Source organism: Ambystoma mexicanum, chromosome 11 (assembly GCF_040938575.1).
Source record: "Ambystoma mexicanum isolate Mex_15411 chromosome 11, UKY_AmexF1_1, whole genome shotgun sequence".
Taxonomy (NCBI): domain Eukaryota; kingdom Metazoa; phylum Chordata; class Amphibia; order Caudata; family Ambystomatidae; genus Ambystoma; species Ambystoma mexicanum.
Genome location: NC_090934.1, coordinates 1,216,770,253 through 1,216,914,431, shown reverse-complemented (window position 1 = coordinate 1,216,914,431; position 144,179 = coordinate 1,216,770,253).

Sequence of the window (144,179 nt, the reverse complement as noted above, 5' to 3'; positions counted from 1 at the left end):
CAGTATCTCGGGATGTCGTATATGTCTCTTTTGACATCACAAGCTTCTTTCTTTGCTCTTTTTCATATTCCTTCAAGGAGTTCCTCCCTTAGGTTGTCATCGCTTCAGGGATACGTTTATTATGGTTGTCTCAATAGGTATCGTCTTTCGAACACACGTTGGGGTATTGGCACAACTGCTGGTGTCAAACATGACACGATCTCAGGTCTCCAATATATGGGAGGTAGGGGGCAGAGCTTCAGAGGCATGTAACTGCTCCTCTACATCCTCAAAGACCTTGATCTTGATATCTTGGCTCTCACTGAGACATGGGGCCTCATTACAACTCAGGCGTTAAGTGTTAACGCCGTCGTTAACCCTTAACGCTTGATTCCGATTTTAACGGCTGCTTTTAGCAGCCGTTAAAATCCATGGCGCTAAACCGCCTTGGTGCTAATTACGCCACCGTAATTTACGGTGGCGTAATTAGCGCCTTCCCCACTCCCATTATGCCCTATGGGGCAAAAATGGGAATGGGGAAGGGTAAAATGGGAAATGGGGATTTACCGCCCCACTCACTTTGGAATGGGGCGGTAAATCCGCCATCCACCATGGTGTAAACATAGTTTACACCATGGTGGTAAAGTTGGCGTACTTACCGCCTGGGTCATAATGACCCCCATGGTTAAAGACCAGCTCTGTCACTGCTTTTGACACACTCCTCTCTAATGGCTACACAATCCTCTCCAATCCCAGGCCCACCCCGTCTGGGGGCAGAGTGAACCTGATTTTTCCTGAATGGGTCTCTGCCACCATTATTCCCACTCAAACCTACTCTTCCGTTGAAAGCCTTGTCTGTAGGGCAGGGTTCTCTCCTACCCTCTCCCTCACTCCTACCACTATCTATAGGGTCCCTGGACACACCATCCCTGTTTGTCTCTGAATGGGCTGACTTCTCCTCCTCTCTCCTGACCCCCTCCCCCAAACTTCTCTTCTCATCCACCTGGACTCTCCAGATCCGACCACCGTACTCTTCACTTTCTTTTCCTCACAATTCTTCCTTCCGGTCTGACCTACTCTACCAGAGACATCTTGGATATGCTGATCTCTGCAGACATCGATCCCCCCAACCCTCTAACCACTCCTCTCCTGGTCTTATCACTCTCTCCTCTTCTCCCACTTGGAGCTCCCGTGCCCCTGCGCAATGCCTCTGTCCGCACGGCCAGTCTCCTACTCCGTCATTCGACTGATGAAGCCTGTGTCACTCGCTGGATTTGCTGCCACCTTCATTCCCCCTCCAAACCCTGCTATTGACTCTCACGCCGACTCACCACTTTCTATTCTCCATTTTTCCATCTCCAAAACTCTGGACATCCGTGCCCCTGTCATGAGGATCCGCATTAAGCCTCCCTCCAAGTTCAACTCTTGGTACAACTCTGACTGGCTGCTCTGAAACGCAAGTACATCCTCTGACAAACCGGCCTACTGCCTGCTCCAAAGGCAATATCGGCTCTCTGTCTGCTCTAAGAAGAAGGCTCATGTCCAAGCCTGCATCTCTGGCGCCACCAGAAACATGGCTGAACTTTTTAAATCTGCAAGGAACTTTCAATCCTACTGCAGTCTCCTCATCTCCCTTTCCCTCCCAGGCCCTTTGCACTGTACTGGCCTCCCACTTCACCACCAAAACTCAGGACACCCTGTACTCACTCTCCTCTACTCCTCACTCCACCCCTCTCCTCTCTTGATTCCCTTGGTCCACCTCTCACTCTCCCCCATATTATCCTCCTTCTCTCCCATTGTAGTGGATGCAGTCTCTAAAGTAATCCGCTCTATGAAAGTCTCATCCAAACATGTGCTCCCCTACTCTTCCAGAACTAGGACAACATCTCCTCTCTCGCCCATGCCTTGGCTGACTTCTGTGCCCATTCCTTTGCCACTGACTCTTTCAGACAACCCGTTTGGTCCTCCCTTGTGCAAACTCTGCTAAGAAAGCCATCTGCTGACCCTTCCTGCCTGGCTAACTATTGCCCTATCTCCATCACCCATTTCCTGGGCAACCTCCTGGAGAAGTTGGTCATCCCCCAACTGACCCACCATACTGAATATGCTGGCTGTCTGCACAAACACCAGTATGGCTTCAGAGCATCCAGTGGCATGGAAACTGTTCTTCTGAACACCTGTGAAGACCTGCTGTCAAATATGGATTCAAACTCTCCCTCTGCTCTGATCCTTCTTGATCTTTACTCTGCCTTTGATATGGTCAACCATGCCATCCTTATAAATCATCTCCATGACACCCCGGGCATCACGGACTGGGCACTGGCCTGGCTGACCTCCTTCCTCTCAAACCGACCTTGCCAAATGCACCTTGGCCCTTTCCTCTCCTCCACCTCAATCTCTACCTGTGGCGTCCATCAGGGCTCTATCCCTGTGGCTCTTCAATATTTACCTTGCCCCTCTTGCTTACCTGGTCTTCTCCTTCTCTCCTCACTTCCAGTGTTATGCTGATGACACACAGCTCTCCTTTAAGCTTCCCTCCTCCACCTCCTCTCCTTCCTCTCTCATACCTGATTGCCTGACTGCTATTCAGGCATGGTGCTCCGCTAAAGATCTCCGCCTTAATGCCAGTAAGACCCAGATCTTCCTCATGGGGATGCCTGCTCTCTGTTTCCCGCACACTCTCTGGCCGCCCTTCTTGGGTGCTCCCCTTCACCGTGTTGGGAGGCAAAAAACTGTTGGGATCATCTTTGACTCCTCTCTCTCCTTCTCTCCTTACATCAAGGACATTGTCAAGAAGTCCAACGTTCAGCTCCATCTCCTCATAGGCATTCTCCCTTTCCTCACCTTTCTGCAGAAGCTCAATGTCTCTAGAGCTCTGGTTCTATCAAGGGTGGACTATTGCTACAGTCTCTTCCTCATTCTGCCTCTTTCCTCCCTTAGCCCTCTTCAACTTACCCAGAATAGGGCTGCAAGACTTAGCCTTGGCCTCAAGCCCAGGGACCACATCTCTCCAGCACTAAAATCTCTCCACTGGCTCCCGGTTGCTGCAAGGATCAAATTCAAGACCCTCTGCATCATCCACAAGGCTTTCTGCTACATCTCTTCGGCAGGAGCCTTCCTCTGGAACAGGCTCACTGTCCCGTTCAGACTTGAGTTGGATCTCCTTAAATTCCAGAAGTTACTCAAGATTTTCCTTTTCTCCTGTTCTTTCGCTTTCCCCCTTCCGTGCTAATGTCCCCTTGCTGGTGAAACTGGTGCTGGCCCCGTAGGAGTCTTACAGGGGCCAGGCCCTCCTCAACCAGTCCTCCCCAGCACCCCTAACAAGCACATGCCCTCTGGCACCCTTCCCTGACTAGCCTAATTTTGGTCCACCACAGTCTCACACTAGCTGACCCTTACCCCTGGTTTCCCCCTGGCACTTGCCCTCCTTTGACCCCCCGTACTTACCCAGCCCCTGGGGTCCCTGCCTCCCATACTTCCCCCTTCACTCCTTTCCCTTGTCCCATCCCTACTGCCCTGATCGCCCCCCCCCCCCCACACTTATTGTTTCATTGCACTTGCACGGTACGAATCTCACAAGGCCTAGTACAACTGTTTTATTGTTGTTTTTGTTGTGCCCTATGCCCCTGCCCCCCTTTTATTGCCTTGTGGTGCCTGGAAACACTTGTGTATAGGCGTCTTACAAATGTCCAATAAACATTAAAACATGATGTCCTCATAAGGTCCATGACAATTAGCAAGGAATTTGTTATCAGATTAGGAAAAGAGAACCAAAGCTTGCTCCCCGACCTGGAACTTCTGGAGTCATGCTTTATTACATTTATATAACACCCAGACCTAGGGGTATAACGGCATTGGTACTGTGAACTGGCAAAGTAGAAAGAGGAAAAGCCACAAGGTTTTAGTCATATTTGTTGAACAACCAAGTTTTTACCAGTTTTTGTAAGGTTGTGTAGGACTGTTCATTTCTGATAGATGGCGCCAAGGAGTCATTAGTGCAGTACTGGAAGCACATTTTAATGAGCACACATGCTATTTCATGTTGAGGTATTCGGGAGCTTCTTTGAGGATGTGCAGTGTTCAATAGACAGTGTTTTGAAGTCAATACAGGCTTTAATAGGCAGACAGTGGACCTCTCATCTGATTGCAGTGAGGTGGTCTGATCTGCATAGGCCCAATGGAGCGCTTAGATGGTTTTGTAGATCTTGCTGTATTTTCAGGGCCTGAAACAAGTGGGTATTCACCTAGTCTCTCATAAAAACCATCAAACCCTGGGTGATTGGGGTGAACTGAGTGATCCTCTCCCCAGGATCTTCCTGCTGCTCCCAGCTTTCCTTAAGCATGCCCAGCATGTGTTAGTAAAGGACCTTGATGGTGGCTCCCGGCTGCCTCAGGATTTATCTATCAGAACAAGTCCCTGAAACTGGAATCATTTGCTGGGTGCTGGCAAATGGGGTAGATTGTGTGTCATGGATCGTTAATGGCTCATCAGTTTGGGAAAGGCTCTGGTCTTCTCGGGAAGGGCTAGAGGAGGTGGAGTTTGAGGTGAAAACAAAACTACCCCATCTTCTACTGGTAGGTCTTAAGGTACCTACCTCTTCCACCTACGGCAGAAGGATGACCTTGCAGATAGGTTGGGCCAATGGGATCTCTGAGGTGAATGGGGTAAGTCATCATATCCATCATTGGAAAGGACTACCTCTCTCTCCTCTAAATTCTTCCGCCCCATCCTTTGCCACTCTTTCAAGTTTCAACTTTTAAAGTTGATTGGTTAATCAAGTAACAGACTATGGGCAGTCCAATGAGGTTCAAGGAAGGTTTAAAGGGTGGCTTAGTTTTAACCGCCATCATACTCAATCACAGGATGCATCGTTAGGTGATTCAGCATCCTCTCCTCCATGCTCGTTATGATATGATATTTTATTTATATCATGCTCGTACACAGGTGTTTCAGAGCGTGACCAGGCGAAGGGAGGGGAACAGGGGAGAAGCAAAAGCAACTATCTTACTAGGCCCAGTGACATTGAGAACACGCAAATGCATGGGGAAGGGGAAAAGGGTGAAAGTGCATGGGGAAGGGAAAAAAGGGGGAAAGTGCAGAGCATAGGAGAGAAACAAAATAAATAGTAAGTAAATAAATAATTAAATAGAGTGTTAGCAGTGGTAGTGGCAAAAAATGGGTGGGGAACAGTATGGGTACAGATACAGGCCCCAGTGCAAGGAGTGGCCTGGAGGCAGTGTAGGAGGATGGCAGGGTGAGCAGGTACTTGGGCTCAAATGACAGAGGGTGGCCAGGTGCACAGTGCTGAGGGAAAAGGCAGATCAGCAGGGAAGAAGCGGGGCAAAGGCAGAAGCGAAGAGGAAGGTCTTGAGGAGATTCCAGAACCGTAGATGGTTCTCCTCAAGTTTCAAGGTGGCAGGGAGGCAGTTCCAAAGGGAGGCCCCGGCCGAAGACAGAGATCTACCTCCAGCTCGTTTCTTTGAAAAACAACTGACCCTGAGGCAGTTAGTGGTAGAGGAGTGGAGGGCTCGAGAGGGGAGGTATTTATGGAGGGATAGTTGAAGGTATTTTGAACCCAGGCCCCAGAAAGCCTTATGGACAATACAAAGGGTTTTTAATTTAATCCTTGCATCCACTGGGAGCCAATGAAGGGATTTCAGAGCTGGAGAGATACGATCCCAGGGCTTGAGGCCAAGGACAAGTCTCGCAGTACTGTTCTGGATTAGTTGTAAAGGGCGGAGAATGGAGACAGGTAGATTTAGAAAGAGGCTTTTACAGTAGTCCAACCTAGAGAGAATCAGAGCTTATGAGACGGTGAGCTTCTGAGGGAAAGTGAGGAAAGGAAGAGTACCTCTAAGAAAGTGCAATGAGAAGTTTTACTTTTTAGAGACATCAGAGATGTGTGGGGAGAAGGAAAGTGTGAAGTTAAAGATGACCCTGAGGTTCTTAGCTTCACAGGTAGGGGCAGGAGGAGGGCGATGGGAGACTGGCCAGAGAGTGAGGGGAAAGGATGGAGATGGTGTACCAGTGAGGAGGTTCTCAGTCTTGTTGGCATTTAAACAGAGATCGTTTGTGGCATACTAATTTTGAATGGCAATGAGACAATCAGAGATGAGGGAAGAAGAGGAGGTGGTTGAAGAAAGCCTGAAAATGAGTTGGGTGTCATCAGCATAGCACTGGAAATTTGAGCAAAAGATGGAAATGCAGTATGCGAGAGTTGCCAGGTATTGGTTGAAAAGCCAGGGTGAGAGGTTAGAACCCTGGGGAACACCACAGGTAGAGAGGGAGATAGAAGACAGGAAGGACCCAGGTTGTACCTGGGAGGGTTGATCAGAGAGAAAAGAGGTCAGCCAGGCCAGATCCTGATCGGTGATACCCAGGTTGTCACGGAGATGATTGAGCAGGGTGGTATGGTTGACTGTGTCGAAAGCTGAGGAGAGATCAAGTAGGATGTGGACAGAGGGAATGTTAGAGTCAAGGTTGGAGAGCAGGTCTTCACGGATGTTCAGGAGAGCAGTTTCCATGCTTCTGGCAGATCTGAAGCCAGATTGCAGGGCGTGGAGAGAGCCAACAGCGTCAGCATGAAGGTTAAGCTGAGAGATGGCAAGCTGTTCCAGGAGCTTACCCAAAAAGGGAGTTATGGAAATTAGGCGATAGTTAGCCGGGCAAGAAGGATCAGCTGTGGGTTTTTTGAGGAGAGGATTAACAAGGGAGTTCTTCAGAGGGGAGGGGAAAGACTCAGAGGCAAAGGAGAGGTTACAGAAATAGGCAAGGGCCGGAGCAAGGGTGTCGATGTGGTCCTAAATGGCTTTAGAGGAACAGGGATGGACCTGTTTTGATGAGGCTTTCATAGATTGGACTTGTCTAGCGACATCATCGTGGGAGAAGAGAGGAAAGCAGGAGAAAGAGGGAGGGTGGTTTGCTGAAGCTGGGTCAGACAGCAGAGAAGGAGAAGGGAGAGGAGTGGGAGAGGAGGAGAGAGTAGTTTTTGAGACAAAGTGTTCGGCGAGGGCATTGCAAAGAGCCTGAGAGGCGAGAGGAGGGGTGGCTACTGCAGCAGGGTTGGCCAGTTCGTTGAAGATTTTAAAGAATTCGGCCGAGTTGTTAGATGCCGCAGAGACACGGGCTTGAATGTGGACTCGCTTCTTGGTGCATACAGACAGTCGGTATTGCATTTGGAGCAGGCGGCAGGCCAGTTTGTCAGAGGATGAGCAAGAAGCCCTCCATTTCCTCTCGGCCCCCCTACACTTACGTGTAAGTGTAGCTAGGTTGGAGTCATACCATGAATTGCACTTGACTTTGGGCTTCAAACGGATCCTCGTGACAGGGGAAAAAGCATCAAGAGTGTCAGAGATAGAGGAGTAGAGCAGAGACAGTCCTGTGTCAGGGTGTGAGTCAGCCTGAGGTGAAGGAGGGGGTGAGAAGGTGGCAGCGAAAGCCTCGACTGACACACGCTTCATGGGCCGGATGTCCGAGAAGGTGGGTGGCCATCTTGAGGTGGTCTTGGCTTGCGGGCAGGAGATGGAAATATGAGAAGAGAGGAGGCAGTGATCACTCCAGGAGAGAGGAGTGGTGAGGGGAGTAGATAGGGGAGGCCAGTGGAGATCAGGACATCAGGTGTGTGTCCAGCAGAGTGAGTCAGGCCAGAGGGGAGGATAGAGAGGGAGAGTGAATTGAGAGGTCGTGAAAGAGCTCAAATGAGGAACAGGGAGAATCAAGATGGATGTTGAGGTCACCAAGGAGGAGGAGTGGAGAGGTAGAGGTCAGGAGGGCGGAGGAGAGGTCTGCCCACTCAGAGAGAAAAGAGGTGATTTGACCAGGGGGCCGGTAGAGAGTAGCAAAAGAGAGTGACTAGGAGAGAGACAGAGCCTACAGACAAGGCATTCGAAAGAGGAGTAGGTCTGAGTGGGGATGATAGAGGCAGGAATCCACTCAGGGAAGATCAAGGCTACACCACCACCAGGCCGGGTGGATCTGGGGGCAGAGAGGATCTTGTAGTCATCAGGGAGGAGAGTGCCAAAGCTTGTGACAGAGCTGGTATGAACCATGTCTCAGTAAAACCAAGGACATCAAGGTCAAGTTCTTCTAGGAGGTGGCAGATGTCAGAGGAAAGTTTAACTGCAGAGCGGGATTTGAGGGTGGCAAGATGAAGAAGGTTGCCAGCCTTAAAGACCTTCCGGGGAGGGGTACAAATCAGAGGTACACCCTGCGGAGGAGTGGAGGGAGCATGAGATGGGGAAGATGAGGAAGGAAAAAAGGGCAAGGTAGCCAAGGGAGGGTACCAGGGTACAGCTGGAGATGAGAGGAAGTTGATGAGGCGATGGAATCGCCTATCAAAGAGAAGGAGATTGGCCTGAGGACCTTGCACCATGACAGTGCCATTTAGGTAGACATTAATGAAGACTCTGGAGGAGTCAAAGGAATCCATACGAACTTTCCAGCGGGTGCCACCATTAATGGGAGAGGAAGAGACAGGACAGATGAGAGAGATCATATGGGGGGTCCAGAGATCTGGTGAAGGAACAACAAAGAGGATGTCAGTGAGGGTTTGTCTGGCAGAAGCGCTGGAATAGGTATCAGCAATGGGGAGACCTAGGTTGGAGGCGAAGATATCCTTTTTAAATTTCTTTGTACCAGACTTAGTGAGAAGGGAAGGATAGTTGATAGTAAAGCAGTTTGAGTAGTTAGGAGAAACAGATAGTGCCATGGGCAGGTAGAGAGAGGGGGCAGTGGGAGAAATAAGCAAATGCAGCGGTATGGTATAGTCACTGGGCTAGTAGGTTACAATTGAGGGCAAAGTGCAATCAAAAACTTGCCCAAATTTGACTTTCTAAAACACACCCAACACACCCAAATTTGACTTTCTAAAACGCACCCAACACACCCAAATTTGACTTTCTAAAACACACCCAAATTTGACTTTCCGAAACACACCCAAATTTGACTTTCTCGTTCCGTTGCTCTTCTGGGGTTGGTCCTCCACCTCACTGAGATGTCTCTGTGGCTTGCAAGTAACATTTGCTTGCCTCTTGATTGACTGCTGTGAACTTGCAAAGTGGCCTGAACCACGCTGACATAAAGTTGTTTGGACGTTCATTACGTTTGCGTTTCTCTGTCCTGTGCCTCCCACCTCCACGGCCCTTGTGGACTCACATTCGGTAGTAGTCGGGCCAACCCCAACCCTAATGACCTGCTACACTGACAAATCAATCTATGGAGTTTGGTGAACTCACCACACAATGTTCTTTATTAACCACAGTTTTTCTAATGGATAATTGTTTGATATTTTTCTGTCATAAAGTGGGTTACATGTGATTTGATGGAATCACCAAATAATGAATCCAATTACAACTAATACCAAAATCACTAATTCAAAAAGAACACATTCCTTTTTCGTTGTTTTTGGGGGGTTCCACCCCCAAAGCCCCCCTTTTTCTGTTCCTAACACTTTTCCTCACCCCCAAAACCACTATTCTCACTCCCAACCACATTTTTTGTGTTTTCCCAAATTTGTTATTTTAGAATTAGTTATTTTGGATTCATTGTAATTTGATTAGCTATTTTGTGATTCCACATAATCACTGCATATAAAAACTGATATTTTTATAATAAGGTCCTACAATAACCACATATCTGTACAGAGGTGCACTGGCCTACCGGGAACACCAGAGATTTCCTGGTAGGTCTCTGCACCCTGGGCCTCTTTTGTGTGTTAACATATTTTATTTCCACATGTTCTCATAAGAACAGGGTTGGGCTTACTGAAAACGGGCACTTTGAACATTCCTTCCAGGGCCTCTTTTGGTACGCAGTCCTCTGCTCCGCACTTTGCACTCTCCCCCTTCCATTTACTTTTCCTCTTTCCCTCTCCCATGCACTTGCACATTCTAAATGTCATTGGGCCTAGTAAGATCGTTGTTTTGTTGCAAACTGTACTCCTCTGTTGCCAGGTCGCCCTCTGAAACACTTGTGTACGAGCACGATACAAATAAAATATCAATATCAATATCCACACCGGAATCTGTATTTAGATAACATCTACGTGTTATGCTGTGATTTGAGCCTGCCCATCCACCTTCTAGCGAATGTTTTAAAGGATGAGCATTCAGCCTCACTCTCAAAAACTGAAATAGGAGTTCAACTGCACGAGGTAAGAGCCATGTATCCACCTGCACACCTGATACCCCTCGCCCGACAGCGCTACCCTAAGAAATGAGTGACTTTGGTCACGCATGCGATGGTTCCTCCCCCATGCCACTTGCCCAAGCATCTCATGCAGATTGGCGCGCCTTGGGGCAAGGTTTCCACAGCTCTTTCACCCCAATCTTCTGCCAGAGCAATGGGTTTGGCCACCCTCAGCCATGCAAATTATTTGCCACAGGCTCTCTCACTCCCTTCGCCGCCCGCCGAACACAAGGTTAAGCGCGAGAGAGCATGCCGGTCATAGCAGGGCACTCCATTATCCAGTCTCTCGCTTGCACCTACCCGGACTGACCACACCACCTCAGTCAGCCGCCAGTGCTCAGCCAAATGCTTGCATCCCCCTGACTCCAACAAAGTCTCCAACAAAGCTGCACCATCGCCGCGATGACCCTTGCTTCACTGATCATCCCAAAGACTCTAATCCACCGAACCTCGAGCAACACCATTACCGCTAGACCACAGGCATATGACACTGTCCCGGTTACGCATAAGCCCCACGTTGACTTATTAGGAGCTGAGCTCATGCCATACGATGCAATCGCCATTAGACATTTGGGCAATATCACAACTAACTCCATGCCCGGTAATGCTACTATAGGTAATCTGCCATGTGACATCTCAGCCACCCCAACTATTGCCACATTTGTTTCCATGCCTTGTAAGGCTACTGCCAATAACTTGTCCTGTGTTGATGCTGTCACCCCTAGGAACTTGCCTTTGCTGAGTGAGGCTAACACCCTCAGTCACTCATGTACCCCCAATGGAATGTATTACTTGTGCCAACATTTTGCCATATGTAAATCTATCTCATGTTGATATGGTCACCCCTGAGGACCTTCCTTTGCCACATGAGGCTAACACCCTCAGTCAATCATGTACCGTAATGCAATGTAAAGCTATTCCTAACAGTTTGCCATATGTTGACCCATGCACCCCTGCTATTGTACCACCGTCCTGTGCTGCCACCTCCATTAGTCTCACCTATACTGATACAGTAGCCTCCACGCCTCATCATGCCTCTCCAGCTAGTCTCCCACTCAGAGCCTCATACATTCCTACACCAGCCATCGCTGTCTCCCTGAGCACCACCACCACTCCCACTCGCCAGGCAGACGTCCCTCTAAAACGTGCCCTCATCAACTTCCGTTCCCTACCAGCTCATGCCCTAGACGTACATGATCTGATCAGCAGCAACAAGCTCGACCTACTCTTCATTAGCGAAACTTGGTTGACTGACTCATCTGGATGCCCTCGCCCTCGCCATCCCAATTGGGTACACCATCTATAGACAAGACCGCTCCTCCCACAGAGGAGGCAGGGTAGCTGTCATCGCCAAAGAAACTCTATCTATCAGGACAATTCAGAGAGACCTCAACCTAAGTTCGGGCTACCTACTTCTCAAACTTAACCTCTCTCACACCTGCACCTTTGCCTTCCACCTCATCTATCGCCCCCCTCGCCCCTCCAGCGACTTTCAGGAAGCCCTAACCAGGCCAACCTAAAAAAGGGTTCTAAAGTCCTGCTCCTACGTGACCTTAACCTCGGACTGAAAGCCCTTAATAAAGCCCTCTCCACCCTAGGATTCTCTCAAGCCATCTCCAGCCCCACACACACCAAAGGCTGCACCCTGGACTGGGTCGCCCTAACTACAACTGCTCCCTCAGCCCCCTGACGGTCACCCCCTACCTGGATCTGATCACCACTGTATTCTATTCAACATCATCACTTCCAAAGGCCCTTTAAAGCCCACCGTCCCTCTCCCTGAGGCACTATCCTGCAGCTCTAAACTGCTCACACATGACAACCTCTTTCAACACCTTCAGATGCCTGATCTGTTTCCCCCTTCCTCTAATGACCGCAAACTTCTTGCCAATGACTCCAAGAGGGTCATCACCCAGGCCATTGACCTAGCGGCACCACTCACCCTCAGAAAAGCCAAAAAAGTCAAGCATTCCAATGGACCTCTTACAGCTGCGTGGAAAAAAGTGGGCAGCACTGACTACCTTGATTAATAACCCCACAGAAGCCACCAGGGTCACCTTCAAAACAATCTTTAAATAGTATAAAGCCGACATCACCAACGCTAAAGCTTCCTCATTTAACACAAGGATAGCCAATGCTAAATCTGGAACCAGATACATATTTGCCATATTCAGAGAGCTCGAGACCCCACCTCCCCTCCTTCACCCCTCCTGAAGGACGAAATTTGGTTTCACACCATCCAGTCTGCCATGCTAAATAAGCTGGAGACCCTACAGGCCAAAATCCTTGCCCATCAACGGGATCTCAGCAAAGTGGTTGCCAGCAGCCACAACAGTCCAACAGCAGCAATCAGCTCCGGTCAACCCCCCACTGTTTGTCTTTTGAGACATGAGTGAAGAGGATGTCATAGCACTCCTCCGATCCATTAAACCATCCAATTGCAAAGGTGATGCCTGCCAAGCACAAGTCATCAAGGACTGTGCCCCCTCCCTAACCCCCATCATCACAGCATTTATCAGCGCCTCCTTTTGGTCTGGCTATGTCCCTGTGGGACTTAAGGAACCATGGGCTTGTCCGCTCCTTAAAAAGCCCTCCCTTTACCTCTCAATCCAGGTAATTACAGGCCCATCGCCACCGTCCCCTTCCTATTAAAAATCCTGGATAAAGCATTCAGAAATTCCTAGAAGACAATCAACTCTTAGGTTTTAGACAATCAGGGTTCAGTCCACGTCATGGGACTGAAACAGCCCTCCTTGACCTTAAAAACCAGATTGATAACCTCAGAGATGCAGGCAAACCTGTGCTCCTTCTGCTCCTGGACTTGTTTGCTGCTTTTGATCTGGTGGATCATAAAACACTCTGCAATCATCTCTCTTTGGTAGCCAACTTCTCCACCAGTGCCTGTAACTGGATAGCCTCCTTCCTGAAGGACAGAGCAATTAAGGTTTTCTCCGACTCCTCCGGCGCCAACGACAGCATCATCAAAAGTGGGGTTCTACAAGGCTCTTGCACTGCTCCCACCCTCTACAACCTCTTCATGGGGCCACTGTTCAAAATCCTCGAACACTCTGGGTATCTCATATTCAAACTATGCTGATGACACCCAGGTGCTCATTCCCCTTTCGGGTGACTACTTGTCTGACCAGAACACACTCAACTCTATCTAGACAAAAATCCAATCCTGGATGGCAGACAACTGGTTATGTCTCATCAGTGAGAAAACAGAGCTTCTGCTTGTTGACTCCCCGTCCACCCTGAGAAAGTTAGACAACCAATACTCCTCCTTCACCATTGACAACATCCCCATCACTGTTTCACATTCGATTAAAACCTTAGGTGTCTATTTAGAACCTGACCTTACCATGAACAGGTAGGTAAACGCCATAGCTTCCACCTCAGCGTACCATTCCAAACTCATCAACTCAGTAAGACCATTCCTGTCACAACAAAACTGCCTCACCATTGTCAGGGCCATAATTGGCTCCAGGCTGGATTATTGCAATGCCCTGTTCATAGGTACCTCAGGCAAGAATGCTGCCAAACTTCAAATTGTATAAAAGAATGCTCTCAGAGCCGGCACTGGCCTCTCATGTAGAGATCACATCTCAGAGCTCAGAAGACATGTCCACTGACTTCCAGTCAGGGAAAAGATCATCTTCAAAGCTCTTGCCCTCACACACAAGTGTCTCCACAGCCAGGCCGCCCGACCTTGCCGAAAGAATCACCAAACCCATCACCCTCAGGCGCTCCAGAACTCCTTATTGTAACTTGCTATCCGTTCCCAGAACATGCAAAGCTCGTGCAGGCGGTTCCAGTTTCCCCACCATGGTCGCCACCCAATGGAACTCACTACCCCCTCACATCAGGCTCATTGACTCACACTCCGCCTTTCGCAAGGCCATCAAAACAAGACTTTTTGATTGTGTAAGCATGTATCGCTGTATCTATGTAACATTCTACTATGCACTGTACCAAGTTTTTCATAGGGCGGCTTCTTTGTAACCCTTAAGGAAAGCCTTCTTAAGCTCTGGTATAGCACCTCGATGCCTCTGGGCTGCAGTGCACTCTACACATCTAAATAAATAAATAAATGTAAACCCCTTGTTTAACACACTGGACCCAAAGCCCAAAGTGGTCCTGCAAATGAGAGATGCGACACTATGTAAAAGCCAATAACATTACATTATTTTGATTGTCAGTTTTGAGGATCTGCATTGTTGATGCAAGGACCTGTCCTGATGATGTGTGATGCCTGTCCTCATGACGGGGAGGTCTTCCCTGACTTTGTAGGCGTCTGCCCGTATGTTGTGGGGACCTGCCCTGAGGTTATGGGGATCTATCCCGTTATGTGGAGTCTGATTCCTTTCCTGTCCCAGTGCTGGTCTACAGCCATCCTCTCAACCTCTTTGCTTAAGTTATTCCAAACCTTTAATGACATTGTCATAAATGTGTTAAGCCCTCCATCAAGCCTGGTGGGACTAACATTTGTCATGACATTATACCAATGGGTTACTTAACTATGTAGTGCTTCCCATGTGTGCCCAATCTGCATCCTACCCCATTCCCTAGCTCTGACTCTCTATGCCCCAATGGTCTGCTCAAGATGTTGGTCGACGTGCGTGCGTTGTCCCACGGCAATTTATTTTGAGCATAGCACATTAAGCAAAGGGTTCTCACTCTTTGTAATTATAAGAGACAGTCCCAAATCCTGCAACCTCAGTTTCTTCGCTGACCTTCCATTCACATACATAGAGGCCCTGACCTATTAGCTCAAGCATTCTGGGTGCTGCAGCAGGCAGTTGACTCCTGTTGGAAACGGAGGGGTAGAACTTTGGGGCAAATGACCCTGAATTAAGCTTCAGTCCTGATTGCATGACCAATGCTGTTCTTTGCCTATCAGATATTGCACTCATGGGTAAAGACCTAGCAGCCCCCACTTGGCACTAAATATATAGAAAGCAGGGTGAGACCAGAGACTACTCTCAGTCTGCCCAGTGGCTCTCTAGGAACGAGTACTGGGTACCTGTGCTGCAATACTCCAGAGGGCAGGGGTGTTGCTAGGTCTGGAAAATATCTGGGACTATGCTAATGTCGGGACTGGTGGGACTTGGGGCTAGCTAGCCTTTTGGTTGCAGCCCCTGAGCTTCTATTTTACTTATTTATTTATTTATTTATTTATTTATTTATTTATATTGCGCGGAGGCTCGCAAAGACAACATACTGTTAAATGAGACAACTGCATGGTACTTACTTATCCTGAGGATCCTCTCTAGTTATTTAAAGATGTCCGTCTTTAGTGCTTTCCTGAAGGCTGGATAGTTGCTCTCTAGTCTGATTGCCTTTGGCAATCTGTTTCATGTTTGAGCGACTTTTACTGGAAATTAACTACCTAATCCGTTTGATCACTTGAAAGATGGGCAGACAATCTGTCCTAGCGATTTGGATCTCAACGGTTGAGAGTTAATGACACCTAACTACCTGACTTGCTTGACTTGCTTGTATCCACTGGTGAACTAACCTGAAGTTCTACTTGCACCCCATTACCAGGCTATTTGAATCCGCCTCTTTCTTCCTGCACTGGAATGCTCCTGGTGCCTGTATACTACTACTGTATATATTATTATTTTATATTGCTCTCAAGAATACCTGCACCTGCAAAACTTTGTTTCTGGACCTAGATCCGGCCTTGTATATATCTGCCTACTGTAAATTGTATGATGACCCTGTACTGTTCCTACTTACCATGTACCTGTAACTAAGTTGAGCATATTCCTGTTTGTGCGCCCTGATGCCCCAGGGTATGGCGCGCCCTATAAATAATAAACTAAACTAAACTAAACTAAACGAACGGCCAGGAGTATAATGAGATTTCTGTTCGCTCAAATAGCAAGGGGACTGTCCATAAAGACATTGATGGACTATGTTCATGGCTTTGAATGTGATCCGGTCCTTGAGTGTCAGCCAGTGAAGGACTCTTCTGTCTGACGTAATATGTTGCCTTCTGGTTTTCTTCTTAACAATTCTTAGTGCGCTGTTCTGTACAGTCTGACATTGAGCAATGCACCCATTATTTGCCCCTATCATCAGAGCGTTTCCTTAATCCAGCCTGGATAGGATTGTCTCCTTTGCTATAATGGCACTGTTTTTTTAAATTCAAATAAGGCCTGATGTGATTTAATGGTCGTAAATAGTATTGGCAGCTTCTGTTCATGTTATTAACATGAGATTCAGTGCTTAGTGATGCCTCTAGATAAATTCCCATGGTCTTTACTTTTTCAAGAACTCGTATGGGGGAATTTCTGATCTGGAATATCTTGAATTCTTGCCAAATTTGGCACGTGCCTGTCGTGATCTAACGATCATCAACTCCATCTTGCTCCAATTTAAGCACATCCAATTGGCTTTCATCCAGGCCTCGATGAGGTTGTAGATTGATTCAAATTTTATGAGTATCTATGTCATAGCTGCCACTCAACTCGATCACCAGCTGAGTGTAAGCTGCATAGTATGTAAAGAATGCTCCAGTGTTATCAAGCACTGTACAAAGAAATCTGCGATAAAGAATGAAACACAAGGGGGACAGACCTGCCCCTTGCGAGACTCCACAGTTATAGGTGTCGAGGTGAGAAGTTTTCCCCTGAGTGAATTTTTGACTTTGGGTCAGCCAGAAAGGCGAGTACCCATCTATTAGCCTTTGCCGAACAGCCACCCATATGTTCCAGTGACCATTGAAGTTGTTTGTGATCTAATAAATCAAAGGCCGCGGACAGGTCGAGTAGTACTAGCATGCCCGATTTACTTTTGACCATAATGCTAAGCATATGAGTCTGGAGATCTAGCATAGCTGTTTCTGTGATATGAGCCATTCTAAAGCCTGACTGTTGTTTATGTAGAATATTATTTGCTTCCACAAACGCTTGCAACTGCAATGCCGTCGCTTTGTCCAGAATTTCAGTAGGAAATTACAGTTAGTAATTGGACATAGGTTACTTGGGTCCTTATACAAGTGTACAACCAAAAGACCCTGGGCTATAGCACCCCCTGCCCTCTAGCAACACCTCTGCCAGTGAGTATGAACTCTCAAGCCCAAAGGTTCATGCCATCCAGACCTCCTAGCACATAAGGAAGAGTTCCCAGGCAGCGCTGCCCCTTTAACTGGCATATGCCGATCCTTGGCGCACAATGTGCTGACAGGCGTGGGACCAGAGGCAGAGTCAGAGATGGTGAAAGTATGAGCAATCTACAGAGGATGGTAGGATTACGGCATCAGAACGGGAGACCAGTGAGGGTGGGAGCGAGAGGGTAGCAAAAGAGAAAAGAAGAGCAAGGTAACTCTGGACCACCGTTCATCTGCACATGTTGTTATCTTGCGTTGATTTATACCGCGCACCGCTTCCACCTCTGCGGGCAGTCTCCAGACGCTCACCTACCTCTGATGCAGTCATTGATCCAACGCTAAAATGTCAATCTCAGCCTCCTCCTACCCTCAACAACACCCACCTTCCTCGAACCTGGCATCCAGTGCAGAGCTCTCATCTGCATTCTACCACCCTACCTTAGAATTAGAGCAAATATCCACTCTTTCCAAAAACCACAGCTGTCTCCTTCCTGCACACCACACGCTGATAAACACGCAAACTCTCTTCCCACCATCAGAAGCAGGCCATCTGGCATACAGCCACTCGCCCACGATGAGCTCTCATCCTGGAACACACGGTTCCATGTGATTTTGTTGCATATTTATTCACAACTTTTTGCTGCACGATTTTATTGTTTTTTTGTTGCAAAATGTAGAGGGTGACACCCGCCCTCCTACCGCTCACCCACCTTCTCCCCATTTCATAGTATCTCACCCAAACCTAACCAATGCATTTTGCAATTAGTAAAGAAGTGTGGAAAATAAATTCTGCAGTGACTTTTCTCTGGTGAAAAAATTGACTGCCAAATCACGAGTTTGGCGGTAACCACTTGTGGCGGTAACGTTATTACTGCCGCATGCAAGGGTCTGCCAAATAAAGGTTTGGCAGGATTTACCCCCAACTTAGAGCTGCGGGTAAATCTGCCGCGAGTTTGCTGATTTTCGGGGCTATTACCGCACGCTAATACCGCTGATGGTAGTAGCGCCGAAAATTTCCGATTGGACTCAACAGGAATGGGGAATTCACGAATGGGCCCAATGGGGAATGGGGAATTACCGTTCCGCCAAACCTCTGATCCGGTGCTAATAGTGCCGAGGATTTGGTGGTAACGCTAATAGCCTCGGTGGTATCCTGGCGGTATTAACACTGGGATACCGCCCAACTCATGACGAGGCTCTGAATGACCAACACACACACACAGGAACACCAGTTTCTTCAGACATAGAAGTTTACCGGGATGCAGAGCGTGGATTCTCGGGTCTTACATGCACCACCATTTTTTCAATGAAAGCAATGGTGTCATGAACCACCGTACACGTCCCTTCTGGACTTCGTGGTCCCTGACCCATAGAGGACTGAACTCAGCAGTACTCCCAACATGGCCGCTGAACGCGGAACGCTGTTTTCCAGTCTTTGCGTTGTACGCCCTACATTCTACAAAGTAGACACGCCCCTGCGGCCCTGCGCATCTCAATGCAACAGCTTGCAGTAGTCAGACGTGTGTGGCCGGAGTTCGTACAGCGATTACTTCTGACGTGTGTGGCCGGAGTTCATACAGCGATTACTTCTGATTCCTGGTTTCCGGTCCCCTGAATCTCCTTTTCTTTCATCCTTCCCTTTTTTCCCCACCTTGCATTTCCTGGATTGCCAGCGCATTCGTATCTCCGAGTGCGCTCCTCGCCATTTCCTGGACTTTTTCCCCAGACATCTGAACGCTTCCTGGAGTCGGGTCAAGAACCGCACGCTGGAACCACGCACAGGGTTATACAAAACTCGAACAGTGCGAACGAAGACATCTTCGAAGATAATGAACAAACAACATAGAAAGGTGAGAAGGGGGGAAACCTGTGACAAATGGCTCTTTTCCAGCTCCCCCCAGTGATAACTCCACCGCTTTCACTTACAGGATCCTATGATATAAATGGCAGAAGCCGGGCTATGAAAGATCCAATATCATAACATTAAGGGACTCATCTTCATCAGTGCCCTAACGTCAATGGAAGATGTAATAGCCTTGCGCAAAGCTTTTATGCGCTCCATTGACGCTGCGCCTCATTTTCATTCCTCCGTATAGCAGAGGACGGGCAGTACACAAACTTGCATTTCCGTGGCCTCCCTTCCTCTCCACCGTCAAACTCCTCAGCATTCGCGCCCACCTCCATTTTCATGCCAGTGCAAATTCTGGAGAACCCTATGGAGCCCGCTGGCTTTTTGCGCGACATAAAGTAGGCGTACTCCGGAGGGGCCCTTTACGCCACCTTTTGCCCTGCACATTTGCACTAAGCGTTGAAATTACCTAAATTTAGCGTCGGGGAGCCGCCTACGTGTGTGATGTCTACAAGTAACACCTGCTCCGCCCCCAAATTATGAGTTCATTTGAAATGAGCTGCTAAGTGTTGCATTTGCTGCTGCGCAATGGAGTTTATCGCGAAGCACCTTTAGACTGCCGAAAATCACCATGAGTGGGTAGAGGGGCATGGGGTAGTCTCCAGGGGGTAGCAAGCCCAGAAGAATCCCATCCAGGGCTGGTTAGGTACCTGTCTATTCGCGCATGTGTGAACTAGAGTAGGGGTCTTACAATCCGCTACTTCCAGGGTCCATGCCCCCATTATTGCTCACGTGCCGGCTTGTGACAAGCGTTTGTTGCTGTAACGCATTTCCCCGCTACAAATCTGCCATCCACGCCAACCCCTCCCGACCCCCCTCCCCCCACTCCTCTACCGCATCGTGAAAGAAATATGCCGAGAACGGACAGGGCCGGATTGATTATTGAATAAATCTGTCACCCATTCCCTGATTAGAACATAAACAACGGAGGGCAAAGGTCAACCCCTCCCCCCCTTTATGAGCTCATCAAAACCGCAGGATTTACTTAACGTCGCGGAGGCGCCCACCGCAGGCTCGCGGCCCGTGATGGTTTATAAACTAACGGGGAGGGGGCGTGAGGGGGAGTGCACAGCACAGGGTGCCAGGAACAAAAGTACCATTACAAAGACAATTCACAGCGAAGCCGGGCACCATAGTGCTGCGACAACGGTGGCCGTTCCCTTTACAACCTGTTTCAGGGTATTTCCTGAGGCTGAGCTGCCTCACACGTTTCTGCTTCTTTTTTCAAGGGTAGTGCTGCAGCATTCTCTTAGCAGCTAGGCCCGCCACACCGTGCTGTTTCTTTCACAGTGCCACACCGTGCGGCATCCTCCCCAATGCTTCCTCTGTGATATTGCCACGTTCAGGCTTTTGCCCGGGGAGAGGTGCACACTTTCAGACTGGGACCTGGACATGCAAGCCCCCTTCGCCCTGTTCCTGGATACTTCTGCAGACTGTTTGCTGTGTGTACAAGTGTTGCACTTTCGAACATGTTTCTGAAGCAGTGCTGCATCTTTCCACACTGCAAAGTTCCTTGCTGTACTGGCCCTTCCAAGCTGTTTAATGTGAGGCAGCACAATTCAGCTGAACCTTGCAAGATTTGTGTTGCGTAGCACTCAACAGTTGGTTGGTCTTGCTTCCCAGGCTGCGCTCCATCTATTTAAGATGGTTCCTGGGCAGTGCTGCAGCTTCTCGACTATTTCCTGCTCAGTGTTGTATATTTCCAAGACATGTTCCCCGGCGGTTCCTGGGCAGGCCTGAACTGGTCCTTTCCATGCTGTTTAATGTGCGAGTTGCACAATCCAGCTGCATCTTGCAATATATGTGTTGCAAAGCACTGTACAGTTGGCCTTGCTTCCCAGATAGCTGCTATCTTTTTAAGATGGTTCCTGGGAAGTGCTGAAGCTTCTCGACTATTCCCTGTCGAGAGTTGCATCTTTCCAAGATGTTTCCTGTGCACTGTTGCAGCCCTGGATGGTTTCTTGGGCAGGGCTGCACTGGTCCCTTCTCTGCTGTTTAATGTGTGAGTTGCCCAATCCAGCTGCATCTTGCAAGACTTGTGTTGCAGGGCACTGTACAGCTGGCCTTGCTTCCCAGGTAGCCCACCATCTTTTTAAGATGGTTCCTGGGCAGTGCTGAAGCTTCTCGACTATTTCCTGTTGAGAGTTGCATCTTTCCAAGATGTTTCCTGTGCACTGCTGCAGCCCTGGATGGTTTCTTGGGCAGGGCTGCACTGGTCCCTTCTCTGCTGTTTAATGTGTGAGTTGCACAATCCAGCTGCATCTTGCAAGAGCTGTGTTGCAGGGCACTGTACAGCTGGCCTTGCTTCCCGGGTAGCCCACCATCTTTTCAAGATGGTTCCTGGGCAGCCCTGCAGCTTCTCGACTATATCCTGTTGTGTGTTGCATCGTTCCAAGATGTTTCCTGCGCACTGGTGCAGTCCTTGGGCGTTTTCATGGGCAGGGCTGTGGGCTGTCAGTCCCCTCATTCTCGGGCACTTCTGCACCTTCCATAGGCTGTGTAGCGTGGGCTTCCCCTTTGCTTCTGCTTTCTATCTCCTCTACTACTTGTTATTCCCTTGGGGGGCCAGACTTCCCCGCCCCCCCTGCTGTTTCCCCTCACACATTTCCTGGTGTTTGTAGGCTGCTGCCCTGGCAACGCTGGGGTGGGGGCACCACCTGGCCACCCCTCCCCTTGTACTTTCGCGCCATTTCACCCCCACCCTGGGCCTAACCCCCCAGGCCCTCCATCGCGCCGTACTTTGTGCGGCCCGGGGCCTGGGGCATTTTACATCTGGGGCTGGCGAAGGTGAGCAGGGGCACATTTCAAACGGTCTGCTTGGGGGACGCCTGACAAGACCCACGATCATGGCCGGCTGAAAATGTGTCTCGCTAGTAAAGGGCCCATTTCCTGATGATGTTTTCCCACCCCCCTTGCTTAGAGCAGAGGAAAACAGTCTAAAGCACCCTAAGATTAACACATTATAATGGAGAAAAAGGGACAAGTTATCCCGAGCCGGCCACTCAGCAGGTAGCCGAAACACTAAATGTCCACTCAAAAGCTATTAAGGCTACTTTGTCAGCAAGGGACGGATGCAGAGAATCTGGAGCAAAAGGGCACTGATGTTACAAGCCTGCTTCTGCATACCCTGAGGGAGGCCCGAAAGCCTGGAGCAAAAACAACTTGTAACAAGCGCGCTGGGCAGCGCACGTTTACAGCAATTAATGAACATTCTATTTTTCCCGTGTCAGAAGACTGGTGACTGCCAACATGGGGGCAGTTGGAGCGGGCCCCTTGAGTCTTGAGGCTCCTTTCATTTGAAAATGTTGAAATGCCCTAACGCCGCCGCCGGATGCATCTTGAATGGTGCTGCTTGATTGTAGAATGTTTCCTGGGCAGTGCTGCACAAACGAGCCTGTTTCGTGAGCAATGTGTGTCATGTTGCATCCATGAGCGCCGATATGGGGCACGCCCCGCCTCTCGGCGCCACACTGCATGCGGCTCTCGCCAGGGCTGGACTAGGAACTAAAAGAGGCCCTGGAAATAACTACTGGGGACCAAAAGAGGCCCTGGAAATAAAGTTCAAAGTGGACCTATATGACACATTTTCAGCAAGCCCAATGCTTTTCCTATTAGAAAATTTGGAAATGCCACAGAAAAGAGGCCCAGGGTGCAGAGGCCCACTGGGAAATCGCCAGAGTTCCCTAAAGGCCAGTCCAACCCTGGCTCTCGCTCGTCAAATAAAGAGGATGTGTGAAAGAGGGAGAGCGCGAGAAGGCTGCACTCTCTGCGTGAGTACGCAGCAGCACTCGCTGCAGGTGCTCACATGTCTCTTAAAGCTTAAATAAAGGTTCTCTTTAGCAGATCCATCTGTGAGCTGGATGTTTTATTTGGACCACAGTGGCGCAACCTCAGCTGCTCGTTCCTAATGTTCTGCACACTGTCTCTCTACAGCACCTGCTCCTGAACCTTCTTCCACTCCAGTCCATCCCTGTGTTTCTCCAGTCCCTTTGCGTCCCCCCGCTCCCATCGCAACCCACCATCATTCAAGGTGTACCTCATCTGCAGCCTTCTTCCAGTACCTCGGGATCCCTGAAAACCACTGAACTCAATGGAAGGAGTCTTTCTTTCTTTCTTTCTTTCTTTCTTTCTTTCTTTCTTTCTTTCTTTCTTTCTTTCTTTCTTTCTTTCTTTCTTTCTTTCTTTCTTTCTTTCTTATATTCTCCCATAAAAGTACACAATACATAGGTCTACAAAAAGAAAATATAAAATGTAACATAGAATTATGAAAATGATACAAGTGAAATAAACAAAAACAAAAAAAAAGTGACAAAAGGTTCATATCAAAATTCCACCGGCATACCCCCCCTCACGGTCAGCCTTTCTCCAAGGGTCATACATATAACACCCAGCAGGGTATCAGGTAATAATGTCCCCATATATAATGTCCCCATACACAATGTCATTAAAAGCCATTGGCGACATTATATATGGTGACTTTATGTATGGGGACGGGTTGTGGGGATGCTCCGTAATATTGTCTCAGAAAAAAATGGCAACTTTTTGTCAGGGGACATTTTTACGGGGTAATTATTACATGGAACCCTCAGCAGTCCAGCACTCGCACCACACTCCACTCTCACAACCTCTTGGCATCACCACGCACACATAGTAGACAAGGCAGGAGTAAAGCACATAGAAACATAAGGCTCGGGACCAACAACCATCTACACCATTAAAGACAGTGTGGTGAAAGCCTTTACCAGGAACCCTAAGTCTCTTTCTGAATCACACTATTTTTTGTGTAACAGTTTGCGGAGGCCTTTAGAATTGGAGTTTTGTCTCACTAGGATTACACACATAGAGCCCAAGCCCAATTGATCTAGATAGATCTTCAGATAGCTTGACCTCTCCATCCAACCATCAATGTTACTTTCCAGCAATTCTCTCCTGATGTTCCTCATCGGGGCTGCGGGAACCTTCACTCTCTTTCTGAATCACAATATTCTTGATATAACAGTTTGCGGAGGCCTTTAGAATTGGAGTTTTGTCTCACTGGGATTACACACCTAGAGCCCAAGCCCAATTGATCTAGATAGATCTTCAGATAGCTTGACCTCTCCATCCAACCAGCAATGTCACTTTCCAGCAATTCTCTCCTGATGTTCCTCATCGGGGCTGCAGCAGGGTTAGTAGAAATGGGGCAACATAGCAATATTTAATTTTAAGGCCAGAGAATTATCCAAAAAAGCCTATCTCAAGATGCAATGCAAATACAGGTGTTTCCTGGAGAGGCACAATCTTTTTCTCAAATAATTCATTTCTCCGCTAGGAATCGCACCAGTTTTGGCATGACCCCATACTCATGCCCCATAGGCGACAACCTCTGGTATTTTGGCCTGGAATGCCAGTAGCACAGCTTGAACTGGATGGCTACCAGTTCATCCGGCACAACAGACTAAAGCTGAATTAATTTGTGTCCTTCTTACGGTCGGCTTTCTGACATGATCGGCCCATCTCAGAGAACGTAAGCCCTAAATAGTCACACTTATTTACTCTCCTGAAAGGGTTTCATATTTTGACATATCAGCATGACCTTCGGTGTGCAGTGTTAACCAATAGGCCCCTAGCATCCATGAATGTGGTATGTTTATCAATAAGCAACTGCAACACTGGGAGAGTCTGGGCCATTAATACCACAACATTGGTATGACGTCAGATTAGAAATTAATAGCTTTCTGAGTCAGGTACATCAGTGACCACGGAAAGAACAGAATCCAAGCCATTGGTGTCCAAATTAAATAGCAGAAGTGTCAGTACACACCCATGAAGCACATCCCACTGAGATGGAAATGGGTGTTCTAACTAAGCAATAAGCAATAAGCCCGAACCGGGAAGCATTACTGCATCAGGTAATGCCCAGGGGCCCATAGTTACAGGCCCTAGCAAAGCGAGGGCCTTAACAAAGGACCTGGGCATTACCTGACGTGGTAATGTCGCCCCGGTGATGGGCTTATTACTATTAGGCCGGGGTACTAATAGTGTCTTTATTTTTGTTGTGAAATGGCGCTGTTTCACAAACTGGAAAAAGAAGGAAAAAAAATGTATTTCCTTGGAACATGTGAAGGGACTATATTTAGCCCCTTTTCCCTTTCCATGGCGACCATGCAAAAAGGAAAACAAAGAAGATGGCCACATGGAAAGGCGAGAAGTCCCTTCTCCATTTCCACAGCGGCCATTGAAATGTGAGTAAAAAAAATTATGGCAGCCTGGGAATGGGGATGAAGGAAATACACATAGTCCCTTCTCCCTTTCCATAGTGGCCAGTCGAAAAAGGAACATCCAGAGACACAGAGTTGATAAGTAGTTTGTCAATTGAAACAAGAGGTTTGGATGCATTCATTAGAACCCCAAATACAACTGGGACAGTCGAATTCAGATTGTGATTGTATTAGGATAGGCAGTGCTTCTCACCCAGGATTCTCCTAATATGCTGCTGTGGGATATATGCCAGTGTCACAGACAGCCTTAATAATTCCCAGAGGCCCACTCTCAGTTCACGGGTTTTATTACAAATGTATCAAAAATGTGAACTGTTCTTTGGAGCAATGATGACAGGCAACTGATCAGAGGAAGTGGTTGGAAAAGGGGGTTGGAAAGTGGCACTTGTGCCAACCCTCTCTCTCTCTCTCTCTCTCTCTCTCTCTCTCTCTCTCTCTCTCTCATCTCCTGTGGGATTCACTTCATACACCAGACATCAGTAACCCCCAGTTAGTGCTACTGGCAACCCCTACTGCCTAACAGCAGGCTTCCACTATTGATGGTTAGTTCCAATGGGTGGTTTAAGTGTGCCATTTGATCTTCAAGCACTCTATCTCCTTACTACTCTCCTCCATCCACCACATACTTCTTCACTCCTCCCCACATCCTTCCCTCTGCCTCGCTGATGTCCTCTCTATTCTTCCAACTACCTCCACCCACAAATATTACTACCTTCTTTACTCCCCCTCTCTTCTCTACCACCACTCTACCTTCTATGCCCTACTACTACTCTCACTGCTGCTACTCGCACTGGTACTACTCTCACTGCTACTACTCTCACTGCTGCTATTCTCATTGCTGCTACTCTCACTGCTACGACTTTCACTACTACTCTCACTGCTGCTACTCTCACTGCTGCTACCCCCACTGCTACTACTCTTCTTTATCTTCACTTCCCTTCGCTGGTTTCCACACTTCTAGTCCTCGCCTCCACCCTTTGATTGTGTCTTCTTGTCCATCCTCCTCCTACTACTACTCCCACTCCCCTTCACACTACTACTGTTCTCTTCTCCTCCAAACTCCGGGAAAGGGTGCCCTGCTCACCCTTGCACTACACCTACTCTTACTACTGCCACTCCATCCTCACTGATCTTCTACACCCTTCTCCTCGCAACCCACACCTGTACCTCTCTGCACCAGCCTAACTCTCTCTTAACGCTCACTCCCTCTCACACTAGTACTACCCCACTCCTCTACTCATATCCACCACTCTAGCTCTCTCTCCCAAAACCTCTATACACCCCCCTACCCTGACTCTGTGAACTCCATGTTGTGTTGTAGCACAGGCTTAATGCAATGAACACATTGAAACCTTTCCATGCTGTTTCTGGACAGGGCTGTACATTCCTGTGCCGTTTCAATGCAGGTCTGCAGGATTCCAGGGGCACTGGGGAGTGTGTTGGCATGCTTCCTAGGTAGACTTGCACCTTCCGTGGCATATTCCTGGGCAGGTCTGTAACACTGTTTCATGGATCGTGCTGCACCTTTGTTATGTGTTTCCTGGCAGTGCTGCACCTTCCCAGGCTGTTTCCTGCGAAGTGCGGAAGTTTACAGGCTGTTTCATTGTCAGTGCTGCAGCTTTGCATGCTGTCTTCAGGGCAGTGCTACTCTCTCTACAGAGTACTTACACGGCAGGGGGTGAATATGTGTTTCCGGAGACAAGGGGCTTCTTTGAAGGATTCCAGCAGGGTATTAATGCAGGTTTAAAAACAGTTTCCTATCAGTGCTGCAACTTCACAGGCTGCTTCCTGGCAGTACTTCATTTTACAGGCCTTTTAGTGGCAGCCCTGCGCTTTTCCAGGCTGTTTCCTGGTCACCAATGCACATCTACAAGCTTCCTGTCATATGGGGGCCGGCTATGGGCATCCAGCAAGGCCCCAGGGGTACTATGGTTCATCAGAACCTTAGAGGGTTGCTGGAGGACACCTAGTATCGAGTGGGGGCAGGTGCAGACCCTTGCCATCTTGCTGGCTTGATTGTCCCACGGCATCATGGCCTGCAGGCCCGTGCTCACATGGTGTGGTCCTGCAGGCCTAAATGAGAGACGAACCAGTCATTCCTCTTTGGGAGTCTGCAGCCGTTCTGCTGCACTTGCCTGCAGGAGCTCTTTTAATTAGCTTGGTCCATGACACTGTCATGCCCATTTTAAAAGGCCAATACACATGGGAGGGACACATTCCCTTAAAGGGGCTACACACTTGGGAGGGTCACACACCACACTATCTGTGCTGCACATCTCCATGTCATTCCTTGGGTAGTGCTGCACCTAGCTAGGCAGTTTCCTGGGCATTGCTGCACGTCTTGAGGCTGGTTCTTGGCAGTGATGCATGCTGCTACTTAAAGACCTGTGAAGGAGAGGTGGCAGGCTTTCTTATCGCCACGAAGCAGTAGTAGTGTAATGGAGCAGCTGCAGCAGGCGGCGAAACCAGTGAAACAAGCAGCAGACTACATGGACCGGCAATCACAGCCAGGCGCCCAGGCCACCATACCAGACACAGCAGTCATGTCTCATCTCAATGCACCTGACTGCAGAACTGAAAGGCATTCACACACTCAGAATTAACAACATTGGGAGGATAGCGCAGCGGCAACGGGCTCGCCTTGGAAGCAAGACAACACGCAGCAACACATATTTGATCCCTGGCACCACGCTTAGAAAGCTCTGGGTATATAAGCGCGTTATAAATACGCAACTAAAACAAACAGCGCCACGATGCCCTGTGTGAGGGCTTAAAAAATAAATAAATATAAACACCCCGAGCTCCCAAAACGAGCACATGTTTAGCAGGGTAATTTTTCAGTACATGCAATGAAGACACCTGGGATCAAAACAAGTTCACCTTGTAAAAATAAATTAAAGCAGAGGCTTACTATCCACACCTTTCAGTGTCCCACAGTGACATCTTGAACTCCCACCAGATGACGTGGACTAGGCACTGGGGAAATAAGGGAGTACACTCGAAATATATTCTCAAAGCAAACAAGCATTTTTGGATGGATTCGCTTTAATCTCCAGTCACAGAAGATTCATTAACACATTTATTGCGTAACCGCTGCCCTGTATTTTAATAACAAATTCAATAAAACGATGTGAAATGAAAAAAAAAAACTCCCTTAATAAAAGCCCTGGCTACCAGGACCATAAAAGTCTCACAGATTATTGGGTTCAGATTCAAGAGTTTAATAAGGATCGGTGATAAAATGTTACATTGCCAAGAATTTCTAAGAGTCCCCAGGAATCGGGGAATCACTGTACATGATTCGGCTGCAGCAGTTTAATAAACTAAAGCAAAGAGCGACTCTCCTCCCATGACCTTTCATCGAGTGCTGAGCTGTCAATTACAGGCAGCCTCAGCTTCTCTCCTCCAATCAACTTGGTGGCCTGTGGCTAAAAGTCTGCACCAACTGTCTCTCCAGATATTTTACACTACAAATCCCATCAGCCCTAGTCATCATAGTCAATGGTGAGCAGTGGTGTGTCCAGACTCTTTTGACTGGGGGGACACTGACTTATGTTAATGTTAAAGGATATTTGTACTGCGCACTATCACCACCGGATTGGTTCCCTGGTGCTCTGGTGGCTCTGAAAAAGGGGGAAGGGGGTTGAGTTTGTGGGGATAAGTGTCATTATCCTTACTCCTGGCCCTCAGTGGCAAGTCAGCCTCCCAGCTAAAGCTAGGTTCCGGGCCTCCATTATGGCCTCAAGACTCTTCGCACCCCATCCAAGACTCTCTTGGAAAAGGCGCCAGGCTCATAATCATTATGGAGATTGCCATTAGAATGGACTATTACATGGGACTACTTTATTCGGGGACTTCAGCCAACATGGAGGCACTCACATAAGTCAGGTACAAAGAACTGAGCTGTGCGGTATAGTGTTTAGGGTGTGGCAGGGCCTGGAACTACTTTATCTGGACTACTTTACCTGAGACTATTTAAACCACACCCAAACAGAAGAACACGCTTTGCGCTATTCTGCTGTTTGCAGTGTGACTCTCACCGTGTCTAGATCGGGTCTCCAGTGTTACCTGATTTCTGCGTATCCTGTCACACGAACCTGAAGAGACAGAGAACATCATTAGTATAATCTTACCTGTGAGTAGCCTCCTGTCTTTGACTCGTCACCGGCAGCAAACCCGCATCCTTGAAGATACTCGATCCAGCGAACTCCATCACTCTGGTGCCGCAAGTCTTCAGACTACAACAACCTGGGAAGAAGAGAGAGTAAGACAGCATTAGAGAGCGTTTCATCACATTTCCTCCCAAACGACGAAAGCCACGAGATCCTTACCTGGTTAGTCGTCTCTTGGTTAGCACTATACCAGGAACCTCATGGAGCTCGACAAAGAACACAGCAGCCTGCAAAGAAGGTTGAAAAAACACAGGTTAACAAAAGGACAAACCGGCGCTGCGCATTGCGCATTACTCACCAGACAGCATTGCGCTCACTGTGCCTTCACTTGCTGAATCGTGCTCTTCACCAATTTGTACGACAACGCCGAAAGTCTTTCCATACCTAAGGGAAGAGAAGACAAACAGACATTATTCTTAAATACAGAAGGACAAAAAAGAAAGAACTAAATACAAAGACTGTAACACAGCAAACCTACCTTGTCAAAATGGAGTCACACCAGGCCTGGACTCCAACAGGGCTCGGACCACTGAAGCAACTTGGTCGCTGCACGCCTTCAATAGCTACGCGCCCCTGCCACGAGGAGCAGGACGGAGAACGCACCTCATAAAGAATCAAGGTGAGGAGAAGCCCAGGAGGAGGTTTCGAATCCAAGGGAGGTGGGAAGGCACACTACAGGAGACAATCAAGACTTGAACCCAATCCTCCTGTATGTCAGGCCTCACCTTCGTCTGAGACATTACCAAAGGATTGGGGAGAGGGTTCGAGGTGCAAGTCATCCAATCAGGGCTGAGTGGCGTCCCCGTGGATACCAGGTGAGCGTAACAGAACATGAAGCCTAAACAGATAACATCCACCCGGGCGTCATGGAGACATCAGAGATGGACCAATCCAGCCAGGCAAGAAACTAACACTCTCAGGAGGAATTTAATTGTTACTAAAGAACTTACCGAGGAATTAAGCAAACAATTACTCCAGTCACAGGCAGGACAGACCCCATTGCCTGGAAATATTCCATCCGTACCAGCACCAACTAGCCCAGTACAAATAACACTTCCCGGGACAATTCCTTTGGCTCCACCTGAGCGATTTACAGGGGATCCCAGGAAGTACGCAACATTCATGAACCAGTGTCACCTTCATTTTCTTTGCAGACCAGGCGCCTTCCCTAACGACCAGGTGCGGGTTGCCTCCGTTTTATCATATCTGAACAGTAGCGCTGTGAATTGGTCGGTGCCATTAGTAAGTCAGGATGATCCATTGTTACATGACTTTGGGGGTTTCCAGATGGAAATGGAGAAACTCTTTGCTCGCCATACCCAAGGACAAGCATTAGACAACAAACTTTTGTCACTCCATCAAGGAAGTCAAGACTTGTTAACATAGATAGCAACCTTCAACAGATTAGTCATTGAATCTGGGTGGCCTGAGGAAAAAGAACCACCCTATTTCATTGTGGCCTACGAAGCGAACTAAAGGACGTCCTTGCTCAAGTGGTCAACCCACCTAAAGACTGTACAGAATTCATCAACCTTGTGGTGCAATTAGATCACAGATTACAGGACCGAAAAGCAGAGCGGTTAAGAATGGACACTCGTGCTATGTATATCCGGTCAAAGGATAGTGTCTCATGAGCATCGGAGAACCCAGTAGAACCTATGCAAATTGGAGGTATACGGCCCCCTTTAACCAAAAATGAAAGAGACAAGAGAAGGCAACAACAATTATGTTTATACTGCGGGAAATCAGGCCACTTCCTCAAGGAATGTCCAGTGATACCTCTAAGGAGAATTGTTGGAGTCACAGAAAAGGAAGACAAAAATATCAACAAGGAATCGGAAAACTACCAAGCCCGGCAAACGTAGAGGTCCATTTGTCGAGCAAGAAGGACGAGTCACAGACCTCACTCGTTGCAATACCAGTAACTTGATCAATCTCCAACAACTGTCTCGGATGCATGCTGTTGAAGCATACGTAGACAGCGGAGAAGTTGGAAAATATATAGACCAAGATCTGGCAGCAGAGATGGGGCTTCCCGTATTCTCGTAAATCGACAACTGACAAAGTTACCACTGTTGATGGGACAGAAATAGCTTCTGGAGCAGTAACCTAATGCACTGCAGCATTAACCCTACTGTGCCAGGACGCACACTGAAAATCTATTGCTTTCGATCTCCTCAAGGCTCCTTAGTTTAGACTAATCTTAGGGCTGCCGCGGTTAATGGCTCACAGTACTCAAATAGATTGGCGTGCAAGAAAGCTGGCCTTTTCTGATGACTGTGCTCACACCTGATACTACCAAGAAAAAGAAAAACAGACTTACGCACATCTGCAGCTTCCAGTACGAGGGCAATAGTACTGGGCATGACTAGTAATCTACCAAGTGAATACTAAGATTTTCAGGACGTGTTCCAGAAAGAGCAAGCTAATACTCTACCACCGCACAGGCCCTACGACTGTCAGATTGACCTCATACCTGGTGCGCAAATTCCTTGTGGCTGCATCTATGCACTCACTGAACCAGAAAACCTCTATCTGAAATCTTATCTAGATCAGTACCTGGCAAATGGATTTATCTGCCCGTCTAAGTCACCTGCAGCTTCTCCCTTATTCTTCGTACCTAAGAAGGAGGGAGATTTGAGGACTTGCTTCGACTACTGCGCACTAAACCCATCACTGTAAAAAAACGCTATCCACTGCCCTTTATTCCCGAATTATTAGATCAAGTTAAGTACGCCCAAATCTGTGCCAAACTAGACCTTAGGGGGGCGTACCATCTTGTTAGGGGAAAAAAAGGGGATGAATGGAAAACCGCCTTCGTACTAAATATGGCTTGTATGAATACCAGGTAATGCCTTTTAAAATTTGCAACGCTCCCGCTGCTTTCCAATACTTCATGAACAATGTCTTGCGGGAATTAATCGACGTTTGTGCCCTAGTGTACATTGATGACATCTTAGTGTATTCTGCTTCAAAACAGGACCATGTCAAGCATGTCCGCTCTATTCTTGCAAACCTCTGTCAACATCACCTGTATGCTAAACTTGAGAAATGCTCTTTTCATGTCACCGAAGTGGAGTTCCTCGGTTTCATCCTCACACCAAAAGGTATCAGAATGGACATACACAAGATAGACGCCATTTTAAATTAGCCATCCCCAACTTCGCTAAAAGGAATCCAGAGTATGTTGGGCTTTGCAAACTTTTACAGCCGATTCATCCCAGATTTTTCTCACATAGTGCATCCCATTACATCACTGTTATGAAAAAACAATAAAAAATTCCATTGGACCGAAGAAGCAGAGAAGGCTTTCCAAGAACTTAAGACAAAACTTACTTCCGCCCCGGTTCTACGGCACCCTCGCCCAGACCTCCCTTATGTAGTAGAAACTGATGGCTCCAGCATGGCTATGGGAGCTGTTCTCTCACAAAGGGACCCAGAAACTGGCCAGCTACATCCTGTGGCCTTCTGGTCACGAAAAATGTTCACCCCCAGAACTCAACTACGCTGTCACAGACAAGGAACTCTTGGCTTTAAAATCAGCTTTCAAGGCATGGCAACATTATCTCCTTGGTGCCAGACATACCGTCAAGGTAATAAAAGATCATCAAAACCTGCAGTACCTAAAAACAGCAAAGGCTCAATCTTCATGTCCTCCGAGGTGGGCCCTCTTCTTCGCTGAATATGACTATGTGATCACATATCGACCAGGAGTCCGAAATGGGAAGGCTGACGCCTTGTCCCATATGGGTATTGATGAAAAAGTATATGTAACTCCAGATCCAGTAGCCATCATTCCAGAGGACAAACTCCTGGGCCTCAAAACAACATTGACTCAGAGTGAGTTGCGAAGCAAAATTCAACACCTAATGGATCCCAAGCCCTCACAAGAATGGTGTGCTCATGGAGAACTTTACACAATTAAAGATCACCTACCGTATTTTAGGGGCCATTTATATCTACCAAGTAAGGACTTACAAGAGCAAGTCATTTCGGGCTATCACGACTCCCTGATCGAAGGTCACCCTGGAATTTCCAAAACTCTAGCCAAAGTAAAACAAAACTATTGGTGGCCCACTTGGCGTAAGGACATCATCCGATTTATGCAATCTTGTGGTGTGTGTGCACAGAACAAATCTCAAACACAGAAACCAGCTGGCTTCTTCAACCATTGGAATTTCCTCCCGCACCATGGCAACACTTTCTCTCAATTTCATTACAGATCTACCTTCCAACCAGGGATTCAACACCATCTTAGTGATTGTAGACTTATTTTAAAAAATGGCACACTTTCTTCCTTTTAAGGGTCTTCCAAATGCATCCAGTTTAGCGAAGGTATTCCTGGAGGAGATCATACGATTACATGGCTTTCCATCAGTCCTGATCTCTGATCAAGGTAGTCCGTTCATATCCAACTTCTGGAAGAAGTGCTGTTCAATAGCCCAAATTGACATTCAACTATCCACAAGCCACCATCCTCAAACAGATGGCCAAACAGAAAGAACAAACCAAACCCTCGAGCAACACTTACGTTGCATGTTCCATCAGGTGGAAGGAAATTGAAAGGACCTGTTATGGATAGCTGAATATGCCTATAATAACTTGTTACACACCAGTACTGGACAAACCCCTTTCTACACTTTATATGGAAGGCATCCACGTAGGTCTGAATTAGATCTCCCATCTTCTTTGGAGATGCCAGTGGTTAAAACCCTACATACGACTATATCCCAGGCCTTCAAAAAGGCGGTTGAACATTTACTCCAAGCCAAGAACCGACCAAAGAAATTTGCTGGCCAACATTGTAGAAAGGCACCCGACTATCAAGTTGGAGAAAAAGTGTGGTTAGCATCAAAATATGTACCCATAAAGGGGACCCGGACCTATCGTCCCTGATATCTAAGTCCTTTCTCTATTAAATCCATAATAAACCCAATAGCTGTTAAACTAGCCCTACCACCAACTATGCAGATTCATCCTGTGTTCCACATATCACTCCTGAAACCGGTGCAACCTGGTACTCGGGTTACAACACCACCAAAACAATAATGGTCGATGGAGAACCAGAATTCGAAGTAAAGGATATCCTAGACTCAAAATACACCAGATCTAAACTATACTACTTAGTTGATTGGAAAAGATATGGTCCTCAGTACAGATCATGGGAACCTAGTGAACACATCCATGCACCACGTTTGATTAAAAGGTTCCATCAGAATTATCCCGTCAAGCCAGGACCAGGCAGAAGTGCTACCGTGAGAGAGACCTTTGGGGGGGGAGTGCTGTCATGACCCTTACTCCTGGCCCTCACTGGCAAGTCAGCCTCCCAGCTAAGGCTAGGTTCTGGGCCTCCATTATGGCCTCAAGACTCTTTGCAACCCATCCAAGACTCTCTTGGAGTCAGTCCTGGCGCCTTTGGGGCCAGGCTCATAATCATTATGGAGATTGCCATTAGGAGGGACTATTACATGGGACTACTTTATTCGGGGACTTCGGCCAACATGGAGGCACTCACATAGGTCAGGTACAAAGAACTGAGCTATGCGGTATAGTGTATAGGGTGTGGCAGGGCCTGGAACTACTTTATCTGGACTACTTTACCTGAGACTATTTAAACCACACCCAAACAGCAGAACATGCTTCATGTTATTCTGCTGTTTGCAGCGTGACATCACCGTGTCTAGATCGGGCCTCCAGTGTTCCTTGATTTCTGCGTATCCTGTCACCACGAACCTGAAGGGAAAGAGAACATTGTTAGTATAATCTTACCTGTGAGTAGCCTCCTGTCTTTGACTCGTCACCGGCAGCAACCCGCTTCCTTGAAGATACTCTATCCAGCGAACTCCATCAATCCGGTGCCGCATGTCTTCAGAATACAACAACCTGGGAAGAAGAGAGAGAAAGACAGCATTAGAGAGCGTTTCATCACATTTCCTCCCGAACAATGAAAACCATGAGATCCTTACCTGGTTAGTCGTCTCTTGGTCAGCACTATACCGGGAACCTCATGGCGCTCAACAAAGAACACAGTGGCCTGCGAAGAAGGGAGAAAAAACACAGGTTAGCAAAAGGACAAAACGGCGCTGCGCATCGTGCATTACTCCCCTGACAGCATCGCGCTCACTGCGCCTTCACTTGCTGACTCGTGCTCTTCACCAATTTGCACGACAACGCCGAACATCTTTCCATACCTAAGGGAAGAGAAGACAAACAGACATTATTCTTAAATACAGAAGGACAAGAAAGAAAGAACTAAATATAAAAACTGTAACGCAGCAAACCTACCTTGTCAAAATGGAGTCACACTAGGCCTGGACTCCAACAGGGCTCGCACCAGTTAAGCAATTTGGTCGCTGCACACCCTCCACAGCTATGGGCCCCTGCCATGAGGAGCAGGATGGAGAACGCACCTCATAAAGAATCAAGGTGAGGAGAAGCCCCGGGGGAGGTTTCAAATCCAAGAGAGGTGGGAAGGCACACTACAGGAGACAGTCAAGACTTGAACCCAATCCTCCTGTATTTCAGGCCTCACCTTCGTCTGAGACATTACCGAGGGATCGGGGAAAGGGTTTGAGGTGCAAGTCATCCAATCAGGGCTGAGTGGTGTTCCCGTGGATACCAGGTGAGCATAACAATAAGCTGGAAAAGTGCAAGAGAGCAGTGGGTCAGTTGGCTGGGCTTTGGATGTTTTACGGTCGGTAGTCGTCGTGTGCTGTTATGCAAGTCTATGTGTGGTTTGTTTTGTGTTTGCAGTGTAGTGAAGTTTGTGCGGATTGTTGTGTAGTAGGCTTGTGGTTGTGTTTGGTTAGAGTTTGAGAGGTGTATGCAGAGGAGTGAAATTGTTAGTGGATTGGTTAATTGCCATTGCTTTCCTTGCAGTTATGTCTAGGTGTGATGCTTGCTATGGTTCACTATTCCATGTGAGTGTGGCACTTGCTAATCTTCAATATGCTATCTATATGTGAGGCAGGCTAGTGATCACGATTACATCTAAGTGTGGCACATGCTAACATTCACATTTCTGTCTAGATGCGGCGCAGGCTACAGTTGAGAATTCTATGTATGTGTGGCACATGCTAACATTCACATTTCTATCTAGATGCTGCGCAGGCTACAGTTAGAAATTCCATCTAAGTGTGGCACATGCTAACATTTACATTTCTGTCTAGATGCGGCGCAGGCTACAGTTAAGAATTCTGTCTGAGTGTGGCACATGCTAACATTCATAATCCTATCTAGATGTGATGCAGGCTACAGTTAGGAATTCCATCTAAGTGTGGCACATGCTAACATTTACATTTCTGTCTAGATGCGGCGCAGGCTACAGTTAAGAATTCTGTCTGAGTGTGGCACATGCTAACATTCATAATCCTATCTAGATGTGATGCAGGCTACAGTTAGGAATTCCATCTAAGTGTGGCACATGCTAACATTTACATTTCTGTCTAGATGCGGCGCAGGCTACAGTTAAGTATTCTGTCTGAGTGTGGCACATGCTAACATTCATAATCCTATCTAGATGCAGGAGTGGCATTAGGTACGACCGCACACGTGCACATAATGATCACACTTTAGGCTAATGAGGTGGCACCTGATGGTGAGTGATCATTGATGTCTTAGTTCAAAACATCTGGGTAGCCACTGGTTGAAGTCCTGTTCTAGCCATGATGCACCCACGAAGACAGATGGCAACAGAGTGAGGTGGGAGCAGAGGAAAAACACAGACAGTAGAAAAAACATTCTGGGGAGTTCGAACCACAGACTCTAGAGGAATGCATTAACTGAAGAACAGCATAGAGACTTCAAGGAAAAGGGCTGCATCAGATCACTGACTAAGCCGCAAGATTGTCCAACTTCAGGCGTAGAGGTCCAGAATCCGGACGGATGTTCAGGATATCCCTTCTTAATATTCATCATGAAAAATGTGCATACATTTAGAATCATTGTTTGCAAATTTATCTCATGAATAATAATGATGCGTATCGTGACAACCTGGCATGGATCCGCCCCTTGAGGCATGGAGTTGGACAACCCTGGACCAAGGCCTTGTGTTTTAGGTAGGGGTTGTGAACAACAGTGAAACCAAGGAGGTGAAACAAGAGGCAGAAGAAGGAGGAAATGGATAAGGGACCAGATCACACACACTGGGAACAGGCATATCTTAGATGCACTGCAGTGCACATTTCCTTCGTTCCCCGAACATATTTTACAGCAATGTGGGATAAATCTCTTAACTCCGAAGAAATTGATGTCCTCTCACTGTTGGAAAGCCTTGTTCCATTGAATACAATGGGCAAGAAGCCACAATCATACAGTTGCCTGCTGGCACACAGTAAATTACCGGAGTTACAGACCTTGCCGCCAACAGTATATGAGATCGTGCAATTTACAATATGGTGCATATCACCCCGGAACCAGGTACTGGAATTCCAAGGAGTATAGCACAGGACACGGCATAGATCAGGTCTGGTTACATGCTTTCGTGCAGTAGTGCAGAACTGGAGCAATCATTGTGACTTCTCTGTCATGCGAAGAACTGTCAAACTATGACATCAGGGACAGGGAACTCAGTCCCAAGACCTTCCCTCAGCATTCGGGAAAAAGGGGATACTCTCTAAAGGGTTTGATAGAGCGTTTCGGAGGCATTAGATCTTTCAGGACCGACAGAGGTTGTACATTGAATTGTGATGACTTTCCTGTGAGTTTACTAGAGCCTCCGGGAATAAAGGACTTTGCTCACAAGTATGCAGCACAGTTGATATCCCGTCCCGTTTAATATGTTTGTTCACCGTGTCTTTATGTTGGCGCCCCGATGCCTGTAGGCTAGTGTCTGCTGCATTGGCATTCAAACTGTGGGAGTGGCCACCTATGGGGCGCTTGGAGGATGTCCAGAGGCGGGCACAAGGCTTTTTAAAAAGGGAGTACTTTGACTGGTTATGGTAGAAAATATAAGCACAGCTGGCATTTGGGGGAGGGGGTGGCAAGACTATTATAACTTAAGGGGAGAACGTAGTATTATACTTTTGACCTTAACAAGGCCGAAAAGATTGTGCTCCCATGAGGTTAGTAGTCTCCAGGGATAATGGACTCCTCTCTCTAGTGTTCAATAAACAGTGGGGGAAGACATCTACCTATGAGTTTTAAGGAGTGTAAAATAACTACAGTGCCCATTCGTAATCATTTGAAAGTGTAAGGAATGCCAGTGGACCGGAGGTTCGCACCACAAAATCATAGCTCAGCAGAGTAACCATCCTTCGGGTTGACATGCGCATCGGGGACACGAGGGCCATTCTTGGGGCCCACTATTCAGTAGTGTCTCAGCGACTAAAGGACGCCGCTACTGAATGTGCAATAGAAAGTAAACAATGTGTGCCCTCCGATTTCAACATTTTAAATTGTCAGGAAAGATTCTTCGACCAAGAGTCTGGTAGAGTCGAAAGGAATAAAGGGCTGTTCTTCCACATACTCTAGAGTGTGTTCAGGGATGTGGGAATCTGCTACCAAGAGTATCATACTGACAAGAGGAACACAGGGGCTACATATATGCAGGTGTAGAAATGTCATCAACCTCTATGTACATACAGTATAAGCTCTGTGTCCCAGTGTCGCAGGTTTTGGCCCATCCTAGCTTGTGTCCCATTAGAAGCACATGAAGGGTTACAACCAGTTAAGGTGACTGCAACAACTACTCCTATACTAATACCTTTAGGCGATGTGTTCATTTTCGTAAATTATATGATAGTTTATTGATATAGCGTCTATAAACAATGGGTTTCAAAGCGCTTCAAGGCAAGGGAGGGAACAAGGGAAAATACAATGACATTCTCACAGGCCATGAACAGTAAGGATGTGAAATTAACTATCGTACTCGCCCTGACAACATTTCAGATAGTGCAAGAGCTAAGACATAGATAAGGAAAGGAGGGGGAGAGTGGGAAGGAAATGGAAACAGACAGGTGACTACCGCACTAGGCCTGACGACATTTAAGGTAGAGCCGGAGGAAAACAAAAGGTGAGGTAGTGGGGTGCAGAAAGTGAGGGAAGTAACAAAACAAGCAACTATCGTACGATGCCTGACAACATTTCAGATAGTGCTGGAGGGACAAGCAAAGGAAGCGGGGGAGACAGACGAGGCTGCTATCATACTATGTCCAGGGACAAATCTAATAGATTAAGTACATAGAAGAAAGTAAGGGGAGGAGATAGGAAAAGGGAGAAAGGGAGAGGAGGAGAGAACAGAGAGTTAGCAGTCAGAAAGAGTGGAGAAGCAAGAGGGGAGAGTGAATACAATTGCAGAAGTCAGTAGTAGCACAATGTTGCAAGCCAGGATACAAGATGAAGATGGGAACAGCATGAATCAGGGCCATCATGAGTACAAGATGCAAAGGAAATCCAGCATGAGAGTTGAGAAAGGATGACGCACCGTGAATCAATGAAGTCCATAAAAGTGAAATCCAGCATTGGCCAAAAGATGGTGATGGTGAAACCAGAATGTATTGGGACAGGCTCCTGCAGAAGTAGGCTGGAGGGCGTAGAGGAGGAGCAGTGTAGAAGAATCAAGCAAAGCAGGCAACACCTGTGTGCGAAAAGGGTGGGGGCACAAGGGAACATCACAGAGGGACCAGAGGGGTTGGGGATGGGCTGTGGGGATAGAGGGAGTAAACACATGTTGGTGCATGCTTACATGTTGTCTGAGCAGTGGGTCGGACCCTGGGTCCATCTGGTCTACACAGGTCCAAACAGGAATTGCCCTTTTCTTCAAACGCCTGGGCGTGAGACACCCTTGATCTAAGAGTTAAGAGAAGGAAGGAAGAGGCAGGGCTAAGAAGGTGGGTGGTGCTTAGGCCAGGTGACCTAGATCCACTTGCACCTGCTCCATATCTGCAAAGGGAAGAGGTTGGAGGGCTCCTTAAGTAGGGAAAAAGAGGAGCAACCAGGAAGGCGCCAGGTGGGCGGGGCTCAGGCCAAGTGACCTAGATCCACTTGCACTTGCTCCCCATCTGCAAAGGAAAAGAGGCTGGAGAGCTCCTTCAGTAGGGAAAAAGAGCAGCAACCTAGAACGTGCCAGGTGGGTGGGGTTTAGTCCTGGTGACCTGGATCCACTTGCACCTGCTCCCCATCTGCAAAGTAAAAGACGCTGGAGGGCTCCTTAAGTAGGGAAAAAAAGCAGCAACCTGGAAGGCGCCAGGTGGGCGGGGCTTAGGCCAGCTGACCTAGATCCACTTGCACCTGCTCCCCATCTGCAAAGGAAAAGAGGCTGTAGTGCTCCTTAAGTAGGGAAAAAGAGCGACAACCTGGAAGGTGCAAAGTGTGCGGGGCTTAGGCCAGGTGACAAAGATACCCTTGCACCTGCTCCCCATCTGCAAAGGAAAAGAGGCTGGAGTGCTTCTTAAATAGGGAAAAAGAGTGGCAACCAGGAAGGCACCAGGTGGGCGGGGCTTGCTAAGTGGGGAAAAAGAGCAGAAACCTGGAAGGCATCAGGTGGGTGGGGCTTAGGCCAGGTGACCTAGATCCACTTGCACCTGCCCCCCATCTGCAAAGGAAAAGAGGCTGGAGGGCTCCTTAAGTAGGGAAAAAGAGCGGAAACCAGGAAGGCGCAAAGTGGGAGCAGCTTGCTAAGTGGGGAAAAAGAGCGGCATAATGTCTATTTTATTTTATTTTGTTATTTATTGTTATTTGGTTAATAGAAATCAGTTTACCTTTAACATTTACATAACATTCAGCAGTCACATATACACACAACAAAAACAAAGAAAAGAAAACAACGTTCAAATCAATTCAAAATAATTATCACCCACAATGGGACAAATTAATACAAATATACAATATTTAGTTTTCCTAAAAACAATTAAATAACTTATTAAAACCAAGGAGACTGCAACACAAACACACAATCGTTTTGTTTCCCACTCATTAAAAGCCAGTATGACCATATCAGAGCTAGATATCGTATTGCTGGTCGTTTCAAGGTTCAAAAGTTTCAAAAAAAAAACTGTTACTGCAACTACTGTGGATGTGTTATGGCCAGCCAAACAACACTTCCAGACCAGTTCCTCTTCACCCCTGGCAAACAACAACCCAGAGTGTGCTTTTAGCATGTTCCTCCTTAAACCCTGTATCGCAGTGCATGAAGTGCATGAGACCAAGAGATGTTTAAGAGTTTCACATTGGTCGATCTCATTGCAGAATCTACACGTGGTATGTTCAGCAGAGACAACATGCCATATCTGACCAGAGTCTGTTTGGTAAGTCAATGCTCCAACGAAAGTGAAGGAACATGCGCCTAATGGACTATCTAAGTGTCTATGGATTTTTGATATATTTATAATTTTTATAATTTGTTTTTTCATAATACACCGAAGAGTTTTCTAAGCGCGGACCTGGGATTCGAACCTGTGTTGCTCTGCGTCGTCTTGCTTACAAAAGGAGAACGTTGGCACTGAGCTATACTACCCTGTTTATTGCTTTGCACTGTGCATGACTGCAGCTTGTTTTGCATGTCAATGTCAGGTAACGGGCTAGATATCACGCAGTCAAAGCAGCCACCACCTCCTCTGTTTCTTGAATTAGGCCTGCAGATTAGACTATCTGAAAATCTAGGCATTGTCAGGGCTGTGAAATCAACTGACAATTCTAAAACAGCATATAAAGTTCATATCTTTTATTAGAAAAAGAAAATGGGGGTAGTGGGTTTAACTTAGGCCATGGGTGGGGTTATCAAGACAAAATGCAAACTGGTGAGGGAGGCTCTTTGTGTGCTCTAGACCATAGGATTTTCGTGCTTGCCTCCCTTCTCCAAGCTGTATAGACCTAAACTGGGTTTGCCCATTTGCCAGTTAAGGAGTCTCTCCCGGCCCTTAGGTCTTGACCAGCGCCATCTTTTCACACCCTCCTCTCTTGGCTTCTTCTCCTTGTCACTTCCTCCTTCCTCCTTTCTGGTTTTCACACACCTATCAATTCCATGAGTGGTGATATATAACAGACCTATGAAATTAATATATGGGTTATGCACTTCTGTCTCAAAAATGTAGCAGTCTATAGATGTTAAATATTCCTCTACAAAAAAGTGTCGACTGACAAAGGATACATGTTCTAAAGGTTTGCGAGAAACAGATCCCAGTGCAGAAGGTAAAAGGGCATATGCGTTACATCAAAGCTCCCGCCTTCCCACATCGAGAGGTGCACAGAAAGGGGAAAACAAGTGAAATAGTCCCCTGAAAGTACTCTTTGACTCACCTATTGGTAGTGTAGGCTGAGCTCAGAAGATTAACAATGCCACCCACAGCTGATGAGGTGCAGAATTGTACAAGCCTAATTTGCTGAAAAGATGTAACCCTTTTACTGCTTCGGCTATCGCTATCATACTACAAGAAGAACAGGCCGGGTGGGGCAGCTGTTTTTTTCTGCTGCATTAATGAATTTAAAGAACTCAACATTAATTAGAAATGCCAATACAAATATTGGGAGTTCATTCACTAATCCACCATGCATAAAAAATGAGGACAAAGAAGGTAGACAAAGGGCTTAGAAAATTGGTCAAATATAGGTTTGACTTCAGTTGAAGGGTGGCTTCACCACCGTGGGGGAGCGTGAACCTCTGCAGATGAAGGGAGATGAGAGTAGGGCCCTGGGGAGCTTTCTGAAAAGGCCAAGCAAGCTGCATCATTGTGTGGTGCAGACATCTGGTTCAGGGTTGGAGCACTAGGTTCTGCTCTTACAATGTTTTAAAAGCCTTTTTACTTATTCTTGACAAAGCTTCTATAATTTTAACTTGGAATCTCCTCCCCGTGGAAATCAGCAAGAAATGTTCATGTCTGAGCTATAAAGACATGGTGGCTCATTCCGAGATTGACGTTTCGGCAAAGAATTTGAGGTCATTCTGAAACCACTACTTTTTTTTGGCAGTAACAGAATTTAAACTCCATTTTTCCTGCACCACCAAATCACACGTTTTGGCAGAAATACCACCAGTGGTAGCACTGAGTTGTAATCCAGCCGATTTTTAGAGGGAAAGTGGAGAATTTACCTCCTGCATGATACTGGTGGTAAATCCTCAAATTCTCCTCCGAAAATCAATGGAATTACAACTTGGTTATTCCACCTCTGGTGTTAATTCTGCAATAAATTCCCAATAAATGGGGGCTAAGACCAGTTACTATCACCTGTAATCTTCTGGTAAACGCATGGAACAAAGTGGTGGTAATGGTATCTGATTTTGGCAGCAATTTGATGGAATTACCACCAAATTACTGCCAAATTCGGAATGAGCCCCTTGCACCTTCAATTTGATAAGGCAGTGAAAATCTGTTGCCCCGACAGTATTTACTGTCCACGAGGCACCGATTCCCTCACAACACACACACAAGGAACGGGGACAACTGTGGGATTTAACCATGCATTCAGCTCTGGCCACTTATTAAGAAAGACAATTTGATATATTTAAGTGGTCAGCGAAGATACAAGGGTTATATGAATGGATGTAGCTCTACCGACATATTCAAACCACATTCAGAGTTTGGGGATGTATTACTGCCTGCAGAGCCTTGTCGGTTTCATCTTTCATTCACTTGGTAAGATCTGAGGTTATTTAGCATGAATGCTTGGACCCCAAGCTCTGTGGGTCTGCCCTCTGGAAACATTTTCCATACCAATACATACCATAACATACCATACCTTACCACACCAAAGCAAGATTCTATGTCCCTGGACGGCTTTACCCGAAGGTCGTCTGTCTGCTGCTTGTCAGCTTTGGGTTTTTCCTTGAAGATTGAAGTCACCTTTGTTTCTGGGGCGTGAACACCTCCTGTGCCCTACATTTTCCTTCCATCCTCCTGTCTCCACTTCTCAAAGAAGTCTCTTCTCTCCTTTTTTATTCTCTCCTTTTGTGAAGGGAACAACCCCGCACCCGCCCACTTGCTTCTGCTCAAATCCGTCTCCTTCCTCCACCAAACCACCCTTATTCTCCTTAACTCCCTTTGCCACCCTGCCCCGGGAGGACTCTGCACACACCCAGTAGGTGCGCACTTGCTGGCATGACATACTAACAAGAGGACTGTCAGCACTGGGAGGGGGCGACTTTCTTTTTCCGGATGGTCTGGTGGCCCAAGAGCATTCTACCACCGGTCATTCGATTGCATACGTGGGGGGCAACTAACGTCTACTGTAATTTTGCTATATATGTAAATACAAGAACATCATCATGTGACAGGGTCACGGCAATGGCCATGACCCTGTCTGGGGGAAAGGCAGAGGGGGCGGGGACACCAGTACAGGTCCCTTCTGTTTGTGCTTGCATAAATACCTTGTTTTTCCCCATACCTGCACTGCACAGGGCTGGCCAGTCCTGTTTCTGTTTCCCGTTGGAAACTTTGGAAACCAAAGTTCCCAGAAGACCAGGCAGTGGAAGAGCAAGTGAGTATCTTAGCTGGGAAAGAAACAACAACAATGCTCCAGAATGCAGAAAGACCTATTCACCAATCAGGCAGTTACAGTGCCCCCACGTGACATGGACTCAAACAGCTTTTTCACCCCACACCACACTATGAGAGCCCCGCCCAGCTTTTCGACAAGGACGATGCATATACCTGCTGCAGGGCCCCAGAGTGGTCATGCTGTCAATCTGGAATCCCCCACATGGTAGAAATCCCTTCCACGAACAGGGACATTGATACAAATTCTTACTGCAGCAGGCCGCCATTGCCTATTGATGTGGGACCTGTGCATGGAAAAGTGTGGGGCTTAAGACACAGTGCATGCTTCTGCCCACCTGTAACACCACCCTTGGAGAAAAGAAAAGCAGTCTCGCACTCTGAAACACTTGTGTACGAGCGTGATAGAAATAAAATATCAAATCAATTCAATTCTGTCATTGGCCCAGGAAACTAGGTGAAGAAGAACGCCATTAGAGAGGGAGGAGAGGGAATGGCGAGGATACGAAGGGGACTGGAAATAGGAAGGTGTACTTTATCCGGGTGAGGTCAAGATAGGAGAAGGAGGACCAAGAGACAAAGTGGAGGAAGGACGATGACTAAGAGCATGAGGAGGGATTTTGGAAGGAGTGTGCAAGGTAAGGTATTAGTTGGTGAGAGAAAGTAGTACTTGATTTTGAGGGTACGTGAAGGGTGAAAGGAGTGATGGTCAGGTTGAGGGAGTAGGGAGTGAATGGTAAGGTGGTTGCAAGAAATAAAGGAGGGAATGTGTGGTTGGTGAGTAGTGTGGAGAGGGGAGTAGTAGTAGTGTGGACGGGAGAGAGTAGAAGTGGCGTGAACGAGGAGCGTATTAGGAGTGGTATGATTAGAGGGTGGAGCTGAGAGAGGGACAGGGCAATAGGAACATCGAAGGTATAGAATAGGCAGTGCGAGGGAAAGACAGGAGAAACTGTGGTAAAGTAATAGGAAGGGGACTAAGAGGAGAAAAGCGTGAGAGATATCCTGACATAGCGAAGGGACCAGGCCTGCCTGGAAGCAAGAGACTAATCAGGCCCTGCGTGTAGGAAGGCACCTAACCTTACAGTGTACTCACTAACTTTGGGGACTTTTGATCAGGGACCACCTATATTGTTCCTAGCGGGAGTTAGAGAGAGAAGACATTTGCCTTTAGGCACTCATAAGCGTGAGAGATATCCTGACATAGCGAAGGGACCAGACCTGCCTGGAAGCAAGAGACTAATTAGGGCCTGCGTGTAGGAAGGCACCTAACCTTACAGTGTACTCACTAACTTTGGGGACTTTTGATCAGGGACCACCTATATTGTTCCTAGCGGGAGTTAGAGAGAGAAGGCATTTGCCTTTAGGCCCTCATGCACGTTTTTAGATAGTAGGGGTTACCGGGTTGAGGAACACCTGGGCAAAGTAGGTAACGGCCCACAGTAGACAAGAGAGAGAACGAGGGAGAGAGATGGCCCTGAGGAAGCCCATAGTTGAACTGACTTCAAGAGTTGATATGTTCTTTAGGCCATTTGCGATAGCCAGTACATTCATTTCAGTTTTGGGACTGAGATGGGCTGCGAGTATCCTGCACTGTCTTACTCAAGCACGATTAAAGTAAGGAGTGATTTGTTAGAATGCCACATTTATTTTACAACTCTCTTTTTCTAGAGTCCAGAAAAGATTTAGTAGAAGTCATATGATGCTCATTTGGATTAAAGAAATTCACGCTATCCGAATCGTTGCAGCGAAGGAGCATCAGATCGGTCCGCAAATTCCAAATTCAGTCACCTGTGGTGCAGCCACTAAATATATAGAATATTATTCATTGCTGATTGTAAGGCTCTATAGGCGGCTCCATGGCGGGCCGCATACAAAAAGGAGCGGAACGCGGCTTATAAGAAAACCTTTCTTGCAGGAGGTGGTCATTGGTTACAGAGGAAAAGGAAGGGGGGTGGTGGTACAGCGCAAGTTTACAGCGCACAAGACACAGTAGAATATACCCCTTTTCCAGTTATTAAAATGTTAGAGGTGAATTTAAATATGTGCAAGGTGCTCACAAAATTTGGCATGTCACACTAGGTTGCCATGAGATAATAAAGTATCCATAAACAGATTTTAAGTGCTCTTAAAAATTGAGGGGTGTTGCTACATTTCTCATGTGTCTAGTAACTTAGTCAATAATTTAGGCCCCGTTTAGGACAGAGTTCCTTTCCTATGCCACAAACTGTTAAAACATTTGAATAGCAAGCAAATTATTTTGTGAGCAGTGATCCCATGGTCATTGAGGGGTCACACAATTTAAGATGTGCATATATATCCTACGGGAAAAATAAGCCCATTTGGCTCAGACCTTTATGTACATCCTAAGGGCAGTCAAGGTGCTTCAAGTGGCCACAAGATAATCTGCCACCTGTAGATCTTAAATCCCAACACGGCTGATTTTCTAGGATCCTGTGCAGGATTAACTTCGGGCCCAAGAGGATACCAGCGGGAGGATGGGGGGCATACTGGGCACCAGTGAGGGTCCACGGGGTAGGCAGACAGCCCCCCTCTATCCACCTGGCTCTGCCGCTGGGTGTGAGGGTTGGGTGATTGACTTTCATTTAAATGTACAAAGTGTCGCGCGGATCCGCAAAAAGGCTGCAACAAATAATACATGCGAAGTAAAAGCAAACAGGAGGCTACATATTAAACAATGGGTGGTAGCTCGAAGATGAGCAGTAGGCAGCAAGAATAAGGGATGAGTGCAAAGAAAGAGCATTCCCAAGTGTAGGGGCCAGAAGGGAGAAATGCAGAAACGGGACTGAGCATAAAGAGAACAGATAATAGCCAACAAAATATGGATAAGACTGGAAGCCGAGAGTAAGGGGAAGACCTAGTTAAACCTAGAGTTAGATAAACACTGTTGCAATAGCTTCTAGAAGATGGGGCCTGTACAAAAATCCGTTCCACATGACGAGACATTTCAAGAAGGAGATTCATCTTGAGAGGAGGTGGACATTTGGTGGATTTTTGTGAGGACAGAATTGACCTTGGGGAGGAACAAGCTTACCATAAAATAGCTTGTCAATAGAGGTATTTGGAATATTCTGAGAACCTGGGTCAACATAAAAAATAGCGAATCCTGTAAAAGAACATATAGAACAGGACCAGGAAAATGATTCCTCTGCCCAGGGAGAATAATAGACGCCAGAGATCATATGGTGACACCCCCTGTCAAAGCCCTGCTTGTCTTATATATTTGAGCAAAACAAAAGCGAAGATGGCTGGAAGGTTTAGAATGAATTGGAACCTCTGGCATTGCTCTGGGCAACCCCCCAGGACATTGTGCTTCACCTGCCAAGCCATTACAGAAAGGGGAAAGACCATATGATAATCAGGCTGGGTCCCACCCCAAAATGGGTAGTCCAGCCCAAATAGCTTGGTAACATCCCTTCTGCAGGAGACTACAATCATGCCCAGACATGTTTCAGGCTAGTTGGGCCTCATGAGTGAGGGGTAGCTTGGGTAGATAGATTTGCAAATGTCAAAATACCTTGAATGCCTCCAAAGGTTTTAGGTAACATCATCTACCCCAACCCCTAGGAGATAACAGTGGTTGACTTCCACGTCTTTACTTTGATGCATTGTAACCATGAGCACATCCATCGATACATTGACATCAGGGAAGTCCCATCTCACTAAAAAACAGATCACTACTATCTACAGGTTTGAATATCTTGTGCATTGTTGCAACAGGCTGTTGTTAGGTAAATCAAAGGCCACTTTTCAGGCACTCCAAGTTGTGCAGAATGGTGCAATTAGAGATGTCTTCGGCTTGTCCAGGAGAAACCATGTTAGTGGGGCCAGGAGAGAACTTCACTGGATCCCGATTAAACATTGCGTTACTTACAAGCCGCTCTCTCTTACAAGTGTCATAATGCGAGGCTCCACCATATCGGGCAGACCGCCTTACCACCCTACAACCCGGGCATCATTTACATTTCTATGACCCTCGAAAATTGGTATAACCAAGGTTTAAACTTGCAAGCTTTGGAGGTACCTCGTTTGATGTTCAGGCCTACTCCTCTTGGAACAAGCTTCCGCCCAATCTTAGGTGGGCTAATTCACTTTGAGGCTTTAAGAAGGGCGTCAGGACCCTCCTCTTTCATTGCAATCTACATTAACCTCTGCCTGGCTTAGATAATTATCTGCTTGCATAATTGTTATCTGGTGTGTCTCATCAGTTTTATTTGTGCACTCTGAGGCCTATAGGCGAGTAGCGAGTTACAAAAATGAAATCATAAAATTAAATAGTAATAATCATTCTTTTTAAATTCAGGGGAGAAGCATCCACACAATTTCTATTTTTTCACTCTTTCCAGTCCCCACTTTTTTACACTATGTTCCTTCAATTTTTTACATCCTTTTGCTTGCTTCCTCAAAAACGTGCAAAATCGATGTACATCTGTCCTACATTTTGTTTTCTTCTTTTGACAAATGGGGCTAAGCCTCAGCTTCCACCCTCCCTTTTACTATCCCCCTTTAAAATGTTTACATCTGTTTTGCTTGCTCCCTTTAAAAGGAGCAAAACCGCTGTCAATGCAGCGATGCTAACATATCGATGGAAGGGCATATCGATGCAACAGCACCAAAGACATGTCATCAAGACATATCACACAGTGGTTCTAGTAACCTGGGAACAGCAGGACAGCAAATATACGATTGTCGCCCCATTTACAAACTAGGAAGCAGATTACAAAGATTATGGGGGTAATTCATGGAATAAATGTGCGCCGAAATCAGTGGCGCAAGCAGACGCAAGCGTGAAAAAGCTAGCGCACATGCAAATCGCACACGTGCGATTCATGGAAGGCCCTGCGCGTGTATTTTCCGGGACATGCGCGAAATCCACGCGTGGCGCACACCGGTGTACGCAACCTTTCCACATCCCAAACGCTGTGCGCGACGCGCACAGCAAAAGCGCACAACGTCAGCACACACATCAAAAAGGGGCAGAACAAAGGGCGGAACACGTGGAATGGGGAACAACGCGTGAAAACGCGTGGAACTAGGGAAGTACTGCTGGGAAGTACACGGAACATCCACACGCACGTGAACTACACGTATTCATGGAATAGAATAGGGAAAACCTGTGCACGTCAAAACACACGTACATGCACAATTACGTCCGCCACACGAAAGCAGGCGGAAGAGCCCTCGCGCAGCATAAAAGTGTGCGCAAACAACAAACAAGCATATACAGCTACGATGAATGTCCTGTTCCTCGCAAGCAATGATCGTGGGACACAGCAGAAGGAGGAGGATAGTCTGGCCCCGCATTTTCTTGCCCAGGACCAGCCTTTTTGGGATGCCTGATGACCAGGTCTATGGTAGGTATAGGTTCCACCTCATATCATTCCAGAGCTGGTCAGGGAGTGGGAGGATGAACTCACATCACCCACCCTGTGCTCCCAAGCATTGAGCCCCTTGGAGAGGGTGCTCAATGTACTGCATTTTTTGGCCACTGGGTTATTTCAGCGGACAGCTGCCATAGTGGGGGGTGTCTCACAGGCCACGCAGTCACGCTGCCTACACCAGGTGTTGGTAATCATCACTGCGCGCAACTCAGTCCGCAGGCACATATTCATGCCCAGAACACCTGCAGAAAGGCAGGCCGTGGTCCTGGACTTCTACAGGGTGGCACACTTCCCCAAAGTGCTCGGTGCCATAGATTGCACCCATGTGGCCCTACGTCCACCTAGGGCCACTGAGCACATCTATCGAAACCGCAAGCACTGGCATTCCATCAATGTGCAGGTGGTATGCGATGCCAAGGGAATCATCACCTCTGTATATGCAAACTTCCCTGGGTCCACCCATGATAGTTTCATATTCAGAATGTCCGTCCTGAGCCGGGCCCTGGAAACCGGGAAGCATGGCGACACTTGGCTCCTAGGTGAGTACAAATGCCTGTGTACATGCATACATGTCACACACAAACAAATACACAAGCCCCACTAATGACAACTATTATCACCTTACCCGGGGACAGTGCCTACCCTCTGAGCACCTACATGATGACGTCCATACAGAACCCCACCACACCACCCCAAGTAAGATACAACGCAGCCCATATTGCAATCAGGGCCATAGTGGAGCGCACATTCGGAGTGCTCAAGTCATGCTTCCGCTCCCTTGACCGCTCTGGTGGACAGCTACTATATGCACCTCCAGTGGTGTGCAGGATCATTGTGCCAGCATGTGTCCTGCACAAAGTTGCAGCACAGCATGGCGTACCGGTGGACATGGTGGTGCCCCCACATCCCCAACCACATGCATGGCCGCTGCGCATGGGAGGGGAAAGGGTATGTGGCATGGCAGCCCGTACCCAGCTTGTGGCCACATTTTCACCTAAACTCCAACCCCTGCGGAGTGCACACAGGCCTGGCACATACCAGGTCACAATCGATGATGAGAAAGGGACAGTCAACTGTCACTACCTTACCTGCCTGAGAATGTGTCCACGGAAGTGCCGCATTGTGTGCATCCCTAGCTACTTAAACACAACCAGTCCCATGTGACCAAAGGGAACACATTCAAGGCATTTCTCCCTCACACCTCCCTTGCTAAACAGGGCATGAACCAACTGGTATGCCACCCAAAACCTCCCAACACTCCTCAACCCTGACTGCCACACCATACCATGGCATGCAACGTCAAAACATCCAACCATATGCACAACACATGACACAATAGCCATGAAGTGTCATGTGAGAAAATGTAAATAGGCACCAGACAATTATACCTCACATGGAATTGGAAGAAAGGAGTGACCAAGACCTCACATCCTGAAAACGGTGCAACAAATGCATGCCACCAGTGGTTCAACCAACAAAAGTCTGAATACCTTTTGCCATGCACACTGGACAATAGCAAATTGCCATATCAAACACTGCATACTGCACAGCACAGTGAGTTTGCATTGCATTGGTGAAAACCCTTCTGCATCATTTCAAAAAATTACATACAACCAAGTATTACCTTGTCATGCATGTACACGATAAATGACTCGGAAGTGAACTTGGATTGTCGTGACACAGCATGCATGAGAAGGCAATCTGGGTGCAATGTAGTTGGGGGGGTGTTGCCTAAGTGTATTTGTCCATATGGACATGCCTAGAATACATGCATGTGAAATGAAGTGAATGCCAGTGTCCCGTACACAGCACATATGAACATGGCACCAAGGACCCCCCTGTGTCTCAAACCACACCCCTCCCCTGACACCTCAAAAGAAATCACTACATTGCATCAGCCATTGAACAGCAGAACATATCATGTACAGAGTACACCACATCAACAATGACAGACAGTGACCCATCACTGATTCATAGAAATCCATATAATGAACAACAAACAAACTTCATCAAAGCGCATCAATTAGGGAGTGAATAAGGGAGAAGAACAGTATATTCCTACATGTCCTTCAAACAGTCCACAGTGTGATAATGAACTGGAAAAGCAAAGTACATGTTACAATTGCCTGGACCAAGAAGGGAGAGTCTAGGGAGGGAATGTAGGATGACATAACTAGTGTCAACATTCCTATGCCTGACGGCAATAGTCGCAGTGCAGGAGTCACATAAGGAGGAGAGTGATGGAACAGGAGGGAATAAGTGAGGAGAGTAACAAATCAAGTGACACACTGTTGTAGGTCTACAAAGAATCAACATAGTGCTGGAGAGGCGGAGAAGAAAGACAGAAGGGAGAGGGGGAAGAGATGACCTGTAATCAGTGGTGGAGGGACTAATGATCAAATTAACCGTCAAAATAATACTTAAAATGTCGAAGGTGGGGTGTGGAAGGACGGAGGCAGAAGGGCAAAAGTCTGCAAAGAACAAGTGTCTACATATCCCCATGGTCAATGGCAATCGGGGTAGTGGATGAAAATGACAGCCAGAGTACAAGGAGGAGGCCAAAGGGTGGTGGAGAGGGAGAGAAAGCACACACAGGGGGCAGAGGGAAACCTGATGGTGCAGGAGAGTAGGGGATGTGATGATGAAGGGGGAGATAGAAGGACACTGACAGGGGCAGGAGAGACAGGGGGGTATTCAAGTGACTGAGGAGGCATGTGGACAGGCCTAGAGAGGGCCACCTTAGTGGGCTTTTGATAGTGGTGGCAGGCTCAAGCATCCTGGTTGTCCAGATTCTCACAAGGGCCAAGTGCAAACAGTGGGAGGGGGGAGCAGGTCCAGGACACAAACTGAAAATTTAAAAGACAAACAATGTAGTCATACCTCAGCTGTCACATCCAAACACCAGCCAGGGCTGGGAAATGTCAAAAGTGGTGCTAGCAAGGAATGGGTGTTTGTTGAAATGCGTGGTGTCAGGGGTAACTCAGCGTGCAGCCTTCATTTGGCATATCAAAATCACTGTGGGAAAACTGTCCCAATTGAACATTCTCAGCACATGGACCCCTCCCACCATTAGTGTGTTGTATGCAGCCAAAGGGTGCATGGTACCAGCTAGAGTAGGAAGTGCATCAACATAGACAGTCAATACATAACACACATCTCAAGCAACATGATGAAATGCACAGTCAGCTTAATACTCACCAAAGTTAAGTGCAGACATGCATTGGAGAAGCAATCTGGAATACCCACTAGGGTTGTACACACAAGTAGAACTGCAGGCCGGCCACAGATATGACGGAAGCCCAATGCCCATGTGTGATATGCTGTTACACCAAGCCATCCTTGCGAGCCCATGCAAAAGGGAAGCAGGAGTAGCATATGTGTCAGGACCCCAAGCAAAACACATACACAAGACAAGCCTGAATGGGCCCAGCAGCAACACACAGTGGATGCCTTCCGATGCCACAAAGCACCACACTGTCACATGTATGCACAAGAGACAAAATAAAATTGAAAAAAAAGAATTCTAAAGAAAATACAAATTAAATCAAATAATCAATTGAAATAAAAAAACGAAAAGAGTAATGAAAGAAACAAAAGTGAAATCATTGAAAAAGAACAACAAAATAACGGAAAAAATAAATAAAATTAAAAATTAAAAATAAAAAGATAACATACTTACCAAAAACCATACAATTCGGATGAAACATCAATAATATTATCGAAATAAAAACTGCTGGAAAAAAAATAAAAAACTTGCAGGAAAAAAAAATCAAAAATAGCCATATATGACCTGGGGGGTGGGGAGGCACCCAGGAGGGGGGAGGTACAGGGTGCACCTCTACACCCACATGTGTAGATGTTGAGGTAAAAAAAAAAACTCACTGGGCTCAGTGCCTGCACGGCCCGACCTATGTGGGAGATAGGTTGTCATTGTCACCCTCTGGATCCGAATCAGAAGGTGGACGTGGTGCAGTTGACTCACCACGCCTAGCCACACCTTGCCCCTCAATGGCAGCAAGTATGCGGGTCTGGTTAGCCAGGTCCTGGCAGGCAATGAGACAGAGGTCAGCATGCATTACCTCACGTGTCACACATGCTTCCTCCTGCAGGGACTGACATGTGAGACGGAGTTCTGCTTGAATGGTCTCACATGACAAACGGAGTGACTCCCGGCTTGCACGGAGTTCAGCCGAGATGGTTCTTTCAAGCTGTTCAAACCTGTCTTCTTTCCGCCTACTCTGATCCATCATGAAGTCAGCTAGAGTAGATCGGAGGGCTTGTTGTTACGTCCTCAGGGCCTCACGGTGTGCCTCTGCTTGAGCATTAAGTGTTTCACGCAGCACCACCATTTCAGCCTGGCACGCCCTGTCATACGCCGTCATGCCCACCCTGAGTGAGCGGCACATAGACTGCATAGCCCGCTGATGGAGCACTATTTGCCTTACAGAGGGGAGGATGGAATGGGCCACACTTTCCATACCTTGAGCAATCATCTCAACTGCTCCCCACTGTTGCTGTGCTATGGCAATCATGGAACACTTCCACTCAGTTGAACCAGGTGGCACACGGCCACCCTGTTGCCGGACACCACACCTGCAGGGCCCAAGGAGCCGTGGTCCTTGCTGTGTTGGTTCCGCCCGCGGCTGCAGGACTGCATCCCTCTGTCGACCTGATGCCCCAGGAACATGGCCAACTGGTGTCGAGTGTGACCGTGCACCCGTAACCACCAGAGGCAGACATTCCAACCCCGCCTGGCCCCCTACTACAGGTGTTGCAGACAGAAGACCATCCGAAACACAGGATCGCCTACCGGCGATGACACGTCATGATGCAGATTCGGCTCAACATAGTGGTCAGAGGATACATCAGAGCCTGACTCAGAGTCAGCTCTGGACACGATGGCCTGGAGCACCTGTGGGTTCTCGTGGGCTGCCACCCCCCGACCACCACTGGTGCCTGGTTGGTCATGTGAACTGACCACTGTGTCTGGGATGACATCTTCATCCTCTGCCGCCAGTGCGCCATCACCTGCAACATAAAAAAGAGAAACAAGAACACACATGTCAGTAGCACATACCACACACATACAGTTCACAACATTGACAGACAAATAATGAAACAGCCATGTCACAGGCAAATCAAACCCCAACATGCATCCAGTAGCATTGCAATGCAGGGCCATCCCAAAAGCAGTAAAGGACGTGTGCAAAATGTGAATGCAACACATGTATTGCATGTTGCACATCACCCGCATCACACACAACCTCTGGAGGGCATACATCCAATGCCACAATGAGAGATGGCAACAAATAGTCAGCACCTAGCATAAGCATGTGTTACCACACAAATAGACACAGCTAGAAATGTAACCAAAAACACCATGATACATGTAACATGCATGTTCATGTGCAGCACTCAACTACAATCAACTATGCAGAGTACATGTGTCATAGGAGGCACCTACGCTAGTGCATTTCCATACTGTGATGGGAGTGACATGGGTACATACATGTCAGGTCAACATCACACAGCACCATCAAGATTGCACTCGTACAAACGTGGCTCAGAGCTCAAAAAATCAAAGCGAGGGGAACAAGGGAGAAAAGGAATTCAAAACAACTATCATACTGGGCACAGAGACAAATAGAACACGCTAGTGCATGGAGAAGGGATACAGGGTTGAAGACCCAGGAAGGGGGAGAAGGGAAACGTGCCAAACAGAGGAGACTAAAGAAGGAAAATGAAGTCCATTGAGAGAATGTCCATTCAAAAAGTGGGAGTGCAGCCAGCAAGTGGCAAGTGCAAGATGTTTTGGACAAGGCGAATCTGATGAGTGCAGACAAAGAGTGCAGGACTATATGTGGACAAGCACTGTATCCATTGATGTGGGAGGCCTGTAGGCACTGCAGCAAGGAGGCAGGGTGAGCAGGTACCTGATTCAATGGACAGAGTGTGTGCAGGGGCACAGTGCCAACATAGGAAACTGTTCAGCTGGGTAGAAGAGGGGCTAATGCAGGAACAAGTAGGAAGGTGTTGGGGTGATTCCAGAAGCAGATATTTTTCTCCTCAAGATTCAGTGTGGCCAGTTGGCTGTTCAAAGGTGAGCTCCGAGCAGTACACACAGATCAGCTCCAACCTTATTTATTCAAGTAACGACTGACCTTGAGGGAGTGTGGGGTAGGGAAGCAAAGGACTCAAGAGGGGTGGAATTGGTAGAGGGATTGTTGAAGGTAGTTTCTACCCAGTCCCAAAAAAAACTTGTGTACAATGCAGAGGGTCTGCAGTAACATCCTTGCATCCACTGGTAGCCAATGAAGGGGTGACAGAGCTGGAAAGATAGGATCCCAGGGCTTGAGGCTAAGGACACGTCTTGCAGTCCTGTACTGGATTAGTGGTGGAGGATGAAGGCAGATCGAACATTGAAAGAGACTGTCACAGTACCCCCCAACCTTGAATGAACCAGAGCTTGACAAACTGTGAGCATGTAGGAGAATGTGAGGGAAGGCACAGTACCCTCGAGGAGATGGAGCAAGAAGTTAGTCCATTCCAAGATACGTCACAAATGTGTGTGTAAAAGGGATGTGTTGAGTCAAAGGTGACCCTGAGGTTCTTGGCCTTGCAGGTGGAGGCAGGAGGAGGGCCAAGTGGGGCTGGCCAGAGATTGATGTCAAAGGTGCATCGATGAGGAGGATGCCAGTCTTGCTGGCATTCAGACAGAGACCATTGGTAGTACACCAAAAGCAAATGGCCATGAGGCTATCAGAAATAAGGGAGGGACAAGAGGTGGCCAAGGTCAGCCAGGAAATGAGTTGGTTGTCCTCAGCATAGAACCGGAACTTGTACATAAAAATGATAATGCTGTAGACAAGAGCTGCCACTTGCTCTCCATGAATTGGGGCCGAGAGGTCAGACCCCTGGTGAACAACACAGGTGGTGAGGGAGATTGAAGATAGGAAAGAGCCTACTTGTAGCTGGGCGGGTCACACATGCCAAACACACATGTCATTGATTTACACGCATCAATACTCAACAGATGATGCATCATAATCCATCCTCTCTCCCACTCCACGGATTTGTTCTTCTGGGATGAACTCTGAAGCGATCTCCTCATGCTGAGTGAGTTCATCCTCCTCTGGTGGTGGCCCACCACCAGTCACCAGAGACATGGTGTAATTGGAGGCACGCTTTTGCTTAGCACTGCGTCTGAGGTCATTCCAGCACTTGTAGCAGTCCTGATGAGCGCACCTGGAATCCCATGGATGTTACACCTTCCGCAACATGCTGCCAGTGGACCAAATGCTGGTGATGCATTGTATGGCACTGTGGGCCCACAAGCATATTGCGTTGGTGTTCCGACAAGTAGTCCAGAAGGAAGTCCAGTTCCTGATTGCAGAAAGGCTTCTTCTTTGACGTGCTGGAGGCCGCAGCCATGTCTGGGGTCCCAGCCTCTTGTGCAGGAGCACACTTCCTCCTTTTGGATGGTGGTACTGACCCTGAGGGGGCAATGTGGCCCTGATCAGTGGGGGCAGTGGCGCTGGTGAACTGGACCAAGGCAGTGGGTGTTGGTATGAGGACAGAAGGCCTTGCTTGGGTCTGAGTCAATACCGGGGTAGTGTTGGCTGCATCTGCACGTGCAGTTACCACCACCCGGCTGCTTGGGGCAGCAGATGTCAGAACTGTCCCAGATATGTGTGCCACAGTCACAGCCACAGTGGACGCACATGAGCCCACCCTCCGGACAAGAAGGAAATCGTCCTGGGAGTCCTCCTCACACAACGAAACATGCGCTGCCTGACCCAGAGCACCGGGTGGAGGTGTCCACAGTTGCACCTGCAGCTACCACCACCGGTGGGCCTGTGACAGCAGATGTAAATTGCTGTTGGGTGATATGGGCGCCAGGTTGTGATGCAACAGCTGCATCACCAGGAACCACAGAGGGTGGTGGCATGTCTGCACCAGCACATGGCTGGGAATCCCGTCCCAGAGGGGCACCCCTGCCTCTTCCACCCCTGTAGCCACCCTGGCCACCCTGGACTCCCCATCCTCCCTGGTCTCCGTGCCCACGTGCCCGACCACGTCCAGCCTGTGGAGGATGCCCAGCTTTGCCATCCTTAGCCTTTGGTGGCCTCGCAACCATGGCACCGGTGTAAAATGGGCTATGGGAGTTTCACTCAACAATTGTCCTGGGCAATTGGCTAGAAGGGGGCAGGGTACTTGATGATATAGGTACCCAAGTGCCCCTGCAAGGCTTTCTGTGACTCCTGGGGAGAAATGACGGGGCACCTCCAAAAATAAAAGAAAAAAACAAAAAACAAAACATTTTGAAAAAATAGGAAAAATTACATGAAATAGGAAAAAAATAAAATAAAAGAAAAATACGTGCACGCGACCCCGGTAGCCCACGTGCGTGAATATTACCTCCAGCAGTACGGTGTGGCACCCAGGAACACAAAAAACATGTATGCGTGGAACACGCAGGCTACTATGACCTCTAAACGGTACGCATGCACAGGGGGAACCACAGTCGGGAAAAAGCGTATGCGACTCACCGTCTGCTTTACGTGGAGAAAAAAAACACATGCGCTTGTGCGCGTAGGCAACACCCCACCAAAAGAAGAGGTACGGACTTCAGACGCTGTCAAGTAATCGCGTGTGATTCCAGCAGAGTAAACACACGCGTCAGTCTCCACGAACAGCACGTACAGTGTTTTGCTGGCCCGTGCTCACCTTTAACCCGTGCAGAGAGCAACACCCACTCGCATAACGTCACATACGTGCTTACACGCTTAGGCCCTTTCCTCGAATCACACACTGACGTACAGTTTTTTCACATGCCAAATCACTCTCTATATAGCTGGCCACGCGACAACACACAGAAGACCACGCTCCTGCCCAGAAGGCCATTTTCCTGCCCCCCAGAGCCCTGAGCAGCCTCCCACGAGCCATCTGCTGCTGCCTGCCTGCTGTCACCGTGCCCTGCAATTTGGTACCTGCACATCTGCCATCTGCAGGGGTCCAGTTGCTGTGACCACCCCTGCTGGAACACAAGACTCTCGACTGATATTCTATTGCTCCACAGCCCAGCCCCAGGACCCAGTTGCCCACCCACACCTGCCTCGGGGGTTGCCATGTCCAACACAACACCATCTGGCACCAGTGGTAACCCCCCAGCAGAGAGGCAGAGGGCTGCCAGCTTCACTGCCAATGAAGTTGGCATCCTGGTGGAGCAAGTCCAGGGGCATTATGATGCCCTCTTCTCTCCATCGCGCGCTGACAAGGAAGGACGGAGGAGGATCTGGATGGATATAGTGGGTGCCATCAACGCGGAGGGGGTGGCACCCCGCAACATCAAACACGTCAAGAAGTGCTGGGAGGACTACAAGTCCAGGACCCTCAAGAAGGCCTGGCACCTCTTGGAAGCAGAGGATGCAGTGGGGCGCAAGGGCCAGCTTACCAGCCAGCAGATGAGGGTCCTGGAGCGCATTAGCCCAGTGCTTCACCACCAGATCCTCAGGATGCAGGCCTGTCTGGAGTCGAGCGGTAAGTGGACATGCATGCATGGTTACAAAAGGGCATTTTGCAGTGTGCTGGTAGTTAGCTACTTGGCTGCATGTGTGACATGGGTCATGTATGGATGTGTGTGTGCAGGGACATGATGGTGCTGCATGTGAGTCCAGTCAGGCATGAACCACATGGATGGTGTATGTGTTACAATGCAACATGCGGAGCAGCATGCAGAATGCACACATGAATGCATGCCTATCTCTGATCTTGGACATGTTTGGGGTGTGAGAGATGGGTGCTGCTGTCATGGACATGTATGGTGTATATGTCTGTGTGTCTGAGTAGCATGTGTGTGACTTGTAAATGCCATAGATGCGTGACACATGTCTGTGACGATGTGTTCATTCACTGATGCAGCCTAGTCTTCCTTGTAACCACTGTGTCTGGGGTATGAGAGGCCAGATGCATGAACCTCCGGTGATGTGTGTGCCTGTGATCAGTATGACCCATGATGCATGTGAGTTTCAACCCACCGTTGTATGTTTCAACAGTGCCTTGGACATGGATGCAAATGTTTGTTGCATGCGCTGTGCCTGTTTCTGCATGTGTGTTGCCTGCACTGACCCATGTGGAGGTACATGATGGAAGTGACATTTGACAGTGCCACTCATGTGCTATTGCTTTGTGTCTAGGGGGCTATAGTTCAGTACCCTGATGCTTGTGTTCAATGTCTCCCTTTACACAGCGGTGAGTGAAGAAGAGGGCGGAGATAGCGCTGTTGAACAAAATGGTGGGGATGCCTCCACTGGCCAGTGATGCAAGGCCCAGTCACCATCCCAGGAATTACCATCATCCGGGAGCGAGGGGACTGGTGCCGCGTCTGCCACTATGGCTGCAGCGGAAGGGGTGGGTGAGCCCCCACAGGGGCTTGCGATGGCGGAAGACGGTGTGGAGCCATCCAGGTTGGTGGTGTGCACAGAGGAGGAGGAAGCTACAACTGAGCCGCACATGGGGCCTGGTGTGGGTGGTACCACTGGGGCAAGTGGTGCAGTCCAGGGGCAGGGGCAGGAGGCAGCACAGGTCGCCGCGGAGGGGCCTGTGCATGTCACTGTCCCTGACACTGTGACTGTATCACCATGCACCAGCAGGGATGCCCCATTCCAGGCCCGTCCGCAGGTAGGGGGGAGGTCCACATCATCTGGCACTCCTCTATCTGCAGACGAGGGGACCTGTGACCGGATGGAGTCCATCCTGATTGGTGTCACATTGCGCACGCGTGACATTTGTGATGACGTGCGTGCTTCCTGGGGGGACCACGCACGTCATCACGAAGAGCTGCATGCCAACGTGGCCCAGTTGGGAGGGGCCATGGTCGGGGGTTTCATCCATGTGTCTAGCAGTCTTGCGGCCCTCTCATCCTCTGTGCAGACTATACGCCAGTCGTTCTCCGTGCCATCTTCTGGCCCAAATGCCACCAGGGCCCCCTGTGGACCTGCCCCAACCAATGCAGCCAGCCTGGTGGAGATCCCATCCCTGCCACAGTCGGGAGTCGGAGGTCCAGCAGGGGTGGCCACCCCACCAACTGGACCCCAGCAGATGGAGGATGTGCCGGCATCATTGGGCAGGGCACGTGAATGACGGCGCCGGGGATTCCATCAGCCCGAAGGCCGTTGTGGTGGCAGAGGCAGTTGCATCCCAGGAAGCAGCAGGCTCAGCGTGGGAGGCATCATGGCTCGGGGCCATCGTCACACTGGGGGCAGGCATCGGCCGAGGGGCAGGAGGACCCCGGACTGGGAGTGTCTTTTGTGTGGCAGTGGTTGGGCCGGCAAATAGATGCGGAGAGGCGGCGGGCGGAAAGGTCACGGCTCAGGATGGTCAGGGTGGAGAACTCCATGCTCCGGGCTTTGAGGTGAGCCTCGAGGAAACTCGCAGGGAGTTGAGGGATTTCATGGCTGCATCCCTGCGAGACCTCAAGGCCAGGGAACAGGCCCGCCTCCAGAACATCGACGTGGAGTTCGATGATGCCCTGGCCCAGAACATCACTAAATGAGCCATGGAACTGGCCCGCTGCCTTTGTAAATAGTTATGTAGGTGTAAGTTTCCTTTCCATTTTTCTTTCCTTTGGGGCGCATGGACTATGCCCCGTCTTTTTATATATAGTTATATGGCAGGTGCCCGTCAGGTGCCCGTCACTTGGGGTGGGGTGGGGGGACATGAGTCGGGGCCTGCTGGCAGGTGCCCGTCACTGGGGGTGGGGTGGGGAGACATTAGTCGGGGCCTGTTGGCAGGTGCCCGTCACTGGGGGTCAGGTGGGGGGACATGTGTCAGGGCTCCCAGGTGCATGGTGCCATGCGGGCTGCCTGTGGGGCATGCCCAGGGGTGATGGGCTGCCTGCAGGGCATGCCCAGGGGTTATGGGCTGCCTGCGGGGCATGCCCAGGGGTGTAGGGTGCTTCCCTGTGGTGTGGGCTGCCTGCGGGGCATGGGGAGGGGGGTAGTGACACACCGGGGAGGGCCCTCACTGCCAAATCATGTGTAAAACACCCCGCGTACCCCTCTGAATACACATCCCCCATTCATGCTAGCGTAAACGTGTGTCAAACTTCCTGTGTACCCCTCAGAATACACATACCCCTCTCGCGCTATGGAAAACGAGTGTGAAACTCCCCGCGCACCCCTCAGGCTACAAGGAGGCAGCCCATCTACCCTCCCCTTGCCCCACAGGCGGCCCATCACCCCAGTGCATGCCCCACAGGTGTCCCACACCACAGGGGGGACTTTTCCCACGCATTTTACCTGACGCAGAGGGGACGTGTATTCTGAGGGATGTGCAGGGAGTTTTACACGCATTTTCACTAGTGCGAGAGGGGTACGTGTATTCTGAAGGGTGCGCGGGGAGTTTTACTGCGTTTTCGCTAGCACGAGAGGGGTACATGCATTCTGAGGGGTGCGCGGGGAGTTTTACACACGTTTTCGCTAGCACGAGAGGGGTATGTGTATACTGAGGGGTGCGTGGGGAGTTTTAAACGTGTTTTTGCTAGCACGAGAGGGGTACGTGTATTCTGAGGAGTGCGTAGGGAGTTTTACATATGTTTTCACTAGCGTGAGAGGGGTACGTGTATTCTGAGGGATGCGCGGCGAGTTTTACACACGTTTTCGCTAGCGCGAGAGGGGTACGTGTATTCAGAGGGGTGCGTGGGGGGTTTTACACGCGTTTTGGCTAGCACGAGAGGGGTACGTGTATTCTGATGGGTGCGCGGGGAGTTTTACACGTGTTATCATGGTTGGGGGACTGCATGCTGGTCCACTGGCCTTTGCGCCATGTACTGGATTTGTGCGATGTTTTTGGCGCACGGGGCGGGCTTGGGGGCATACCTGACACTGCTGCAGGGTCGCTGCACCACTCTGTGCCACGGCCGGTTATGGATGTTAAAATCCATGAATACGCTGTGCGCTGAAATGGGTTTTGGCGTACGGGGCTGGTGCAGACTGCCACATGCGCACACTGTGCGCCAGCTGCGTGCGTCACTTGTGCGCCAAATTCTATGAATTACCTCCTATATGTGGAATAATGATAAATGCAACTTAACCCAGTGACCCAGTTTAAGTACTAAGAAAGACTACCTCAGGAACAATTGATTTAAGGAATAATTCTAGGTATCTCTCCTGATGACCCATTGAACCCAAAATGGTGAAACACGTGTCGAGAGAATAATTCAAGAATAGAAAATCATTTGAAATAAAAATCCACATTTTTTCGCAACAGAAATGTGTCAGAGTATCATTTGAACTTAAACCCAAAACTGGCTGGCGCATAAGGATATCATCCCTCCTCCATTTTTAGTTCACTTTGCTGTGTGGCAGCCACACAAAGCGGGATACACCGTTGCAAAACAACCAGTTAAAATTACAAATACAACAAAGTGTGGAATCGCCAAGGGAAAGCTTTGGTAGGCTGCAGTCTCTCTTATATATATGATAAATGCAAACCTACAATGTGGGCATTCTATCAAGGAGCACACATGCGCCAAAATATGAGGGACGAGCCCCCTTATGTAACGTTGGTTCCACAGTTCAGATAGGCCCAAAACAAGATGCCTAAGAGCATAGTTAAAGGGCGTGTGAGGGTGAACTCAATTTCTTGAGGTTGGAATCCGCAAAACCTGGTGAAAATGGTGGGTTTGAAGACAACTGCAACATTTCATAAGGCGGCCTGAATGCTCAGCTCAGAAACTGGCTCTATGCTGGAAAGACCTGCCCCAGGCACTAACACCAATAGAAGGACTAGGGCCGGTTTGGGTTATGGGTGTGCTCGACTGGGCATCTGTGCTTGCTCCAATTTCATGAGATTTCACCCTCCCTTTAACATTTTCGAAACATGTTGAGAAATGGATCAAATATAATCATAACATTTTTTTTTATTTGAAAGAATCTACAGTTTGAACACAAGAAATTCAAACTTTTCTTTCAAAACAAAGAAGACAGAAAACTCAAATGTCCTTCACAAGCCCTTCAGAAGACCAGCACGCAAGAAAAAGAGAAAAACTGATTAAGTGTGTTAAACATCTGCTTTCAGGACCATGTCAAAGTAGTTCACAATTGCACACACATCTTTCATATTGTTTCCGGAAATGCTCCTGGCCCACCACCCGTCCATGTCTTCGTCTAGGGGGGCAAACTTTCCAAGGTGTAATGAGCGTTGGTAAACTGTTTTTACATTCAATTAGCAGATGTTTAGAAGTTTCAATGGACAGACCACAAAAGCGGCTGAGATTATCTTTTCATAGATTCATCATTTTTTTACCAAAGTATTTCTTTTGTTTTCAGACTGTTCACCCGGAACCTAAGAAATTGATCTCGATGATGACGGGATGGACAATGCAGTAAATATCGTGCTGGTTCATTTAGTTTTGTGTGTTCACATCCCAGAAATTTTGTTGATTTCAGCTTTTGTCGTGATTCATAATTAACAATCCAGGCCCAATTTTCGAATTTCTTTTTGGCACACTGTGGACGGTTTAAGAGTTCTTGGTTATTTATGTCTGCTGTCGTCAAAAATGCCAATAACGTACTCATTGGTAAAGATTTTATAAGCCGGTGCCGGTGACTTTAAGGCCATCTTGCGCATTGTCGCAATTGAGTTCCAAACCACTCTAATGTGCAGTGAGTTTATTGCTAGTTCATATCTCAATATAGACATTGATGTTGATTGTGGCAACCTTAGTACATGACGCCAAAATCGGTCTTCCAATACATGCCATGTTTGTTCGCTTATATTCCACCCATCCTCAGCCCCAAAGGTTATAATTGGGACAACTTTTTGTAAGTAGAATCTAAGGACCGGTTCCAGAGAACATTTTCCATAGTTCCTGTTGATTTTCAGACCTTGCAAAGCAAGCTTCAACACCTTTGATGTTATTTCATTGACCCATTGCTGTTCACAGATGGAATTGCTGAATTGGATTCATAGATATCTTATGGAATCAACAGAAGCAATATGGGCTTCTGTGATTTTCCACCTAAAAGCTTTATCTTTCTTGTTTTTCACATTTCCAATTGACACAATTTTTGTTTTTGAAGTGTTTATTGTCAATTCATTTAGGACCATGTACTTTTGCAGACTCACTAGAAGGTGATGGAGCCCAATTTGTGTTCTGTCCATTAGCACCAAGTCATCCACATAGATGATGCATTTGATCGGAATTCGATTTATCATGGGTGAAAAAAAAGGGAACCTGCTCAAGGTGGTTCGGCAGATCAGCCAGGAAAAGTTTAAACAACTCTGCAGCAAGCGGGCATCCTTGTTTGACAGCTTTGAGGGTCAAGATAGTGTTGGATAGCAGGCCACTGTTGTTTAATCAGACTTTGATTGATGTATTTTTGTGGAGGGCAATGATTGGTTCGAGGATGGATGGCAGACAACACCATTTTGACATTTTAGCCCAAAAGAGGCTAAGGTTCGCACCGTTGAATGCCTGTTACATATCTATGAATGCAAAGTGGATTTTCTCGTTTTTCTTGAACGTTTCCAGTTTTAAGATCGTCAAAATTAGTAGATTTGCATCGACCCCAACACCCTTCGTGAAGCCGGTTTGCCGTATATCGGCGATCTGCGAAACTTCAGCCCACTTTGCAAGTTTTAATCGCAAACTTGACCTGAAGATTTTACCAATCGTATCCAAGAGGGCAATTGGGCGATAGTTATTTGGATCGTCCCAATTGCCTCTCTTGTGAATTGGCACCACTATAGCAGTCATCCATGATTCAGGCAATTTTTTAGACAATCCGATCCTCGTGAACAAGTGTCCAATAAAATCCACCCACTCACTGGGATGTTTTTTGAGATCCACGTTGGAAATCAGATCTAGTCGAGCTGCACGTGAGCTGGCTGTCATCAGTAATGGCCATATGCAATGCCGCAGTTTCAGATTTCTGAAAGAACAAGGAAAAATGCACATCCCAAACGTCTCCTGGTATGGTGTTTGTCATAGCTGGAGTGCATTTTGAAAGATCCATATTCAAAATCTTCCAAATATCTCGTGTGTTTCTTGTCATGAGTAGAAGTAACAAATACTCAGCAAGATCTTGATCGATGACAATAACATGTGACTTTGCCGAGTTTCGATATGTCACATGTCTTGCTTTTACCACGTCTTGGACATCCGGTCTTGTGAGACCTTTTCGTATTTCTCTCAGGTCTTTCCGCAAAACCTTTTTTGCTTCATGTAGCACCTTGCTATATATATGTCGGCGAGACTGTCCATAATGCATTGACGATTTTCCAGTAATGGTGAAGTCTGTCAGCAGTGGAATATAGTCAGTGCCTTGAGTGGCTGGAATGTTCATTAGCTCCGTTCCAAGGCCTTGGATTTGATTTCCTTTGAGTCGAAGTAGCTTCCATTAAACCTGCAAAGTAACTGCAAATAAGTCTCCTTAGGGAATGTTTCTGAGGATTTTCTCAACAAAGCAAACTAAACTATTTACTTGAGTGTACAACTTACTTTATTGGAAAAAAATATCTGCCGATCAACTCTCCCTGGAGATTTTCTCAACTAAACATACATACACTATTTATTAAGGCAGAACAGACATGACAGAACTGTTCATAGCAAGCTCTCTGATCTTGGACAGAATGCGTGGATGGATGCCGTGTTAGGATGTGCTTACTCGAAATGGTGCAAGGGCCTTCTTGCAATATCACTAACCTTTTCAGACATCCCTAATCTAATATTTACCATCACATATACAGCACCCAGGATGCTTCTGGTCTCAAACTGACCGTCTCGGGATATATCACTCAGCTCACTTCTTGACTTCACCTGCCAGCTGGTACTTCTCCCCACTTGGATTAAGGTATGTGTCCGTCTCAGATATTCTCACCCTCAAACCACACGCTCATGATAACACACTACTACAAACAAAAATTGTCTTTTCTCTTGTTAAGTGGTATTGTCAGGCTGTGATATTGTCATCCAACAGCCAAGGGACACTCCACCCCAGGCCAAGGTTTGCTCTGGCCTCTCTATTCACCTGTACTCTTCCCAGGGTGTGTGGGGTCGTTTTTAGCAGGCTCGCTGAGTTCTTGGTCTCTGGGTCTCGTGCTTCTAAAAGGCTGAGATCTAGTCCTGAGCACTTTCATCTTTCTCCCTTCTTCTCTTTGCCTGGTCTTTTCCATTGTGTGAAATATAGCACTCGGGCAGCTCTTTGCTTTCTCTCTCCCTGAGGGTCTGGTCCCTGCCACTGTGTGAGATATAGAGCTCAGTCAGCCCCTCACTTTCTCTCTACCTCAGGGTCTGGTCTTTGGCATCATCCGAGATACAGCACTCAGGCAGCTCTTCACTTTGTCTCTTCCTCAGGATCTGCTCTCTGGCATTGTGTTAGATATATAGGTCAGCCAGCTTTTCACTTTCTCTCTTCCTTGGGAGTGGTCTTTGTCATTGTCTGAGATACAGTACTGAGACAGCTCTTTGCTTTCTGTTTTCCTCAGGGTCCAGTCTCTGATATTGTCTGAGATATAGTGCCCAGAAAGATCTTTGCTTTCTCTCACACTCATTGCCTCGTTTCTACCAATCTCTGAGATACAGTGCTCTGCCAACACTTAGTTTTCTTCTTTCCTCTGGGTCTGGTTTCTGCCGCTGTCTGAGATACAGCGCTCAGCCAGCACTTAGCTGTTTTCTCCTTCCTGAATGCTTTGGTCTCTGACATTGTCTGAGATATAGCCATCTGCAAGCTCTGTGCTCTCTCTTCTTCTCTGTGCCTGACCTCTGTTAGAGTCTAAGATATAGCCCTCAGCAGACTTTCAGCTGTCTGTCTCCTTCTCTGTGTGTGGTCTCTGACATTGTCGGAGATATAACCATCTGCAGGCTGTAAGCTTTCTCTCTTCTACTCTGGATCTGGCCTCTGACAGATTCTGCGGTATAGCCCTCAGCAGACCTTCAGCTGTATGTCTCCTTCTCGGTGTGTGGTCTAGGACATTGCACGAGATATAGTGCTCTGCCAGCTTTTAGCTTACTCCCTCCTTCTCTGGGGCAGGTCTCTGACGTCTGAGATCTAGCGTGCCACCAGATCGTAGATTTCCCTCTCCTTCTCAGGGTCTGGTCTCTGACATTGTATGAGATATAGCGTGTCACCAGCTCTTAGCTTTCTCCCTCCTCAGGGTCTGGCCTCTGACATTGTTTGAGATGTAGTCCTCTTCCAGCTCTTAGCTTTCTCCCTCCTTCTCAGGGCCTAGCCTCTGACATTGTATGAGATATAGCGTGTCACTAGCTCTTAGCTTTCTCCCTCCTCAGGGTCTGGCCTTTGACATTGTTTGAGATATAGTCCTCTGCCAGCTCTTAGCTTTCTCCCTCCTCAGGGTCTGGCCTCTGACATTGTTTGAGAAATAGTGCTCTGCCAGCTCTTAGCTTTCTCCCTCCTCAGGGTCTTGCCTCTGACATTGTTTGAGATATAGTGCTCGGCCAGCTCTCAGCTTTCTCTCTTCTTCTGGTGCAGGGGAGGACTGGCAACATTTGACCTAGGGGGCAAGTTTAATTTTCTGGCTCATAGTGCAATGACCCGAACCCACAGTGCAGTGGCCCCAACTTCCAGAACTATATCTCCTTGCATCCCATCTTTACTTTTAGAACAATGGGAAGAGAGGGCAGAGCTAGAGAATTAATTGGTAGAGCAGATCCACTGCTGAACCAGGGGGTCCAGGTTTGCCCTCACACAACACAACCCATGCCTGTGCCCTCTGTACCCACCCTCCCACAACATATGACCCTCACTTGTCACCCTGCCTCCTCACCAGTATACTTAACATAGATTGTTAACATTATAATTATTAATATATAACACTGTACAGTATAGACCCCTACGAGTGAGGATTTCTCTATAAATAGGTAAGGGAAATAAGGCACAGTGATGAAAAGTGATTTGCTCAGGGTCACATAATGTATGAAGTGTGGAGGTTGGGATTTGAGCTGTTTCCTGTTCCTCAGCTTGCAATTCAGAAAGCAGGGGAGACTTCATCTTCTCATGTTGCAACTTCAATATTAGAAAAAAAAATGATTGCTGCAAAGTTGTCATCCAAGGGCTAAACTAGTATACTCTTCAATAAATCTGGTTTTCAAAGCACATTGTATCTATAAGGGGGAAGCCTATTATCAACTATATCTTTTTTCCAAATGCATCTGAAAAACAGAATAAGATTATAATTATGATGAAAACGTACTATGATTAAAATCTATGACTGTACAATTGTGTGTGCTATCAAAGCATCAAGTCACATGCTAAAGCAACCCGAACAAACATAAGAAAAGTGGTAATTTAAACATACATTCAAAAAGCAAGGACACATCATTTAGTCAGAAAAACGCAAAAGGGTCAAGCCAGTCCTACATTCAGGTGCATGATATGCAGCAGTATTTAACCTGCTAACTTACTGTTCCAGATATGTACCTCAGTCTCATTTACCCTATTTTATTTTCCTATCATCCTCTGTTGTCCTTCCCATTCACCAAATTCTCAATGCCCCCCCCCCCATTTTTCCAATTAACTTTCAGACCTCAGTTCCCCTTTTGGTTTATCCTTTAACTATTAACTCAGTCCCATCCCCTTACATTGCACACACCTGCTTCCCTTGCCCACATTGCTCAGGCACCAATTCATTGCCACTAAGCCTTTTAATTGCCGATCACACCAAGCCCATTCCAAGCCCACACCATCTTCCATTGCCCTGGCTTATAGTTAGGCAGTCAACTATCTTGATTTGGAACTCATCCTCTGCCAGACCTGACAAGAATCCCTGGTCAGGGTCTTTCTGGTAATTGTGGCTATGGGGCCTGCACCTGGACAATGCAGAGCGAAAAACAGCATGGTGGCGTGGCTTTTTTTGTGCTCATAAATTGCACTTTCTTGGAAAGCCGGCTGCATATTTCAACTTGTGGAAGCAGAGAGAACTGAAAGGGGAATACACCTTGGACCTGGTTGGAGAGGGAGCAAGAGCGGCCTATTATATTCACGTGTGTTTTCAAATAAGGTGGAGTGTGTGTATGTGTTTGTTTCTGTGACTGGGGTAAGTGAGTGTATTTGTGACAGTATAAATTATAGGTGGAAGGATTTATCTGTGTTCATGAGACTTTGTATCTATGTATCTGAATCTGGTGTTGGTTTGCATGTGTGTCTTTTGTTGGTCACAGAAGAGAGAAGTGTTCTGGACAAGACAATGAAAAACGATCACACACTTAGGGGGTCATTCAGAGTGGTAATAGTAAAATCATCTGTATTTGGCAAATGTTACTGTCTACCCAATTCAGGGTTTGATCAAATACCATCTGTGGTATTCCATGGGAAAACCAGCAGTGGTATTTTATGCAGACTGTTTGCTGAAAAAATATCTGTTTTTATTTCCACCTTAAAGGTGGAGGTAAAAGATCCAAATGGCTGCAAATGTTTTAAATATTTCTTTTTACTTTACAGATGTAGGCATAGGTGCTTCCCTTCAATAAAGTGAAAAAGGTTTTTACAAAGGGCCATGTTAACGGGTAAAAGGGTGGGCATATCTGATTGCCTCCTCCCCACCTTACCCATATCATGCATAAAAGGGCCGGTATCTACCCTTGTGTGCATAAAGAACATCAACAGTAGTGATATGAGACACTACTGTACATAATCAAGTTGTCCCTTTAAATTGATTCTGAAAATGGCTGAAAATAAATGTTAAACCATTTTACATTACAGCCATCTGAGGTGGTAATGCATTGGAGGTGTTCCAGAAATACCACCTCTGGAGGTGTTCCAGAAATCCCACCTCTCCTGGCGGTAAACTTTGAGCAGAACTGATTTTTGGAAATATCAGTCGGAGCTCGTAACCTTCTTGAACAATATTACAAAAATTGGCCTAATTTTGACCCCCCCCACCCCTTATTTTGTAGTCTTCCATTATCCAACATACCTGAGCATTAAATATTTCTATGTGTATTTTTCAACTGTGTCCAAAAGAAAGTAACACAGACATTCCATCAGCCATTTCTATAAGCTCTATAACCATTATATAAGTAACATCCTTGGGTGCTATTCAGGGTGCTATTAAAATCCTTTTGTATGAACATACACGTGATCCAGAAAAGGACAATCGCTGATAAGATGTGGACACTTTCTTCCCTGGCATGTAGGCATTGCTGCTGTGTATTGTAACAGACCAATGGTGTATGGGGAGCAGCGGTGCCAACATTAGCAACTACAGAATCAGTTATTTAAATGCATACATTACCACAGGGCTGTATGAACATGCGTCTGCAGTCTAGACGCATCTCCCTCATTGGGGAGGCCCAAGTATCGGGGCCCCCAGGCACCTGTACACTATTGCTGGAATCACACCAAATGCCTCGCCCCATTTGCACAGAATCTGAGCAGGATTTGCAGCACTCCGTTCCTTTGTGGCAGGCTAGATTCTGAAGGATTTCATCTTTTTTCTAATTGTATTTTTACATTTCGGAGCTCTGGCCCATTGGGCAACTGTCGAGCCAGCCTGGGGGGTGGCAATTGCCCCTTTGTCCCCCTTGCCAATCTGCCCCTCGTCTGGCCTCTGTCAGAGTCTGCAGACTTTCAGCTGTCACTCTCTTTCTCAGGGTCTGGTCAAGGACATTTTCTGAGATATAGCGTGCCACCAGCTCTTAGCTTTCGCCTACCTTCTCAGGGTCTTGTCTCCGACATTGTCTGAGATCTAGTGTGCAACTAGATCTTAGCTTTCTCCCTCCTTCTCAGGGTCCGATATCTGACGTTGTCTGAGATCTAGCGTGCCACCAGCTCTTAGCTTTCTTCCTCCTACTCAGAGCCTGGTCTCCGATGTTGTCAGAGATATAGCGTGCCACCAGCTCTTAGCATTTTCCCTCCTCTCAGGGTCCGGTCTCTGACGTTGTCAAAGATCTAGCATGCCACCAGCGATTAGCATTTTCCCTCCTCTCAGCGTCCGGTCTCTGACGTTGTCAAAGATCTAGCATGCCACCAGCTCTTAGCATTTTCCCTCCTTCTCCGGGTCCGGTCTCTGACGTTGTCAAAGATCTAGCATGCCACCAGCTCTTAGCATTTTCCCTCCTTCTCAGGGTCCGGTCTCTGACGTTGTCTGAGATCTAGCGTGCCACCAGCTCTTAGCATTTTCCCTCCTTCTCAGGGTCCAGTCTCTGACGTTGTCAAAGATCTAGTATGCCACCAGCTCTTAGCATTTTCTCTCCTTCTCAGGGTCCGGTCTCTGACGTTGTCTGAGATCTAGCATGCCACCAGCTCTTAGCATTTTCCCTCCTTCTCAGGGTCCAGTCTCTGACGTTGTCAAAGATCTAGTATGCCACCAGCTCTTAGCATTTTCTCTCCTTCTCAGGGTCCGGTCTCTGACGTTGTCTGAGATCTAGCGTGCCACCAGATCGTAGCATTCTTTATAGGTCCCTGTCTTCCCCCTCCTCCTCCTCCTCTTTGTCTGCCCCCATATCTGCAGCAGAATCTGTGCCCCTCTCTGAACAAGACTGTTGGGTTCTACAAGGCTCCTGACTACTCTGCTTCTCTAATAAGAGGTCTGATTGGTGCTTTCCTAGCGTTTTCCCCTCTCGTGCGCCGTGATTGGCTATGCCATGTCTCTAGGTGTGCAAGTGTATCTGGAAGCCCCCATACCATGCCTACACGGGGCTCTTCACATGGTAGGTGGGCATCCTTCATCCATCTGAGTTCCAAAGGAGGGTTCATCACACAATACAAACAAAATCTGCAAATTAACCTTTGCTGCGGGCTTTCTCAGTTAACGCAAGAACATTCTTCAGTTGAGATTTCCAATTTTTAGCTGAAAAAAAAAACGGAACATTCATTTTTTGGAGGACTCTTTTTCCACCACAATTTAATTGGAAATTGTTTTGCAATTTTTTGAAGAGACACACTTGCGGAATGGGGCCCAGCTGCGCAGGTGGAATTCTATTCCGCACACACCCCTGGATTGAACACAGTGAACGCCCCTGCCCCTGCCAGCGCTTCTCTTCACCATGACAGAACATCCCATATAAATGTCCTCGTGTTCGCGATTAATCCAGCTATCTCTCAATGTTGCCGAACTCCGCATTGGCACCAATCCCCCCGCCGCCTCATTCACCTCCGAGAATTCCTATCTACAAAGAGCTGACCAAGGAACAGAAGCGCCATTTCTTGATTTCAAAGGCCGGGGCTGCGAGGCTGTTTGCTAAGCGAGTTTTCTGCCTAGAGCATTCCTTAGCGGATTTCTGTAATCGCCCTGGCAATGTATGCACACATCACAGTAATTACACGCAATTATTCTTCTCCTCTGCTGCCTTTCAGCTGTGCGCGGGGGACCTTCGGGGAGTGCAAGCCACAGCCGTGCAGCGTTACCCGAAACACAGCGCTCTCCTGCAGTTCGGCACTGCCCCTGGGCCACACGCGCACACACACGTCTGCACAACCACTGTGCCATACATGCACACACACACACACGTCTGCACCACCGCTGTGCCACGTTTACACACCACTAACGCTCCCCAGCTTGCCCAGTTCTGAGTCCCCACTTACAACTACCACTCCAATCTGTTGTGGGGCCGGCGGCGGTCACACGCCGGCCTCATTGGGGCTGGGGGTTTCCCGGGGTCACCCGATCTTACTGGATGTTGCAGAGCAGGCCCCTAAGACCTGCAGGGCTGTGGTCACACAGCGTGGGGCCTGCAGGCCAGGGCCGCAGGACCGTGATCACACGGTGTAGGCCTGCAGGTCCACAATGAGAGACAGACACAGATGTTCAAAGGTTGGAGTCTGCAGCTGTTCTGCTGCACGTGCCTGCAGGGGCTCCTTTTATTAGGTTGGGCCATGACACAGTCATGGCCCATTTTAAAGGGACAATACACGTGGGAGGGACACATCCCCTTAAAGGGGCGATACACATGGGAGGGTCATACATAACACGCCTCCTTTTTATAAGGAACAAAACAAACATTGCTGAGACATACATGGATCCAACCTGTTACAGAACGACAAAGTACTTATGACTTCAGAATTTGTGGGGTAGACAGATAATAGGATATGACACTGACACATACATAGCTAATTCAGGTAGTTACATACATAACACATACTAACCAGTGGTCGAAAGGAGGGGGAGCGGTCAGGAGCGGTGCGCCTCTACTTTTTTAAATTACGTTTTACAGCTCCTATACTTTTATTTTAAAAAGAAACCGTTTCAGAATGGTTTAGTTTTAAAATAAACGTGTAGGAAGATGTTGCAACTTGCACTGTCAGTGCACTGCACTTAACGTTCCCTTAAACAGCAGCTGCATGTGTTTGGGGCTTTGTATTGTGTGTAGGAGGGGGTGTGGTGATGGGGTTTGTGGGGAGTGGGTGCAGGCCAGCAGGGAACATAGTTCCACTACTTCTTTTTGTACAGTTCGACCACTGATAGTAACCCATTCTAAACATACTCAGCGGGTGACAGTCGTGGTCGGTGAACTGCCGGTGGAATCTAGGCAGTTCTACCACAGTTTACAAAAACCCTTTATTAACCTGGGGTTCGGAACTGCAACTACTGAAAGAGATGCCATGGTTGGCAGCTGGCACTATATGCACGCCTAGTAACTGCGGGATCACATCTTCACATTATTTTCCTGCAACTACGAAGCTGAGTCGAGGAACCGCTGGTGACCCACTGGAAGGTTTGGCACCCTGAGCCTGCTGTCGTCCCGTGGGACCCCTCTGCATCTGGTCGTCCTAAAAGGTCTGCGAAGACGCTTCAACCCCTTGGATTAGTGGGACCAACTACTCTCGGCACCTTCATCAAACCCTGAAAGTAAGCTTTCTCTGAAGTGTCCCTGGGCCAACCAGTGGACTGACCAGCTTACCCAGTTGCTTTGCTCCGTCACCCCTGCTGTTTCGAGGAGGCCCTTACTGCTAGCTCTGTGTCCCCGGCATCCTCACACCGAATTCTGTACACTTGGCGTTCCCACGCCTGAAGTGAGACGAGTGCGGCTGGACCGGAGTAAACGCGGTTACCGCGTTGCCCTGCCGCAGCAACGACCTGTGCAAGTTCGCTGCATTTATGACCCTCTTGCCGCTGAAGCCTGCTGCAGTTAAACTGTGTCAATTCCTCCACCTGCAGCGGAGAAATCGCCACTGTCCCATTTGGGAATCATCACTGTATTTGAGGAACTGAAAGGTGCAGAGACATCCTTTTTGCCACATTCGAACCTGCCAGCGAAGTGGACTGAACTGGCAAAGTTTAGGTCTGCTTGCATCGGGGACCGGTGAGTACTCCTTACCCCAACCCGTGGCCCCTAGTGCAAGAGCCCTTTTTTATGCACAAGTGGCCCCTTGGGTCTCTTCTCCTTTCCACAGCTATTGAGAAATAGCGACTCCATCCCTCACTCTCGAACTGCCTCTGCCTTCAAGTGGAGGTCCTTCTTGTATAGTGGGAACCTGTTCTGCACCGCCTCATCCACCTTCCTGAGCTGCTAGAGACCCTTGAAGAGACCCTATTCCGCCCATTGGCACACGAGCGAGCATGTACTATTGAGCACAAGGCTCCTCTCTTCCTAGGGCTTGGACTGCCTCTTAGGTGAATTATTGATGTTGAATTGGGCCTAAAGATTAACTGCTCTGCCTGTTTCCTTCTCATCTAGGTTGTCGACATATTCTGTGCATTTCACCCTTTAAACCCTCATGGTCTGGTATATATATTGTATTGAGTGTGATGTATTGGTTTACTTAGTGTTACTGTGATTATTTTGCTATGGTCTATGTTACAAGGGACTTGTAAAAAATGTGTCTATATTTTTGATATAACACCTGTCTGGAGTACTTTGTAAGTGTCCTTGCTCTGTGTGCTCATTGAGGTCCTTCAGTCACCCTCACCCCTCCTGAGACTTAGTCTTGACCACCTGCCGTAGCTACCCTGATTGGTCTGGCTTGTCCAGAGGTTACCCTGTTCCAAGAAACTAAGTTGGCCTTCTGAACCTATGCCCCTCCAGGACAGAGTTCAGAAATCCTTCTTAACAAATTGGTGTACAGCGGTGGGATAGGACTGAAGGTATCCAGTGTCGCATACTAGTGAAGCCATTTCGAGTTATTCCTACCAGGACACATAGTGAATTGTAGTATAACTGAAAAAGGCCATAGTCCTATCTATCAATATGGAAACAAGTACTTTGTTAACTTTAAATGCATGCTTCGAAATCTGAATACATTTGAGTATGCATGTGAAGTTCAACAAGTTGACAATGCTGATCAAAATTGCCTGGTTACTTAGCAGACTGCCCCATTCTGGCTGTAGTGTCATTATGGACATTCCAAAAGCTGAGAGAGCAGATTTTTCAATGTTGAAGGAAACTCTTATCTTAAAGTTTGGAAAGACTCCTGCCCAATACTTAAAAAGATTCAGAGAGTACTAGAAAAAAGAAGGTGGTACTTGGGTATCTTATGTAACTGAATCCTTAAAGAACTTGACTGGCTGGGTTGAAGGTTATAAAGTCTCGACTTTTGAAGGTATGATATGTCTTGTCATGCCAGAACATATTTTTGCATCTTCTTCCCCTTAGCTTAAGCAGCATTTATCAGATTCAAAGGAGATAGACCCTAAGAAGCTTGCCATATCAGCAGATTTGTGGGTGTCACATTGAGTGTCCCATAAGGACAAAACTTATCCTGGTAAGCAGGAGGAAGGGAAAAGTCCAAAAATAAGGAGGGTGTGGACTCTGATAGAACTTCCTCCCATAAGTGCCACAAATGAAAAAATAAGCATACGACACACGAGAACTCACAGGGTAGTGGAGTTCAGACTCCAAAACAGAACTCTGGTTATAGTAAACCTCCTTATGTAAACAGACCTAGTGGATCTTGTTTTGCTTGTGGAGCAACTGACCATTTGAAAGGGGATCCCAGATGTAAGGTCAAACCTTTGGGGGTCCACTCTGCTAATCTGGCCTTCTTCTCCTACGAGGAAGAAAAGATTACAGGGGCATCCTTCTCCTCATACTCCTTTCCCAGTGGGATAGAAGCTGAGGTAGTTTCCGTTTCCCTGGGTTCCTGGGAGCCTAAAGTCTCAGAGGCATATGCTAGGATTCCAGATAATACCAAGCACTCCTTTAAAAACAGTGTGCTGAGCAATGGAGTAGATAACCCAGCTCATAGGGATAGTGGGTGTAGTCAAACTGTAGTGGATTCTACCTCGGTAGACCCAGAGGAAGTTGCCAGAGCTCCTCTGTTACCCACTAAATTGGCTGATGGCCCACCTCTCATGTTCCCAGTAATACCTGTAAATCTTACTATAAATGGTACAGCAGTCAGAATTCCAGTGAGCATACAGAGGAGTGTCCCAGGAAAGGTCTTGCTGTGAAATGATCTTCGAGCTTTAGGGCTTGTGGTTGATACAGCTGAAAGACCCTGCACAAGGTCTCAAACAAGGGCATCACTGGCCAAAACCAATGCAATGCCCCAGCCAAAGGGGAAAGCCAAGGCTAAAGGAGTAAGAAAATCCAAAAGAGGGAAAGGAAACATTCCTCCTAACTCACCTACCACTGAAGTGGAGGTAGTTGGTCAATCACCAGGACCTGATGAGGAGGTGGCGATGCCTGAAGTATTTAACCCAAATGACCATCTGGAACTAAAAGAATTGTTAGTGGAAGGTGGTCCTGACAGGGAAGAATTTAGTAAGGGCCAACGTGAGTACCCATCTCTGGAAAGCCTAAGGAGGCAGGCCTGCTCCCAGCTTGAGAGTGAACCTCCTGAGAAGCACCAGATTTATTGGGAAGGTGGGCTCCTGTATACTGAGTCTACAGATTCTACAGACGGAGACCATAGGAGGTTGGTGGTTTCCCTTGCTGTAAGACCCTTCCTTCTGCAGCTGGTGCATGGAGGTGACCTTTGCTGGTCACCTTGGAATCAAGAGAACCAAGCAAAGGTTATCCATGCACTTCTACTGGCCCAAGATGGGGGTGCAAGTAGAAAGTCAGTGCAGGAGTTGTGCCTCCTGTCAGTTATCAACAATCCAAGCTCCATTGGTACCACTCCCAGTTGTTGGGGTACCATTTGAAAGGGTAGGCATCGACATTGGTGTGTCCTCTTGACCCCCAAACATCCTCAGGCAATAGGTTTATCCTGGTGCTAGTCGACCCTGCCACCAGGTATCCTGAGGCCATCCCATTGAAAACAGTGACTTCCAAGTCAGTTGCAAAAGCTTTGCTTGGCATATTTACTAGGGTTGGCTTCCCTAAAGAAGTTGTGTCTGACAGAGGCAGCAACTTTATGTCCAGGTTTTTGCAGGCTATGTGGAAGGAATGTGGTGTCACCTATACATTTTCATCCGCATACCACCCACAGGCCAATGGCCTGGTTAAAAGGTTTAATAGGACCTTGAAAAGCATGATTGGGGCTCTGGAAGAACCTCAAAGAAGAAAATGGGATCTTCTGTTACCATGCTTACTGTTTACTTACAGAGAAGTATCACAAGAGGGTGTTGGCTTCAGCCCCTTGAACTTCTGTTTGGTCACCCTGTAAGGGGACCCTTAGCCATAGTCAAGAAGGGATGGGAGATGCCCACTCCCCATAACTACCAACATAGTGGACTATGTGCTAGGGCTCAGAAAAAGGATGGTACTCCTGATGGGACTGGCTAGTGAAAAGTTGAAGGCAGGACAAGCTCTGGTGAAACACTGGTATGACCAGAAAGCTTCCCTCATCAATTTCACACCTGGTCAGCAAGTGCTGATCATGTATCCTATAAAGCCTAGGGCTTTACAGGACGACAAGTGGTCAGTCCCTTACACAGTGGTGGAGTCACCGGGTGAGGACAACTATTTATTGGAACTTGGAAGGGCTGGTCAGGCTCCAAAAATGTTCCATGTAAATAGACTGAAGGCTTTCATCCCAAGAGTTGAAATCACTGCACTGCTGTTGGCCTCAGATGTTGAGGAAGAGGAGTCAAAACCTCACCCTGACCTGTTCCAAAGCAGTCCTTCAGACAGCTCCATTGAGGGTGTCCATGTGGCCCCTCACCTGACTTCTGTTCAACATGCTGAGGTGAAAAGTTTGCTTAGGCAATTTTCCCCCTTGTTTTCACAGTCCCCTGGTTTGACACCTTGGTGCAAACATAGCATTGACACAGGAGACAGTGTACCTACCTAAAGTAGGGGATACAGAATGTCAGACAAATTAAGGTCTTACATTAAAACAGAGGTCAACAACTGTTGGGGTGATTGAACCCTCCAGTAGTCCTTGGTCCAGCCCAGTGGTTTTGGTTCCAAAGGCAGGTACATCTGAACTGAGATTCTGTGTGGATTGCGGGGTTCTGAATGCTGTCACCAAGACAGATACACACCCCTTGCCTAGAACTGATGAGCTGGTGGATACTGTGGGTGCCTCCAAGTACCTCAGCACGTTTGACCTCACTGCAGGTATTGGCAAATAGCCCTTGCAGAACATGTCAAGGAGAAGACAGCTTTCTCAATACCAGAGGGTCTTTACCATTTCAGGGCAATGCCTTTTGGGTTGAATAATGCCCCTGCCACTTTCCAGAGGCTTGTGAATCATGTGTTGAATGAGTTGGATGAATTCTTTCCTGCATATCTGGATGATATAGCAGTTTTCAGTGCCACCCGGGAAGACCATGTGAAACACCTTGGGATTGTGTTACAGGCTCTTCAGAAGGCCCGCTTGACCATAAAGGCCAGCAAGTGTCTGACTGGACAAGGATCAGTGGTCTACCTTGGACATGAAGTAGGTGGAGGGAGGATACAGCCTCTACCCAGTAAAGTACAAGCAGTACAAGACTAGCCTACCCCACTACACAGACTGAAGTGAGAGCCTTTTTGGGACTCACTGGGTACTACAGATATTTCATGGCAGACTATGATACCATAGCTGCCCCTCTGACTGTTCTCACTACTCCAAAGAAACCCAAGAAAGTAACTTGGTCTGAAGAGTGTGAGAAGGCTTCAATGGCTTAAAAGACTCCTTTTGCCAGGCCCCTGTTCTCAGGGCCCTTGATTACCAAATACCTTTTATTGTGCAGACAGATGCCTCTGACACTGGGAAAGGAGGTGTACTATCACAAGTAGCTGAGAAGAGTAAGGAACACCCCACTGGCTTCATTAGTCACCAGCTTAAGGACAGAGAGCTCAGATGGTCCACAGTAGAGAAATAATGTTTTTCTGTTGTGTGGGCCCTAAGGAAGCTGAGGCCCTACCTCTATTGGACCCACTTTACTGTGCAAACTGATCATAAGCTCTTAAAGTGGCTAATGAACATGAAGGGAGAGAATCCAAAGTTGCTTATGTGGTCCATAAGTCTGCAAGGCTTTGACTTCACTATTGAGCATGGGCCAGGTTTCCAACATAGCAATGCTGATGGGTTGTCCAGAATGTTTAACTGACTTGAAGAAGAAACTCATCCAGGGGTGGATTAGTTCCCTCTGTCCTTAGTCTGGGAGGGGCGAGTGTTAGGAAAGATTTCATAATTTTATGTAATTTTCCGTCCGTGTGTCAACCCCCAATCTTTGTGCTTTTGTTTAGACACCGTTTACTGACTTTGCCAGAGGAGCCCAGCCTTCAGCTTCACTCCTCTGGGCTTTCACTCACTTTTTATGGGGAAACTGACATGCCCTTAAAACAGTCAGTACTGGGAGACTTTGTTTTCCTTAGTCATTTCCTCCTGTTGCAACTTTTGTGCAACATTTAACAAGTGGGCAGTGTATCTTACCTTTCAGCACACTTGGGTCTATAGTCATTTCCAAAGGCCCTCAATACTCTCGCTGGACTTTTTATGAACTGTGCAGATGTGTCATGGACAGGACCTGTGGCAGCTATCTTTTCAAATTCTTTTTAACCCTTTCCTGCCATGTTAACCGCGTTAACCGTGTTTGGCATGAATAGGTGGCCTGTCTCCAAAATGGCCATGCAACGAGGTTCTTTGTCCTGTCCTTTGGCCATCTTACCCCTTCACCTTCCCCAGGTCGAGTCGACCCGGGACAGTCCTTATTTGGTCATGCACTTTCCCGCGAATCCCAATCTTTTCGCAGGCTTCTGCATGCCTTGAGTATGTGCCTCCAGGATGTGGGCTGGAATGTCTGATTCCAATACACATCCGGGGTGCCAGAGAGTCTGGAGTGCCATGAATGCCTGGGACCACCGTGGTCTGTGATTGGTCCACGTATGGAGTGTGTGTTTGTGAGCAGATCTCCCATTGGGTCCTATCTGTTTTGGCATGAGGGGAACTTTGGATAAGAGGAGGCTGAAAACACCACTACCAGGTTGATCTCCTGAGTTATCCCTGAACAAAGGATAGGATCCAAGTATCCTGCAACTACGAATCTGAGTCGAGGAACCGCTGGTGACCCGCTGGAAGGTTTGGCAACCTGAGCCCACTGTCGTCCCATGGGACCCCTCTGCATCTGGTTGCCTTAGAAGGTCTGCGAAGACGCTTCAACCCCTTGGAATAGTGGGACCAACTATTCTTGGCACCTTCATCAAACCCTGCAAGTAAGCTTTCTTCGAAGTGTCCCAGGGCCAACCAGTGGACTGACCAGCTTACCCAGTTGCTTTGCTCTGTCACCGCCGCCGTTTTAAGGAGGCCCTCAAGACTTGGTATACTGCTAGCTCTGTGTCTCCGGCACCCTCACACAGAATTCTGTACACTTGGCGTTCCCAGGTCTGAAGTGAGACGAGTGCGCCAGGACCGGAGTAAATGCGGTTACCATGTTGCCCTGCCGCGGCAATGACCTGTGCAAGTTCGGCTGAATTTGTGACCCTCTTGCCGCTGAAGCCTGCTGCAGTAAAACTGTGTTGATTCCTCCACTCGGAGCGGAGAAATCGCCACTGTCCCATTTGGGAATCATCGCTGTATCTGAGGAACTGAAAGGTGCTGAGATGTCCTTTTTGCCGCATTCGAACCTGCCAGCGAAGTGGACTGAACTGTTGAAGTTTGGGCCTGCTTGCATCGGGGACCGGTGAGTACTCCTTACCCCAGCCGGTGGCCCCTAGCACAAGAGCCCATTTTTACGCACAAGTGGCCCCTCTCCTTTCCACAGTTATTGCGAAATAGCGACTCCATCTCGCACTCTCGAACTGCCTGCGGTGGTGGTAGTGGTGTCCTGTGATGAGGAAGGGTGTGATGGTGATAGTGGGGGACTGGGGTGAGAAAGAGTGACGTGGTAGTAGTTGAGGACTGTGACGTGAAATAGTGAGATGTCATAGTGGGGGACTGTAAGGAGGCAGAGTGAGGTGGTGGTAGTGGGGTACTGTGATGAGGAAAAGGGACATGGTGGTAGTGAAGGACTGTAAAGAGGAAGAGTGAGATAGTGGTAGTGTGGGACTGTAATGAGAAAGATTGAGGTGGTGTAGTGGGGGACTGTGATCTTGAAGAGTGAGATGGTGGAAGAGGGGGACTGTGGCAACGAAATGTGATTTGGTAGTAATTGGATAAAGTGATGATGAAGAGTGAGTAGTGGGGTACTGTACCGAAAAAGAGGGAGATGGTGGTAGTGGGGGACTGTGATGAGGAAGAGTGAGATGGTGTTAGTGAGGGACTGTGGCAAGCAAGAGTGAGATGGTGGTAGCTGGGGGCTGTAACGAGAAAGAATGAGTTGGTGTAGTGGGGAACTGTGATATTGAATGGGGACTGTGGCAAGGAAGTGTGACAATGTGGTAGTAGGGTAAAGTGATGATGAAGAGTGAGTTAATGGTAGTGGGGTACTGCAATGAGAAAGAGTGATGTGGTGACAATGGGAGACTGTGAGGAGGAAGAGTGAGATGATGGTAGCAGGGGACTGGGATAAGGAAGAGTGAGTTGGAGGTAGTGGGGGACTGTGATGAGAAAAAGTGAGTTGGTGGTAGTGGGGTGCCTGTGAAGAGTAAAGAGTACTGTGATTAGGAGGGGTGAGGTGGTGGGATTGGGGGAATGTGATGAGAAAGAGTGAGTTGGTGGAAGTGCAGGACAGTGATGAGAAGAGTGAGGTGGAGTAGTGGAGTACTGTGATGGGGAAGAGTGATGTGGTGTTAGTGGAGGACTGTGATGAGGAAGAGTGAGGTGATGGTAGTGCGGGACTGCGACGAGGAACACTGCAGTGGCAGTAGTAGGGGTCTGTGATGAGGAATAGTGAGATGGTCATAGTGGGGGACTCTGAGGAGGCAGAATGAGGCAGTGGTAATGAGGTACTGTGACGAGGAAAAGGGACATGGTGGTAGTGAGTGTCCGTAAAGAGGAAGTGGTAGTGGGGCGCTGTGATGAGAAAGATTGAGGTGGGGGACCGTGATCTTGAGGAGTGAGATGATGGTAGAGGGGGACTATGATGAGGAAGAGTGATGTGGTGGTAGTGGTGGACTGTGACAAGGATGAGTAAGTTGGTGGTATTAGGTACTGTGATGAGAAAGAGTATGCTGGTGGTAGTGTGTACTGTGAAAAGGAAGAGTGACTCTTCCTTGTTCCAGTCCCCCACTACCACCACCTCTCTCTTCATCATCACAGACCTCATTACCACCACATTACACTTCCTCACCAGAGCCCCCCTCTACCACCATCTCACTCTTTGAGATTACAGTCCCCCACTACACCCCCTCAATTTTTCTCATCACAATCCTGCACTACCACAAACTCACTCTTCCTGTTTACATCCCCCACTACCACCACATCCCTCTTCCTCATCATAGTACCCCACTACCACCACCTCCCTCTTCCTCCTTCCAGCCCTACCACATCACTTTCTCTCAACCCAGTCCCCCACTATCATCATCTCACCCTTCCTCATCACAGGACACCACTACCACCACCTCACTCTTCCTCATCACAGTATGCCACTACCACCAACTCACTCTTCCATGTCACAGTACCCCACTACCACCACCTCACTCTTCCCCATCCCAGCCCCACACTACCACTCCCTAACGCTTCCTTATAACAGTCCCCCACTACCACCAACTCACTCTTCCTGTGACAGTACTCTACTACCAACAACTCACTCTTCCTTGTCACAGTAACCTGCTACCACCATCTCACACTTCCTCAGCACAGGTCCTCCCACTACCACAAACACACTCTTCCTCATCACAGTCCCCTACTACTACCATCTCACACTTCCTTGTCACAGTACCCCACTATCCCAACATCACTCTTCATCATCACAGTACAGCACTACTACAAACTCATTCTTCCTTATCACAGACCCCCTCTACCACCAACTTACTCTTCCTTGTCCCAGTCCCCCACTACCACCATCGCACTCTTCCTCCTCACTTTACCACATCTCTCTTTCTTGTTGCAGTACCCCACAACCATCAACTCACTCTTCCTATTGACAGCACTCCATGACGACCAACTCACTCTTTGTCGTCTCAGTACCCCGCTACCACCCACTCACTCCTCCATTGCACAGTCCTTCACAACCACATCTCACTCTTCCTTGTCCCAATACTGCACTACCACCATCTCACTTTTCCTAAACATAGTACCTAACTACCACAACCTCACTCTTCCATGTCATTTTACCCACTGCAACCAACTCACTCTTCGCTGTCACAGTACCCCACTACTACCAAATCACTATTTCTTGGCACAGTCCCAAACTACCATCATCTCACTCTTCCTCGCCACAGTACCACACTAACAACCAATTCCCTCTTCCTCATCACAATAACACACTATCACCAACTCAGTCTTCCTCCTCACAACCCTCTACTTGCACCACGCCACTCCTCCTCATCACAGTGCCCACTACCACCAACTCCCTCTTCCTCATCACAGTACCCCCACATCACTATTCCTCATCACAGTACCCCAGTACCACCAACTCACTATTCCTTGACACCATTCCCCACTACCACCAACTCATTCTTCCTCATCACAGTACCCTGCTACCACCAGCTCACACTTCCTCAGCACAGTCCCCCACTACCATCAACTCACTATTCCTCATCACAGTCCCCTACTAATACCAACTCACTCTTTTTCGTCACAGAACCTCACTACCCCAATGTCACTCTTCCACATCACAGTACCTCACTACCACAAACTCACTCTTCCTCATCTCAGTCCCCCACTACCACCAACCTACTCTTCCTTGTCCCTGTCCCCACTACCACCATCCCACTCTTCCTCCTCAATTTCCCACTGCCAACACATCATTCTTTCTTCTTGCAGTAGTCCACTACCACCAACTCATTCTTCATTCTCTGGGTACCACACTACCACCCACTCACTCTTCCTTGACACAGTCCACCACTACCACATTTCACACTTCCTTGTCACAATACTGCACTACCACCACCTCACTCCTCCACGTCACTTTACCGTACTACTACCAACTCACTCCTCACTGTCACAGTCCCCCTTTATAACCGAATCACTCTTTCTTGGCACAGTCCCTTACATCTAACATCTCACTCTTCCTCATCACAGTACCCCACTACCACCTAGCCACACTTCCTCATCACAATACAACACTATCACCAACTCACTCTTTCCCTTCACAACACCCCACTTCCACCAACACACTTTTCCTCTTCACAACCATCCACTTGCACCACGTTACTTCTCCTCATCGTCGTTCCCCACTACCACCCACTCACTCCTCCATAGCACAGTCTCTCACTACAACACTATCACCAACTCACTCTTTCCCTTCACAACACCCCACTTCCACCAACACACTTTTCCTCTTCACCACCATCCACTTGCACCACGTTACTCCTCCTCATCGTCGTTCCCCACTACCACCCACTCACTCCTCCATAGCACAGTCTCTCACTATCACATCTCACTCTTCCTTGTCACAATACCACACTACCACCATCTCACTCTTCCTCACCATAGTACCTCACTAGCACCACCTTGTAGAGGAGGAGCCAAGTACCCCCACTCCAACCACTTCACCTATATTGCCTATATGTTGGGAGCAGCCAGAGTGTGAAAACCATGCAGTACCATTGGGGATACCGATAGCTAGAAGAATCCAGTTCCCATTGAGATAATCATACCTGCATACAAGGAAATATGATGGCCATTTGAATAAAATACCAGAAGAAGCAGAGCAAATGAATGGTCAAGGTGAATGGTGACGTCATACAGAGTCAAGCTGACGTGAATAAAAGGATGCAGAGATGAAAGAATAAGAGGATATTCTATAGGCATCAAGAAGGCACCAAGGATAAGTGACATCTTGGGCTCGAGGTGAAGAAGCTTATGCTACAGAAACAATGAACCTCTCAAGTCGTTTTACACATGTACAGATGCAAAGAAACACAAGAAGACAAAGTATTCTTAAGGCTAGCTTATAGTGAATAGATTGCGGCAAGTACCAACGTAACATATGTGTATGATCAAAGGACAAATGTTTCCACTACATAGTTTAGCAGTGCTGGACATTAAAAAGAAGGCCTCATTTCTAGTGATTCGCAGTTAAAAAAATAACACCGAATTGCAAAATGAATCCCAGAGAGACAAGGCTAAATGAGCCCAGGAAGACAAGGTCTTATCAAACTGGAGTAAGCTGACATTGGATACAAATCATGTGAAAGAACACAACTCCTGTTAAGAAGGCATGCACAGAACAAGAAAACATCAGAGGTCTATTAAAAATAGTATTTTAAAGACACTGAAAGCTTGATTCCATGGCCTTCAGTTACGTGGAAGGATGAAGTTGGACGAACAAGATGCTCACACCTACGCATGAGGGCAGAGCGTGCCTTCACTCCCCTGAATTCTCCAGAAATAAAAACACTCTCAAGGACAAGTTCAAAGCCCTAATTGACAGCAGACCACTAAGGTGATGATGGACGATTATGTTAATTGGTGGGAAGCAAAAGTTAAGACGAGCTCACCAGCACCTGGATGGCCAGCCTGTATGCTGCTAACGTAGGTGGAAAAGTACTGACGAATGCCAACCAATTGTAGAGTCCCTTATAATTAGGGGGTCCTATAGTTCGTGTAGCCAATGGGACGGTGTACATTTAGTGATGTTCATAGTGGCCATTTTGAAGGGAGGGCTTAGTTGCCCCACCTGATGTTAAGTAACCAATCATGTACTCACACTTTTTTAGACTATTATAGAACATATACTTAGATGTTCACTAAGAGCCTATCACCGTTACTCGTAGGTTTTTGTAGTTTGCCAAGTAGGATAACTTTAATAACACACAGTTTAAACGTCAGTAATGACGAGTTTTTACTACATAAGCTAATTTTTTATAATACTAGTTGAGGAAGAGGAGGAAGAGGATCAAGTGTTATCGTTGATGTTCATTGTACTCCCTGTTTTAGATAATTGCTATTAAAACAGTTATCGTTTTGCCAACTACCTGAGTCATTTCGATTATTGATGTATGAATACAAATCTGCATTCCCATCCATCTCCAGGGTATTGCTACTTATCTTAAAGGGTTGGGTTATCCAGTTCACGTGATAGTGGTGAGGATGGTTCAGTCTCATTGGCATAATTAAGTTGGGGTCCCGGCAATATTGCACAACCTCTGCCGTTCGGCTGAAAGGACGTGAAGCTCCCCGTAGATAGTGGTTTAGTTTAATTGTCAAAACTTGCAAGTAGGTTGTGACGGGTCCCTCGGTTTCAGACAGAATCCCCTCCCATGGTCTACAGGTAGCCTAGCGCACAAAAGCTGAACAGGCGGTAAAAGAGGCATACGATCCCGAGAGTCGGAAGAAGAAAATGCAAATGGTGAGTACAAACTGAGCGAGGTGGCAAAGGAGTGAAAGAAAGTGATAAAATTAGGAGTAAATGTGTAACGGGGGGAGGCTGGGGTAAAACATAACTTGAGAATATAGGTGTTGAGTATTGAGTAAATATTTACTTGTGTGAGGCCAAGCAATAGAAATATCGTGAGGAGTGGCCACGATATAGAGAATACTCCCTGGGCCTGCGTTTTAAAGAACGTAACAGAAGAAATCTTAATCTAGAGTACCATAGCGGATGACGTAGGATACAGGTTCAGTTAAAGACAAATCTAAAGAGATTGATTTAAGCTCTGTATGGAGCATTGCTTTTGGGGCAAGAACGGGTCTTAGAAGACTGTTAGGAAACAATATATGTGACCGGTCGAGTATGTCTGTTTGTTTGTTTTGTTTTATGTATTTATGTATTGATGATGAAGCCATAAACAAATGAGATTTGTGACAAAAGGAGAAGTGCAAAGTTGAAAAAAATGTATTGTTTATTTAAAAACAGAGGTTGATGGTGTTTTTTAGCAAGATTAAAGTAAAAACCGTGATTAAAAGGATTGGAGCCTGCGACGAATGGTGCGCGCTCATATAATATTATTTTCTGAAACTTATTTTTAAAAACTCTGTGAGAAAGTAAAAACGAGCATTGATAGTTAAGAGTCACAAGTCAGAAATGGAGGATGGTACTCCACTTGTGCACTTCTGCAAGCAGTTGCCGAAGCATGCACCCAAGCTTAGACAGTATAGTGCGGAGTGGATTAAGGGAACTGCAGCCAAAATGTTTATGCTATTGCCGAAAGGAGGGTCACTATCGAAGGCAGTCCTGCAGCATATGATGACATATTTGCATGCAGCATATACGGGGAAAAAGCTAGACAAGTGACTAGCAAGCCTAGAGCTCTGGAAGATGTATCAGGAGGAATGAGATGAACCGCCTCCTGTAGATTGGATACTCAATGTACGCAAAGAGGGGGTGAGGAGCCTCCTGTTCCCCCATCCCGCCTGAACTAGACGGCAAAAAAAAGAAAGACTATGGGCTGTACCCATTGAGGGAGCTTAAGGCAGCAGTGGGGTATAGTAACCAGGCATATGAGTCGCCTGCGCAGAGCAGCGACGAGAGCCCAGAGAAAAATACTGAGAGAGATGTAATCTCTAAGGTCCCAAGGGACAAAGAGGGGCGTGATAAGGAGAGAAGTGATCGAGCAACCACATCCTGAAGGGAAATAAAGAGATGGAAGGGAAAAAGGGATAAAACTAATGAATTAGCACTTTTACAGAACATATGGATGGGTGGTCAGATTTTACTCAAACTCGATTTTAAAAGAATTGAGGACGTAAGGCAAAGGGAAGGTCGAGACGAGCAGGACAAACAGGATAAAGAAAGGGTGGAATGATTGAAAGAAGAAGGGGTGAAAAGGAAAGATAGGCATAGAAGGGAGCAGTTGTATCAAGGTGAGCAACTAAAGAAAGAGGAAAGAGCAGAAGAACAAAGAAAACACAATAATAAACAGAGGGCACTTGAAGAGGAAGAGAAGTTAGAATGACAAAGATTAGAGGACGAGAAACAAAGATTACGGGATAAAAGAATACAAAGGTGAAAGGACTAAGCGATATGAAGGGCAAATGAGAGAAGGGGCATGAAAAAACAAAGAAGACAGGGTGAAAGAGGAAGTGCAGAGAACTCGATGATTATAGCGACTGAAAAAGAAGGCAAAGAGCACGCGATCTTGATTGCCTGGAAAAGGAAGTAAGGGATCCTAATCCAGATGTGGCATGGGAAGATATCGAAGAGTTCTTCCCAGAATACGAGTCATTACCAGGCCCGTCCATAGCAAATCTAGAGGACGAGTTTGACTCTAGAAGCATTGGGAATGGAATTGATAAGGTCTATTATGACATGAAAGCCAGTAAAGAATCGAAAGGGAAGGGAAAAAATGATTGACTCGAGAGTACACAGCTATATGATACAGAGGGAGCCTCATGTAGGAGTAAGTCTAAAGAACTGTCTTTAGATAGGCTGACTCAAAACAGAGATGAAGAGGTGTTACGCTCACCTGGTATCCACAGGGACGCCACCCAGCCGGGTTACTCGCTGGTATGCTTCTCAGCTTTGCCCTGATGTGGTCTGCGGGGAAGGTTCTGCCTTGTGGTAGAATTAGGCGTGCTCTCCATCCTGCTTTCTTTGCAAAGGAGCATTGTCTTTCATGGGCGATTGCGGTCCAGTTACTTCACTGACGCCGGCCCGTTTGATATTGTTCAGGTAGGTCTTATTGCTGTTCTTTAGTTTCGTTGCTATCCTGCATGCCTTTCTTTGTTTAAAATGTCTCTTTTTTCTCCCTTCGGTATGCGGAACTTCAGCGCAGCGAACTGGCTTGGTTGAGCCCCGCTGGTAAATGATGGCGCATTAAGAGCACTATGATGCGGTAAGTAAGCGCTATGCACAGCGCTGCGAAGTCTTGCCTTTGCTAACCTGTGTTTTTCTTCCTTGTAGGTCGCAGTTTTCTTCAGCGCGAGTGGAATGTCCGGAGTGGTGCCAGCCGAGAGGCGACCAGCCAGGTAAGCCTTTGAGCAGTTCGTAATTTGTGAATGTCTCTACTGCTTTCTTTAATGTTGCCTCTATTTTCCTCTTTCAGGTCGTTCTGTCCGAGAGGCGTGCAGATTCGAGGAAGCTGTTCTCAGTCGCTGCAAGTGTTTAAAGATGAAGACTGCAGGTAATATGCTGCTGCTAATGATGTTCCTTTTGTCTCCTTGCAGGTTCTGCTTCTCCGAGGTTTGAGGGAATAGCTGGACATGGTGAGCGTCACGTTGCAAGCTGCAAAGTAATGCGAAGCATGTTGTCTTGCTCGGGTGTGGTTTAAATAGCCCCAACAAAATAGTCCAGATAAAGTAATCCCTAGGCTACCACACCCAAAACACTAGACCGCATAGCTTGGTTCTTAGGAACCAAGCTATGTGGATGCCTCCATGTTGGCTGACAATACAATAAAGTAGTTCCCAAGCACATTGTTTTTCATGGTGTATGAGCCATGCGCCATAGGCGCCAGGACTGGCCCCATGAGGGCTTTTGAAGAGGATGCCAGGCTCTAGAGGCTCGAGTCTTGACTCCACCTGGCCAATGGGTTTGCCAGAGGGGGTTTTGGGCGAGGGTCGTAACAGCACTCCCCCTAAGGCCCCTCCCATGGTGTTCCTTCTGTCTGGCCTAGGTTTGGTTGGGAAGTTCCGGTGGAATTTCGTGATTAGATGTGGTGTGTGGATATTCTCACTGGGCTCCCGGGATCTATCTTGTGGTTCAAGTACTTTCCAATCGACGAGATAATATAGCTTGGTCCTAGAGTATTTAGAGTCAAGATATCTTTGACTTCGAATTCTGGTTCTCCGTCAACAAGTATGGGCTTAGGTGGTGTCCCAATCCGTGTGCCGGGTTGCATTGGTTTCAGGAGGGACACATGGAATACCGGGTGGATGTGTAGATTAGGTGGTAAATCCAGTTTCACGGCTGCAGGGTTGATAATTGCCTTAATGGTATCGGGTCATAAGAATCTGGGATGAAAGGTCTAGGTTCCCTTAATGGGTATGAATTTAGCGGCTAACCAAACTTTGTCTCCTACTTGATAATCAGGGGCCTTTTTCCGGTGTTGGTCGACAAATCTCTTTTGTTTTTCTTTGGCATGAATAAGGTGTTCCTTTGCCCTTTTGAAAGCCTGAGTAATGGTTGTGTGTAGAGTCTTTACCGCTGGCATTTCCAAGCAAGCTGGAAGGTCTAGTTCAGAGGTACGTGGATGTCTGCCATAAAGGATATAGAAGGGCGTTTGTCCCGTGCTTGAATGCAAAGAATTGTTATATGCATATTCGGCTATCCATAGTAGGTCTTTCCAATTCCTTTGTTCGTGGTGCCGCATGCACCGTAAATATTGCTTGAGTGTCTGATTGGTCCTCTCGGTTTGGCCGTCCGTTTGGAGATGGTGACTGGTAGATAGCCGAACGGCGATCTGCACCATTGCACAACATTTTTTCCAGAAGTTTGATACACATTGGCTGACTCGATCAGAGACCAGAACCCAAGGGAAGCCATGTAGCTTAACCACGCCCTCCAGGAACACTTTTGCTAAAGTGGCTGCGTCTGGGAGGCCTTTGAGAGGAATAAAATGGGCCTTCTTTGAGAATAAGTCCACAACTGCAAGGATGGTGTTGAACCCTTGGCTTGGAGGTAGATCAGTGATGAAGTCAAGGGAAAGAGTGTGCCATGGAACTGGAGGAATGTCCAATGGTTGTAGGAGACCAGATGGTTTCTGTTTCTTTGATTTATTTTGTGCACAGACACCGCAGGACTGAATATACTGAATGATGTCCTTACGCCAGGTAGGCCACCAAAAGTTCTCTTTCACCTTAGCTAGGGTTTTGGCGATCCCAGGATGCCCTTCGATCAGTGAATCGTGATAGTTTGAAATAATATGCTATTGTAATTCCTTCTTGGGTACATATAGGTGATCCGTAAAAAAGGGTAGATGGTCCTTAATGGTATATTGTTCTCCTTGAGTTTGCCATGCAAGGTAGGCATCAGGATTCACTGTCCATTGGATTTCTTTTCGTAGTTCTGCTTGTGTGAAGGCTGTCGTGATACCCAAGAGTTTGTCTTCAGGTATAATAGGTACTGGGTCTGGAGTTCTATATACTATTTCATCTATGCTCATTCGAGATAAGGCATCTGCCTTTCCGTTTCTGACTCCTGGTCGAAATGTGATTACATAATCATATTCGGCAAAGAAAAGGGCCCACCGTAATTGGCGCGAGGCCTGGCCTTGGCTGTTTTGAGATATTGCAGGTTTCGGTGGTCTGTGATGACTGTAATGGTGTGCCCCCAGAAGGTAGTGCCTCCAGGCTTTAAAGGTGGATTTGATAGTCAGGAGTTCCTTGTCCGTGATGGCATAATTAATCTCTGGAGGTGAGAACTTTTTTGACCAGAAGGCCACAGGATGTAGCTGGCCGGATTCCGGGTCTCTCTGTGAAAGGACAACCCCCATTGCGAGACTGGACGCATCAGTTTCAATGACATAAGGGAGGTCTGGATGAGGATGTCGCAGGATTGGAGCAGAGGTAAACCTTCATTTAAGTTCCTGAAAGGCTTCTTCTGCTTCTTCGGTCCAAGCAAACTTTTTATTGTTTTTTCATAATACTACTGTGATTGGGTGCACAACCTGAGAGAAGTCTGGGATGAACCGGCGGTAGAAGTTCACAAAGCCCAGCATGCTTTGTACCCCTTTCAGAGACGTCGGTGAAGGCCATTTCAGAATGGCATCTACCTTGTGTACGTCCATTCTGAGGCCTCTTGGAGTAAGGATAAAACCAATAAATTCTATTTCGGTGATGTGAAAAAAGCATTTTTCAAGCTTTGCAAACAAGCAATGCTGACGGAGCTTGGTGAGGACTGAACGAACGTGCCTGAAATTATCTTGTTCCGAGGCTGAGTACACTAAGATGTCGTCTATGTACACTAAGAGGCACACAACAATTTACTCCCTTAAGACGTCATTCATGAAATATTGGAATGCTGCATGAGCGTTGCATAACCCGAAGGGCATGACTTGATATTCAAACAAGCCGTACTTAGTACGGAAGGCGGTTTTCCATTCATCTCCTTTTCTGACTCGGACCAGGTGGTACGCTCCTCGAAGGTCCAATTTGGTATAAATCTGGGCATCTTTAACTTGGTCTAGCATCTCAGGGATAAGTGGCAAGGGGTAGCGGTTCTTCACGGTAATCTAGTTCAATGCACGGTAGTCAATACAGGTTCTGAAGTCTCCTTTCTTTTTCGCTACGAAGAACAAAGGACTAGCTGCAGGGGACTTCGAAAGATGGATACATCCGTTTGCAAGGTACTGGTCTAAATAGGATTTCATATGAAGGTTTTCTGGTTCTGTGAAAGCGTAGATCCTGCCGCAAGGGATTTGTGCACCAGGAACAAGGTCGATCTGACAGTCATAGGGCCTGTGCGGTGGCAATGTATTGGCTTGGTCCTTTCAGTAAACATCCTGGAAATCATGGTATTCACTTGGCAAGGTATTAGTTGCTCCCAGTGTTGACACTGTCGCTCCGGGAGTCATGGGGATACAGACGTCGGGTTTCTCCTCTTGGTAATAGCAGGCATGGGAGCAGTCAACGGGGAAGGTTAATTTTCGTGCCTGCCAGTCTATCAAAGGGTTGTGAGCAACCAACCATGGCATCGCTAATATTAGCCTGAACTGAGGTGCCTTGATGAGATCGAATGAAATAGACTCCTGATGTCCGTCCTGGCACAGCAAGGTTACCCTGGCTGTTCACTGGGTTACTGGTCCGGGAGTGATTTCTGTCCCATCCACGGTGGTTACCTTGTCCATAGTTGGCTTAGAACACAAAGGAAACCGCATCTCTGCTGCCAGTTCTTGATCCATATAATTTCCAACTGCTCCGCTATCGATGTATGCTTCAACGGCATGCATTCTTGATGACTGTTGGTGGTTAATTAAGATCACTGGTATTGCAAAGTGCGAGGTCAGCAACTCCTTCTTCTCACTCGACAAACTGACCTCTACGTTTGTCGAGCTTGGTAGTTTTCTGATTCCTTAGATTTATCTTTTTTCTGTGGCCCTGACTGTTCTTCTTGGGGGTTTTACTGGACAGTCCTTCAGGAAATGTCCTGGTTTCCCACAATACAAACAAAGCTGTTGTTGTCTTCTTTTGTCCCACTCTTGTTTTGTTAATGGAGGCCGTATCCCTCCAATCTGCATGGGTTCTACAGCATTTTCAGGTAGACAGGGTGTGTTTTACCTCGGTCGAACATACACGGTCCGAGGGTCTGTCTGAGACCGGTCTGCCTTTCGGTCCTGCAACCGGTGGTCTAGCTGCATGACCAGATTTATGAATTCTGCACAGTCTCTGGGTGGATCAACCACCTGGGATAAGACGTCCTTTAATTCGCCTTGTAAGCCTCAATGGAATAAGGTGGTTCTTTTGTTTTCTGGCCACCTAGCTTCGGCAACCAGTCTGTTGAAGGTAGCAATGTACATTAACAAGTCCTGATTCCCCTGTCGGAGGGACAAGAGTTAATTGTCTACTGCTTGTTCCTGGGTATGGTGAGCAAAAAGTTTTTCCATTTCTCTCTGGAAGCCCCCAAAGTCATATAATAGAGGATCATCATGGGTTACCAACGGCACCGACCAATCTGCTGCACTACCACTCAGGTATGATAAGACAAAAGCTACCCGAGCTTGGTCGTTTAGAAATGCTCCAGGCCTACAAAGAAAATGAAGGAGGCACTGATTTATGAATGCTGCATACTTCCGTGGGTCGCCTGAGAACCTTCCTGGTGGTTGTGCGTGGTGCCAGGGGCACTGTTCCAGGTAACGTGATCTGTACTGGAGTGGGTGGTATTGCAGGGTTTTGCATCATTGGATTGCTTCCAGGTAGAGGCATCTGTCCTGCCTGTGATTGCAAGTATTGCCTACTAATCTCTTCAGTGCGTTCTTTGGTCACTATTAGGTCTCTCCGGAGGGCTTTAGTCTCTTGTCGGGCAGAGTGAACCTCAGCACGAAGCTCTCCTAGTAATTGGGCCAATTGGTCCATTTCTGATGTCTCCATGGTGCCCAGGTGGATTTGTTATGGTAGGCTTCGCATTCTGTTATGCTCACCTGGTATCCACAGGGATGCCACCCAGCTGGGTTACTCGCTGGCATGCTTCTCAGCTTTGCCCGGCGCGTTGTCTTTCATGGGCGAGTGCGGTCCAGTTACTTCACTGACGCCGGCCCGTTTGATATTGTTCAGGTAGGTCTTATTGCTGTTCTTTAGTTTTGTTGCTATCCTGCATGCCTTTCTGTGTTTAAAATGGCTCTTTTTTCTCCCTTAGGTATGCAGAACTTCAGAGCGGCGAACTGGCTTGGTTGAGCCCCGCTGGTAAAATGATGGCGCATTAAGAGCGCTATGATGCGGTAAGTAAGTGCTATGCGCAGCGCTGCGAAGTCTTGCCTTTGCTAACCTGTGTTTTCCTTCCTTGTAGGTCGCAGTGTTCTTCAGCACAAGTGGATTGTCCGGAGTGGTGCCAGCCGAGAGGCGACCAGCAAGGTAAGCCTTTTGAGCAGTTCGTAATTTGTAAATGTCTCTACTGCTTTCTTTAATGTTGCCTCTATCTTCCTCTTTCAGGTCATTCTGTCCGGGAGGCGTGCAGATTCGAGGAAGCTGTTCTCAGTAGCTGCGAGTGTTTAAAGATGAAGACTGCTGGTAAGATGCTGCTGCTAATGATGTTCCTTTTGTCTCCTTGCAGGTTCTGCTTCTCTGAGGTTCGAGGGAATAGCTGGACACGGTGAGAGTCACGTTGCAAGCTGCAAAGTAACGCGAAGCGTGTTGTCTTGCTCGGGTGTGGTTTAAATAGCCCCAACAAAATAGTCCAGGTAAAGTAGTCCCTAGGCTACCACACCCAAAACACTAGACCGCATTGCTTGGTTCTTAGGAACCAAGCTATGTGGATGCCTCCATGTTGGCTTACAATACAATAAAGTAGTACCCAAGCATATTGTTTTTCATGGTGTATGAGCCTGGCGCCATAGGTGCCAGGACTGGCCCCATGAGGGCTTTTAAAGAGGATGCCAGGCTCTAGAGGCCCGAGTCCTGACTCCACCTGGCCAATGGGTTTGCCAGAGGGGGTTTTGGGCGAGGGTCATGACAGAGGAGAAAAGTTATACGAGTTGGGCACAAGAAATGTCAGATGAAGAGAGAGACACCTTCCGTGGGGAGGAAAGAGGTGATGCATGTGGTCCAGAGGGGTATTTTTCAATGAATAAGGAAGTAAGATGGTCAGATCTAGACCTACCTATGCCTCGGGCGTCAGAATCATTGACGGAGTCAGATCAACCAAAAGGGCAACTCCATGGTGAGAGAGGGGAGTCGCCACCCTATGTGAGTAGGTTAAGGTCGCTGCAAGGAAGAAGGCGTGCAGGACCTTTGTTCCTGTGATGGACACAAAGATGATGGTGGATGAAAGTGAGTTTGGGGTTTCACAGTTTCCTCTGCTAGAGAAAGGGGGGACCAGACCACAGTATATACCTTGGCCCCAAATGGACAAGGATAATTTAAGGTGTAAACTCCCTAGTTGAACTTCTGGTGCTGGGAAATGGATAAATGAGTTAGAGAAGATGACAGGAGGAAATACGCTGGCCATAGGGGATATTAAGGATCTCCTAATCGCTATCCTTGGGGAGAGAGCTGATGATGTTTGGTCAAGGGCAGGATATGCTGGTGTTACTACGGTTACCACTGCTCATGACGGAGAACCGTTCAATATTTGTAGAGCGGCAGTCTGGAAAGTGCTTAGAGTACTATATCTGGACACGTCCGATATGGGAGCTATGATGATGAAAAAGATGCAAAAAGGGGATGATCTGCTTGTTTACATTCAAAATGTTCAATTTCAAGAGCAGTGGGCTTTGGGGACACGCGAAGCTTGGGGAAAATCTATACCGGTGTTCTATCACATATTATTCCAAGGGCTGCCAGATCCAGTACAGAAGCAGATCAAAAAGTTAGTCGTTTGGAGGCAAAACCGTGGCCAGAAATTCAGCTGAACGTTGCGCATTATTGCAGACTCTTGCAGGAAACGAATCGCAAGAAATATGACATTAGGAAAGGCGAAGAGGCAAAGCTAGTGCAGAAAAAGTTAAGGGGCAATGTTGACTAGTGGAGACGGATCGAACTCACAGCAAGTAGCAAACATGCCACAGATGAATAATCAAAGGCAATTTGACCAAGGCAATAGTGGATTTACACCTCGGGAAGAGGAGGATTTCGAGGAAGGGGCTTTCAGAAGAATCAAGGGAATTAGCAGAATAATCAGGGAAACTTCCAGAACAATCAAGGTGGGTTCCAAAATATGCAGAATGACAATCAAAACATGCAAGATGGAGAAGGAGGGAGACCTTCCCCACCTATATGTTGGACATGCGGAATGGCAGGGAACTTTTGCTCGTGTATGTAGAAGTCAAGGGTTCGTGCAGAATGGTCAATTTTCAAGAGGGGGGATGTCAAACCCACCTGCATATTCACAGCAGAATGGAGATGGGTTTGCTCAGAATCAAACAATGCAACAGGCACAAGCACCGGGAGTGCAACAAGGGTTACAGACACAGCAGGCAGCCACGAATAGGCCACAAATCTCACAATTCACCCATGCAAATAAAGCAGAATACGATTACAGGACAACTAATGACTCCTAGAATAGGAGGAGTCCCCTATGAAGGAGGGAATCCTTTAACAGGGATGAGGGTGTATCCACAATAGGACAGCTCACTGGGAGACTTGATGTGTTCAATACTATCAGCTGAGGAACCGAGGGTAGACGTCAGTATAGGAGGCAACTCTTTTTCATTTTTAGTAGACACGGGTGCAACATGCTCGTGTATACGAGAGGGGACATTTTCGATGTCTGGCGATGCCATGAATACTCAAGAGTTCACAGGAGCTACAAGTAGAGTTCCTTTTACTGAAGAATTACCAGTCTCTATAGGAGAGTGTGACATGTCGACGACGAACATGACAATTTCATTTACTGATGAAGGCATAGTGTGTTCAACGCCAGGAATGCACTATTTAAACATCAGTGAATTTATTATGGCATTTTCAGGGCAAATGGCCATGCGTGCAGTTCCATTGGAACCTGAAGTTTTTCATTATGGGGTATGCATTCTGTTAACATGGCTGCCAGGCTTAGTTGGCAGAATTTTGAGAATACCTGATGAGTTTCTATTTAGACCCAGAATACCTATGCTTAAAGAAGACGGACAAGTTTTTGCCTTAGAATTACAAGCAGACATAGTGCAGGGAGAAATGGCTTTGCTTGATGGAAATGATAATGAAGGTAGACGATGGTGCACGATTATCTCCATCAGAGACGGGTGTAGATTAACTGACGTCACAGATGAAGATTTGTTCAGAGATCATCCTTCTGATGATGAGGTAGTGTTGGAAATGAGTATCACTTATTGGGTTAGAGAATTAGATGAGAGGTTTCACAGAAAACGATGTTAGCACAGAAACGTCCTGAGTATTTTGATGAAGACATGGCGAAAGTGCCAGTGTCATTATGGACCACAGGCCCCTATGATGTAGACATGTTAAAGGGGGTTGGAAAAGTAAAGATTAAATTGAAACCAGGAGCAATTTTACCTCGAGCAAAACAGTATCCAATGTCTCGAGAAGCAGATGAAGGCATTTTTAAGATGATTTCTGCCATGATGGAGCAAGGTATCTTGGTGACGTCAGAGTCACCATGTAATGCGGCGGTGTACCCTATCAAAAAATATAAGGGGGGGTTGGGGAGAATAATTCAAGATTTAAGGCTGATTAACCAGATTGTAGAAGCCGAGTTCCCTCCAGTTCCTAATCGGCTACAATCTTGTGTAATATACTCGTTGGAGCACGATATTTCACTGTGATTGACTTGAAATATGCATTTTTCTCAATCCCATTGCCCAAAGACTCACAGGATCTGACGTCATTTACTTTTGGACAGACTAAGTTAAAAAGCACTCATCTACCTCAAGGGTATTGGGAGTCTCCATCGATTTTCAATAGAGTCCTCCAGATGGACTTAAGCAATGTTGATCTAGAAAGCGTTGTGTTGCAATACATAGTTGACATTTTAGTTTGCAGCACCTCAGAGGAAGAGTGCAGACACTATTCTGTTCAGCTGATGATTACACCTGCTGACAAAGTATATAAAGTTGACAAAGAGAAGTTACAGTATTGTCAACAAGAAGTGTTGTACATAGGTCAATTGATCTCACACGAAGGAAAGAAAGTTACTCCTGAAAGAGCTGAGGAGAATTTAAAGACAGTAAAGCCACAAATGATAAAACACATGTAAAGATTTCTGGCATTATGCAACTACGATAGAGCATGGGTATTTGACTACAACTCATAAATAAGGCCTTTATTGCAGGCTTTAAAAAAGGCACAGGCAACACAGGAGAAAATGGAGTAGACTGAGAAGATTGAGGATGGGTTTGATAAATTGAAAAAAGCAATTTGCACGACTACAGTTTTAGGCACTCCCAATTATGCTGAGCAATTGTTTTTATTTTCACATACGAATGGTACTGTTATGACAGCAGTCCTCACGCAGAGAACCATGTTGGGATACAAGCCCCTTGCATATTACAGTGAGATTGTAGACCCAGTAATGAGGGTTCATTTTCCTTGTGAACAATCTTTGGCATCAGCAGTGTTTGCCATTGAGAAGGCTGCAAGGATAGTGATGAGATGTTCTATGATGTTATTTGTTGAGTATGCGTTATTTGAAATTTTGGAGACACCAAAAGGCCCGTTGACATCTCAAAGGGCTTCTGACTACGAGGTAGTCATATCAAATCTGGCAATTAAAATAGTTTGATGCAAAATAGTGGAGCTTGACATGTTTATAGCTGAACCACTGGCAGAAGGTGAGCCTGTGCATGAAAGTGCAAACTATGAAGAATTCTATGATGAGATCCCTAGGATAAAAGAAGACGCATTAGCAGGGGGAAAAATTGTTTTTATAGACCGTCCTTCAAGAATCAATCAAGATGATGGACAGAGATATATATGTGCCACTGTGGTGAAGCACACAGCCGATGAAGAGTTTCAGGTACTTGTGGGTACACAATTGCAATCTCATTATTCAGCACAGGCTGCAGAAATATTGGTGCTGATACTCGCACTCGAGAAACATGCAGATCAGGATATAACAGTGTACAACGATTCTACCTATGTGACATCGATGGTTAATGCAGGGCTAGCACGTTGGAAAAGGAGGGGCTATCTCCGAGTGGACAGCACTCCAGTGCAGCATGACACCTTATTAGAAAGGGTTATCAAAGCACTACAACTCCCAGTAGGCATCACAGTCGTTAAATGCGCAGCTCACACTAAAAGGACAGATTTTATCTCAGGTAGAAATCAAGCAGCTGATGATGAGGCCAAGTGTGCTGCGTATTCAGATTCTGTTATGATGAATGTTGATACACCTGATGTAAATGACAGCATGGTAGTAATAATGAGTGTGTCCGAACGCAATAGTGATTTGTCTAGGACACAATTAATAGAGGGTCAGGCAGAAGCACCCCAAGATGAAAAAGACTTGTGGACATGAAGAGGGTGTTCTTTAAACCCCTCTGAAGCACTGTGGTCACAGGATAGCACTGGTAAACCAGTGATGTCTGTAGCCTTATTAAGGGTGTTGCTGGGACAGCTACTCTACCCTGCACACATAACTAGAGAGAACCTCGCTGCAACTTTTGCGGAGGATTGGTTCATACCAAATTTGTTAGAACATGTTGCATTCTATGTAGTGAATTGCATCGTTTGCCAAAGATTTACCACTGTGCACAGTTATGGGAGTTATTCTGAGACCCAATGGCCCCTTTCAGCATTTGCCTATCGACTATGTCGACATGCTGCAAGTATGCAATGGATATAGATATATGATTGTAGTAATTTGTCCTTTTTCAAGGTTGATTGAAGCTGGTCCGGGTACACACCCAGATTCCACCTGTGCAGCAAAATTCTTAGTGCGAGAAGTGTTTCCTAGATGGGGAATATGTGAAGTATTGAGATCAGATAATGGTCCTCATTTTGTGAACCAAATCATTGAACAGATAAATCTGTTGCTTGGTATAAAGCACAAGTTCTCCTCAGCTTATCATTCACAAGGAAATGGGACATGTGAGAGGTTCAACGGTTTACTTAAAGAAAGAATAGCCAAGTTGAAACTAACCTTGAAGGAAGGGTGGTTGCATTGCCTACCACTGGCATTATATGCATTGAGGAATCTACCAGGTTGGGACCACCATATCACCCCCCATGAGATAGTAACAGGGATGCAAATGAGGGCACCCCTCACACCAGAGTTAGAAGTGATGCCCAGCCGACTGCAGAACTGTTAGGAATGGAGCTACGTGATAACCTTACCTGTATGACTTCAAGTATCTCTGTCATTTCAGATCAGCTCAGTAGAAAAGGGTGTAGGGCAGTTCAGAACACCGAAGGAGATGCTTCAACAAGTGGATTGCAAGAACTTTGTGTTCCCAAACTTTTCCGCGGGGATGCGGTGCTAGTGAGTAACTTCACGTCAAAGTTGCAGGAACCTCGTTTCACTGACCCTTTTATTGTAGAGGATGTCACGGTGTCTGCAGTCAAAGTGCAAGGCATATGTGCTTGAATTTTCTTGGGTGACGTCAAGATCTATGCTGGAGAAAATCCCCTACCCAAGCACCCTCCGGAAGCAAGCATCGGGGAAGAACCTCGGCACGTGCACACTAGGTCTATGACAAGGAAGAAAGATGCAGAAGCTGTCAAGTAAAGGCAAAGTGTTCATTGGACTGTGGCTTGTTTTGAACACTCGGTGCAGTCATTGCAGGGTCAAGGGAAGATCTTTGTACTTAAGCCACAGAAAGTTGTTATCTTTTTACTGAGGCATGCTTAAGCCTTGATACGAAGAGAATATACCAAATCTTGATTTTGTTTTTGACAATTGGAAGGGGGTACAGTACCCTGACTCATTTCTCACTGAGTTCCTGTTTGGATCTGCCCATGGTGGTTCCCACTGACAACGTTTCACAGATCATATTTGAAGTTTTCTAATTTGTTCTACGCACATATCCTGCAATTGTGGGGAGAACTATTAGTGTTTATGTTTTCCTGCAAGATCCTGAATGGTCCAATTGTAAGGAGACTACTCACAGCGATCATTGAACAAGTTCTCCAGCTTCCTGAGTACAGTGGGGAAAGTGCAAATACCCCTATCAGCTGATAAAACACAAAGGCTGGTGGGTTTGGTCTTCTACTACTTGATTGAAGAATGCCCACAGCTTGTTAATAGACACGCTGATGTCTGAACCTTCCTAAGGGATCCGAGAAACAATGAGCACTAAATTAAATCTTGAGAGACATTATCATACAAGTGAATACTTATTCTGAGCAAACTCTGAGGTCAGAGTGAAAGTTTTTTTCAAGGGACAGATTGAGCGGTTGCTGGTTAGAAAGAACATTTGTTTCATGCTGAAAGAAGTTCATCATGTCATCTGGTCTAAGACAGATTCAAGGCATCGACTGGAAACTGCTGTATGTTAATGAGCTCATCCAGTAAGCAGACAGATTGGTCGAGGACGAATTACAGAACCAAGTCAGCAGCGTCCAGAAGCAATACATAATGGTGCTATATTAAAGATAATTTTTCCTTTCGTAGAAAATAAAGATGGGTAGTATTAGTAGCAACATTGTCATGCCAGATCCTGGGAGACGTCCATGATGTGCACAAAGTTGATGCTGTAAGGTCTCCTACCTCTGTATTATTTATGCTTGCATTTTGTTCATAATAGTACTGTTTTCACTCACAGTGCATACATCGTATTATATAGACGAACATGGAGCCAAGACTCCTGAGAATGTTCCTGAGCAAAAAGAGGATACACACGTTACAACTACTAGGCAGCCTAGACCCTATGTAGTTATCCCTGTTTCAAAGATTGATGAAAAATCACCAGTGTCTGAGATACATGTACATGTTACTAATTATTGTACTCATGGCAAAAGTGTCTTAGAGGTTATTTTTGGACACCAGAGACAGGCTTTGCAAGAAAGACAGAAGAAATGGCTGATTAAAAATGAACCCACACAAATAATGCAGGCAAATACACCTAGTCCACTGACAAAAGTTCCTATGATTGATCCAATAGGGAGAAGGTACGCTGACATACTTCATTAGATGATTATAGTACGTCACAAGAGAAGAATGTGATCCAAGAGGGATGCCAGGGAGGATCATACTGACTTAAATGATTACCTGGACAGTACAGCACATTTGGGGAATAACATCTGGTATCAACATATGAAGGAAGTGGGAAGACGAACATCAAAGGAGGAATGCTTTGTGTGTGCACTCTTACCTTACAGTATGGGGAAATCCAAGATTTTCATAGCCATTGAAATAGATGTCCAGACAGCACATTGTCTGTCGCATGTGCACTTTGCCGCACACGAGACCAGTTTTTGGGCCGCAATGCCTATCTCAAATGGGCAACTGAATGGACAGATCCAGATGAAGATGATTATGTGCAAGTCTCCAAGACAAGGGACGGAGCTCAGACAAAGAATCATGTGATCAGGTATGAGATGCCTAGAGTAAAAGGAGCTGGAATCTGATGGGAGGTGAACAGAGGACTTGAAAGTCCTGGAAAATCTGAAGATTAGATTTGAAAATGGAAGAACAGAGGACAGATGTAGATCTGGGGATCAGTGCTTTCTCCAGATGGATGGGAAAAAGCACTGGTAATCTGTAGAGGTTGGGTGATAATCGGTCACCCCGAATCAACTATTGGCATTGTACAACATGAATGCAAGCCATTATGGCCAAGACTTGCTAAATTACTGACTTGGGTCGAAGATGGAGGAGGACCCTTGCAGATAGTGTCTTTGTAGAGAGATAAACTGTGCTTCAGAAACAATGGCACAAGAAAGATGGGAGAAAATCAAAACTGTGGCCGAATCTTTGATGTACCAGGAATGAAGATTGGGACAGCAGTGATAATGGATAATTGTGGAGCCAGAGCTTACATAAAGTTGCCAGAGAATTGGGGAGGACTTTGTTCAATAGTGAATGTTCATGTTCCAGCTTTGGTGATTCCAAAGGGTGACCTGAATCTTGACAGTTTCCCGAAAGCAGATGCTCACCTGAGGAAAAGGAGATCTGTAGGGCTGATAAGAAGAATGAAGAGAGAGAACCATTTCTTACAAAGTCTATAGAAGCTTTTGATGCCATACCATAAGAACACAGATTGTTCAACCGGACTTCGTCAGTGTTTACACTAATCTCCATGCTGATACTCCAGGTTGGAGCAAATACCAAATGGCTTTAGATTACCAGATGGGAATTTCTACAGACGATCAACACAACCATAAAGGGATTCAATGCTGTCTGAGAAGAGATGAGAGCCATAAGACTGACGACCATTCAGAATAGATATGTCTTGGACATGATGACAGCTATGGATGTAGATGCTTGAGCAAAAATCGGAGAATCATGCTGCACATTCATACCTTTTCATGACCACGAGAATGGTACCCTGACGGAGGCCATAGACATGCTGACGAAGCTCCACAGTCAGATGATAGACGAAGCTGAAGACATTGCTGATGACAGTTGGTTCAGAGCCCTTTTTGCTTGGGTTCCACAATGGATGGCAGATATTTTTAAGTTCCTTAGAACCCTGCTAATAATGATATTGCTTGGATTTTGTGTGATCAAGATAATAATTACACAATGCAAAAAGACTGCAAAGAAAGCCATAGGGATGAGGATCATGATCAATGTTGAACCAGGATGGAAGGCCAAAGACCTGACAGATGAAGAAATCTGAGACTTTGAGAAGGCCAGTATCCATGCACCTGAGGGGATGAAGTTCCTGTATCCAAGGAATCATAAGAAATATGTAGGAAGATGGATTTATTGCAGTCCAACGGGACAATGCAGCCCCATGACATGGAACAAAGATGAGCATGTCAAATCAGCAGGATGTCTGAAGGAAGTCAAACAAATATGGATACCAAAGAAGTGGTTCTTCAGATCTGAATGTTTGGATGTAAAGGATGATGAGAGAGTGTTAAAAAAATTGCCCATAAGGGGGGGAGTGTAGAGGAAGAGCCAAGTACCCCGAACCCAATCACTTGACCTATATTACCTATATGTTGGGAGCCAGAGTGTGAAAAACATGCAGTACCATTGGGGATACTGATACCTAGAAGAATCCTGGAAGCAAGGTTCCCATTGAGAAAACCATACCTGTATACAAGGAAATATGATGGCCATTTGAATAAAATTCCAGACGAAGCAGAGAAAATGAATGGTCAAGATAAATGGTGATGTCACACAGAGTCGAGCTGACGTGAATAAAAGGATGCACAGATGAAAGAATAAGATCATATTCTGTAAGGGTCAAGAAAGCACCAAGGATAAGTGACATCTCGGGCTCCAGGTGAAGAAGCTTATGCCAGAGACACAATGAAGCTCTCAAACCATTTTACATGTGTACACATGCAAAGAAACACAAGCAGACAAAGTATTGTTAAGGCTAGCTTATAGTGGATAGATTGCAGCAAGCGCCAACGTATCTATATGTGTATGATCAAGCAAAGGACGTATGTTTCCACTATGTATTTTAGCAGTGCTGGTCATTAAAAAGAAGGCCTCATTTCTATTGTGTCGCAGTTGAAAAACCACTGAATTGAAAGATGAATGTCAGAAAGACGAGGCTGAATGAGCCCAGGAAGCCACGGTCTTATGAAACTGGAATAAGCTGACATTAGATACAAATCATGTGAAAGAACAAAACTCCTGTTCAGAAGGCATGGAAATAACAAGAAGACATCAGAGGTCTATTAAAAAATAGTATTTTAAAGATACTGAAAGCTCGATTCCATGGTCTTCAGTCATGTGTAAGGATGAAGTTGGATGAACGAGATGCTCACACCTACGCAGGAGGGCAGAGCGTGCCTTCACTCCCCTGAATTCTCCGGAGCTAAGAACACTCTCAAGGACAAGTTCAAAGCCCTGATTGACAGCAGACCACTAAGGTGATGATGGACGATTATGTTAATTGGTGGGAACCAAAAGTTAAGATGAGCTCACCAGCACCTGGATGGCCAGCCTGTATGCTGCTAACGTAGGTGGACAAGTACTGACGAAGGTAAGAATGCCAACCAATTGTAGAGGGCCGCGTAATTAGGGGTCTTACAGTTCCTGTAGCCAATGGGACGTCGTACATATAGTGACGTTCATAGTGGCCATTTTGAAGGGAGGGCTTAGTTGCCCCACCTGATGTTAGGGAGCCAATCATGTACTTTAGACTATTATAGAACACATACTTATGTTCACTAAGAGCCTATCACTGTTACTCGTAGGTTTTTTGTAGTTTGCCACATAGGATGACGTTAGTAATACGTCGGTTAAACATCAGTAATGATGAATTTTTAGTACATAAGCTTATTTTTTATAATACTTGTTGAGAAAGAGGAGCAAGAGGATCGAGTGTGATCTTTGATGTTCGTTGTACTCCGTTTCAGATAATTGCTATTAAAACAGTTATCTTTTTGCCAACTACCTGAGTCGTTTTGATTATTGATGTATGAATACAAATCTGCATCCCCATCCATCTCCAGGGTATTGCTACTTATCTTAAAGGGCAGAGTTATCCAGTTCAACCTAACTCTTCCATGTCACTTTACCCCACTGCTACCAACTCACTCTTTGCTGTCAAAGTACTCCGCTACTACCAACTCACTACTTCTTGGCACAGTCCCTCACTACCAACATCTCACTCTTCCTCATCACAGTCCCCGCTACCACCTAGTCACGCTTCCTCATCACAATACCACACTATCACCAACTTACTCTTTCCCTTCCCAGCACCAGACTACCACCAACTCACACTTCCTCTTCACAGCCATCCACTTGTACCACGGTATTCTTCCTCATCACAGTCGCCCGCTATCACCCACTCACTCCTCCATGGCACAGTCCCTCATTACCACATCTCACTCTTCCTTGTCACAAGAGTACCTAACTGCCACCACCTCACTCTTCCATGTCGCTTTACTCCACTGCTACCAACTCACTTGTCACAGTCACAATACCCCACTACTACCAACTCACTATTTCTTGGTATGGTCCCTCACTACCAACATCTCACTCTTCCTCGTCACAGTACCCCACTACCACCAATTCACTCTTCCTCATCACAATACCACACTATCACCAACTCACTCGTCCCCTTCAAAACAGCCCACTACCGCCAACTCAGTCTTACTCCTCACAACCCTCCACTTGCACCACATCATTCCTCCTCATCACATTCCCCCACTACCACCAACTCACTCTTCCTCATCACAGTACCCCAACATGACTCTTCCTCATCACAGTACCCCAGAACCCCCAACTCACTCTTCCTTGCCACCATTTCCCACTAATTCCAACTCACTCTTCCTCGTCCCAGTACCCTGCTACCACCAGCTCACACTTCCTCAGCACAGTCACCCACTACCACCAACTCACTCTTCATCATCATAGTCCCCTACTACTACCAACTCACTCTTCTTCATCACAGAACCCCACTACCCCAACGTCACTCTTCCTCAACACAGTTCCTCACTACCACAAACTCACTCTTCCTCAACACAGTCCCCCACTACCACCTACCTTCTCTTCCTTGTCCCAGTCCCCACAACCACCATCTCACCCTTCCTCCTCACTTTCCCTCACTGCCAGCACATCACTCTTTCTTCTTGCAGTACCCCACAACCATCAACTCACTCTTCCTCATGGCAGTACTCCACTACCACCAACTCACTCTTCGTCATTTTAGGACCACACTACCACCCACTCACTCTTCCTTAACACAGTCCCTCACTACCACGTCTCACTCTTCCTTGTCACAATACTGCACTACCACCATCTCATTCTTCCTCGCCATAGTACCCACGTCACTTTATTTTATATGATATATGATATATGATATATGATATGTTATTCATAACACGCTTAATACCCAGAGGTTTCTAAGCGCAGACCCGGGGATCGAACCTGTGGTGCTCTGTGTCGTCTTACTAATACCAACTCACACCTCGCCATCACAGTACCCCGCTACAACCGAATTACTCTTTCTTGGCACAGTCCCTTACAACCAACATCCCACTCATTCCCTTCATAGCACCCTCCTACCACCAACTCACTTTTCCTGTTCACGGCCATCCACTTGCACCACGGTATTCCTCCTCATCGCAGTCGCCCGCTACCACCCACTCACTCCTCCATGGCACAGTCCCTCACTACCACATCTCACTCTTCCTTGTCACAATACCCCACTATCACCATCTCACTCTTCCTCACCATAGTACCTAACTACCACCACCTCAATCTTCCATGTCGCTTTACTCCACTGCTACCATCTCAATCATTGCTGTCACAGTACCCCACTACTACCAACTCACTATTTCTTGGCACAGTCCCTCACTACCAACATCTCACTCTTCCTCGTCATAGAACCTCACTACCTCAGCGTCACTTTTCCTCATCACAGTACCTCACTACCACAAACTCACTCTTTCTCATCACAGTCCCCCACTACCACCAACCTACTCTTCCATGTCCCAGTCCCCACTACCACCATCTCACACTTCCTCCTCACTTTCCCCCCACTGCCAACATTTCACCCTTTCTTCTTGTAGTACCCCACTACCATCAACTCACTCTTCCTCATGACAGAACTCCACTACCACCAACTCACTCTTTGTTGTCTAAGTACCACACTACCACCCACTGACTCTTCCTTAACACAGTCCATCACTACCACATCTCACTCTTCCTTGTCAAAATACCGCATTACCACCACCTCACTCTTCCACATCACTTTACATTACTACTACCAACTCAGTCCTCGCCATCACAGTACCCCGCTACAACTAATCACTCTTTCTTGGCGCAGTCCCTTACAACCAACCTCTCACTCTTCCTCATCACAATACCCCACTACCACCTAGTCACAATTCCACACAATCACCAACTCATTTTTTCCCTTTACAACACCCCACTACCACCAGCTCACTTTTCCTCTTCACAACCTACCACTTGCATCACATTACTCCTCCTCATCGCAGTCCCCACTACCACCAACTCACTCTTCCTCATCACAGAACCCCAACATCACTCTTCCTCATCACAGTACCCACTATCACAACTCATTGTTCCTCGCTGCCATTCACCACTACCACCAACTCACTCTTCCTTGTCCCAGTCCCACACTACCATCATCTCACTCTTCCTTCTCACAGTCCCCTGCTGCCACCACATCATTGCTGATCCTTGCACTATTCCACTATCACCAACTCACTCTTACTCATCACAGTACCCTGCTACCACCAGCGTACTCATCCTTGGCACAGTTCCTTACTACTACATCTCACTCTTCCTTGACACAGTACCCCACTACCACCATCTCAGTGTTCCTCTTCACAGTCCGCCACTATTACCACCTCACTCTTCCGCGTCAATGTACCTCACTACCATCATCTCACTCTTCCTTCTCACAGTCCCCTGCTGCCACCACATCATTGCTGGTCCTTGCAGTACTCCACTATCACCAACTCACTCTTACTCATCAAGGTACCTTGCCACCACCAGCGTACTCTTCCCTGACACAGTCCCTAACTACTACCATCTCATTCTTCCTTGTCACAGTACCCCATTACTACCATCTCAGTGTTCCACTTCACAGTCCCCCATAACTACCACCTCACTCTTCCTCATCACAGTACACCACTACCACCAACCCACTCTTCCTGTGCAGTTCCCATCTACCGCACCTCACTCTTTCTTGCCAGAGTCCCTCACTAACCACACCTCCCTCTTCCTCCTCACAGTACACCATTAGTAATCCCTTCTTATCTAGTGGACACACAAACTAATGAAATACTCGGTAAACCCGATGTCGTGCAGCTGAAGAACAGATATTGTTAACACATTATTTGATATCAAGTTAGCAGAAGAAAGGGCAGAATATAACAAAACCCTTGAAATTCAGTGAACAACTTTAGTTACGGGACAGATAAGGTGAATAAGCTGAGTGCAACAAAACCCTCGAAACTTGGTGGAAAAACGTTAGTTGAAGCACCCCTAAGGTGAAACTATCTAATGTAATGAAACCTTTGAAATTTCTTGAGAAATAAATCATTAGTTGAAGTGACTTAAATGTGCTGATTCAATGCATCAAAAGGCCTGAAATTCGCAGGGGTTGAAGGCTATGCCACCTTAACTATGATGTCCCCATTCTGCAGCCCCGGCTTTGCAGGGGTTGGGACAGTGGTGTCTGTCTTTGCGGGCCTTAAACTCTATGGTGCATAGCCTAGAATAGACAGGGCTCAAGTCCTTAAAAAACAGTGGTGGGGTCCTTGGGGTGCGTACCCATTGGAGAAGTGACATCATAGAAAGTGAACATTCCCTTAAGTTAAATATGCAAATTCCATGAAACTTGTCTTTCACAGTTCAATATAGTGCACAGGACAAATATGCATTTTCCAACAGAACATAAATTCCCATTGTATCGCTGGCTAATTATAGAACATCTGTATCTTTTTAATCTAAGGGCCCAATTCAAAGAAGCGTTTTATAATGGCAAAACCACATTGGAAAACGTTCTGTGACTCAGGGCCTAAGAATCCTAAAAATCATGTCCTGTGTTGCAGAATCTCAGCAAGAGGGATATTGTACTACTCCACGGTATGGGATTCGTTTGGTCTGTGTGGTTCGAATCCTCGCAGTGATACGTCCACTACAAGCGGGTGCATCAAATTATTTATTTTTTGCTTCATTAAACACCCAGGCGGGGCACTGTCCGCCCCATCTAAAAAAAGTGGGCAGCTGCCATTAACTCACGTGGTCCGCCCAATTGTGCCCTAAGAATAAATAGACCCCCACTTCCCAGAAGCACTGGGTGTTATTCCTCGAAGAGACAGCCCATGTCCCAGGAGGGAGAGAATAACTGCCTACTACAGAACATGCAACGATTACCTTCCTTACGATTTGCTCGGCCGCAGTACACATTTTGTATGTGTTTTGTTGAGCACAGCCCCAACACTTTATCATACTTGACATTATGACCCGTGTCATACAAGAGGCGTACATTCATCCCTGACGTCAGGCTGCCATTGGTCCCTAGCTCCACTGATTTCACACTGATTGGTTCATTGTAAGTGAGCTGTTGATCCTCTGGTCTGGCCAGGTCCTCAGTCTTCTCTGGCATATTGAGGTAATTTCCCAGCTGTGGGTTAAAAAGGCAAATAAAACAGTCTGGTTCCAGGCCTCCCATGTCTTTTAGGTTCCATATTATTTCACCGAGAAAAAAAAAATTACTTCGAGGTCATTTACTTTGAAGTGATTGCTTCTAAATGTTACTTTGATTTTTCATTTTATTTTTTATTTTTTAATTTGGGTCCCTCTATTCTCCCGTTCCCCTTCAGTACTAACCCTATCCCAAGCCTCTCCCCGTCCCCTTTTAACCTCTTAACCCACAACTAGATATATATTTTGAAGTCATTTCAATCACACCACGGGACACCTACCGTCTTTTACACCCAGGCAGGGCAATGAGCGGTAATGCTGACTGCAATCAACGCAATGGATCCCTATTGATTCTGCCTGCTTTTTTCTGGTGCAAATAGCCAGCGAAATCCATGGGGATTCACTCCACACTGCCCGCATCCAAGTCAGATAGAGCTGACGGGGCTGGCGGATTCCCGTTACAGGCATGGAATCCTGCTGAGCAAACCTCCTGCTCCATGCCATGCTCCAATTGACTGGATTGGAGAAAAAGAGGCGGACAGCTCGGCTCCGCCTATTGCTGATCCGCCATTTAGCACAGCCTGGAAAATTAGACTAATTGTGAAATAACGGGTAGCTTGCAGACAATGGTGATTATCCAATGGGAATGTAAATATAGAATGAGAGCATCTTCCGTTGATGTCTGGGTCTATCGCTTGTAGTGTTTTGGCCTATGCACATTGCACTTCCAAGGCCTCTTTGCATCGGTCAGGGCGTGTGGTCTGTTTAAATAAGTAGGAACCAAAAGGTGTGCCTAAAAACTAGCGCTCCGATCGTTTTCTGAAAGTTTGCTAATTCTGAAGAGTTCTTTGCTGGGGATCTTGACTGCACACCAGGCTTGGGTACCTGACACTCGGATAGGTTTGACTCCTTGTGGGGCCATTTCCACTGCATTGTTAGATGGAGTAAATGTGGCGGGATCTGGGATTTCTTGCTGATGTGTATCCGGCACATTGCTGCAGTAGGCTTTGTGTGTAGTTGATATTGTCTTGAACCTAATGCTATATTCTAAGACAATTATGTTATTTGAGTGTCAGTGATAAGTGATTGGAATGCTTCAGCCCGGACACATTCTAGATTCCTGATTTTGCAGTCATTTTGACTTATTTCTTTCTTTGGGGAAGAATAATTAGGCCCAAACATATGTGTTCATTAGCATGGGCGCCACAAAACGCACATTTCGGAGGGTGGGGGCTAAGTGGTGATGGGTGGTGCCCCTTCAGAAAATAGGCGCGGCATACTTGGAGGCTCTGTACCCACTGTTCTACCCCCTATGGTCTAGTGTGGGGACCAACTATTAAATAGTATATTTTAAAGTACAATATGCAGAAAAGCAATGGAAGTCTTCCTTGAATGTAGGCAGCGTTTGTTAAAGTACATTTTTCGGAACAAACACAGTAAAACTTTAACACCTCCAGTTTTGGGAAAGGCTTCTCTCACCTCTCTTCCTAACAAAATGCAAGTGCGCACATCCAGGTGCACCTAGGCTAAACTGTAGGCAGGGGCTAACCCTTCAAATGTTGGGAGAGGCTCTAACTTCAGAGACCGTGGATGAGTGGCAAACTTACTTGTGTAGGGGCATGTAACTTCTTTATGCATTGTAATGAGACTATTCTAGCGCAGCTTCAATGTTACAATCCGTTAACTTTAACTCTCTTCTTTAAGTCTGAAAACACCCACTTCTTGCAGACCCTGAAGGTCCTAGAAAGTTTGAAAATGGCAAATGTTGTGCAATGAAAGCCTCAATATCATAGCACAACAGGCCATAGCAGAGTGGGGGGGGGCAGTACTCTGGACGGCCCAAGCAACTTCAGTGGCTGGGAGCAACAGGGGAAAAAATGTAATGTTGGTCCTACCACAGTTAGTCTGCTATACTAGACTCTCTGGTGCACTGACTGGCTGGTGAGACTATGTCTGCCTGTCAGATCAAGTGATACAAAACTGGGGGAGGGCCAATGCAGCAATAATGCAATTCTATGTGACAGTATTGGGGGTACTAGCAGAGGCGCAGCAGGGTACACCAATATCTCCCTACACTTATTAAAACTGTCCTATTGTAAGAATGTAATAAACGTAATTATAAGCACTCCAATTTTTGCAGTTGAAGTCATGGTGAGATTACATTATTTGATCGGGATCACACACCTAGGCTAAACAGCGAAGCAGGGATTTTAACCAACTCCGCGGTTTAGGCACATCCTCCTTCTTCCATGCTTTACTTGGAACAGATATTTAAATTTTGGGTGTCAAGGCCTACAATAAAACTGTCCTATAGAGTTTACTTGCAAAACACAGAAATTGCATAGTAAAGCATCCTGACAACATGTAAATACTTATAGCAGCATGTTGAGCCAAATCATATCTGAGTACCTTTTATTTTCCACATCTTGAATTAAAACTATTAGATGCAAAAGGCAAACATATCTATTTAACCACTTTATTTTCAGCGCGTTAAGACACACAATGGCCCTCATTACAAGTCAGGCGTTAAGGGTTTAACGGCGCCGTCGGCGCCGTAAACCCTTAACGCCTGATTCACAATTTAACGCCTGCTTCTTGCAGGCGTTAAAGTCCAAGGCGCTAAGCGACCTTGATGCTAATTACGGCACCGTAATTTACGGTGCCGTAATTAGCGCCTTCCCCATCCCCATTATGCCCTATCGGGCAAAAATGGGAATGGGGAAGGGCAAATGGTGAATGGGGAATTACCGCCCCACTCACCTTGAAATGGGGCGGTAATTCCGCCATCCACCATGGCGGAATCCGGCATGGACCATGGTGCTAATAGCTAATAGCACCATGGTCCACCGCCTGACTTGTAATGAGGGCCAATAAAATGAGTTGTGTAATAAACTCACTTAGGTTTGGAGATTCGTCACAAACACCTTACATGTTGTTATGTATGGTTTTAAGAACATTCAACTAAGGACATCAAAGTAAACTTTACTTTTTTAGCATATCAAGCTATTAGACATTACGGGTATGTACACAATTTCAAAGGGTGCTTTATTGTGTTGCTCACTTTAACTGTCACAGATTTACAAGGTGACCGGTCGTCTTTCAGTTGGCAGTTCTCCATTATGCATAAGAAAGGCTATGCTACGGCACCGGCTGCAAAGCCAGGAACGCAGCCTTTGTGTCTCAGGGGGTTGTGAAAAGGGCAGTGATTGATTATCCGAGCAGAGCAGATTTGCCTCAGAAGAATGAAAATGCACCAACAGGATCATGTTCCCGATCCTTTGAACTATTAAAGGCTCAGCACGGAAGCCCCGCCCCTCAGCTATCATTTCAGGGGGGGGGAGTAATTCAGCCCAGTGACGTTGCGCACCTGTGCACTAGCACCATGGCGTGTCTCATGTGATCGATGGAATTACCAATAATGATCTCAAACCCAAATAACCAACAGACTCAAAGAATATGGCAAAGTACTGCTTTATTATCAGCTCAATAAAGTAGGGCAATCTGGCAAACAACAAATATAGTCCACGCAATCACACTAACAATCAGATTATACAAAGGCTGTATACCTCAATATGCATCATCTATGACGTCATCCAATATGGCAAACTGAAAAACCCATTGAAGGGAGGGATTAGTGAAGGGAACATGTATCATATAAGTATTAGTAACATTACTGGATGCCCCTTATCTGGTAGGCACACCTTGAACCACCTCTAAATATGTATAATACAGATTATAGCAGAATAAATGAAGTGGATTGACCTGTGCAACATCATATAGCATGTTGCTACATAGACTCCTATGATTGGTTGGTATTCTATCCCAACCTTGGACTTTCGGCTCGTTAGCAGAACGTAAGCAAAACAAAACTCAGGTGCAGGGAACAAAATCAGACTACTACTCATTTGTCCAATTAGTCCACCATCTTGCATCAGTTAGGCCCTAAGCCAAGGCTTCCTCTTTCTAGTTTACCTTGCAGCCTGTTCTCTGCTCTAGGACTTTCAAAGGAGTGTAGGTACACCATTATCTGCATCTGTGTCTTAATGAATAGCCCTTTTTCTCGACTTCTGAATCATGTGTGAGGAGACCACTATTTATTTTGTGCATTTCCTCCTTTTATTTAGTGCTATTTAATTCAATTAGGCTGGTTGTCATTACTCCTCTTGGCCTCTGAAAATGTGATTGCTCTACCTCAGATAGACTTACATACATAGCTCATCCTCTTGACTCCTCTTGTGCCTTGACATTATTCCTTAATGTGACATCTTTAATCCCAAGCCAATAGACTCCTCTTTATTTCTCACACAAAGCTGTTTTTCCAGCATCTCCTGACTCTGCATCCCTGGTCTGTCTCTGAGGTAGTTTGATTGGTTTCAACACGAGTCCGGCACACATTTATTTCTCATGCCTGCTTAGGACACATTATTGTTTCTACTGTAGCACACTTCTATATGTTTCATCCACCTTGTATTTCTGCGTACGTACAACCCCTTTGTCTCTTCTCACTTATTTGGTACACATGATTTATTTGTATTTAATTACATGTTTCTCTTGTTACTTCAGTTACCTCTTCATTCTATAATTATTTGCATATCATTTCAGTGAGTCTTCCCCTCATAACATCACTTTGCAGTTGTCAGATTTTCTTTACAGCTCTTCAAATCTCAGTGGTTCTTGCAAATCTCCCACTATCCTTTCACTTTGTGGGTACATTTGATACGGTTGTTCTACTGCATTTCAGTATGATGGAGGTGAGGGGGCAGGAGTTAGAGATCACCGGTGCATCTGCTTTTCTGAATTCCCCAGGCAGAATACAAAACGCCCAATATGGCACTTACGATTATTTGGGTAACAAAACGTCATCCCTGGGAGTGCCATCAAACTCTTCTTTATGTTCTCACGGGTGGCGTCTTCAATCTGTGATGTATGGTCACCATTCGCATCAATCATTATCTTCATCCCAATAGCTTTCTTTGCTGTCTTCTTGCATTGTTCTATAATGATCCTTACCAGACAGAATTCTAGCAATACCAACATTAGTATTGCTCCAAGTAGTTTTAAGGCAATCGCCAGCCAAGTTGGAATCCATGCAAACATAGTTGAAAACCAGTAATCATCCCCGTCTCATCAACTTCGTCCTCCATTTTCGTATGCAGAGTTGTCAGCATAGTTGTTGCTTCTGTCAGGGTTCCATTTTCTCCCTCATGGGCAGGTATGAATTTACAGCAAGAAGGCCCAATCTTGGCGCACACGCCTCCTTTCATTGCTGCAATTAAGTTAAATACAGGGCAAACCTGTTCTGGAGGGCCATATGTCTGATTGCCCTTAGTTCTTCTTTGATTGCATTAAATCCTTTTATTGTTGTGTTGATCGTTTGTAGCAGCTCCCACCTAGTGATTTGTAGCCACTTGGCTATTACTGCAGTCTGTATTCCTGGCATTGATATGGCTGTAAACATCACTGCCGTCATGCTGAATAATTTATGCTTCACTGGTATATCATCATCAGCTGCTATTGATTTTGCTGAGAAATAGTTCTCCCTCTTCAGCTGAAGGAGGTTGAGCGACCTCTTCTTTCTGTGGTGTGCATCAATTTTTGGGAACTCTTCAATATGGAGGTCACTTTGGGGAATCACTAATGCTGGAATATGTAGGTCCACAATAGAGCAAATTCCTCCCCAATTTTTAGGCAGTTGCATATAAGCTTGGGATCAACGGGCCCAATAGCAATCCATGAGCACAGCAGTTCCACCATTAATTCCTGGTACTTCAAGCATTTGCTTGCATCCTTTATTTTCTCGAACTCAAACCAGGCCTTTGTTCCCAAAGCATGTTGGCGCATCATTTATTGGTAATATGGAAACCGGTTCTGCTTCATTTTCAAACCATGTTAGTAACTTGGAATACTTCGCTCATGACCTTAGAAATCCATAATTTACAGTTTGCACTATGTCTACTGGTTCTTTCATCAATAAACGTGCACTGCAGAAGAGTATTCCATCTTCCCACCCTGTGCTGGTTGCTACCCATCCATATACCAATAGCTGAGGTCTCTCCCAGCATCCTGGCAACCCTGGTGTTTCCTGTATTTCTACACATCCCAACCTCTTCAGTTCAGCAATCCTTATTTGTTCTCCAGTCATGGATGAATATTTGAGCATTCTGCTCAACCAACTTGTGTCTAATCCATCTTCTGCTTTTTTACATAAGCTTCTTCATATGGAAATGATTTCTTCAATCAACATCGTACAGTTGCCCATCTTTCTTCAAATTGTCCTCTTGTGCACGCTGCCAAAGGCTGAGGCTCTTCGCATCCTGTGCAGGTATTTCTCTTGCAATGAATGTTCTGGCTGTGTTCATGGCATAAGAGATGTGAGAGCATACATAGCAGCTTTCATCTGATGTTCTCTTAGCCACCTCTCTCATGCCTTGATACCACATGTTATTTTCTAAATGGGCTGAATTATCAAGATATGTATTCATATCTTCATGATCTTCACCAGCATCTCTTTTAAGTCGAACAATTTCTTTAGCAAAATCAGGGAATATACTACTTGTGCTTTTGTTGGGATCATAAGAAATATTTCATTGGCAACCACTGTATCTGCATTTTTAATCTTTATATGTTTAAATACCAAAATAATAAGGAAGTAAAGAGAAATCATAAAGGAGAATTAAATCGCAATTACTATTCCAGAAAAAACATAGTGATTTTCTTGATGGTAGTGAGCCTCTTATATTTTGGAACATTCCATCTTGTTTTAATTCAATGTGTAATTTTGGTATCTTTTGTAAATCACACCTTTATATCAAAAACTGCAGAATGATCGCACCAATGATTCTCAAAATAATATGGCTGTTTTGAGGGTTGCCGAAAAAATGTCACAATGTCCATGTGCCATTTTACTAGAGCTGGATGAGACTGCAATATGTAGGTAAAACAGCATACAAAAATGTGTGCAATGTTATTGTGATTGGCAGCATATCGTGTTTGTTAACGTTCAATCTATTTTTAATTCAACTGAGAAAGTCCTGGAACAACTGCAAGTCCTTTCATTCCTTATTAGACTTAAGAAATATCAATTCTGTTCCATATTGTTTTTTAATCCAAGGATTCTTTATCCTCGCCATTGGTAGCCGATCTATTCTGCATGCGTGGAACTTCTTCTCTTGCTTCACTGTCAGAAGATGCAGGAGGGGTCAAGGTCTCTCCTTTGTATGGTTTGATGTCGTGCAGGTGCAGCCAGACTCGTCTTCCTTGTAGCTTGACAGCTGTGGGAGTAACTTCTACTTTGCATGGCCCTTCAAAGCAGGGTTTATTCCAGGTGCAAACAAACTTTCATGCCAGCACCAGATCCCCTGGATATAAACTAAGTTGCTTCAATAGATCATCAGGATAAATTAGTTGGCTGTCTTCTTCAATCCTCTTTGACTCCTCCCTCCGGTTCTTGATCTGTTGAGAAATAAAAAGACACTAGCGGTCATAGTTGCCAAATAATTATGCATCTCATTGTAGAGGAGCAGGTGACATCACCTTTATTGCCCGCCCCCTCACCTCTGTCATACTGGGTGAAAACCAGAAGAAGAGCTCTATGTGTGACACCAGGTATTGTCCCAGTACCTCATCGAGTATACGAGAGACGTTATGCACTCAAGCAGTTGTATCAAACGTACCCTCGTACTGAATTGGTGGAAGAATGTCGACATACACCTTTGTACATAGAAGAGCTGTAAGTGCAAGTTGACATGAGTATAGTGATGTCAAAAAGGGAAGATACGATGACGTACAGAAGTGATATGCAGATGCATAAAGAATTAAGGTGTAATTGAAGTAACAAAATAATCAAGTGTAAAGAGATGGAGAAATCGTCTATGATGGAAAGACGAGTGTGATGCAGCTCAGAAAATGTATATATTCAGAAACACAAGTTAGATGAGAGATATAGAATCTTGCTGCAGTCAAAATTATAAAGTAAATAGAGTGGCCATGATGATAAGATGGACGTTGGATCATGTTGAAACTACCTCAGAAACAAACCATGGTCGCAGATCAGAAACGCTGCAGAAACAGCCTCATGCGAGAAACAATGAATATCCGTTTTGCTAAGACTAAGGAAAACATAGCAAGGCATAATTGGAAAGTAAAAAGGGAGTTAACCAACATAAGCTATTAATTATTAAGCAGAAGCGAAAACATCTGCAAGTGCCAAGTATATGACAATCAAGGATACGAAAAGCATATGTAAGATGGGGTGATCAAGTCTCCAGAGGCCAAGAAGAATAATATCACCCAGCACAATTAAATCAAATAGCAATAAATAAAAGGATGAAATTGACAAATTTGTGGTCTGTGATTCATGAAACATGTGATTCAGAACTTGAAAACAAGGCCTATTCATTAAGCCTCAGCCAAAGATAATGGTGTACCCTGACTCCCTTAAAAGTTCCAGAGAAGTAAAACAGTCAGCAAGGTCAAGTATAAAGGGGAAGCCTTGGCTTGTGGCCTAACGGATGAAAGATGGTAGGCTAATTAACCAAAGTGAGCAGTGTTCTGACGTTGTTCTCTGCACCTGGGTTTTGTTTTGTTCACATGCTGCTAGCGAGCCGAATGTCAAAGGTTGGGAAAGTATGCAAACCAATTATGAGTGGCTATGAAGCAGCATGCTGTACAATGTTGCAGAAGCCAATCCACTGTTAGTATTTTTGCTATAAACACATATTTTAGAGATAGTTTGAGGCGTGCCCACCAGATAAGGGGCAGCCAATGGTGTTATTAACACTTACACATAATATAAGAATATATGTTCCCTTAACCAATCCCTCCCTCGATAGGTTTTGTTGTTTTCCATGTAGGATGATGTCATAGCTGACATACATCGAAGTATAAAGTCTTTGTGTAAGAAAAAAGAAACTGCAAGTGTGTGAGTAGCGACTTGTTATGGTTGCCAGATTTCCCTACTTTATTTGAGCTGACAATAAAGTAGTACTTTGCCATATTCTTTGAGTCTGTCCTGTTATTTGGGTCCAAGGGAATTTATTAATGATAATTCCATTCTGCGTATGAAATACGCTTCAAGGTGCTACTTCACATGATCACCTAATATCTTAGCTTGACTATGGGCATCAGTTTCTATCCTAGTAGGAGGAGCAAGTGGTATTCTTATGTGGCGTCCAGTCACCACCTCATGAGGAGCCAGATGCTGATTTCGTAGTGCATATGATGCAAGGGGTAGACAATGTAACCACCCCTTCTTTAGAGTAATCTTGGTTTTAGCTATCCTCTCTTTAAGGAGGAGAAGAGAAATGATGCGTTATACCTAATAAAAGAGTGACCTGCTCAAATAGTTAATTTACAAAATGCGGTCCATTGTCAGACCGCAGGACTTCGCACACACCCCATCCTGTAAAGACCTCACACACAAGGAACTTGGCAGCACATGTGTCATCGAGGTGCGTACATGGACCTTTCTCCATCTATCTGGAAAAGGGACATCCACCAACATGTACCTATAGCCATTGCATGTCTGTAACATGTCCTCATAATGTATATGTTAATGCTGGAAAAGGCCATTGGTTCTAAGGATTGTTCCTCTCACTGTCTGCAAATTGTGCCCTGCTGTAAAATTCTGGCACACAATGCAATTTAAAATAAACTGGGCCACACGTTGTAATACATTTGGTGAAAACCAATTTTCTGTGATCATAGCAGCAAGACTCTCTCGAGTCAATAATGCTAGAGGCACAACTGACTTTCCAGTGCTATCTGGTCTCCATGTAGCCTCAGTAGGGGATAAAGAACCTCCCCCTGCTTCCTCCATAAATCTTGCTCTTCTTGTGGGACTGGACCTTGTAACTCAAGTCACTGAACAACAGACAATATATTAAAACCCTCCTTTATAATCATGCACCATCCTGACATTTGTTTAACACTTTTTGCTTCAAAATCAGAAATGTTTGGAAAATATGCTTCCCTTTTGACTTCAACGTCTACGGCTTTGTTATCGCCAGAAATCATGTCGATAGCCAATGGGAGTCTAAGTGCCTCAATAAGCTTATACAATAGTGACACATGTTGCACTGGTGTACCGTCTTCATGGAGGAAACCCCTCTTTTTCCAATGTGACAAACCTGCATGTACAGTTGACATCACATAGGCAGAGTCAGAGTACACTGTTGCTTCTTCATCCTCATATCCTTGGAGCGCGGCGATAAGTGCCACTTATTCTGCAGCCTGTGTTGAGCAATGCAAAGGCAATGTCGCACTTTTCATTACTTCAAATTCACCATTGCGGGTTCACCTTTACTACTGCTGATCCAGTATGCCTTTCGCCAGTCATTTGGTACATTTTTGAAGAGCCGTCAAAGAGAATTCTTGCCGCCATTCGAGAGCATTTTCACTGACGCGGCTAATGTCATCTTAAATCTCAGTATATCTTGTGTAATCATGTACATAGTACTCCTTACCTACTGGTTCTGCTATGAATGTTGGTGGGTTCACTATTCTGCATCTAACAATTTTGATCACTGGGTTTGAAATTATTACCTAGTATCCTGATGCTCTTTGTGTAGTCAATATACTTTTGGCTTTCTCTAGAATGGCGAATGAGTGCTCGACAAATAATGTCACCGAACACCCCATTTTAATTCTTCAAGTTTTTTCAATGTGAAACACAGCAGCAGCTAACGCTTGTTCGCAAGGGTAATGCTCTTTCATTACTGCATCTAAAATCCCACTGTAGTAAGCCAATGGTTAGTGTACATTTCCTAATGTTGTTCTCTGTGTGAGGACTGCTGTCATAACTTCTCCATTTGAATAGAAAAATAGGTCAAATTCCTCATGATAATCTGGAATTCCTGGCACAGGGGTCCTTTTTAATTCTTCAAATCTGTAAGTCATTTCACCTGTCCATGTTTTCTCATTTTTGTCTACCTGTGCTTCTTTAAGTCCTTTTAAAAGTGGTCAAATATATGTGCTATAATCGAAAACCCAGTCTCTGCAGTAGTTACATAAGTCTAAATATTTTGCATTTCCCTCACTGTTTTAGTTTCTGGAGTCTTGATAATTGCTTTTGCTCTTTTAGGTGTCACATTTCTCCATTCTTGAGGGATAAACTGTTCTATATACAGGACCTCTTCCTGAAAATATTGTAATTTCTCTTTGTCTACTTTGAATCCTTTTTCTGCTAGTATTATCATCAGTCGAACTGAGCCTTCCCTGCATTGCTCTTCTGTTTTACTGCACACTAATAAATCATCTACATATTAGATCATTGCAGTCTCAAATTGTACGTTACCTAAATCCATCTGGAGAACCCTATTAAAGATATAGTGGTCTCATAGTACCCAAGAGGAAGACAAGTGTGTTTTAGATGCAGATATCTATACAAAAATGAAATCAAGTCTTGTCAATCTTCATGAAGGGGAATTGAAAAGAATGCATTCTTTAAATCTATTACTGTAAAATAGTTGGTCTTAGATGTTGCATAATATTGTAGCAGGATTTGGAACCAATGGAAACTCTGCTTCACCAATATTGTTCAGGGGACAGAGATCCTGAATAAAACTCCACCACACCCCAGTCAATATCTTCAGCAGGTAAATAGCTGTGTTAAATGGAGGCTCCAATGGCACTAATATTCCCTGCTTCATTAAAGCAGAAATAGTCTCAAATATACCATCATCTGCTTCTCTGGACATCGATATTGTTTTGCTCATGGCAAGATTTCTCCTGTTTTAAGCATCATTTAAACTGCTCCTGCTCATTTGAATAGACCCCTATCATATCGTCTGTTGGCCCATAAAATGTTTGGCACTTTCTCTAAATCTTCCTGGAAAAATGACGGTTTCTTTTTGACCATTTTCATTCTCTTGGCATCGACTCTTCCCCAATCGACCAGTTAACCTTCTGGCCGTGGAGCACCTGCGGGCACCGTAATGGAATTTCTTCAAAGGGTCACCTTCCGACCAATTCTTTTCACACATGTGTATTGTGTGCCACTCTCCACAGGAAGCACCACGTTCTTCTGGTTAATGGTGAAAGTCACCAATCGTTTGAGAGTCTAGATCTGTGCCCAGGTTGACTGAACCAGAACCATCCTCTGCTACCGAAATGTACACTAGCACCTTGGAGCGTCTCATGTGGAATTACCAATAATGATCTCAGACCCAAATAACTGAACAGACTCAAAGAATATGCCAAAGTACTACTTTATTATCAGCTCAATAAATCAGGGGAATCTGGCAAACAACACATTGTAGTCTGTCGTCCATCTTTTTCTCATGGCCACTTTAGCCACATTATAATTTGTACTGCAGCAAGCTTCTATATGTCTCATCTACCTTATGTTTCTGTGTATATACATTGATCTAGTCTCTTCTCACTTATTTCTTGGGTAGACATGAGTCCAATCATATCATATCATATTCTTTAAGTATTTGCATATCATTTAAGTGTGTCTCTTCTTTTTCTCTTCAAGACATCACTTTTCAGCTGTCAGCTTTTCTTTACAGCTCTTTAAAGCTTAGTGGTTCCTGCAAATCTCCCACTACCCTTTCAGTTCGTTGATACATTTGATACGGTTGTCTGAGTGCATACCATCTCTCATACACTCAATCGGGTATTGGGACAATACCTGGTGTGAAACATAGGGCACTTCTACTGCTATTCCAGTATGACAGAGGTGAGGGGTGGGAGTTACAGATGACGTGTGCATCTGCTCCTCTACATATGATATTCCAAGACTCCAATTTTTGCATCACTAATCACCTAATCAGTTCTATGCAGTCTTAACAAAATGGGGAAGTGACAACCTTTCTAATCATGTGTTTACGGAAAAAGAATACAATAAAATGGTCCCAGCTTGCCCTTGAAACATACATATATGTAATTTTTAAGAAGGGTCAATGCCACTTTCAAGTATTACATTCCTCCGTAGGATCTGTGCAGCTTCTTCCCCAAGTCCAAGGGAAAACCAGGCAACAACATTTTTTTTAAAGGGCACAACTGGGGTTGGGGAGACATGTTTTAGCCACTGTGTTACAGAAACACAAACATTGCTCCCACTGGGAATTATTATGTACATGTCACTGTTGTAATATGGACAGTAAATCTTGACAGAGAAGTGTACCTGCAAGAGGTTACACTTTTGCAACCCGGTATCACAAATGAATCACATTATTAAACAATTACATTGTTACGCTTTAATTTGGTACATGTGAAAAACAAAGTAATCAATTACATGCTGGAATTAATGCTATGTCAACGATCTGGTCCTATTTTTAAAGAAACCAAAGAAAAATGACAATTCGAATCATACTCATATCTTTGTCAATACAAGAAAGTACTACTATACTAGCATAAAACTTCTACTCTAAAATGATATGGAACAAGAACTCTAAAGCCATGCACAGAGGACTCAATATGCATAGGATAGTAGTGTGGACCCAAGCATTGCCCTACCACTAAATAACATGGACAAGCTACCCCAATTTCCACAGGGGTCTTTGAAGCCAGGGTCTACGTATGGATGCTACCCTAAGTGGAAACCAAAGAGCATATAGGATTCGTTTCAGTGGCACCTGAAGGTTAACCCACCTTCATCAGGACCGTGAAGTGACCATGTAATAGAATAAAACACTAGTTGACAAAAAAGCAACATCTAAACAAAGGTAAAAACATATTGAAAGACAATGAGGATTGAAACTCCACCACCACCGCTGGGTGAGGCAAACTACAACTAGAGAAACTCAGAACACCAAAGAAGTGTGAAGGGCTGTCACAAAGAAAGAGAGGCTATGAGAAATGAAGTGTCAATATTTATCCAAACCAGAGGTACTAAACCACACCAGTCAATCATGTGAAGACCCAACTGCAACACGCAAGAGGCCTATAATGTACCCCTAAACTACAGTAATGGTAAGATGTTCCACAAAAGGGCATGGAACAACATCATATATTCCAAGGGGGCGTTCATATTCAATATGACTGCTGAAACGTAGGTCTTTGCTGGACAAAAATGAAAGAAGACTAGCCAGGAGGTAAGTTAACCTGCTGCTTTGCAAGATAGAGCCAGATTGAAACCAGATGGAGCTAAAAACGAACATGTCAGTTATACTGCCTGAAGACGTACTTTTGAAGAAATCGTGGTCATTCACTTGAGCAAAGTAATCTGCCAAAATCACCAAGGCAGACACTATGACTGAAGCCACAGTGTTAAACTGAGGAGTGAAAGAGTTTCTTGCATGCCCATCAGTTGCGTGCTCTGCTGCGTTACGCCATTTTTTCTGTGCATGTTTTGGACAGGTATGGTGCCTACTGCATGAAACACATCTGGACAGAACGGTATACTTCTTGTTCCAGAGGTGCTGTAGTATGTTTAAGATAGTGGTTTGGTGGACCATGGTGAGCCTGGCAACTCCTTGCCTTTTGATGTATCCGACTCTTCTACCGATGGAGAACATACTAGCTTTGCGGGAGTCACGATTCCCTACTAGGTGCTCTTCCTAACCAAGTCTTTGATTGTTGCAGATTGAAGGTTCTTCATTCAGCTAGAAGTAATGGTGTTTTGTGTGTAAACCTCCAGGATTTGTTAAAGTCTCCACCACCAAGGGGGAAGATGTCCCATGCAATGATGCTACTTCTGGTGGGAGACTCTTACCGAGCTGGGGTTAATGATGCGCCTCGACGTTTGAGTGCTGCAAGAGGTGGCAGTGAATTAGCAAACACATCCACTAAAGCTACACAGAGGATCTGTTGTTATCTTCTGGATCTAGTAGTACAGAAAGTGCTGCAGGTTTGCATGAAGGGACCCATCCTCTGGGTGCTGCAATCATAGTCCTCTACATTTCAAGCCTTTGGCAGAGGCATGGGTCTGCCGTGGCCAAATGCACAAACGAAGGCCACTCGTACCATGCATCTATGCTATAAATTGTGTCCACAGTTCACTTCCAGCACCACCTGCATGTGTCATTTTAACTCACCTGTTACATAGAGAGTCACAAAAAGCACTTAATGAAGATAGAAGTACCGCACCCCGGTGTGGAGGGGATGATTTCTGCTCCCCGGATAATTTAGGGGAAGAGAAAAGTGATGTGTACTCTCCTGCATGAAGTCCTCAGTGATTGACACAGGCAAAGAACATCAATGCGCTTGTAAAGTTCAGAATGGACTATTCATTTGCGCTGGGAAAAAAATTGCCTGAGACAAAGTAACAGAATGAACACTGCTCAAGAACACATGACTGAAGACAAAGGGAAACAATTGGAGCAAAGCATGTTCTCTTTGCACTGTGATGGCACCAGCCAATGGTGGCTGCGAAACTCAGGGTTTAAAGGTCTATCACCGATTGGCGATGCTACCCCTGGAGGAGGTAAATGGGGAATCCCCCAAAGCTACCCCAGATCTCCCAAGGCTAGAAAAAAAAGAGACATAGGTCACATGGGTGTCATACAAGGAGCCCACAAAGGATCCACATCGGGGCTGGAAAGCTCCCTCCACACATACATGTTGTTGGGGAGGCAAACATATGTCGCTTATTCTACCGAGGTCCACCAGTCGATGTGTGGAGTGGGAAGTCCCAGATGGGAGTGCGCCGGAGAGGCAAAGCCCGATATGGACCGAATTCTGCAGTAATTATCTGCAAGTGGTGTGGCCAAGCATTATTGTTAAGGGTTTCCGTTACCTGCAGAGGTGGATTCTGACAGGCGCAAACAGTTACCGTTCTACTAATACAGGTACATTCTCATGAATGTAAAGTGCTATACTCTAGCACTCTGTATCACCGAAAAACCAATGGGTTGATCAGATAGATCAAAAAGACATTGAAGGCCTTCAGGTCTGAGTAGAGACCATTGGGTTTTTTCTCCCACTTTTCCTTTTGCTTAAGGTTGGTACCTGAAGGGAAGTTGGGAAGTTGGGAAGTTGGGGTTTTCTCTGTTTATCTTACTGCTCAGAAGAAGGCTCAAAATAGACACCAACCTGTTGCTGGCTAGCGCTAATGTCCAACTAGAAGTTCACAGGGAATTAACTGTGCCCTTCAGTCTGGAAGAGAGCGCTAATACAGAGGAGTATATGTCGTTGGATATGGAAAATCTGGAGACATCTAGTAGTATGCAGAAGCACAAGTGTACATGTTATCGTGCCCAGCAGGCCTGAGTTCTTGCTCTTTGTCTGGTCAAGCACTGGTAAGATGCAGACGGCCTGGACTCTGTATTGCAAAATGGTGAGCATGTTGAGTTATGTCGTTTATTTGGCTGACCAAGCAAACTGCTCAGGAGCAGGCCAAACATAGCACATGGAAGTAAAGAGGACCTACATAACTTCCTGCTAGCAGTGTCACACCTAAAGATGGGAACTTGCAAAGGGTCCAAAGGGTATTTATTGATACCTTCTCTAGCCAGTATGACAAGCCCAGCAATCTGACCTTGTCACGAGGGGATGGGGACCCCTCTTAGCCTAGGGTGGGAGGCCTACCCATGTGGAAGCCAGAACCTTCCCTATCCCAGAGGGTGAAGATGGAAGTTGGGAGGGATCTAGTTCCTTCCCACTGCCTAAGTGCCTGTATGTATCGGAACAATATCCTGGGGATCCCTCTCTTCCACCTGAAAACAATGCTGGCCAGTTTCTTTCTTTCCTTTTAGACAACATCAAGATTCAGCCAAAGTCTGGGCAACTGCCCGCAAGACAGGAACCCCACCACAGCCTCCCAACAAACAAACTGCAGTCATCAGACTGTTGCGGCCAGAGGGGAGCGAGAGAGACGCTGAATGAAATGACAGAGAGTCTGCACGGTCGTCCGGGAGTTGTGCACTACTTCGCAACACCGGTGTACGCTGCATTCTAACAGCTGTGTCGAAACTGCCGAAAACAAGCTATCACGGACTTGCCGCAGCGCCTCAACGTGGCCCCCTAACACTAACCGGAGCACTCTTCAATGCAGGGCGCCCAAATAGATAAGGCAATTGCTTTCAGGCCCTCACTAACAGTGAAGCTAGAAATGAGTGGTTAACAAGCACTAAACACTGACTTGCAGACTAAGGACACCTTGGTTACAGAGGGAACTGCTATTCCTAGATGAGAGAGCAGGGGATGGCCATTAGAGCCCCCCCGCCCCCAAACATTTTCAATAAAAACCTTCATACTGTCTCTGACTGGTGGTATGTTCTTAAGGCCATCTGTGACAAAGGTCAGGCAGAGTACCTGCTCCATTCAGTCCCTCGTGTACCGGGTTCCATGATCAGGCGATGCGGAGTTTGTGCATCATTCACCATGCCAAAAGTCTTTGTCCTGGACCAATTGCGTTGGTTACTAAATAGGATGACTTGTGGCATTTGTTGTGGAGATTTCAGAAAAGAGAATTGTTTGATAATGTAACCCGCGTGGTCGTTTCCTAGGGCAGACTTGCGGTTTCATGGGCTGATGTCCTCTTCAGAAGCCAGGATCTCATCCAGGGTTGCTGCTAAATGCCACCAACACATATGGCAAAAGAAAGGGAAGTGTGCCCCTGCTACATGAGCTGAATGGATTTCACTTCCAAGCACTTTGGCACAAATAATGCTTTATCTTCTTTCAAGCATCTCATGAACCGGGTGCAGCAGCAGGTAACGGGATCGTTTTTCGTGGCATATCTAGAAGATATTGCCATTTTGACCACGGCTGCTCCTCATATTAGAAACACATCTACGTGCAGCTCTGGCCATTTTTGGTGGGGGGAGATTAAGCACCTTGAACATGTTGAGGTCTAGGACAGATGAGATTGAGACCTAAAATGGAGATTAAAGCCAACTTGCCAACCTTTTAAACCGAGACCAAAACAATAGCTTTCCTTCGTGTCTCTGGGCACTATAGGAACTGTGATCTGGGCACTGGTGCCATCCCACTGCCTCAGGCAAGAGTGCTATAAGGTGCAAAATCACATAGTGATTGGTACAACATCCTGCAAAATGCAGTCCATCAGTTTAAGGAGCAGGAACTGTTAGCAGTTCCAGGATTATCCATATGGAACTAATCAGAGGCACACATAGCAGGGAGGTGCCTCTGATCCAGGCAACAGTGCCTTACTGTGCCAGGTGGATGCTGAAGTGCAGAAGGTTGCCTCTGATTTAGGGAAAGGTGCTATACTGTGCCAGGTTGATGATGAAGTGCAGAATGCTGCCTCTGATCTGGTCAACGGTGCTGTACTGTGCCAGGTGGATGTGGCAGTGCAGAAGGTTGCCTCTGATCTGGGGAAAGTTGCTATTCTGCACCAGTTAGACCCTGAAGTGCAGAAGGTTGCCTCTGATCTAAGGAATGGTTCTGCACTGTGCCAGGTGGGTGCTGAAGTGCAGGAAGATGTATGTTATCTAGAAAGGTGCTGTTCTGCACCTGTTGAATGCTGAAGTGCAAAAGGTTGCCTCTGATCTAAGGACAGGTGCTGTACTGCGCCAGTTAGTTGCTGAAACGCAGGAAGATGCCTCTGATTTAGGGGAAGGTTGCTGTTCTGTGCCATTTCGATGCTGACTCACAGGAAGATGCCATTCCCATAAAGCTTTAGTTCGGCAATAATGCCATAAAAGCCAACATTTCATCCCACAACAATTCATTAAACCAATTCATAAAATATAAGCATAGCAGCATATCAAGAATAAAAGCAAATAAGAACAACCAAACTGGTCGAGTAAAATCTCAAGACATCGTTATCAATGCATCTGTACCTTCTTCTGTCTAATATATTTACAAATAGCATAGACAGCAAGAACAGCAAGAACATCACTGGAGTTAATACAGACAGGCATGGTTTCATTCATACAGCCACACAAAGGACAAGTTGGAGATACACTGTTGTTGCATTTGTGGTGAAGGCTCACACCCGGTATAATCCCTATGCATAATTTAATGATCAATGCTCTTTCATGTTTCGGGTTTACATAATCCCATTAGTCCTCATAACCCTTGTTCACCTTAATACTCTAATAGCATGTCAGGACTGACGATCCTGCTGCCTTGGGGCGGTGGCCACAGTCAGACTTTAGCAGCAATGCAGCCTTAGACGCTGTTTTAGCCAAATTTGTTACAGCACTTGGATTAGCTCAGTACTCTACCAAGACCCAAAGTATGTAACAATTCCTTAACATAAGAAAATCATGGTAGAGAAGGACCCCCTGACTGAGAGATAACATCCATCGTAGCTTCTTTGTACTTGAGCAAGGTATCGTTTGACCATAAACGAGCCCAGTAATAGACAGGCTGCATATAACAGATAGATTTGATATATTGCATCCCCGTTTCTAGGAATGCACGTAAATTGAGCACAATATGGGGCAGTCCCAAAATGTTCTCTAGATACTTATTGTCTACAATAAAGAGATGATACTTGACTGCCCCCATCACTCTGCTCCATAAATTGCGGCCTGCCCAGCTTGGGCTTTATAGGTCTCAAGGGAGACACAAACTGCTCAGTAGTAAATCTTGAGAGGGGACCACTATACCTAGCCAGTGTGACCCTTATTTTATCCAGATGCATATTCCATCTGCAGGACGGCATTGCCCTTGTCCCTAGGTAATCATAAAAGTCAACCTGATCGATGGGGCCCTCATCCTGCTCTGTAAGTGATTTCAATTCAGCACCCCAACTAAGTCAATGCCTAGTATGGGATGCCCAATGGAAACCCTTATTTATATATTTTTATGTCAAAAGTTCTTTTAATTCTGGATGATGTACCCTTATATAACACCCCTCTGTTTGAATTCCCCCGGTCTCACTGAACCAAGAATTAGGTTTGTTTTGCAAATTAAAAGATTTATTTGAAGAAATGAACAATATATATATCACACTTTTATAATATTTATAATATGTGATATTCAGATAATATCTGAATATCACATTTATGAATATGAACAATGATCAGCAATGGGTAATATTACAATATCAACAATCGCTTTAATCAATTAGGAGCAGGAATAGGAAGAATAATGTAGCAGAGAATAACTTTGTATGGGTTCAAGAAATGCAATGATAGGAAAGAATGCAACACAGAAAGAAACTTGATATGAATTCAACCAAAGACAATGTAATCAGTCTTTCCCCCTGTTGTTACTCACTCCCCCCAATATGCAATATGAAGAGATGAATGAGGGCACACAGGTATCAGGAATAACAATCAACAATTGCAATTTCAATCCCAGTTCCCCCAGCATGCTTAGATAGAGAGACACAGGAATGATTTTAAAATAGGTCAATTGCTTTTGAATGTGATTTAGTAATGTATGGAAAATTCTAAAAATGACTTTAATTTGCTAAATTGAATTCAGACCTAGTGAGAGTGGCTTTGGATTGGTTCAGGTAGACACTAACAATAATTGTAGAAAGATTAGCATATGGAAAACGAAATTCAGAAGTTGAAAACAAGAAATAGCTGTTTTACATGGAATGAAATTGAGCCAAATGCAAATTTGCGGCAACTTTTCTGCGTGCGGGAAACGCGATTATGGAAAAACCATAAGGAATTAGAATGTTTTGCTTTGCAAGCTGAGGATGTTAGCTTCAAAATGATGTTTAGATTTAGTTCCTAGCACATACGGTTCAAAGGTTACAGAGGTTTTAGTAAAGGGGGATTTTTCTCAAAAGGAGTCAAGATTTCTAATGAAATTGCGCTTTGAATTTCAAACAGGTTGGCTTACACTAACAATTATCACAGGATTAGATGGATTATAAAGGATTCAGAATGAACAAAAGAGATTCTACAATGCAGTCTGGATATGTTGTAATAGGTTGGATGGATTACTTTAAACTAAGAGAGAGATGACTATGGACAGTTCTATGCTAAATACTCACAACTCTGGTTTAAAATAGACCCGTCAAAGATCTGGTCAAAGGTTTGGACTGGACTTCGCTCGCCACCGGACAGGTCTCAGTTGCTTGGTTCTGCTCTCAGCACTCTGATCTCTGCGCGGCCTCTTGGACTGGATCTGACGGGTTCTGGGTTACAGCTCTGCTGGACTGATCTGGATCTTGTGTTCTAGCAAAGGTTGTTGACTAGAAGCAGAAAACAGCTCAGCCAGGCTGTTGAATGGATTAGGCCCCGTGGAAGTTTAGGGTTTAAATCAGGTTGATAGATTTTAAAGGCCAGCTGAAAAGGGTTCAGCTTTTTGGATTGGCCTTTCTGCTTCAGGGTTCTGGAGTCTGGATCTAGGTCCTGGAGTCTGGATCTTCCTGCAGGGTGCTTCGCCAGTGGATCTGTTGATTAGTTAAAAAGTGTGTCTTGCCTGTCCTCAGCAGTACCTATTTATCCATTTTCCAAAGTGGTTGGGAGGCTGATTGTCTATGCCCAACCCTCTAAGGATCTGATAGGTCAGAGACTTCCCTGTCCCCTGATTTGAGAAAGGAACAGTGTGTCATGAGGTGTCATCATGTGTCAGAGTAATGCTGCCATTTACAATCCAGGGAAGAACCTATCCATTGCTTTTACCCAGAAAATCTATTTTTCCCAAAAGACATATTTTCAATATGCCCAACTAATACATATACACATCACAGATTGCCTAAGGTACGTTTCTGTCAAAATCTTATCTTCCTACGAGTTTTGGTTGAGAAATTACAATTTTTTCGCGCTTTTGGTTGGTTGCACATTTTCGGATCGGTACGATATTTTACACCTACATGCACATACCCTCTGGGAATATTCCTGTCATTTTTCATGTTCCTAGTAAAATCACAATAGCTACAATATTATACATTTTGTGGTTCAGTCTCTGAATGTATAAGGAAAGGGAGGAGGGCACCACTGGATAGTAGGAAATGTTTATACCTCTTAATGGAGGAGGATCTATACAAATACTTTAGCCTGGAGCAGCCAGTCCATAAAGGATCCCTTAGCACCGGGATCTATTCAAACCAATATTCTCCAAAAAACAAAGTGGATCCACTTCGTTAGGAAAGGCGCTTCTCAGTTAGCCCCAATAAATGGTTGCTGTATGTTGGATAAATAGTAACAAAAACTTCTTAATTAAATGGATGTAGGACAGAAAATGTTTAATGCACATTTCTGAATTGTTCGATGAAAATCTTTTAAACAGATAACACATAGAGCATCCATCGAAAATTGTCCATAATACTATGGTGTTAGTGCCAATGCATTTCGGTGAAAACCTTCATCAGGGCAGTATTATAGCTCAACATGATATATTCTGTATTTATTCTATTAACAACAAAATTAACAATATTATCGACAAAGGTTGCAAAATTCATTGAAATGTAACGAATGAAAAAACACGTACCCATTCGTGAAAACACATCCGTGTGGAAAATTGGAAACAAAAGAAAAGGCAATTCAATTAATATTCTATGGTACTAAAGGGTGTGTGAGTAATTCAACAAGCTTACAGATACTCCATACCTTAATTGAGTCTCTGAACGCCTGGTTAACCTCGTCGCTTGTTAGCGAAACTTGAAGATCTGGAATGAATTGTAGTTTTAGAACCAGGGGTAAGCCCCTCTTTAATTTAGACTTAGCTATAAATCCTAGAAATCCTAGGGAGTGTCAAAACTTACCTGACGGTTTGTAAGACGATTCAACCGCAAGTGCAGCATCCAGCGCGCTTGCGGTGTGAATGATTGTGTATTTAAGGGTAACCATGGAGACGGGGCGAGGCGTCGTGGTCACGAAGAAGCACGTACGCCTCACGCCCCACCCCCTGGCGTAAGCCCTGGGGCGGGGATATCTCCATGGTTACAAGAAGCTTGTCGATTACAGCATTCTAGATAAACACCAGTGGTTACGTTTTTATATGAGAACCGGGTAAGTAGTATCTAAAGTACACTCTAGGTCTGGCGGGGAAAATTCCATATACACTCTGTCTCGTGTAAACGAGGACGTACGGATGGCGAAGTGTTAATGTCTATGATGGACATGATTTTATCCATTGTTTACTATTCACGTTCATCGCTGAGATATTAGAGGAAAATTAATAGGGGACATCAGATTGGTGCCTTATGCAATTAATTACTTACTCCAGTACTTTAAAATTTTGTGGTAGTAGAAAAAAACGCACACATAATTTATGTCCATAGTAATAAAAAGGAAATTACTACACTTTAAATGTGTATACCCACTCAAACAGGAGTGGAAAATACCAATCAAACAGTTAACAATTTATAAACAGAAAAACATTTATCACAGCAAAGTATGTCCATCTACATAAGATAACTAGCCCATTTATCTCAACCTTGTTAAGGAACTGCAGCCTGATCCTGTTGGAGAAAAATTATTATTCATTGAGTCCCAATACTTCATAGATAACACATATAGTTGATCTCTTCATTGTGCCCTCTCGGTGTGAGGGAGCTCAAACGATCAATCCAAAAGGTCTCTCTTTGGTCCATCTTTCTTTGGAGATTCTCATGCATGTCTTTTTTCGTGATCACTTCTAGGATCACAAACCGGATTTGGGCTAAGTTATGTTTTTTCTCATCCCAATGTCTTGATACTGCTGAATTCACGTTATGGTTCCTTATGCAAGATCGGTGTTCGTTCCATCTAGTCTTTGCTGTTCTGATAGTTTGGCCCACATAATATAGACCGCATGGGCATTTAATGGCATAAATAACATTTTGGGAATCACATGTAGCAAAACTCTGTAGTTTAATTGTCTCTCCTGTGTAGGGATGCTTCACTGTCTCTCCTTTTATGACGTAGCTACAGTTACTACAGTTCAAACACGGGAAAGTGCCAATCTTCGTTGTGAATTTCCCTTTTAGAGGTGGTTTTGTTTGAACCAGTCTGTCCTTCAGATTCTGGCTCCGCTGATATGCAAATGTAGGAGTTTCCTTAAACAGTTGTTCAACTCGTTCATCGCATCGAAGGGTATTCCAGTGTTTCTTGATAATACACTTAATGCGATTGCTCTGGCGTGAATATTTGGATACATAAACCAGCGGTGGAGCTTGCTCTTGTTTTGTATTCACCTTCAATAGGTCTTCCCTCCTCTGGGTGGCTACCCGGGATTGGGCTGCGTGTACTTCTTCTTCTGAGTATCCTCTATCCAAAAACGTTTTGCCCATCTCTAGGATGGCCTCCTGGTAATCTTCTGGGTCACTTACGAGTCTTTTCACCCTCAGCATTTGACTGTATGGGAGGTTCTTTATGAGGCTCGGCTGATGGAAGCTAAGACGATGAAGTAGATTATTCCGGTCTGTTGGTTTACGAAAAATGGTGGTCTGGTATCCCAAGGTGGTGATCTTAATGTCTACATCCAAAAAATGGATGTTACTGAGTGAGTATTCATGGGTGAATTGAATTCGCGTATCAATGTTGTTCAAGTATTCAAAGAAATTTAGCAATTCTTCCTCTGTGCCTCTCCATATTCCAAATATATCGTCGATATATCTTATCCAAAGACCCAATTTAGAATACCAATTCTCATTCTTTAGTATTTTTTCCGATTCAAATTTATGCATAAAGGAATTCGCATAGGAGGGGGCCATAGTGGCTCCCATAGCTGTACCTGCTACTTGAAGATAATATTCATCCTTGTATCTAAAATAAGAGTTGTTGCTAATAAATTCAAGGAGTACCATTATAAACTCTTTCTGGGCTGGTATTTCTTCTGCATTTAGTAGCATCCACTCTACGGCCTCTCCCCCTAAGTCGTGCGGGATCGACGTGTAGAGGCTCTTAACGTCGATTGTGAAGCAGATATTCTGAGCTTCAAATCTGGTGGAATTCAACAATTGTAAGAAGTGGGTTGAGTCCTTTATGTATGTATTTGTTCCCTGAATCAGTGGTTGCAAGAAAAAATCTACATATTTGCCTAAAGGTTCTAATATGCTGTTCATTCCTGCCACAATAGGTCTCCCAGGTGGACTAACCGGATCTTTGTGCACCTTTGGCAGTGTGTAGAAGTGTGGTATTTTAGGATGAACATTTGTCAGAAATTTCTTTGTATGGTGATTTATCCACTCCAATTCTTCCGCCTTGTCAAGCAAATTCTTAAGGTTGTCTCTTATCTCTGGTGTTGGGTCATGTGGTAATTTAGCATAAGTATTGGTGTCACTAAGTTGCCTTTCACACTCTTGTTCATATTCTTGTGTGTTTAACAGAACGAGGCCTCCTCCTTTGTCTGCAGCCCTTATTGTGATCGATGAGTCTCCATATAAATCTCGTATCAATTTTAATTCATGAGGTTTCATGTTTCGTGGTGAATGTCCTTTAAACTTGAGTTTTTCAAAATCTCTTGTCACCTGTTTTTGGAAAATTTCAATAGAAGGTACACTTATTGGAGGAATGAACGTGCTTTTACTTCTGAATTCTTTCAACTCTGTCTCTTCTTTGGCTTGTTGATCTTCCAGCTCGTTGAAAAACACTTTAAGTTTCATCTTTCTGATCAGTTTGTAAAGTTCTATTTTGGACTCAAACAGTGTACTGTCATACGTAGGGACAAAACTTAATCCTTTCTGAAGTGTCTCTATTTCTTTACTTGTTAATACCCTTGCGGAAAGATTCATCACTATGTTTTCTTTTGTTGTAATCTCGTGTTCGGTTTCCCTTTTTGTTTTTCTCTTCCCCCTTCGAGTTCTCCTCTTCCTCTGTCTAAAAAAGGGGCAGCAACGTTTCTTGATGGTGCTTCTTCGGTTGCTCTCGAGGAGGTGCTGGCCTCTTCCCGACTTGTAGGTTCACTCTCGATATCTGCGCCTGAGCTGGATGTCTCACTAGAATTCGTGGGTCTGGGTTTCCTTAGTGGTGGAGGATACTTGTCCATCCAATTGTACACTTCATCCTTTAAATAGTCGTAAGTGTCTCTTTTGAATTTCCGGATTTTCTTAGATTCTAATTCCACTTTGTATTCCACCAATTTTTCATTAATGTCTTGCAGGATTGCATCTACTTCTTCCCTGTTTAAGGTTGCCGTTAAAGCTGCTTCGATCTCTTGAATCTCCTTGTTGAGATCAGCTAAATCTTTTGCCAACTCCTGTATGGTCAGTAATATCAGATCTAGAGAGCATTTATTGAGTATTGCTTCCCATTTCTTTACGAAAGACTTACTCTCCTTGCATAATGTGGGGCGTAATTGAATGCATAGTCCCCTTGGAATTCGTTGGTTCTTATGGTATCTTCCTAAGGTTATTGCATGTAGTTTGCGATTTATTTCTTTACGTACAAGGTACTCTAGTTGTTTAATCTGTTGTGTGGGATCTTGACGTTTGCTATTCCCAGTTCCGAAACCACTGTCTTTTATAAGACCCAATATAGCATTTGCTTCTTCTGTCGAAAAGCCCAATGTGTCAGCCCGATTTGTGGTCAGGGCTTCGATGTCTGTGTAAGACATCCTAATTTTAACTACAAATGTTATTTGCGTATTTGTATATTAAAACTTATTAAGCTGTGTGCTCCGCCTCTTTGTGCCAAGTAGGAAAACAAATGAATAAGGAAAGGGAGGAGGGCACCACTGGATAGTAGGAAATGTTTATACCTCTTAATGGAGGAGGATCTATACAAATACTTTAGCCTGGAGCAGCCAGTCCATAAAGGATCCCTTAGCACCGGGATCTATTCAAACCAATATTCTCCAAAAAACAAAGTGGATCCACTTCGTTAGGAAAGGCGCTTCTCAGTTAGCCCCAATAAATGGTTGCTGTATGTTGGATAAATAGTAACAAAAACTTCTTAATTAAATGGATGTAGGACAGAAAATGTTTAATGCACATTTCTGAATTGTTCGATGAAAATCTTTTAAACAGATAACACATAGAGCATCCATCGAAAATTGTCCATAATACTATGGTGTTAGTGCCAATGCATTTCGGTGAAAACCTTCATCAGGGCAGTATTATAGCTCAACATGATATATTCTGTATTTATTCTATTAACAACAAAATTAACAATATTATCGACAAAGGTTGCAAAATTCATTGAAATGTAACGAATGAAAAAACACGTACCCATTCGTGAAAACACATCCGTGTGGAAAATTGGAAACAAAAGAAAAGGCAATTCAATTAATATTCTATGGTACTAAAGGGTGTGCGAGTAATTCAACAAGCTTACAGATACTCCATACCTTAATTGAGTCTCTGAACGCCTGGTTAACCTCGTCGCTTGTTAGCGAAACGTGAAGATCTGGAATGAATTGTAGTTTTAGAACCAGGGGTAAGCCCCTCTTTAATTTAGACTTAGCTATAAATCCTAGAAATCCTAGGGAGTGTCAAAACTTACCTGACGGTTTGTAAGACGATTCAACCGCAAGTGCAGCGTCCAGCGCGCTTGCGGTGTGAATGATTGTGTATTTAAGGGTAACCATGGAGACGGGGCGAGGCGTCGTGGTCACGAAGAAGCACGTACGCCTCGCGCCCCACCCCCTGGCGTAAGCCCTGGGGCAGGGATATCTCCATGGTTACAAGAAGCTTGTCGATTACAGCATTCTAGATAAACACCAGTGGTTACGTTTTTATATGAGAACCGGGTAAGTAGTATCTAAAGTACACTCTAGGTCTGGCGGGGAAAATTCCATATACACTCTGTCTCGTCTGGATGTCACACAGATTCCAGATTAGTTTCAAAGTGTGAGTGAATTGTTCATTTTAATAATCTCTAAGTTTCATATTTTTGTCAGTTCGGTACAATATTTTATAAGTCTTCTCCTTAAACATATATTTAGTCCAGTTTCAAATCCACATTTTCAGTCTGGCCTGCCTCCAAAGCTTGGCTGAGTCAGAGAGTCACTTGGCTTGTCTTCCTTCCAGGGCAGTTGTTGTCAGTCACACCCAAATTAGCATTTCCATTCAGTTCAAGGACTCCATTGTCTCTTTCCCAGAACAGCAGAGGAAGTCTCCTCCCCTTCTCATTAGCATCCCAATGCAATATCCTCTCCTTTTGGTGGGAAGGGACAGGGTGGGGCGTTCTCAGGGGAAGAAAGCCTCTTTGAAGTTTTTGCTGATTCAGGTTATCTTATGGTCAATTGTGACATAGTTCCTTGTGAAAAACTACAGTTACACATTTAAAATCAGCAAACATATCTTCAATTCCAGTCTTTTTCAACATGAAAATCAATGTGTGGCACCCTATATTGCATTTGATGGAAGTCCCTTCCTTGGCATATTTAGCTTTTGAGACACAGGTTTTCCTGTCAGATTTAGAGATCGCCAGTGTCTGACAGAGGCGAGTAACGGTATTGTACCCATTTTTGACAGATTTCTTTCCAGCAACCATCTTCAAAAGTGGACTTTGTTCAGATAACATATACTTCTGCTGACATTATATTTATATGGATTCTTGAAGTAGAATGATGTTCAACACCCAACTGGAGGTTGGATCTTTTGGGTGGTGTGCGAGCCATGATTTTTGCAAATTTGACAACCAAGAAAAAATGGATTTTCACACAGCTCTGTGTTTCTTTTGCAATCATCCTTGCTCTGTGGGCAGCCAAATGATGAGTTTTGGCAGTGGTCTCCTGTGTTACCACTTTGATGGGCAAAAGTGGATGGCGGCCTACTTTTCAGATTTTTATTGTGCACTTTTGGGTGATTTTTAGTGAGCAGAATGCTTTCCAGCGGCCATTCTGATGTTCCTGATGCAAGCAATGCACAGACATTTTGCAGGGCCTGGACTAGTGGGTTGAAACATCCCACAACTCTAACCTTAATGCTCTTGGATTTCTCCTTAGAGTTGTGCTAAAGATCATCGATTTTGTCTTTGCGACGTTAAGGGCCAATCCGTTACTCTTGCAGAAGTTCACAAATATCCCTAATTGCTTGGGCACGCCAATAGGTGTTAATGACAATAGGACAGTCTTGTCGGCAAACAATAGGGCCGGGCACTTATCTCCTGCTAGCTTGGGGGCATCTAATTGGGAAACTGACAACTCATCAATTACTCCATTAATGAAGATACAAATTAGTTTAGGAGCCAGTACACACCCCTGTCGGTCCCCCTTTTCAATCTTAAAGGCTCTTGAGGTATTTCCATCTGTGCCCCTGCGGATAACTACTGAATTGCCCAAACACAAATTCTGGATGGCATCTAGCAGGTGTAGCCGAATATTGAGTCCACAAGAACCTCCCACAACCGGCTCCTGGGCACCTTGTCGAATGCTGTCCAAAGATCTAAGAATATCGCTAGGAGACTCATTTTCCTAAGGACTGCATACTTGTTGCATATCAATCTAAGCCGTAGGCTTTGACCGACTGTGCTCAGGCCAAGAGAGAACCCGGTGATGGTTGATTATGTAGTTATCAGAGAATCAGGATTCGAGATGGGTGAGAATTGCTCTGGCATCGATTTTACCCACAGTGTCCAATAACGATATTGGACAATAGTTTGCTGTTGATTCTCTGGCACTCTTTTTGTGAATGGGAACTATCTCGGCTTGTGTCCATGAAATGGGAACAGCATTGTGTTTTAAATCGACGTTGAAAAACTTGGTAGGATAAGGAATCCAATATCCTGGCTCTGCTGCATATAGTTCTATTGGGACGCTATCTGGGACAGGATTCTTCCCCAGTTTTTGGCTATGAAGGGCTCTGCCAACTTCCTCACAAGTAAGGACAAGAGGTGGTTTGTGGCAATCCACCACCCTTGGAACCAGTTCATCTTCCCCTGCATTTCCCTGGGTGAGGGATCTATTCTTCTAGTAGAGCCCAGAAAAGTATTAAACTGAAGTGGATTCCGTAATACAACCCTGCTGTGTGTTACATGCAGTTTTACACCCCACCCCCATTAGGCCCCAAAAATCCCTTGAGTCTTCTTTCCCTATTTCAGTCAGAAGTGCACCAGAGGTCTCCTTGCTCCAGGCTTTTTTCTTGTTCTTCAAATGCTTTCGGTACTGGTTTTGAGAATCCCATAAATCAGAAGAGCCAGTTGGTTGTTTGCAACCTAGCCTCGCTAACTTACTGGCCTCTGACCTGCCTGCACTCCGAGTCGTACCAGGGGGTTCTGGCCTTCATGAATTTGCACACCGATTTCTGGAGTTTTGAAAACATAGACCTCATCTTCGCAGTCAGTTTCTCATGGACTTCTACAAACACTGAATTTGCCTCGCAATCTGTGATGACAAATTCTTCCAGGATTGGGATTATGTTATGATATGCATTAGGCGGGATCTTATTCGGACCTAGATTTGCCCAACTGATGTTACGTCTGGCGTGGCCCGAGATAGTCAGAGGAACCTTTGCCTCAGATGCCTTAAATCCCCTGAATCAGTCAGTCCCAGGAAGGACGTCTTGACATCCAGCACCAGAGGGTTGTGATCGCTTTCGATCCTACGCTGGATACTAAAGCTATTTATGTGCCACCATGCTTCAACATTTACAAAGATGTGGTCTATTCTACTTTGGGCCCCCTCACTGCCATAGCTCTGCAATGCCGGCGCATCTCCAGGCACCCAACCTTTACAGGCCCTGAGGTTGGCCAAGATTAGAAGGATAGCTTCCTCCTCCACATTCCTGTATTGTCTTCTCAGTTTTTCAGAATTTAGGCTACCTATGCCCCAGTGACTATCTCCGTCATCCATAATTTCGACCAGGCCATCCAAAGGCTCGTACTGGAGATTAAGATCCCCCACAACCTTTATCCTCAGGGAGTTGTGCGGATTTGATCTCCAGTAGTTAATATGTTTAATTACCTTATGTATGAGATCGATACCGGCCTTAGGTGAAGTCTATTTTAAAAGATTATGAGAATGATCATAGAATTATCAATAAGTTTGAGGTGTAATTCAAGTATATCAGGCGATCCACAGTCCTGGACCTCTATGAATTTAAGTAATGATACTTCAACCCACATCACCAACCCCCCACTTCGGCGGTCCTTCTTTCACTTATTAGCTGGGATTGCAAAAGTAGCATACCCTTGAATGTGGGGGGCATCAATAGCCCATGTTTCTTGGAGGCTAACAATCCCATGTCCCTAGGTGAATTTAGGCCATTTGTTATCCACTGAATATCCACCTCAGGCCTCTGTTGATCAGGGGTCCCAAAGGGGTGCTGGGGTCCATTGGCCCTCACTCCTGCGGGCTTTGACTCCCCTGGTTGATACTGATGCCTGACCTTGGCCGGGTGCCCCACCCATCCTTTGATATAAGACCCTGCAGACTCCTGACTCATTTCCATCAACCTGCACTGGAGCCTAGACACCCCTTCTATAATGCTCGATAAACAATCGGTACCCGACACAACCCTGGGACAGATAGAGCTGCAGGGGGCTGACAGGGCCTCTGTCTCCCACTTGGTACTGGAATTTACTCTGTCACCCACCTGGGTAATAAATAGGCCACGGCGGCAGCGTCATTTTGAATGAAATATCCAGTTCTCCCGGGGGTAGCGCCTGCTGCTCCATTAACAGAATATCTTCTACAATCTTATGGTCATTCATTTGAATTTTAATCAAGTCTTTACCATGCAGGCCTGCCATTCTCATACAAGCTGCTATATCACTTCAGATAAGTGAATAGCACCCTCTTTTTGAACTCAGCCAGTGTATTACCTTGTTAATCAGACTGCCCCCACAATTCATATTTTGATTCGCTAGTTTAAGGGGCATTCACCAGGTAAAAACAATTAAGCAATGAGTTGCTATCATTGACAGGGGCTTGATTTAGGTAAACATTACGGCACGTTCCTCTGGGGCCCTTCACTTCATTGCCCTGCCCGTAAGGTCGTGTAGAGGGGACCAAATGGGCTCTCCTGTTCTCGTGAAGACATCTTGTCTTCTTGGCACATCTGCTCTTATGGGGCTCGCTGGCCGCCCCTGCTCCAGGCTCAGGGCCCTTGTAGGCCAGTATGGCCTTTATTAGTATAGGCTCCTCAACTGGCTGTGATCTACCGCCCTATGGAGCGGCTCAGCTCTAATCTCAGTGCCTCATTGTCTTTTTTCAGTGCTGCAACGAGCAGCAAAGCCTGCTTACAGCCCCCACAGCACCACAAGCGATACCAGTATCACATGCTGGCTCCAGCATCTGGGGAGGGGGCAACAGTGGGAATATGTACAGGAGTTAGGATAGGATCTACCCCCGGTCACTCAGGATCTCAAACCTGTTGCTGATTACAGCCAGGCCAAGTACAACTCCGTCCCCAGTTCCACCCCCCTCCCCCACACCCCTGTGTTACATCCCCAGGGGAATGGTAGTTTACCTGAACCTTTATACTGAAGGATTTCCCACCCTGCTGCTCAGAGCGGATGGCCACTCCGTAACCTGGCCGAATATTTC